Source organism: Nomascus leucogenys, chromosome 1a, assembly GCF_006542625.1.
Source record: "Nomascus leucogenys isolate Asia chromosome 1a, Asia_NLE_v1, whole genome shotgun sequence".
Classification (NCBI taxonomy): domain Eukaryota; kingdom Metazoa; phylum Chordata; class Mammalia; order Primates; family Hylobatidae; genus Nomascus; species Nomascus leucogenys.
In genome coordinates, this window is record NC_044381.1 from 62,046,674 (window position 1) to 62,190,852 (window position 144,179).

The 144,179-nt window shown below is 40.4% G+C and overlaps 1 protein-coding gene across 1 annotated transcript; it reads left to right on the plus strand.

Annotated features, from left to right (window-relative positions):
* The first annotated feature begins 5,826 nt into the window (after positions 1-5,826).
* On the plus strand, positions 5,827-89,008 carry CEMIP2 (cell migration inducing hyaluronidase 2). The gene is made up of 24 exons (XM_003267402.2): positions 5,827-6,354; positions 25,148-25,490; positions 29,173-29,313; positions 29,924-30,485; positions 35,892-36,061; positions 41,301-41,489; positions 43,767-43,936; positions 45,384-45,593; positions 46,046-46,251; positions 46,385-46,454; positions 50,543-50,671; positions 53,098-53,186; positions 56,580-56,711; positions 58,118-58,153; positions 59,571-59,726; positions 62,387-62,564; positions 64,751-64,966; positions 67,616-67,824; positions 71,587-71,769; positions 74,166-74,385; positions 78,028-78,126; positions 82,336-82,490; positions 86,741-86,844; positions 87,193-89,008. The coding sequence occupies exons 2-24, from the start codon at positions 25,160-25,162 to the stop codon at positions 87,387-87,389; spliced, it is 4,152 nt and encodes a 1,383-aa protein (XP_003267450.2). The 5' UTR covers positions 5,827-6,354; positions 25,148-25,159; the 3' UTR covers positions 87,390-89,008.
* The last annotated feature ends 55,171 nt before the right edge of the window (positions 89,009-144,179 follow it).

The window sequence follows — 144,179 nt, forward strand, 5'->3', positions numbered from 1 at the left end:
TAACATAGTGAAACCCTGTCTCTGCTAAAAATACAAAAAATTAGCTGGGCATGGTGGCGGGCACCTGTAATCCCAGCTACTCGGGAGGCTGAGGCATGAGACTCACTTGAACCCAGGAGGCAGAGGTTGCAGTGAGCTGAGAGCATGCCATTGAACTCCAGCCTGGGCAACAAGAGCGAAACTCCGTCTCAAAAAAAAAAAAAAAAAAAAATTAGCCAGATGTGGTGGTGCACACTTGTAGCCCCAGCTACTCGGGAGGCTGCAGTAGGAGGATCAAGCTGTAGTCCCAGCTACTAGGGAGGCTGAGGTGGGAGGATCACTTGAGCCTGGGAGACTGAAGCTGCAGTGAGCTGTGATTGTGCCACTGCACTCCAGCCTGGGTGACAGAGCAAGACTCTGTCTCAAAAACAAAACAAAACAAGACAATAGAAAACACTATCTATTCAGACCCTCATAGAATGAAACACAGTTTGAAGGAATTAATTTCTAACAGCCTGGGAGAAAGCAGAAAGGGGAAGAGTGGGTGATGGTGAAGTGAGGTTCTGTCTTAGTTTGGAGCTGGAGAGTGCAAAGCAAACAGAAACCTGGAGCTGCGGAACACAGAGGTGCACAGACTCTTTCCATATCACGGTGTTTGGTCCCCTCCTCTCTCCTAAAGCCTCTGCTGACTTCTTTGTTGCCCACTCAAGGGGCAGTATCACTCATCAAACACTGTGCTAGGCCCTGAGGATTTGAAGTTGAATAAGGCTGTATCTTCAATCTCTAAATCTTCAGGTGCCCAGTCTACCAGCTGTAGGGAAGTAGGCAGGATGGGAAGAGCTGTGAATAAAACCCGCTAAATAACTGCAATGCAGTGTGGTCAGGGTTACGGCAGGTGTGCGTATGGAGCCATCAGAGCTAAGGGGAGGCCACGATGACTGGCCTTGGAATGTTTCACGAGAAGGTGAATGTGTGTGTGTGTGTGTGTATGTGTGTGTGTGTGTGTGTATATATAAATATATATACATATATACACGTTAGGGACATTGACCCTCCCACACCCAGCCAGCTTCCATGGATAGATGTGGGGGTCAGTGCCCTTAACCCTCGTGTTGTTTAAGCATCCACAGACATTTAATATAGTCCTTCGGAGATGCAACAACATGTGTGGTGAGGGGTTAGGGCCACCAGGGTACAGAAAGGAGAGGCCTGGCATTTGTTTGGAGTGTGGCTGCTGTTTCTCACCATTAAAAAGAAAGTTCCAGCTTCCTTTAGGTAGTGCTTATTGTATTTATCTCATGGCCTTCACCTATGACCTGGACCCCAAGAGCACTCCATTTCCTATCTCCACCTCAAAGTCTTCGCAAGTGTAACCTAATATAACATTCCAATTTATCCTTGCTACTTAGGAGGCTGAGGCAGGAGTATCACTTGAACTGAGGAGTTTGAGCCCACCCTGGGCAACATAGTGAGACGCTATCTCCCCTTGTCCCCCCAGATTTACAATTTAGCCAATCATGGAGGGTAAAGAAGAGATGACAGGAGGCACCAATAACACAATGTGCTGAGCATTAATGAGAAGTGCAGTGAAGCCCCTTACAGCATTGCCATATTTAACTCTTATAATAACTGCATGGGCTGGGTACTACTATTATTCCCTTTTAAAATGAAAAATGGAGGCGCCTCAGAGAGGCTGAGCATCTGGTGGTACTAGTGAGCTACGGCACGTGATCTGACTAAAGAGTCTCGGGTCTTAGCCAGCGTATTATCCTGTGTGAATGCACAGTTACAACCAGGAAAAAATGCAAAATGTGGGCATCCCACTCACTGTGGGGCTTTCTCTCCTTATTTGGAAGGAATAGCACAATGGTGAGGATGTCACATACATGTAAGTGGGTGTGTTAGTCTGTTCTTGCATTGACAAAAGAGGTTTAATTGACCTCGATTCTGCAGGCTGTACAGAAAGCATGATGCTGGCATCTGCTCAGCTTCTGAGGAGGCCTCAGGAAACTTAAAATCATGCAGGGGAGGGAGGGTGGGGGCAAAGTGAGAGCAGGCACGTTACATGGCCAGAGCAGGAGCAAGATAGCGAGGGAGGAGGTGCCACACACATTTAAACGATCAGAACTCTGGAGAACTCACTCACTATCCCGTGGACAGTACCAAGACGATGGTACTAAACCATTCATGAGTAATCTGCCCTCATGATCCAGTCACCTCCCATCAGACCTCACCTCCAACACTGGGGATTACAATTCAGCATGAAATTTGGGTAGGGACACAGATCCACACCATATCAGTGAGTGACATGGAGATACACTGCCCAGATTTGCTTGCAAAGAAGGACTTGCTGCCCAGCTCTGGGTGCTGTCAGCAGCTGGCCCTTTTGGAGACTGCCTCAGCTGCAGGGTCACCTTGACCAAGATCATGTCACTTCCCAGGATGAATGACATCCAATGACTGATTCAGGAGGGTATCTAATGGTCCAGTCATTTAGGCTCAATAATTCCAATGGGCCATGTCTCAGATCCCCCAGTGGGATCAATGAAGGCTGTTGGGTATACCCCAGCTACTCCCTTTGCCCATGCTGCTTCCTGCCTGTCCCCCACAGGTGAAACATCCTGTCAGTGTCTCAGAGCCTGCTTCCCTGAGAACTCAATCTGTGACATCAGTCCCATTGATCAGAGAAGTCTGTGTCCTCTTACTTTGTTGGTTTCCTTCATAGCTTCCTTTCACATCAGTTTCCTTTGATTTTTTTCTTTTTTTGAGACGGAGTCTCCCTCTGTCACCCAGTCTGGAGTGCAATGACGAGGTCTCGGCTCACTTCAACGTCTGCCTCCCAGGTTCAAGCAATTCTCCTGCCTCAGCCTCCCGAGTAGCTGGGACTACAGGTGCGTGCCACCATGCCCGGCTAATTTTTGCATTTTTAGTAGAGGTGGGGTTTCCCCATGCTGGCCAGGCTAGTCTTGAACTCCTGACCTCAGGTGATCCACCCACCTTGGCCTCCCAAAGTGCTGGGATTACAGGCTTGAGCCACCGCGCCTGGCCTTTCCTTTGATTTTTTATGTTCCAGATAAATATCTAAAAATAAAAGTTTATTCAATTCTCAAAGATAGGCCACACACAGATTCAATCCCCCTACCCTTTTTCTTTAGTTAATAGACTATATTTTAGAGCAGTTTTAGGTTCACAACAAAATTGAGTGCAAGTGTAAAGAGATCCCCTATACCCCTGCTCCCCACTAGCCCACCCCACTATCAATCAACATCCATTTCCCTTGGTTTGGGCAATAAATATAGATTGTGGAAATAAATAAATAAGTCCTTTTTAAAACCAAAAATTTTATTAGACTAATGTATATAAATTTTTAATTGCTTGTTTTTTGTTTTGTTTTGTTTTAAGATGAAGTCTCGCTCTGTAGCCCAGGCTGGAGTGCAGTGGCTTGATCTTGGCTCACTGCAAGCTCCACCTCCCGGGTTCACGGCATTCTCCTGCCTCAGCCTCCAGAGTAGCTGGGACTACAGGCGCCTGCCACCACACCTGGCTAATTTTTTGTGTTTTTTTTTTAAGTAGAGACGGGGTTTCACTGTGTTAGCCAGGATGGTCTCTATCTTCTGATCTTGTGATCCACCTTCCTTAGCCTCTCAAAGTGCTGAGATTACAGGCGTGAGCCACCGCGCCTGGCCTAATTGCTATTTTTAACATTTAAGTGGTTTGCAGACTTGATTCCAAGAGGTTCTTACTGTGTGGCCTTGGGAAGACCCTTTAAATTTTCAAGTCCTACTGTCCCATCTTTAAAACGGAAATAATAATTAGTGGGAGGATTTAATTGGACAACATATCCCATAACATATCCTAACTCCAAGCAAAGTGCCTGGCACTTAATAAGGATTCAAAAAATGGATATTTGTAATATAAAGTTGGCCCAGCACAGGCCTCCTATGCTGCAACACATCACCCAAACTTGGTGTAGCTTACAACTGAAGTTTATTCTTTCACACTTCTGGAAGCAGAAGACCACGCTCAGTTTCAATGGGCCAAAATCAAGGTGTCAGCAGGACCTTGCTCACTTCAGAGGTTCTAGGGGAGAATCCTTGCCTCTGTGCTGGCATTCCTTGACTTGTGGAGGCATCACTTCAATCTCTGCCTCCACAGTGGCCAGCCCTCCTCTGTGTGTGCTAACCACCCCCTTTCGCCTTATAAAAGTACATGTGACTGCAGTTAGGACCCATCTTGATCATCCAGAATAATCTCCCCAACTCAAGAAGACCCTTAATTGAATCACATATGTGAAGGCCGTGCTTCTGTCTATGTAAGGTAATATGCACAAGTTCCAGGATTTAGAACCTGTTATCTTTGGGGAGGGAACATTTTTCAGCCTAGCACACTGGGTGACACAGTTTCTATCTTTATTAAGCACAATCCAAAACAACTTTGGACCATGAAAACAGTCTTTTATCCCTTCCATCTTGTTATTCAAAACTATCTCCCTTATTTTAAAAACCTTTCCTCCCTGTCTCTCCCAGAAGGGACAGCGGCTCCCAAAGGCAGCTGGGTGAAGTTTCTTTAGATCTCAGCACTAGCTCGCATTGCTGTTTTGGAGGCATCTTTCCAAGGCTTTAATTAATTAGAGGATGCATTCTAGCCCTGTTTCCCAAACTTACATATTCCAGATACCTCTGATTCAGTAGATTGGGCGATGTCTAGCAATCCAATTTTTTCTAAGTGCCCCAGGGGATTCTTATCATCAGCCAAGATTTGGAAACAGTAATTTCTTACACAAAGTCCTTGAAATAGGGGATTCCCCTTCACTGCCGGGTGTGTAGCGGTTACACGACTGAGTTTGTTGAGGGAGGAGGAATTAACAACCCTGAAAACTAAACTATCCTACCTGTATATTATTCACTGAAAGAGTTTCCTGGAGGGAAAACTTCCAATTCCCAATTAAATCGAGGATGACGATGGCCCGGATTTGGCAGTCCTGCCGCTGTCACTAGCTCGGGACCTCGTGGGTCTGAGTGATCCAGCCCGGGCCGCGCCCTCACCCAGGGCCAAGGCTGTGAAAGCAGCTCCAGCGAGGGGGCAGGGTGGCGGCGGCAGGGCTGCTTCAGGGCCGGTGCCGGTGTCCTCAGAGCGGCGTTTTGGCCCTGGGGTGGGCCGGGGCGTGGCTTTCGGCGCCACCTCTGCAAGCGGCCGCCACTCCAGAGTGGGGCAGGTAGGGGGCGTGGGAAGACCTAAGTATATTTATTCCGGCCTGCGAGCGGATGCTGGGGTTGCTCCAAGGGAGCAGAAGAGCTGCCCTGTGTCCCAGAGCAGGCTGGTTCTTCTGACAGCGCTGAGAACCTGGCGCTTGCGCCTGGCCAGGTAGGGGCTGTGACTGGACGCTCAGAACATTTGTGGGAGTGTGGAAATCTCTTTACGGGTGATGGGGCTCAAAGTCTGACTCAGCCGAGGGTTGATGGGGTGCAGTCACGCTCAGCCAGGGGACTTTGGGGGCGCAGTGTCAGGCTCAGCCAGGGAGTGACAGGCGCAGTACCAGCCTTATCTGGGGGTGCTGGAGGCACAGGCTCCGGTTCGGCCAGGCGGGTGTGCGCGCCCAGGAAGGGTAGGAGCCTGCAGCCGCAGCGGGGGTCGCTGGCTGGGGCCCTCCCCCGCCGGCAGTGCGCTCGGGCGCTGTTCCAGCGCGCGGCAGCGAGTGGCGCTGAGCCTCCGCTTTCGCAGCTCGCGGGGAGCGGGGCCGGCGGGAGGGGCCCGGCGGGGCCACCGCCTCCTCTGATGGCAGGCTCCTCCTTTCCCTCCGCCTCCCTCGCTCTCCACCGCCCGCCCGCCCGCCCAATCCACAGTTCCCGGCCCAGCCAAGCCGGGCTGCTTGTCTGGCCGGCGGAGGCTGAGCGCGACCCTAGCAAGCCGCGGCGCCCACCGACCAGGGACAAGAGCGACTCCTGGGACCCCACTCTGACCCTCGCCGCCGCCTCCTCCCCTGTTGTCGCGGGGACGCTCAGGCCCGCGCCGCCCGGGCCACGATTCTCCTCCTCTTTCTCCCGGAGGGGAAGGAAAGGAGAAAGCCGAGCGGCGGCTCCGGGAGAGAGCGAGCCGAGGCCCCTGCCCCCGAGGCTCGGGGCAAGAGGAGGAGGAGGAGGAGGAGGCGGAGGCGGAGGGAAGTGCGCGTCACTCTCGGGAGGAGAATATTTCACCTCCAGGCAGAGGCTGCGGCTGCCAGTTGAGTACGAGCGGCAGCTGAGGGCGCCGGCAGTCGAGTGGCTTCCTGGCCATGGAGAGGAGATCTGGACCCGAGGACGCCAGGGACTCCTCTCCGTCTCCCTGGACCGCTGTGTAGGCACCTGAGTTAACGGACGCTAAGCGGGGTAGGGGAAGGTAAGAAGCGACTCAGTCACCCGCCCCCCCGCTCCACCTCGTTTGCTGCCCTAGGGGCCACTGTGGGGGCGCAGACCCGGGTCTCGCCCACCTTTTCTGCTCCCGGCGGCCTGGCCGGCTCCGGCGTTGGGCATTTCTGCCGAAAAGGAAAACGTCCTCCCGCCCTTCCCCGGTGCGCCTCCTTTCCCGGTTTCATCTCTGGATTGGGACTGACCCGACTCCCCAGGAGTCAGTCCTCTCCTTAAGAAAGGGTCCTCGGAAACAGTGTCTTGATTTCTTTCTCTCCCCTCTCTCTTTTCATTAAGTTTACGGGGAAGGGAACAATGGACCTTTCAAAGTCGGTGCGAACTGCATTAAACTTTCTGGAGAGGGATGGGGTGAGGGGATAAACCCCACAGTAAGCCGATTACAGTGAAAGGTTGATGGAATGTGCTTTGCAGTCCGGGCTTCAGGGCGCGCGCGCTTGTACGTTTGGGGTGATCTTTGTCTCCTTACAATCCCCCTGGGTTGGTGGGTCCTCCGCCTTCCGCCCCCTGCCTCTCTGTTAGCTGAGGTAAGGTGAGGCTTTAAAATCGTGTACAGCTTCCTTTAAATCTGGGGAATAGCCTTAGCCCTGGACCCTATTCCCAGCTTTTCTCGGCAGATTTGGGAGATCCTGGTAAAGGAGGGGGGCCCTCTCTGTGAGGATCCAGAGTGCTGCTGTTAATAGCACTAGTGGCTACACCCTTAGCGATAAAACCAAGATCCTGAATTCCCTGGATGCTCTCTGCTGAGGGTTGATGAGTGTCACCAGACCTCGCCCTGGAGCGGAAACAGCTCACTTAAATTCTCCGCAGGTTAGGAAAACAGACTTTGATATATATCTCCTTTCATCAGCAGTTGGGGTTAAGGATAGACTGCCTAATAATTTTTAAAACTTTCATTGTGCACATGAGCTACTCACTGCCTTGAGTTCACTCCCCTTGATTCAGTGTGACAGAGTGATGCGCTGCCGCACAGTTGCATGTATTGAGATGTGCTGCTCTTCCCGGTAAAAAGTGAGAAGAATTTAGAGAGAGGGGAAAGGGTAGAGGCTTCACCTGAGCTGAGGGAGGCCTGTATCCCCAGAGCAGCCAGGCAAATCTGTTGGAAATGGCTCAGTGTTAAAAAACACATTTAAAATGGTTAGCCTTATCTTTCTTTGGTTGGCTGGAATGGAGCTACTAATGTTTATTTGACCCTTGAAGGACGCTCGTTCTTTTCAGAATTGGTCTAGGTATCATACTGTGGTTGTGTGTCTGATTACCTATACAAAGGGTTCTTTTTAGTTTGCATTTCTGGGCAAAGCAGAAGAATGTGCAGTAGGCACGTCCTCTGCTTAGTAAACATTGGGTAGCACTTTAGAGTGCTTTTCTCTTCACACTGAAATGACTTCCCCCAGCTTCTGTGTACCTGCATTAGAGGATCAGTTTGGGCGGAACTGGAAATCTGTCTTCTGGCTTTCTGTTCAGTCCTCCTGATGCTGTTTTTTCTGATGTATGTGTGCTTAAAGGCTCAGAAAACTAAGATTAGAAGTGAATTCTGAGTCATCACCTGTTCTTATTAACCTGTGAATGAGATAGCCGAGGACTCTCCTGTGTGTGGACAGGGAAATAGAATCTGTAAATTCTTACATGGTGTTTATCTGGATATTCTGTGTCACAGTTAATTATTTGAGTAGTCTCCTTCCTTGATCTAGTCTGTAACCAGTGACTTTTCAGAAGTGTCAGATTCATAACAGGAAACCAGAATGGGGAACGCTTCAGTCATGTTCTAATAGGCCTAATCAATGCTGTCCTCAAACAGCTATCAAGAAAAGACAAACTGGCCGGGCGCGGTGGCTCAAGCCTGTAATCCCAGCACTTTGGGAGGCCGAGGCGGGCGGATCACCTGAGGTCAGGAGATTGAGACCATCCTGGCTAACACGGTGAAACCCCGTCTCTACTAAAAATACAAAAAATTAGCCGGGCGTGTTGGCGGGCGCCTGTAGTCCCAGCTACTCAGGAGGCTGAGGCAGGAGAATGGCGTGAACCCGGGAGGCAGAGCTTGCAGTGAGCCGAGATTGCGCCACTGCACTCCAGCCTGGGGGACAGAGCAAGACTCCGTCTCAAAAAAAAAAAAAAAAAAAAAAAAACAAAGAAAAGACAAACTAGAGGGTAATGTAGTCTTGTGGGCTATTATCTTGAAGTTGACAGGGTACTACTTAGAACTACATGCTTTGGGCAAGTTTCTGAAATTGAGAAAGACAAGGCACATTTTAGAAAGAGGAAACTTAGGCCGGGCACAATTGGCCCACGCCTGTAATCCCAGCACTTTGAGAGGCTGAGGCGGGTGGATCACCTGAGGTCAGGAGTTCGAGACCAGCCTGGCCAACATGGTGAAACCCCATCTCTACTAAAAATACAAAAAAAAATTAGCCAGGTGTGGGGGTGCATGCCTGTAATCCCAGCTACTCGGGAGGCTGAGGAAGGAGAATCACTTGCACCTGGGAGGTGGAGGGGCAGTGAGCCGAGATCGTGCCACTGCACTCCAGCCTGGGCGATAGGAACAAGACTCCATCTCAAAAAAAAAAAAAAAAAAAAAAAAAAGACAATAATCACAACCAAATTCACGGTCTTAGACTCACATGGAGTGCTGTATGTAAATGTGTGCATCGTAATGTGTGCTCTAAAATATGTATGAGCATTGCATCATTCACTCACCCACCATCCATTCAGCTGGCACTTATTAATCACCTATTGTGGTCCAGACCCTCTGGAAGCAATTGCAGCACCTGCTTTGTGGAGCATTCATGCTGGTAAAGAGAAAGAGTTAAAGTGGTTGCAACCAGGGAGGCCACAGGGATTGAAGATACCTGTGTCATTTGCAACTAGAGAGATGACAATCTCTGCTATTGAAGAAATGAGCCTAGCCCCGGACATAAGGAAATGAACAATTAGAAGGTCCAATAAGTGCATGTCTGGGAAAATTATGCATAGAATGCTCTAAGAAGCCAGAGAAGTAACAGATTGGGGTGGGGGAGCAATTTTGTGAGAAATGAAATTTATTAAATCAGACAAAATAGTAGCGACTGAAAACTAGTGTCAGAAGTACTATCTTAAAATGGTGAAGATTGGAGGACTTGAAGTCAGACTTGGATTTAAAACAAGGCTCTGACACTTGCTAAACATTTGCTGTGGGCAAATCCCCTAATCCTTCTCACGTTGTTTCTTCACCTGAAAAAGGAGTTTTAAAATGCTTTATGGGAATATTTTGGGGATTAAATTTGAGTAAGTTTGCTATGTATTAATATATGATAAAGTACTATACAGGCTAATGCTGTCTGGTATCAAAAGGTACTTTCAAAAGTTTTTTAAAGCTATAAATAGATATAAATCATAGCTTAATCAGGTCTCAGCTACAGATTTTCATTTTATTGGCCCTTTCCAGAATGATCTGAATCCCATCTTGAGAGCAAGTCTTTAGACTTTGAAGCTAGCTGCTGTCATATGGTATTGCTCTCTTGTCCAGGCTTCTTCCCATCCCAGCCACAGGAAATCTTTTCATTTCATTTGGATTGTGAGCATTAGTGAGAAGAATGGGCTGTCTAGTACAGTACATCAATTGAAAGGGTCTTGTCTGGTTTTGTACGGTAACATCCATTCTCCTCTCTGCCTCCCAAGTCAAGCTAGCCCTTCTGCTTTCCTGTCTCTCAATATGATGAAATGGAAAAGGAAAAAAAAAAAAAAGAAAAGCTATGCATCTGCCTTTTTGAGAGTATGAAAATCCCCATTACTAGTTTTCTCCATTTGTAAAGAGGTATAATTTTCAACTAGATTGTTAAAGTCTATTCTCTCAATAGCAGCAGCTGCTGTCTAGTCGAAACTTGAATCTGTAAGCAATACTCGCTTTAGTTCTCCACTTGAAATGGACTTAAGCCCATCTGACATTTTAATAAATTGCCTTTGATAGAAATCCAAACTCAGATATTTAAAACTATCAAGTGAACTGTGCCCTTTTGCCAGGGGTGCGGTGGGGAGGGGGGTAATGAATGTAAATCAGTTTTCTGGACACTGCTACATATGCTGAATCTTAGTATGTCGCTTGAAGGGACCTTAAAGATAATATTAAAACAAGGAAGTTGGGACCCAGAGAGGCTAAATAATTAGGTAAGGTCATATAGTAAATTAACAGCCAAGCAGGGACAAGAACTCCTTTGTCCCTGTTTCCAGTCAGCACTTTTCTTTTTTCTTTCTCAGATATATTCTTATTTTATTCCTGTTTGGCTTTGTTAGCAATTTAATTAGTTTAATGGTCAGATAATTTGCATTTGGGCTTTGAAAGTCATTGCTTTCAGGTTTAAGGCAGACATTATGTATATTTTTTCATTTCCTACTACTTACACATGATGGTGGGGTGATGTTACTTGTAACAAATTTCTGTGAAATAAGGAACTAAGTGTAAAAATAGCATTAGCTTTACTTGTATTTTCTATAAACAGGATGAAAATTTAAAGTACTGTAGATGTGCACATTTTTTAGAATAAGCAAGTTCCTGGAAACCCTGTTCAGATTTGGGTTGTGAATCAAAGAATAAAAGCATACTAGAATATGTTTGCATGTTCTTTTTTTTCTTCTGCAAAACTTATGGCTGTAGGTCATGTTTGCTTGTTCTTTTGTTTTCCTGGTACTTGCTTTGGGAAGGCTTTAATGTTGGTTGTCAGGAACTATGTTCAGCAAGTATTTTATTTCATTCCTAGGATGTGCAAGGCACTGTACTGGTTGCTGTGAGCAATACAAAGATAAATGAAGCATAGGGTTTTTATTAAAATGTCTTTAAAAAAAGTGAAACAGACTCATAAACTGTGTATGTCTTAAAACACAGAATTGCTATCTCCCAGCAAATCAGTCCTTTTTTTTATTTTTGCAGATAAGGCAAATCTGCTTTGAAATTGTTATTATTAGGCTAACCTAGTAACCAGATTTGTAACAAGACACTTATTTTCATTACATGGTGAAGAGTGATAAACCTTTTTACATTTGTTGTATCAAGGGTCCATTGTAGTTTGAACAATAAGTAAAAGTTCAATATTTGATAAGAATTTTATGTTATGAAAAGTTTGTCTGGTAGAGATTGTGGCATTCTTAATCCTAATATTTTTTAATAAGGCTTTACCACTGGTTAGAAATGTCATTAGGACGTTGTTGCCTGAAAGAGTTGAAATTTAAGACAATCCACATTGAGCCCATGAGAAAAGAATTGACCTCTGACTGAGTTTCACGTAAGTATCTTAAAACATATGAATATCCACTATAAATTTGATATCGTGGTCAGGTCAGATTAAGTCCCCTCCATGTGAAATTGTTATCGACTTGAGGGCTCTTAATTATTGGTGTGCACTTTGGAGACAGCAAGCCTTCTGTTGTCTTAATGGTCTCTGTAATGGTGATTCACTTCCCTGAAGAATGAGTCATTTTTTTGCATACAATGAAGTTTGGAAAGTTAATTATTAATATTTTAGGAATGGGAAAGATTTAGTTTAACACAGGGACATATGCCTGATTCCTGTTTCAGGAGGAATTAGAAAAATGAGTTCTTGAGGTTTTCTTTTTTTTTTTTAAGTTGTGATTTGAAAAAACATAACATTAGAAAAATATATTTTTTTGAGACAGGGGTCTTACTCCGTCACCCAGGATGGAGTGCATTGGTAGGATCACAGCTCACTGCAGCCTCTACCTCCTGAGCTCAAGCTATCTTTCCACATCTCAGCCTTCTGAGCAGCTGGGAGTACAGGCATGCACCACCATGCCCAGCTAATCTTTATATTTTTTTGCAGAGACAGGGTTTCACCATGTTGCCCAGGGTGGTCTTGAACTCCTGGCCTCAAGTGATCCTCCCACCTCAGTCTCCCAAAGTGGTGGGATTACAGGCATGAGCCACTGCACCCGTACTAACATTGCTTTTTAATGCCATGGGTGCCACCACTATAAAATCAACTTTATACGAGGATTTGAAAAATATTATACTTGAGCTGGGCTTGGCCGAGTCTGAGGTTGGCTTTAACCTTCAAGTGTTTTTTCTTGCCTCCTGTTAGTGCTTGCGGCACTTGGTCTTGTCACATAGCCCCCGTTTGCCTGTTGTGCTGCTGCTAGCCAGTATTTTTTTTTTTTTGGCGATGGGGCTGGCGTGGGGTCTTGTTAGGTTACCCAGGCTGGAGTGCAGCGGCTCTATAGTAGTCCTAGCACACTATAGTCTTGAACTCCTGGGCTCAAGCCATCCAACTGCCTCGGCCTCTAAGTGGATGGGACTACAGGTGCACATCATTGTGCCCCTCTTCCTAGCCACAGTGTATCCCTATTCGGCTAAGTGAAGTCCAGCTGCCACTCTAGTGCTGAGTAATTACTTGCTCATTAGAAGTTCTGCCTTTTGACTCTGTAGTACCCTTGAGTCTTGAGGAACATAGAGGAAACTGTTGAGAATGTGTAAGATGGCCCTTTTGTTTGGCTTAGGTTTCGCACGCCCTAGGAGGAGAGGGACTATGACTGTTTTATATTCTGGCCGGGAACTCACCTGCAGGTGACACCCTTTCAAAGAATATGAAAGACTTCTGTAGTGTGTCACCCTTCCCTCCCTCCCATATTTTTTAGTCACTATTGGGCAACGTGTTGTCATTTTAATGGCGGAGTTCAGTGGTAGACTTTAGTTTACACGTGCAAAATAAGAAAGATATTAGTAATCATCTGGTGGTGCACATTTGGGTGAGTAAATTTGCCAGGGCTTTTAGAAAATTAAACTCTATTCCATTCATAGAGATTTAATAAACTCAAGCAATCACCTCCTCAGCCCACTTTCTTTGCCTCAACATTCAGTTTAATTACTTGTTTACCTGTGTTGTCTCCCTACTCTTTCTCCCCCCAAATGCTGGGCTGTGAGCTTCTTGAAAGTAGGAACCATATTTATTTTTTGTACTATTGGGTCTCCAGTGTCTAGCAGAACCCTTTTCTCATAAGAGATGCTCAAAACTGAACTTGTTCCCTGTTTGAAAAGGCTTTATTCCAAGTGGTTTAAGTTATATTAAAAATAGGCTATGTGTTACAGTTGAAAGAAATAGTACACTGGGGTTCTGGTCCTGGCCCTGCCATTGATAGAAACTTTGCTATGATGCTGGATTGAACAGCCTTGGATTATTTCAGTCTGGGCATCTCATTATTCATCTGAAATATTTCTAGTGTGAAAGGCACATCAAAACATACTCCTTCTGTTTCATATTGTCATTGCATTTTGGTATCTGTACATCACTAGATAATGAACTTTGGCAGGTCTTTGCTTGTTTTTCAAACACATCCCTGTTGTCTTTTCATTTTTCCCACCTTTCAACATTTTACCAACATAACTTACTTGGCTTTTTCTTCTTGAGAAGTATTTTAATGCATTGTCTTTGGCCCTCTGCAGAGAATGCAGCCCACAGGCAGTTCTGCCCTTTGCTATAACCTTAATTAAATCAGCCTCCCTCAGGACAGACTTCGGCTTTGGTTCTTTCTTTGGAAGGCCAGCTGCAAGGCTGGTGACGCGCCTGCACTTGCCATTTTGTGCCTCTGCACTGCCATCCGTCACTGCCAGCAGGTTGGAAGCCTCTCTTGAATCTTCTCAGCCAGTTGAGAACAAGGGTGAAGGGGGATGGTCTAGGATCACTGGGAAGGAAGGGAGAAAAGAGAACAGCTTTTCAATAAAAAGAATTAAGGAGAAAAAGAAATATGAGAAATATTAATAGGAAAAAAGGAAACCGAAGGGAATAGAGAATGACTAGTAGGTACAATGACCTTTTTCCCTTTTTTCTAATTTTCTGGGTTGAAGAACAATCTGTTTCTGCAGTTTATCTCCTAGTTCTTTACTTCCACCTAGAGGCCTATGTACTTTGCTCTCTTTTTATTTTTATTTTTGGTTGCTCAAAGAGTGTTAGCTGTTCTTAATTGCTACCCTTCCTCCCCCCTTGGTCTGTAGTAGGTCTGCAGTTTTTTCCTTTTATGCTTTTCTTTTTTTGGGCATGATAATACATTTTAACCTTTTGGCGGTATCAGCCCCATTGGCTTTAGGGTCAAGCATTACTTCTCATAGACTTGTTTAACATCGTTGGAAAAAGATAGGATTAATTAGTATATTTGGGATCAGAAAAATTGAATAGCTGCCTCCTTTACCTTGCATAAATGACAGAAACATAAGAATGAATTTTAAATATTTCTTTAAAGTCATTTATTTCACTTTAAAATTAAGAAGTTTTCACCTGGTTCACTTTTGGCATTAAACATAAATAGCAGCTCTTTGTTTTGAGGGATTCATATTTTAACAGGAGAATCCAATGTAATTTGCCAAAGATGTGTCCACTTTAGTGAAACTGTAGCTAAGTTGCTAATCTGAATTCCTTAAATACAGACCATAGGCATTTATTATTTTGTTATTATCAGGTTAAGCAAACTCTTAGTATTTATAGTTAATTTTTGTTTCTCCAGAGATTTATTTCCTAACTATAGTTTTTTAGTAGTTTTCTAGCAAAAAGACTATAGCTTAATACAAAAGTAAATTTTTAAGCAGGAAAAATAAATCTTTCAACTTTAAATAATACTTATTCTAATTCAAAAGCTTAGTATCTTTTTTTTTTTTTAATACGTTTAGTCTTTTTAGGACTATAGGTTTGAAATATTCTGAAGAAAATAAAAATACTTCACCGCAATATATGGCTCCCTGGTAAAATGAGCATTTTAAATTAAAAGACTTTAGAGATCAAAAAGTTCCTGGAGAGACTTTTCCCCTATCTACAGAGATAGGACTGACCCCCGACATCTCCGCCCACCCCCCATCCCCCCCAACAAGGAGAACAATTATCCCTGCTTCTTTCCCTGTTATTTCATTATCTGTTGCAGGAAGGACCAAAAATCTAACCATACCCAAACAGCCCTATTCAAGATAAAGACGACCTCCACGGATCATTTAAATTCCAAAAAGAACTATTTAGAAGTCAATTTCTGTTTCCCCATCCAATCATTCTCCCTAGTAATTATTTATTCCCTCAATAGAATTCCTCCTCTTCTCCTTCCTATAACCTATTTTACCAGGATCCAAGCACTTATTCTGCCTGGAGCCTCAGGATGTCATCTAACTTCTGTGCCTCAATGGGAAGTTGGGTTTTCCTTCTGAAGGCTCCCATGCTTACACATTAAATATGCCTTTTCTCCTGTGAATCAAACTGCCTCATGGCAGTGATTTTAGTGAACTTTTAGGGAGCCAAAAGCCTATGACCCCCACAGTTTCTTATGCTTTTGCTGTATTATATTTTAATAGGTTTTGGGGGCAGGCAAGATTTTTTTTTTTCTTTAAGGAAGGAGATAATATGAGTGATATATGGTGTGAATCTAGAAGTCTGGTGCATACAGCTGTTTATTATAACAATAGCTTAACTTGGGAATATCACTCATGTGTCTAAATCGATCAAATAGATAAAGCAGGTAGGGACATATAAACAATTAGGGGTTCTCAGTCCCTTGTCCTTTCCCTGCGTAGGGAGAGGTTTATAATTAAGAGTTGGTGCATTTCCCTTCTACCTCTGAACATTGACCTGGCTATAATCTGCTTAATAAAAGTAAACAAAGATCTGTGTAAGTAAACTAACTGTGCAGAGTGTCTTATTTCTTGGAAACATGCCAGACAGTTGCAGGTGATTGTGACTCATACTGATTTTTGAGAGTTGAAGGAAAAAGACAAAAGGGCTGTGACAAGGGCAAAGTAATAATGGAGAATGCACCTTGTGGGACAGTGTGAAGGCATGTCCTGTGGAAAATCTTCTATTTTAGGAAATCAAAATATTTTACCCCCAAATATATTTCTTTGACATATTTTGAGATGTCAGCAAACAGCAGCAAACAGAAGTCGCCCTGCAAAGCAGTCTTTTATGGGGGAAATTTGCATCTATAGAAAATATGCATTAATGTAGCCAGGCGTTGTCTTGTCCGGATCTAGGAAGGATTAATTAAGTCTGACTCCTTACAGAGCTGAAAGACACATTTGCCTTCTCTCCTCTCTGAGGAGTGCTACCTGTGAGGTTCGGTTCATCTACATAACAAGACCACCTTTGCTAGCCAAGCCTCCTTACATAACCTGTCTTGCAGCTAAAACCTGATTTACTGCTGTAACCTGTTTTCGGCCATGCTCTGAGCCTGCATTCTTTCTCCAATTTCTAGAAGGTATTTACACACTTCTGTACCCCACCGGGGGGTTCGGTTTTCATTCTGAAGGCTCCCGTGTATAACACGTTAGATAAAGTTGTGTGTCTTTTCCCCTGTTGATCTGGCTTTTGCGAGTTGATTTTTCAGTGAAACTTTAGGTAGCCAAGGTCCTTGGCCCCACACCTGTTTAGAGGTCTAAGGGTTTTCAATTCTTTGAGAGTATGCTAATACACAATCGAGCAGATCTCTGAATGAAAGTTGACTTAATTGTTTCAACCATATGTCGGTTTTGTCATAAATAGCTGTATGTATAGACCTAGCATTTATGTTGAATTCTTTGCAGTGGTTGTTTTTTTAAAAAATGTATATTATCCTGTGTGCTCTGGGAATAGAATAGATGATACATTATATTCTGCTAAACTACATATAAAAAGATTCCTCCCTACTCAAACTCTTTGAAAACCTTTATAATAGTTATTTAAGTACACAATCTTCTTGAGAGTATTGGTCACACTTAATTATTTATTTGAAACTTGGGGAATTAGAGGACCTAAAAAGTCTACTTTGCTAAGGTTATTTTCTTATTGAACACTTTTTTATGTACAGGGTATTTGTTGAGTTCACTGTTTGTCAATGGACATAATCTGGATCTAAAACAAAACTAAATGAAACACCCTAACCCTGCTTCCCCTCAAACCAAACCAAACTAGATCTAAATGGTGATCCCTGATGGTTATTCTTTGTTGTGTTCTTCTCCTGAAAGTAGGAGGTTGGGAATGTGGAATTATTAATTGAAAATTCAAGGCAGTTAGAATCTGGTTAAATATTTTATTAGGTCAAAAGTACAAATAATTATAGTAGCATCTGTTTTCATGATAATTCATGCTCACACCTCTTTTTACTTTTTGCTGCATGTTTTTACTTTTTGGGCATACTAGTGAATGTGTTAGATCTTCTAAGATCGTAATAAAAGAAAAAATGTTCTTAGCCAAATTTTGGCCAGTTGTACTGAAACTCTCGGAAAGCAAAAATTGTAACTTGACCCTTAGGTTGAATATTGTTTAAAAAATTATGTCCTTGATCAAAAAAGAACTGACCTGATTAGATCGTGCCAACTTCTTGGCTATTCCCACAAGCCTGAATCTTCCATTCAAAAATTAGTTTTCTTAAAAAGCCTAGGCGTGATTTGAAAGAGCTTAAGTGAATCGAAAGTATTGTATTTTCATTAGTTGTTCAATATGAGGGGATGATGGGGCCAATAAGTATTTCTTGGACTGTGTGGCTGTGGGACCTTCTCTGCATTGGGTTGGAAGTGCTAGATTATTTGGGGGACTGATGATATAGCCTAGGGGGCAAGTGTCCTCAACCACCATGTAAGTGATAAGTACCTTTGTCTTGCATATTAACATCTCAGCAGCTGAAAGAACATTAAAAGCCCTTTTAAAGAGTTCCTACTAGTTTTGAACGGCTGCCGCTTTCTCTGTATTGAAAAGCCTTTCTCTTTGATCACAGCATTGAATGGCTGTCACCATAACAATATAAAGTGGAGTGGAATGTTTCTTTTCTTCTGTGTGCCTACTGCATTTCATAATGTGTAGTTAAAACTATTACAAAATATTGTGAAAGGTTGAATTTATCTAGGTAGTTTGCTGCTCTTTATCTTTAGAATTCCTTCCTGCAGTTGTTAATAATACCTTTTAGTGGCCTATTAGTTTTCATACTAGAATTGCATTTTATAAAAATTAACACATCGACTTTTTTTGCTTTAAGTAGTAGTGTTCTCAATTTTCTCCTGAATCAGAGAAACTGATATAGAAATTAGTCAGATTTCCCAGAGCCTCAAGGATGTCAAAGAAGGATTAAATAGGAAATTTCTCTCTCTCTCTGTGTGTGTGTGTGTGTGTGTGTGTGTGTGTGTGTGTGTGAGAGAGAGGAATCTGTAGTTAAAGAGATTCTTTGGGAGTATGCTTAGACAAAATCAAATTGATTTCTGAATGAAAGTGGACTTAATTTTTTCAGCTATTTGTTTCCTCCCCAATAACTACATATATGTATATACATATATATATATACACACACACACATATGCACATATATATATATGCTAGGTATATATATATATGTATATGTATATGTATATAGGTATATATATAGGTATATATACACACCTATATATGTATACCTATGTATATATGTATACCTATGTATATATGTATACCTATGTATATATATGTATAGGTATATACCTATATGTACCTATACATATACATATACCTATATGTATAGGTATATACCTATACGTATATATACATATATACCTATGTATAGCTATGTATGTATAGGTATATACCTATGTGTATATATATGTATAGGTATATATCTATGTATATATATGTATAGGTATATACCTATGTATATATATGTATAGGTATATATACACACCTATATATATACATGTATATCTATATACATGTATATATATATAGTGTATCTATCTGTCTATCTATCTCTCTATCTAGCATTTTTGCTTAATTCCTTGGCAGGAATTTGTGATCTAAATTCAACAATCATTTGTTGAGTATCTACTGTATGTAAGCTTTTGTGAGAATACCAATCACTCCTGGTCTCAAGAGGCTTGTGGTCTGCTGCAGATGGACAAGTACATAAATTAACTGAAACATAAGGCAAAAAGTAAGATGATCCTGTAAGAGGTGTTTTTTTTTTTTGTTTTGTTTTTTTTTGAGACAGAGTCTTGCTCTGTCGCCCAGGTTGGAGTACAGTGGTACAGTCAGTTTGTTGGTTTGTTGCAGCCTTCACCTCCCAGGCTCAAGTGCCTCAGTCTCATGAGTAGTTAGGACTAAAGGTACATGCCACCATGCCCAGTTAATTTTTTTGGTTTTTAGTAGAGATAAGGTCTCACTATGTTGCCCAGGCTAGTCTCGAACTCCTGAGCTCAAGCAATCCTCCTGCCTCAGCCTCTCAAAAATGCTGGGATTACAAGTGTGAGCCATTGTGCCCTGCTAATTTATGGAAACTTGAGAAGGGTTTATGGATGAGATAGTGCAGTGTTTGAAAGCATTAAATGAGAATAGCTCAATTTTATTAAAATCATGCCTCTCCTTTTTTTATTTTATTTTATTTTTTATTTTTTTAGAGAGTCTTACTCTGTCACCCAGGCTGGGCTGCAGTGGTTCCTCCATGGCTCACTGCAACCTTGAACTACTGGTCTAATGCAATCCTTCTGCCTCACTGCCTCCGCCTCCAGTAGCTAGGGCTACAGGCATCGAACCACCACACCCAGCTAATTTAATTGTGTGTGTGTGTGTGGTGTGTGTGTGTGTGTGTAGAGACAGGGTGTCTCACTAGGTTCCCAGGCTGGTCTTGAATTCCTGGCCTCAAGCAATCCTCCCACATTGGCCCCCCAAAGCACTGAGATTACAGGTGTGAGCCACCTCGTTTGGCCAAAATCATGCCTCTTTTTATAGGTTAAAAAAAAAAAAAGCATGATTTCCTTTAATGTTATTGAAATCTCAAAATAATTGCTTTCTATGTTTAGTTACTGTAATTTATTACCAAATAAAGTGGATGCTCTTACCAATTATACAAGTATCTCTCACTTTGAACTGCTTTTGAGAACAGCATTTGTATATTTTAAGTTGATATGTTTTCATAGTCTGAGTAATTTCTTTATTATTTAATTTAATATTTGCCTAAATTGCCTGTGCAATTTTCTAATTGCTTTGCTTACTTGCTTGCTTGATTCATAACCAGGCCTTTTGGGCTACTACTTTTTATAATCCAGTAAATGAATACTCACAAAATGACTCTCTCAAGGAATATCTAAATACCAAAAATTATGTTTTTAAAGCTTTGTAGAGTACATTTCCAATTTTGATATGAATGACTTAGATTATCCCCATTTTGGATTATCTGTCTTATTTTAGGTGTTGTCACAGTCTGTAGTTGGTCTAAAAATGTGTCATAAAATACTCATGTGCTCCTTCATAGCATGTGTTTTCCACTAGAAATACGACCATTTAAAAAAAAATGTGATACAAACTGAGTATTAAAGTGAAATACTGGTCTGTAGCGAAATTATTAAAATGGTGCCTAAGTTTGCCTTGAAAGCCAGAGAGGACTTCATTGTCTTTTCCCTGGTAGACCCCTCTTTTGTTCTCAGGACCCCAAACACAAGTACTAACAACTTTAGGGATTAAACAGCCATTCGTTGAGATTGCCTGGGAAACTTGGTCAATTTCACTTGCCTTCCAAACAAGTGATTAATTTTATTTTATTTTATTTCTTTAAAAAATCTTTTTCTTATTATTATACTTTAAGTTCTAGGGTACATGTGTACAGTGTGCAGGTTTGTTACATAGGTATACATGTGCCATGTTGGTTTGCTGCACCCATCAACTCGTCATTTACTTTAGGTATTTCTCCTAATGCCATCCCTCTCCCAGCCCTCCACCCCTCAACAGGCCCAGTGTGTGATGTTCCCTGCCCTGTGTCCAAGTGATCTCATTGTTCAATTCCCACCTATGAGTGAGAACATGTGGTCCAAACAAGTGATTTAAAATTGAATTTAGGAATTGCATTTCTTGGGGATGCTGTAAATCTTTTTTCGTATACCCCATAGTTCCTACCACAATCCTCTAATGATAGCAAGAGCTCACAATTAGCTTACTGAATCAATGAAATGTCGATTTTTTCACGAATAATTTAGACGTATAATTATCAATAAAATATATTTTTAAGTAATTAATACATAATATTGTGCCTGAAGTAAATCCACAAACATAAAGTGAAATCCTAAAGCAATGTATTTGTATCTTATATTTTTAAAAATTTGAATAAATTGAGGGAGCTGTTTAAAATATGATTTTTTTGGTTATTTTATTCTAATATATGGTGCAACACTATATTACCTCTTAGGAAAAGAATCTTCTATTTGCTTCTTATACATTTACATGTTTTTCAATAAAATAGAGGTAATGGATTCAGAACATGTGTATACACACACACATACATGTTTTGCAGGAGCTTTATAGGAAAAACACAACCATGCTTATTTTTGATTTATTGACCCCTTTAGTTTGTGACAGATGCCATCTGAATTTTCATGTTGGGATCCATTTTTTGACTGTGAAGACACAAATGATTCCCAGTAGGCTGGTGACTTCATTTAGTTAGCCTCTCATGCCTTTTATTTTATTGTGGGCACATCTGGAGACCCATTATCTCCCACCAAAGACCCCCGCCCCCACCAGCTTGTTAAGTAATATCAACCTTTCTCACCCTGAAACAATAAGGTATCACATGATTGCAGCCTCAGAAACAAAAGATTCCCACTCCCTTTCAGAGCAGATTAGGGCTGTGATTCCCCTCCCACCCTGGTGAGCTGACACTCAAGAATACCTACGTTAGCCCTTTCTTTGTTCAGATAGGATCATAACGGGGTCTTTATTGTACTCTTTCATTTGTTCCAGCAGGACGTCTCCATTATTTTGGTCTGCTGCTTGGCACATGCAGCAGTTCTTCAATAGCACCTTGAATGGTGGTGTTTTTCTTTTGTCATGAAGCTTGAGCTTCATCTAAATAATAACTTTTGTTCAGAAATCAAACCCCACAAACCAAGTGTTTTTGACAGACACACTGACTCTGAGAATGTTCTTTGCCCCGTGTAAAATCAGCATCAATTCCTGATTAGATTCTCTTTCTGCCCCCATTAATTTCCAGGTCGTTTGGGTCCTGGGAATTGCTTGTTTGTGGCTTCTCTAATGACCATTTTGTGTTTAATGGGTTTGCTGATAGTTTAGAGCAATTTGGAAGTTCCTTTATGACTAGAATCTTATTCACTGTTTGGCAGAAGATGAAGGGGATTAATTGTAATGGTACTGAATGAAGTCAGGTGACTCTGAGATGCTCCAGTTTTTAAGGAAGGGATGTAAGAGGTTAAACACCATGTTTCTGAAGCCACAGGGCACACCATACATTTATCCCCCAGTCATTGCAATAAGAACCCTTCCCCTTCCCCTTCCTCCCTCCCTCCCTTCCTTCCTTCCTCCCTCCCTTCCTCCCTCCCTCCCTTCCTTCCTCCCTCCGTCCCTCCTTCCTTCCTTCCTCCCTCCCTTCCTTCCTTCCTTCCTCCCTTCCTCCCTCCCTCCTCCCTCCCTTCCTCCCTCCTCCCTCCCTCCCTCCCCTCCCTCCCTTCCTTCCTCCCTCCCTCCCTCCCTCCCTTCCTTCCTCCCTCCCTCCCTCCCTCCTTCCTCCTCCCTCCCTTCCTTCCTTCCTCCCTCCTTCCTTCCTTCCTCCCCCTCCTTCCTTCCTTCCCTCCCCTCCCCTTCCCCTCCCTCCCTTCTTCCCCCTTCCCCCTCCCTCCCTTCCTCCCCCCTCCCTCACTCCCTCCCTCCCCCTGCCCCCTCCCTCCCTTCCCTCCCTCCCTCTCTTCCTTCCTTCCTTCCTCCTCCCTCCCTCCCTCCCTCTTGGCAAATTAAAGTAAGGTTTCATTCAAAACGTATTCTTTCATTCAAAAACTTATAATTGCTCTTTATAGAGAACGTAAAAAATTAAAAAGGACTTCCTTGTTTTTGTGTGTAAGCTTCTGTTAAAAATGAAGCATGTATAGTTTAAACTTCCTTATGAAGAATTCCTGAGAAGATTAATAGGCCTTTCAGACTTAGCACCCTTGCAAAGCTCATTCTTTGCCTCTCGACGGTTTGGAAAGACACAGTGGTGTAAGTTAAGAGCCTGAACTTTAGAGTAAAAATACCTAGGTTTAAGTCCTGGTTCTCCTCTATATTAACTGTGTGATCTTTGGGGAAGTTAATTAACCTTTCTGGGCCTCAGTTTCTCTCATGCGTAAAATGGAGGTAATGGCATCTACCTTATAGATTTGTTGTATTAAATATGTTAAATGAATTAGTACACTAAGGCACTAATTGTGTTAGCTATTTTTATAATCTTAACCATAATATTTAAATGTCTGTTTATTCAAACAAAATTTAAGGATTTAAAGAGATAAGATAGACTTTAGACTTTCTCACTAAATGAATTCACAGTCTATATCGTTAAGTGATAACACAGATGGTAATACTTAAATTGCTTAATCACTAGGTAAGTCTAGTGGGGAAATTAAAACACCCAAACACGAGTGCCTAGCTATTGGAACTTTTAGGGCCACTTTGGGTCCTCATGACACATGGACTTTTAGCTTCAATTTGAAGAGCTTAGAATAATGATACTCAAAGTGTGACCTGCTTCAGGGTCACCAAGATGCATTTTTTAAAAATGTAAAATCCAGGGCCCTCTTTGCACCAGCTGAGCCAGAATTACAGGGCAAAGAGGCCAGGAATCTAGGTTTGTAGCAAGCTTCTCTGATGATTCTTAGGCACACTGAAAATTGAGAACAGTTGGCATAGAACAGTGGCTCTCACCTAGATGTTCATGAGAATCACTTGGGGAGCATTTAAAAGCTACAGATACTTAGATTCCAGGGACAGCAATCCTGATTGAATTGTTTAGTGGTGGTGCACTGAGCATTCACCTTAGCAGGTGATTATAGTATGCAGCCAGGGTTGAGAAGGAGTGACATTAGAACACAAGTAACGAAGGTGATTGTCAACATGTTTTATTAGATCAGGGATGTAAGCTGACTTGATATTTTCAAGAAGTCATTATGATGGTTACCAGAGGCTGGGAAAAATGGAGAGTTACTTAATGGATATAGAGTTTCTGTTTGGGACGATGAAAAAGTTCTGGAAATGGATAGTGGTGATGGTCACACAACTTTGTGAACATACATAATGCCTTTGAATTGTACGCTTAAAATAGTTAAAATGTAAGTTTATGGTAGATTTAACACAATTTAAAAAGTACTTTAAAAAAACCATTTACGATTCATACATTCCAGCTGGATACTAGGGCTCACGCCTGTAATCCCAGCACTTTGCGAGGCTGAGGTGGAAGAATCACTTGAGCTCAGGAGTTTGAGACCAGCCTAGGCAATATAGCAGGATCCCATCTCTACAAAAAATTTAAAAATTAGCCAGTCATCGTGCCATGCACCTGTAGTCCTGGCTACCTGGGAGGCTCAGGCAGGGGGATTGCTTGAGCCCAGAAGTGTGAGACTGTAGTGATCTATGATCATGCCACTGCACTTCAGTCTGGGCAACAGAGTGAGACCCTGTCTCTAAAAAATAGAAATTAAAGGCGAATTGCAGTGGCTGACACCTGTAATCCCAGCACTTTGGGAGGCTGAGGTGGGCGGATCACCTGAGGTTGGGAGGTCGAGACCAGCCTGACCTACATGGAGAAACCCTATCTCTACTTAAAAAAAAAAAAAAAAAAAAATTAGCTGGGCGTGGTGATGCATGCCTGTAATCCCAGCTACTTGGGATGCTGAGGCAGGAGAAACACTTGAACCTGGGAGGCAGAGGTTGCGGTGAGCCGAGATCATGCCATTGCACTCCAGCATGGGCAACAAGAGTGAAACTCCATCTCATAAATAAATAAATAAATAAATAAAAGCAATTAAAGAATTTACACATACTGAAGCTTAATTTTTTTTCTTTTCACAGTAACAGTGTATCATGTATGCCACTGATTCCAGGGGACACTCCCCTGCTTTCCTCCAACCTCAGAATGGAAACAGTCGTCACTCATCTGGCTATGTTCCAGGGAAGGTTGTCCCATTGCGTCCGCCTCCTCCTCCAAAGAGTCAAGCTTCAGCCAAATTTACCTCTATCAGACGAGAAGACCGGGCAACCTTCGCATTCTCACCTGAAGAACAGCATGCCCAGAGAGAAAGTCAAAAGCAAAAGAGACACAAAAATACTTTCATTTGTTTTGCTATTACTAGTTTCTCATTTTTTATTGCACTTGCAATCATTTTAGGAATATCCTCAAAATATGCTCCAGATGGTAAGTGTGTGTATGCACATAGAACATATTCTAGAAGACAAAACAGGAGGAAATAGTAGAATACTTAAAAAAAAATTTATCTTAAGTTGGCCCTAGCTAATTAATATGCAGTTAGGTAATATGAGGTGTCACTTCTTATGAATGACAGCAATTGTTCAATAATCTGTTGGAAATGATTAAATGGTTGCTTTTCCTGTCCATTGTGCCACTTTGTTCCAGTGCTCAGGGAGGTCTTGGAGCATCTCTTTTGGAAATGCTTTGAGAGCCTTCACTAAATTCTTATGGTAGGTATGATTTTTGGACTGTTGCAAATTTTTTTTTTCTTTTTGAGGCAGAGTCTTGCTCTGTTGTCCCGGCTGGAGTGCAGTGGTGTGATCTTGGCTCACTGCAACCTCCGCCCCCTGGGTTCAAATTATTCTCATGCCTCAGCCTCCTGAGTAGCTGGGACTATAGGCAAGTGCCACCACATCTGGCTAATTTTTGTATTTTTAGTAGAGACAGGGTTTCACCATGTTGGCTGGTCTCGAACTCCTGACCTCAGGTGATCTGCCTGCCTTGGCCTCCCAAAGTGCTAGGATTACAGGTGTGAGCCACCATGCCCAGCTGCAAGTTTTTTTTTTTTTGGTCATACATGTAGTGAACTATAGTAGATTTTTTTGTTTAAGTAAGTGATTAAAAATATTTGTGTTTGTGGCTTGAAATGGGCTTGGGAAGCAGTTCCAAAAGAAAAGCTTCAAATATTTTTGAGTAACAATATATATTCTGGAAGGCAAGCATCCTTTAGGATGTATAAGTTCTGACACCTTTATCTAAAAATCAGTCATTAATTCATAGTTAAATATTATGCAGGGAGATTTTAATTTCTTAAATGGTATTTTCTTTTCAAGTTAATGATATATCAATATTTAGAAAAGTTTTGAAGAAGTTGGTTGCCAGTCAGCCTTAATAGAATACCAACAAAAAATTCCCTCATAAAAGAATACCATCCATCTGTCTAAAATCAAACGGCTTGGGGCTGTGAAGAGAGAAGACTCTAACAGCCTGGACTGGGTACCATATTTCTCTACAACAGATTTTTATCAAGTTAAATGCTTCCTTAAGTGGCTGTAACAGTTCAGAGGCATTTTACTACTTATAAGACTTACAAATATTTTATTATTTAGTTTTCCTGGGTGCTTTCAAGGGATTTTTAAAATTTTAAGGTTCTGGGAGAGGTAGTGCTAGTACTTCCAAGAAAATAAACCTCAAATGAGAGACATGCACATTAATATCCTTATGGACCAAATGAGTAGACCACATTATGAACTTATAACATTGATTTCCATTGCATGCGGTATGACTTCCTCTCTACTTTTCCCAGCAGAATAACCAAGTTCTCTATGCTGATTCAGAATAACCAAGTTCACTGTGCTGATTCATACTTCCCAACTATTCTGCAGTAAAGGGATGCTAGCCTAGTGGGAAATCAGAGCTGAAGTCTGTGGCTTTGATTGGTGTTTTCGTATTCCATCTAAAACAGCATTGCTGATATGGTTCCTTGAACCAACATTCTTTAGTTTCACGTTTTGGCAGTGTAAGTGCAGATCATCAGTGGAAAGATCTGGTATGCTGAAATATTTCAGGGTCAGCTTGACTGTGGTTATTGCTGTTACATAACTTTGATAATACACTCACTGCTCTTCAAGTGGGTAGCTGGGAAGGTGGGGTTGGCTGAGCTATTTTTCAGTGCTTTGTACAGACCACACATTTTCTTATTAAGCACATTTTACTGGAAGGAAATAGACTGGAATTTTTGGTGATGGTTCTAATGAACCATGCTCTCCTGGGGAATAATTAAAAATAATTAAGAGAAATTATATAACCATTGAAGTAGGCTCCAGATCTCAAAAGACTGGATTTCCTTCTTTATAGCTGGGTACGGTGCTTGTTATAAAACTATGGAGAATTTCAGCTAAATGTTTTATGGGAAGAGAGAGGTAGAAGAAAAGTTTAAGGAATCCTCATTATTAAGGCAAAACAGATTTAAGAGATTTTTTTGTTTCTTTGATGGGAAGAAAAGCTTAAAGATTGTTTTTAGTATAATAGTGATACTCACTGACTTATCAGAAGCATTAAATATCAACAGTTATGATACTGCTGTGAGAAAAACTAATTCCATGAAATAATTGCCAAGGATATAACTGGTGAGACTAATTTTAGCTGTGGTTAATAAGAGAAAGCATAAACCTAGGGCATTGTAAGAGCTCAGAAACAGGAAGATGTTTGCATTAGTGTTATGCAAGTTCAAAATGAGGAATCATTTTTTTTTTTCTGTATAGAACAATATCTTTGTGCAGCACCCTACCTCTCTACTTTTTCTCATGTTATTCCTAAACATGTACCTTCCACCTTAATGAAAGAAATTTCTTCATATGGTTTTTCAAGCATATCTTGCTTATTCCTACTTTTGCTCAGTTTAAATAAAGCCACCTTGGAATTCTGAGCAACCAAATGGACTACTTGGATCTCAAGGGATACTTGCATTACTAGTGTTCTCATGATCCTCTTATTTAAATACTGCCCATCATTTGGTGTCCAGCTCTCGAGTCACCTGTTCACGAAGCTGCCTCAGTTACTCCAGCCCCATGCCTCCTTTGCCTGAGGTCTTTTGAACCTCGACTGACTACCATATTGTTCAGTGTTTCATTATTTCATACTTGGTGTTTTTTCCCTCCAAAGCTTGCATATAAACTCCTAGGAAATGTGAGCTGATTCTATGCTTTATAAATTTTAAAATATCTGGTACGGAGTGGATAAATTGATGCTCCACAAATACTTGGCCATAGGTTGATCAAAATTGAAGGTGTGATTTTTTTTTTCTCCCCTCTTCAAAATTATGGCGGACCTTAAAGTTTTCATACATTAAATAGCTATGGCTATTTTAATTAAATACTATTATATTTTTGTTATAATACCTATTCAAGAGGCAAGTTCTAATTCCAGTAAAGGAACACTACAAGTAAATAATCTTATTTTCTAAAAGGGGAAACTTGCGTATCACTCAGCTTGCTAAGTAATCTTTGGTTTCTCTAACCTGTAATTTCCTCATCTCTGAAAATGGGAAGTTATGTCTTTAGCCACTTGCCTCTTTCATTTTGTTGGGAGAGTGCACATGGCTGAAGATAGCTATGTTTCTCAGTCTTGGAGAGAGGTGCTATCAGTACCTACTTCATTATTCGCTGTGTACAAGAAGGAACTTGTGAAGACATGATCAATGTATTATTTAGCAATTTTCATTTTTTATTTACCAGGATGTTGTGAACATATTTCTTTTCTAAAACAGCTTTCTAGTGTGAATCCCAAGAGAATGTATAATTTTGCCTCTTACTATTGGTTTATTTCCAGAGTAGATGATTCAGGGGAACTTGTTTTTTTTTTTTTTTTTTTTTGTGAAGTTTGTCCTGAACTAGATGCTAGCAATTTAGTTTTGTGGTAAAACTTTAAAATGGAAATGTGATGAGAAATTAAAGGGTAAGATGGTTCTCTGCTGGTGGGAAGGCGTGGGATTTCCATTCTAATGGCAGGAAATCAACATATGTTAGCACATTTTTTGCATATCTGCAGTAAATAATGGTAGTGCTTAGATTTGGCTATATTATTCTTGCATTTTAATGGGTTCGATGGAATATCAATGTGTTTATAGAAAATTGCCCAGATCAAAATCCTCGTCTCAGGAATTGGGATCCAGGACAAGATTCTGCAAAGCAAGTTGTTATCAAGGAGGGAGATATGCTCCGTCTGACCTCAGACGCCACCGTACATTCCATAGTCATTCAAGATGGAGGTAGGTGATGGTTCCTGCCTGTGGGAACTGCAAGGTTGCTCTTTAATGTCGGGGGTATTTGATGTTCCTTATGTAGAAAACTATTTTTAGGCAGAATAGCCTTTAGTTTGTGGTGTCACTCTAACCATGGAGATTTGGAAAGATCATGAGATAAAACCAGAGAATTTATCCAGAGATAAAAAACATAGAATTTAAGAGCTTAGACCTTAGGTATCACTCAAATCAAGACCCCTGGTTTATAGACAAGGAAACAGTTCCAGAGAGGTGATCTCTCAGAGCTAAATTTTTGTCACAATTCTGAGAGTGATGAGAGAGTTAACATGAGTAAACATATACAAAAATAAGATTCAGATTTGTAGACTCTTAGATATTTTTAAGAGAAATGATTTAACCTCTGAAGTGAATAGGTTGAAATTCACAGTCATGGGCATTGAGAGTACATTAAGATATGAACTCTTCATTTTTCCCTTTAGTTTTCTAAGCAGATTCTTAGCGAATTCTTTTTTCCGACCTAATTGCGGAAGTGCATTTTACCTTAAGGTGAAATCTATTTCCTTGTATCTCAGAAAGATGATTTAGAAGTTGGCTTACAGGGTGGTGTTCCCTGCAGGACTGCTGGTATTTGGGGACAATAAAGATGGATCCAGAAATATTACTTTGAGGACTCATTACATCCTGATCCAGGATGGTGGGGCGCTTCATATTGGAGCAGAAAAATGCCGCTATAAATCCAAAGCGACAATTACCTTGTATGGCAAGTCAGATGAAGGTGAAAGTATGCCAACATTTGGCAAAAAGTTTATTGGTGTGGAAGCTGGCGGGACACTGGAGTTACATGGGGCACGGAAGACATCGTGGACGTTGTTGGCAAGGACCCTGAATTCCTCAGGCTTGCCCTTTGGGTCCTATACTTTTGAAAAGGACTTTTCCCGGGGCCTCAATGTGAGGGTCATTGACCAAGACACGGCCAAAATTTTGGAAAGTGAGAGGTTTGATACCCATGAATACTACAATGAGAGCAGGCGGCTTCAGGAGTTTCTGAGATTCCAGGATCCAGGTCGGATTGTTGCCATAGCTGTCGGGGATTCAGCCGCTAAAAGCCTCTTACAAGGAACCATCCAGATGATCCAGGAACGGTTGGGAAGTGAACTGATCCAAGGACTGGGCTACAGGTAGGCATACCTTCTTCCCGGATCCCTATCAGTGTCCATGTCTGTGTGAGAGGAGAGTGAGGGTGGGGAAAGGAGCCACAGCCACAGCATGACTCAGGCATCAGAAGGGCCACTCTATCATTTGCATGTCTGGTAGCTTTGAGACATTGGGCTGAAGGATAGGACACCGCATACAAAAGCCATTTTCCTTGGCTTTGGTTTACGAAGCCCTTTGTGAACTGGAGGAGTGCCAGGCTTGTGAAAAGTTGAGAGCAGAAGTGTGGTGCTGAAAAACAGTCAGGCAGTTTAAGGACAATTTGCCTCTGAAGATACTTTCTCCTTTCATTACCTTCTGAAGATCATATGAAACTCAGGCTAATTGAGGCAACTTAATGAGTTTAAAGGTTAGGGCAGAATTTCATGCTAAGTTCTAAACCTGTCTTAAAAGGCTGAGGGGGTAGAATGTGCAGTTTTTCTTTTTCTTTTTTTTGGACTCCTTTGCAGGCTGATTGGAATCTGCATATTTGATTGGCACAGGTCTATGGACCCCTGGCATATATGAGGAAGGAAAAAAAAGAGCTAGGAAATTCATCCAGATAGTAGAATTCATTTCTGGTATTTATAGTTCTTGTACCCTATTCCTTTTATTTTTATTTTTAGAGACAGGGTCTTGCTCCGTTGCCCGAGCTGGAGTGTAGTGGTGCAATCGCATCTCACTGCAGCCTCAACCTCCCAGGCTCCAGTGATACTTCCACCTCAGCCTCCCAAGTAGCTGAGATTACAAACAGTTGCTACCACACCTGTCTAATTTTTAAACTATTTGTAGATGGGGGGGGAGGGGGTCTCACTTTGTTGCCCAGGCTGGTCTCAAACTCCTTTGCTCAAGTGATCTTCCCGCCTCAGCCTCCCAAAACATTGGCTTTATAGGCGTGAACCACCGCACCCAGCCTTCTTATACCATATTCTAATTAACTGTGATTTCCTAATGCAGTTCTGAGTCTAGGGGAAGTAGCCGGCCTAACATTTCTTTTTTTTTTTTTTTTTTTTTTTTTTTTGAGACGGAGTCTCGCTCTGTCGCCCAGACTGGACTGCAGTGGCGCAATCTCAGCTCACTGCAAGCTCCGCCTCCCGGGTTCACGCCATTCTCCTGCCTCAGCCTCTCAGAGTAGCTGGGACTACAGGCGCCCACCACCACGCCCGGCTAATTTTTTGTATTTTTAGTAGAGACGGGGTTTCACCGTGGTCTCAATCTCCTGACCTCGTGATCCGCCCGCCTAGGCCTCCCAAAGTGCTGGGATTACAAGTGTGAGCCACCACCCCCGGCCTAACATTTCATTTAAAAAACAGAAGCTTTTAATTCTGCTGAATGCTTTTATAAAGTCAGGGAATATCTGTGGTGGAAAAAGTAAGAGGACCTCAAAACTGACATGCCATAAGGATCTAGTTACTATTTTTTCCTTTGATGGTAGATTGTTGGAATGGGGTATTACCTACAGCAATTCTAGAGCAGGCTAGAAAGACAAAAAAGAGTGGAGAAAAATAGTCTGTAACATTTTAGAAATGCCTTTTATTCATGTAGGGGATATTTAGGAGTTGCTAAGTGCTGGATACCCATGGATGCTTAGACGAAAGGACACTGTCTCAGAGCCCATGGTTAATCTAGTGGATAAACAGAGACCTAAATAGATGATGATCATACAGTGAGACATGCTGCAGTTACAGGGTGCAATAGGAGCGTAAGTGTTAATAGAAGGAGCCTCTAAATTGGCCTAGTGAATCAGTACAGGCTCCCCAAAGGCAAGAGACCTGAAAGAAGTTCAGGAGTGTGCTGTGTAGACAGTGGAGAAGGAAGCTTTTTCAGACCGAGGGAATTCCATGTGCAAAACCTCAAAGGGTTTTTTTTTTCTTTCTGGTTTTTGTTTTTGAAATTTGATACACATGCAAAAAGGTGCCAAAAATAAGAATGTAGAGCTTAATAAGTTTCCGCGATGTGATGCCTTTGTAGCCACCACCCAGGTCAAGAAATAGAACATTGCCAGCAGCCCAGAAGTTCCCTCCGTCCCCTCTGCTATGCATTAATCACTCTCTTCCCCACTGAAGGGAGCCATGCTCCTGAATTTGTGGGATCTACTAAAGTTTAGGTTTGTCTGTTTTTCAACTTTATATAAATGGAAGCCGACAATATATTATATTTTGTGTCTGGCGTCTTTGCGCAGTGTTACGTTATTGAATGCTATTCATATTGTTGCATGTAGCGCTGGCTCATTTTCTTTTCTTCTTTTTTAATTTTAAATACAGATGGGGTCTCACTCTATTGACCAGGCTGGTCTCAAACTCCTGGCCTCAAGTGATCCTACCATCTCAGCCTCCCAAATTGCTTTGATTACAGGCATAAGCCATGTGCCCAGCCGAGGCTCACTTTCTTTGCTGTTTATTTTCTGTCGTATGAATATATCACAGTTTATTTATTGGTGGCCATCTGAGTGGCTTTCCAGTTTGGACCTGTTATAAAATTGCTTCCCTAAATGTTCCTTGATCCATCTCTTAATGTACATGTGCATATATTTCTATAATATATAAACCTAGGAGTGGAAGCATGATCTTTTCAAAGTTAGAGACCTACTTTGTTTCATTATCCAGTAATGCCAGGGATTACAACTTCTATTTTTTCATGCTATTATTGTTTCTAGATTTGCATGATCATTAGCTGTGACCATTTTGACTTTCTTAGGTTCTTCTCCCTACTGGTTTCTAAATTCCTTTTAAAATATTGCTCTTGATTTCATAGAGAACTTAGAGTTGTGATCTTTTGCCAGCATTCCATTGCATTGACATTATCTCCAATGTACATAAACACATAGGCCTTTGAAGATAATGTTCTGGTGCGCTGAAATTTTCCCTCAAGTGGAGGAGGGAAGTAGGAGTGTTTTGGAGATAATGTCAAAAGAAGAGAAAGAACATTGTTTTATAGTTGCTGAGGCAGTTCTGGTAAAGAAAGAAAGCCTGTGATAATTCTTCCTCTCTTTTCTTCTCTCAAATAGGAGATAATATATTGAGACATTCTTTATTTGATTCTTTCTGCTGTATCCAGGGGTATAAACAAAGCTACAAAGCATTGTCTTCCAAAGAGTAGCTAATCCATACAGGGGCGGCTGTGGAATTTGTAAGGGCGTAGGCATGCTTCGGTTTACTTTTATCTGTGAATATCTAGCCATCTGTCAGACACAGATTACATTTGTTATTTTTTTTATAGAGTAGGAAGTTGACATTTTTCTTTTCATGTTTTAAACCAGGAGTCTTAAAACAGATTTTCTGGTTTTTAAAAATTGTCCCTTTGCGTTGATTGCTTTTGGTCACAAGTTTGAGCATGTCTCTCAGATATTTAGTATCAGAAATGTTTTTAGGCCAGGTGCGATGGCTCACGCCTGTAATCCAAGCACTTTAGGAGGCCAAGGAGGTCCGATCACCTGAGGGCAGGAGTGCGAGACCAGCTTGGCCAACATGGTGAAACCCTGTCTCTACTAAAAATTAAAAATACAAAAATTAGCTGGGTGTGGTGGTGGGCACCGGTAATCCCAGCTACTTGGGAGGCTGAGGCAGGAGAATCGCTTGAACCCCAGAGGTGGAGGTTGCGGTGAGCCAAGATCATGCCGTTGCACTCTAGCCTGGGCAACAAGAGTGAGAGTCTGTCTCAAAAAAAAAAAAAAAAAAAAAGAAAAGAAAAGGAAATAATGGTGTTTTCAAACACGTTGCTGTCAACAAATAGACATATAGTATATAAAATTTAAAATCTGTTGGATAGTGATTCTACAGCTTTGATTTAATTTAGGAACGTTAAGAAATCTCTGCTGGCCGGGCGCAGTGGCTCACGCTTGTAATCCCAGCACTTTGGGAGGCCAAGGCGGGCGGATCACGAGGTCAGGAGATCGAGACCACGGTGAAACCCCGTCTCTACTAAAAATACAAAAAAAAATTAGCCGGGCGTGGTGGCGGGCGCCTGTAGTCCTAGCTACTCTGAGAGGCTGAGGCAGGAGAATGGTGTGAACCCGGGAGGCGGAGCTTGCAGTGAGCCGAGATTGCGCCACTGCAGTCCAGCCTGGGCGACAGAGCGAGACTCCGTCTCAAAAAAAAAAAAAAGAAAAGAAAAAAAGAAATCTCTGCTGGCTGCGGTGGCTCACGCCTGTAATTTCAGCACTTTGGGAGGCTGAGGCAGGCTGATCACCTGAGGTGGGGAGTTTAAGACCAGCCTGACCAACATGGAGAAACCCTATCTCTACTAAAAGTACAAAATTAGCCTGGCGTGGTGGCACATGCCTATAATCCCAGCTACTCGGGAGGCTGAGGTGGGAGAATCGCTTGAACCCGGGAGGCAGGAGGTTGCGGTGAGCTGAGATTGCGCCATTGTACTCCAGCCTGGGCAACAAGAGCGAAACTCCATCTCAAAAAAAAAAAAAAAATCTAACTCAGTTCTCAACCTTGCCTGCACACCTGGAGACTTTAAAAAATCTTGACACCCAGGGCGCACCTCAGATCATTTATGTCAGGAAGAAGGATGAAAGAAGGATAAGACTCCCAGGCTGTTGAAGGTTGATGATTACTACTGTAACTTCTAGTCTCTAATTTAGGGGTTTTCAAAGTATGGTGCCCCGACCAGCAGCATTAACATAATTTGGTAACCTGTTAGAAGTACAAATTCTCTGGTCCCACCTCAGAAACTGAGAGAGTGGGGCCAGCAATCTAATTCAGCCCCGCCTTCCTTTCTTCATCATGCGTCAGTTGATCCTGATGCATACTGAAGTTTGAGAACCACTGCCCAAACTTAGTGGTTTTTAAGCCTAACTGCACGTTCAAGTCATCTGGGAACTTTAAAAACATAGTGAGACCCTGTCTCCAAAAAATAAAAATAAATTATTGCAAACATACAAATGCTGGACCCAACCTTTTGCAATTATTAACATGATTCCCTTTATCTGGGATGGGGTCTGTGCATTGATATATTTTTCGAACTCCCTGGGTAATTCTATTATGCAATGAGATTTTTGAGAACATTGTATTAATAGAATGGATAGTTTAAAAGAGAGCAGGTGATAATCATTTTAAAAGAAAGTAAATGGATTTTGGCCAAAATGTTATGTGTGATATGGATGTGGATTGAGGAAGTAAGTCAATGATTAATTGAAATTGTAGTCATCGGTCTTTCACCTATTACAGAGCTGGACAAACAAGTATTTAAAAAGTAGCCACATTTCCTTCTAGGGAAACTAGGTGCAGTCAAGGTTTGGAATTGCAACCTCATATAGAAAAAACATTAGGGATTGACAAAAATGAAATATGAGAATTAAACAGCACTCTGTAATAACATCTTTGTCAGGGATTTTGTGAATACCATGACAAGTAATCAAATGCACATGCTCTTTTTCCTTCTAGGCAAGCTTGGGCTTTAGTTGGTGTCATTGATGGTGGAAGCACTTCTTGCAATGAATCTGTGAGAAACTATGAAAATCATAGCAGTGGCGGGAAGGCTCTTGCCCAAAGAGAATTTTCTACCGTGGATGGCCAGAAGTTCTCTGTGACAGCTTATAGTGAATGGATCGAAGGTAGGCAAGTAGAGTTTATACTCTTGTAAGACACTGATAAGTATTATGACAGATTTTTTTTTTCTAAGAATAGTATTATGTTAATGACAGTCCGCCTGGTTAGATTTCTCAACTAGTTGAAGTTGAAACTTACAGTTTTCCTACTGTGCTTAATCTTTTAGAACAAAATCCAGTAATCTTTTAGAACAGGGGTCTCCAATCTTTTGGCTTCCCTAGACCAAATTGGAAGAAGAATTGTCTTGGGCCACGCATAAAATACAGTAACACTAATGATAGCTGATGGGCTAAAAAAAAAATCTGATAATGTTTTAAGAAAGTTTATGAATTTGTGTTGGGCTGCATTCAAAGCCATCCTGGGCCACATGTGGCCCACGGGCTGTGAGTTGGACAAGCTTGTTTTAGAACAAAGCTGAGTTGGGGGTGCTGAAACTAGAATAGACCATTCTCTAGTCTAGAGACAATCTTCTGGGCTTGGCGTGAAGAGATGATCTATTAGGGATGAGGAAGCTGGAATCAAGCCCCAGCTTTCTGCCTCCAAGATGACTGCTGTTTCTTTGCCTCTGCCAAAAAGCATAGGTGGTGGATAAGAAGCGTTTCTTAGCAGGAATTTTGTCCTGTAAGTGGAGTTTAGTAGTCCTGCCTCCAGTACCACTAAAAAAAAAAGTAGTCATCTTTTTTTTTCTTTCTTTTCTTTTTTTTTTTTTTTTTTGAGACAGAGTCTCACTCTGTCAACCAGGCTGGAGTGCAATGGCATGGTCTCGGCTCACTGCAACCTCTGCCTCCCAGGTTCAAGCAATTCTCTGCCTCAGCCTCCCAAATAGCTGGTATTCTAGACAGGGGATAATTACTGACAGACCTCTAGTCAAAGTTTCCTTTGTAGGAAATGTTATTTACATTTCCATATTAGTGATAACTACTCATTTCTGAAAGATGGTATGTTCTAGCTATCTATTGTAAGATATTGTTCATGTCTCATGTTCTCAGTGACTCTTACTTTCTGGAAGAGGTGGAAAATTTTCTTCAGGAATCACAGAATGAACTTTTTTTTATGTTTCCCATTCAGTAGTGCTAGTAGGAGATAATCTGAGACAAGATTTTCTTTTAAAGCCAAGACAAAATGTGTTAGTGACTAATACAAATCTTCCCCATCTAACCTTCTGGCTTTAAAAAAATTTAACAGAAAGAAACAAATTCTAGTGATCTTTCAAATCAAAATTTATTTGTCTAGTAGTCATCTTTTTTTTTTTTGAGACGGAGTCTCACTCTGTTGCCCAGGCTGGAGTGCAGTGGCCTGATCTCTGCTCACTGCAACCTCTGCCTCCCAGGTTCAAGCAAGTATCTGCCTCAGCCTCCCAAATAGCTGGTGTTACACGTGCCCACCACCACACCTGGCTAATTTTTGTATTTTTAGTAGAGATGGGGTTTCATTATCTTGGCTAGGCTGGTCTTGAACTCCTGACCTTGTAATCCACCCGCCTCAGCCTCATAAAGTACTGGGATTACAGGCATGAGCCACCACACCTAGTTAGTCATCTCTTTCTAAAGCATTACTGAATTTTTTTTTTTTTTTTGAGATGGAGTCTTGTTCTGTCACCCAGGCTGGAGTGCAGTGGTGTGATTTCCGCTCACTGCAGACTCTACCTCCTGGTTTCAAGCAATTCTTCTGCCTCAGGCTCCCAAGTAGCTGGGATTACAGGTGCGTGCCACCACGCCTGGCTAATTTTTTTGTATTTCTATTAGAGACAGAGTTTCACCATGTTGGCCAGGCTGGTCTCCAACTCCTGACCTCAAGCAATCTGTCGATCTCAGCCTCCCAAAGTGCTGGGATGACAGGCGTGGTTGCATTACTGAAATTTTATATGAAAAAAAAGAATGTTTCTTAATTGCTCTTAGGGGAATTTATTTTGTTGGCAAAAATGTGAAATTTGGGGTAGGGGTTGTTTTTGCCTCCATGAGGTTTTCTTTATTTGTTCTTAACCTGCTTGTTTTGATTCTTGGAGAGTATAATATAGAGGCTTTGGAAGAAATTGGGCTCTGGAATTAGATTAGCTTTAAATTGGGGGCTCTACCATATTTAGCTGTTATTCAAACTCCCTGATCTTTGGTTTCTTCATCTCTAATAAATATAATAGCTCCTGTCTCTCATGGTTGTTTTGATGAAGGTTATTATGCATGTGGGATCTCAACAACTATTACCTATCATTATTGTTGTTAGAATTACTATTATTAATATTATTATTTGTATAAAATCTTATAGGCTTTAGTATCTGGATGCAAGACATATGTTCAGAAAACATTTCAGATTTGTTAGGTACTTTATTTCTGTGCTTTATAGAGATAGAAAAGCAGGGTAGATCAAGAGTACAAAAACAGAATCCAAGACTTGCCCAGGTTAAGCTTTATCTGGATAGTTGGCAGAACCGGATACGGTGACTCATGCTTATAATCTTAGAGCTTTGGGAGCTTGAAGTGGGAGGATCACTTAAAGTTAGGTCTGGGCAACATAGTGGGACCATGTCTATAATTTTTTTTTAAAGACTGTAAGAATATACATATTATTGGTTGTTCCTTGCTTGAATTTCCCCACTTTTGATTCTCCAAAGTGAATGTGTTCTTCTTTCACTCATATCATCATCCCTTAGAGTTAGCATATTTTTTTCTTTTCTTTTCTTTTTTTTTTTTTTTTGGAGACAGAGTCTCGCTCTGTCACCCAGACTGGGGTTCAAGCGATTCTCCTGCCTCAGCCTCCTGAGTAGCTGGAACTACAGGCACGTGCCACCCCACCTGGCTAATTCTGTATTTTTAGTAGAGACGGGATTTCACCATGTTGGCCAGGCTGGTCTTGAACTCCTGACCTCAGGTGATCTGCCCACCTTGACCTCCCAAAGTGCTGGGATTACAGGCTTTTCTTTCTTTCTTTCTTTCTTTCTTTCTTTCTTTCTTTCTTTCTTTTTTTCTCTTTCTTTTCTCTTTCTTTTCTTTTCTTTCTTTCCTTTTTTGAGAAAGGTCTTACTCTTGTCTCCGCGGCTGGAGTGCAGTAGTCCAATCACAACTCACTGCAGCCTTGACCTCCTGGGCTTAAGCAATCTTCCCAGTATCTGGGAGTACAGGCATGCACCACCAAACCTGGCTAAGTTTTTAATTTTTTTGTAGAGATGAAGTCCCACTGTGTTGCCCAGGCTGGTCTCCTGGACTCAGTGATCCTCCCACCCTAGCCGCCTAAAGTGTTGGGATTGCAGGAATAAGCCACCACGCCCATCCTAGAGTCAGCATCTTAAAGTAGCCCAGGGTCAGTGAGCTAGGTAGACTTGCTGAATTAGAAAGTCGACAGAGAAGTAAAAAAAAAAAAAAAAAAAAAAAAAAAAAAAAAAAACGACAGAGAAGTACAGATATTTATTGAACAGCTATCTTTTGAAATGTCATGTTTTCCTTCTCTGTCAATGTTATGAAGTAGTTCTCATCTATTTCATAGACATTTCCATTAAATCAGCTTTTGGTTTATAACAGATTATATTATGAATGTTAAAAAGCAGAAAACATTTCTATACTGGATAGCATGTAAAAGAAGCCAAGTTATGAAGTTGGATCAGATTTTCAGTTCTTAACTGCTTAACTGGGAACTAACTTTGACTTTCAAAGAAGATATTAGGAAAGATCAGTAATTAGTAGTCATTAGATTACATAATTTACATCATCCCGGCAAAGGAGCTGAGTTGGACAGGGGCACCATCATGTGACCTCAGGTTACGTTGCAGATCATACTGGTCATACTCATCCATTCAGTAGACATCCGTGGATACATACCACAAACAAGACAGAGTAGTGCATATGTAAATAATGTACCCTGCTACCTTCACTGATGCAGCTTCCAAGGAGGTGAGCAGTCCTCCCACTGGGAAGGTATGAACAATACCAGGCAGTATACTGAGAGAATACCAGAGAGAGAGAGGTTGCTTCCAACAAGGATGTTTGGGAAGTCTTTAAAGAATTGCCTGAACTTCATAAAAAGGACAGTATGTTGGCTGGTCAAGAAGAATGGAAGGACATTTTAAGGGAAGAATAAAGCATGAGCAAAGGCACAGAGATGAAGGGTTTTCTGAGACAGATTTTTATGTTACTTTTTTGAGAGAAGATCTTGCTTTGTTGCCTAGGATGGAGTGCAGTGGCACAGTCATGGCTCACTGCAGCCTCAAACTCCTGTGCTCAAGTGATCCTCCCACCTCAGACTCCCAAGTAGCTGGGACCACAAGCATGTGCCACCACGCCCAGCTACTTCTAAAAATATTTTGTAGAGATGTGGCCTCGCTCTGTTGCTCAAGCTAGTCTTGAACTCCTGGGCTCAAGTGATCCACTGGCATCGGCCTCTCAAATTGTTGAGATTATAGGCGTGAGCCACTGTGCCCAGCCACAAATTGTTATTTTATGTATTTACTTATTTTTGAGACAGGGTCTTGCTGTGTCTCATAGGCTGGAATGTGGTGGCCCGATCATAGCTCACCACAGCCTTAACCTTCCTGGCTCAAGCAGTCCTCCCACCTCAGCTGCCCAAGGAGCTGGGGATATAGGCACACACCACCATGCCTGGCCAATGTTTTTTGTAGGGACAGGGGTCTCACTATGTTGCCCAGGCTGGTCTTGAACTGCTGAGCTCAAGTGATCCTCCTGCCTTGGCCTCCTGAAGTGCTGGGATTACAGGTGTGAACCACCACGCCTGACCCACAAATTCTTATTCTTAATATTAAGATTGTTAGTGTGCTAATGTCCTATCCATTTTTCTGTGCTTGGATCAACTTGAAGCACTGGGTATTTATTACAGACCTATCCTCTGCTTGACAACTTCTGCTGGAATATATGTACTTGTCACGTATTAGAAGTGTTTGGGGTCAATATAACAGTTGTTGCACTGAGTTGAATATAGCAAGAGATCTGGGGATCTAGAGCCTTCTTCAAAATTATAAAATAATAGTTTACTAAGGTGACATCTTGTGTTCCTTCATGGCTAGAGGTACGTGGGGCATTCTCCCCTTGAGGGCAGGGATTGCTCTGTTTTCATATTTTTATTATTTATATCTGTAGAGTGACTAATACATGGTAGCATGCATAAAAATTTGCTGAATCGTGGTTATCTTAACTTTTGATTTGTGAATCAGTGTGAGGGTTGATTTTAGAGAGAAAAAAGTATTGTTAATGTATCTCTTTCTTTTTCTTTTCTTTTTTTTTTTTTTTTTTTTTGGTTTAGGCGTTTCTCTTTCAGGTTTCCGGGTAGAGGTTGTAGATGGAGTGAAGCTAAATTTGCTAGATGATGTTAGTAGTTGGAAACCTGGAGACCAGATTGTGGTCGCAAGCACAGACTATTCGATGTACCAAGCAGAGGAGTTCACTCTTCTTCCCTGTTCTGAATGCAGCCATTTTCAGGTCAAAGTCAAAGGTATTAAACTGCTTAGAGTACTTCTTGGGAAACACACTATTTTCTTGGGATTTGATTCCTGGAATCCTTTTTCCTCTCAATCACTACCATCACCACCACCACCACCACCATCACCATCATCAGTATTGAAAGTCGTAGCAGTGGAGTGCATCGAACACTAGATTCCAGGGAATGTTAGATAAAAATAGCTATTGAGCAATATTCTTGCTGCTAATGATACATATTGCTTTAGTTTCTTTGTATAAAAAAAAAAGAGATCTCAACTAGAGAAATTGATTTTCCAAGGTCTTTTCCATTATTTTAAGTTCTGGGGTACATGTGCAGGATGTGTAGGTTCATTACATAGGTAAACGTGTGCCATGGTGGTTTGCTGCACCTACCAACCCTTCACCTAAGTATTAAGCCCAGCATGCATTAGCTATTTTTCCTGATGCTCTCCCTCCCCCTGCCTCCCCTCCATTTTCTTTTGTATTAATTTTCTATTATCAGATAATAGTAAACCCAATGATGAATCAGATCCATTTATTAATAGAAGTATTTCTTAATTAAAAGAAATCCTGTGGTTTTCGAGTGCCTATTTGATTAGCATAAAAAAAGATCTCACTAATATTTAAAATGGAATCAAATAGGTATTTTCATAAGACTACATTTCCTGGCTGGGAGCAGTGGCTCCCGCCTATAATCCCAGCACTTTGGGAGGCTGAGGCAAGTGGATCACTTGTGGTTAGGCGTTTGAGACCAGCCTGGCCAATACGGTGAAACCCCGTCTCTATTAAAAATACAAAAAACATTAGCTGGGCATGGTGGCACAAGGCTTGTAATCCCAGCTGCTAGGGAGGCTGAGGCAGGAGAATCACTTGAACCCAGGAGGCAAAGGTCGCAGTGAGCTGAGATCATGTCACTGCACTGCAGCCTGGGAGACAGAGCGAGACTGCATCTAAAAAAAAAAAAAAAAAAGACTACACAAAGAAATTCTTACTGTAAGTTGCATATTGAAAGAATGCCTGACACTTACCGGGCACTCATTTTGAGCCTGGTACTAGGCATAGCCCCTTTGTACATTGCTTCATTTATGGGATTCATTGTGCATTTCACTCATTCTATTGCTTTTCTTTTGAACTCAAGATTATACATTTATGGTATAAAACAAAAGAGTTTACAGTAACTGTTAAGTAAGTGCTTCTTTAGTTTTTCAGTAATTTAGAGTAATAGGTAGAGCTTCAACATTTAAGGAAAAATTTTCTGCTTTGGAAAAAAATAGTGATTGGCTCACTTGGCCTTTTTTCCCTGTGCTTCATTCAACATTGTACTTTTCCTTCTTGATAATACAGGGCATAAACAAAACAAGAACACTGCCACCAACAAAAAACCCCCCACAACTATGATACCATCTGGCATTAATTTTTTTTGGAAATTCCAATTCTTGTTAACACGTCTGCATGATGAGTCTTCATGAACTGTCCTCCCATGATTGATGTGTATTTTTCCTTCCTGAGTTTATATAATAAGCTCATCAGTGAAAAGCTCATTATTAAAGTGCTTCTACACTTCCAGTAAATGTGGGAATTTAAAAGAATGCACAATAACATAAAATAAGAAGAAATGAGAAAGAAAAGATGGTAATTTATCTATTGTTAATGTCCAGTTGCAGATTACTTTAGCTTTCAGGTAAAAGTGTAAACAATTTGACACCCTGATATTAATATCTACACACCATTTGTTTTATGGACTCACCATGCATTTGGTTCTTCATATGCCCTAAGGGAGAAGACCAAGAGCGTATGGACAGAAACTGGGATGGATCATTAGATTACAGATTATTAGTGCTGTTGAAGGGTGGATTGAGCTGCTTCAGGAAGGAACAAGCTTTCTGTCAGTGTGTGGGTCTGAGAATTGGCAGAACAGTTAGTAGTGAGGGTTCAGGCAGTGGGTGGGGGCTGGACTAGATAATCTTTAAATTCCCTGTGTTGGGAGGCTGAGGCAGGAGAATGGCATGAACCCGGGAGGCGGAGCTTGCAGTGAGCCAAGATCATGCCACTGCACTCCAGCCTGGGGGACAGAGTGAGACTCTGTCTCACAAAAAAAAAACAAAACAAAAAACAAACAAACAAAATCCCTGTGTCCTGGGATTCTGACTCTGAGGTGTCAGAGAATGGGAGCAGATGATAAGTTGTCAGGATCATCTTGGGGTTATGGAATGAAGAGAATGTCTTTTTGAAGTGAGTTTCATGTTTTCTTTGTTCTAATATTCTTTTTTTCCTTGGTCATATCAACCAGAAACCCCTCAGTTCCTGCACATGGGTGAGATCATAGACGGTGTAGACATGAGAGCTGAGGTTGGAATTCTTACCCGGAATATTGTGATCCAAGGAGAAGTGGAGGACTCGTGCTACGCAGAAAATCAGTGCCAATTTTTTGATTATGATACCTTTGGGGGGCACGTTATGGTAGGCAAAAGGATTTGATTATTTCTTTGAAATCCTGGTTGCTAAATATGTGTTTGAAGAAACTGTCAAGTTTTGGAACGAGATATAAATGGATATTAAAAGCAAATCATGTTTTGTTTCTCAAATGACAATGAGGAGGTTTTAGATGATTAAAATAGAATGTTATGACTTCAGTTAGTTGACCTGGACCTCTAGTTAAACCATTTAAGAATTGTTCCATGAAAAGTCAAATCAATATATTGGGAAGAACCAATTACAGAGACAAAAAAAAAAAAAAAAAAAAAAAAAAAAAAACCCCGAAGGCTCTTGGTTGGTATCCATGCATGCGATTTCTGAAAGAATCAATTAGTTTTTTAAAAAGCATAGTATTACCAAAGGGTTAGCAATACTAGCAAGCACATGCAAAATATGTTTCTATAAAAATATTTTTTGTATGCAAATTTTTGTTCTGGAAAAATTTTGAGCACTTACTATATGCTAGGCAGTATTCTATTAATATATACTAATCTGTTGGACTGCTGGGCTGCATTTTGGCTACATGTGTTTTTAAATCACTTTTTGTGCATTGAGTAGGCTGTGGTTGTAAGTAGCATTTCTGTTACAAGGATTTTTTTTTTTTTTTGAGATACAGTCTCATTCTGTCACCCAGGATGGAGTGCAGTGGCATGATCACAACTGACTGTGGCCTCAATATCCTGGGATCAAGTGATCCTCCCACCTCAGCCCCGCCAAATAGCTGGGACTACAGGTGTACACCACTGCGCCTGGCCAATTTTTGTATTTTTTTTCTTTTTTTTTGAGACAAAGTTTTGCCATGTTGCCCAGGCTGGTATTGAACTCCTGGGCTCAAGCAGTTTCCCCACCTTGGCCTCCCAAAGTGCTAGGTGTGAGCCACTGTACCCCGCCTGTTACAAGGATTTCTGAAATGTTGATCAGTACTATTCCCTTGTTTTTAGTAATATGATTGAAAATCTAGGGTTTAAAAATATTGAGAGTGCTCAAACTTTGGATCACAGAAGAACTTTGAAAAATAACTTAAGCCAACAATATTATGTGCTAACTAAAACACTGGGGAGGATCTAGAAATAAATAACTATTTATCAGACTCTGATGGAGGTTATAGAAGTGAAAGAACAAGACGAGACTGGGAATGACCAAAATATTTGAACAAGTCAAAACACTTACGTAGAGATCATTATCGCAGCTTTCCTGATTACATTTGCCTTTATTCCTAATTGGAGGCTATTTTTGTGGCTCTTTAAAGCATTTGCTTTTGTAAAGAAGCATTTGCTAAATTATTAACTGGCAATCTGGGAAAACAGGATGCAAAAGAAAATCGAATGTTTTAATAAGTATTCTCTTTTGGATGTTTTCTACTAAAACAATATTTTTTGCTACTTTCCTATTCTGAAAAGTATGAGTTTGATTTTAGTACCTTGACTTACAGATAATGAAAAATTTTACTTCAGTCCATCTTTCTTATGTGGAATTGAAACACATGGGTCAGCAGCAGATGGGGCGATATCCTGTTCATTTTCACCTGTGTGGAGACGTGGATTATAAAGGAGGATACAGACACGCAACATTTGTGGACGGCCTGTCTATTCATCACAGCTTCTCAAGGTGCATCACTGTGCATGGGACAAATGGCTTGCTAGTAAGTAGCCTCACATTAGGTCAACCCATATTATTGAAATAGCTAACTCTCTTTAATTCTCATGTCTTCTCAATTTTATATAAGTAAACTGTTTAGCCATATGCCTTGCTCTGTCCTGCCTTTTTTGAGCATTCCAAGATTTTTCTGTCTGAAGGAAGCCTACCTTTCCAACCACCCAGAGTATCCTTTTTAAAATTTAATTCAATTTTGTATTTTGTATTTTATTTTTATTTATTTATTTACAATTTATTTTTATTTTTTTTCCCCTGTGGGACCCAAGCAGATTATCCCCTTCAGAGATAAATTAAGCCTGACATTTCACTTTGCCCATTCTGCTAAGGTTCAAACCTGTTTTTCCATTTGTACTGAACATGCTACACTGAATAGCGCTTGTCACTTAAATCACAATCAGTCTTGTTACCAATGACATTAATATACTTTTATTTCTGCAGATAAAAGACACCATTGGATTTGACACACTAGGCCATTGTTTCTTTTTGGAAGATGGTATTGAACAGAGGAATACTTTGTTCCACAATCTGGGACTCCTCACCAAGCCGGGCACTCTCCTGCCCACTGATAGGAACAACTCCATGTGTACCACCATGCGAGATAAAGTGTTTGGAAATTACATTCCTGTGCCTGCCACTGACTGTATGTGAGTAATTGGCAGAGAGAAAAACCCATGCATCAAGGCCTTTGACTTTTGGGGAAGAGGTTTTGGGGGAAGTTTTTAGTGGGCAGGAGTTTTTATGAAGAATGTTTAAATCACCTTGAAAAATGCCTTGCAGGGCTGTTTCGACTTTCTGGATTGCTCATCCCAACAATAATCTGATTAATAATGCAGCTGCAGGCTCACAGGTAAATAATGTTAAAGTGACCTCAGATGTTTTCTTGTTTATAAATAGTCTGGTTTATTTGGATTTAATGTCATGTGTGCCAGTGTAACCCGAGCATGACATTGTTTTCTGGTACTACTTGTTTAGCTGAGAGCAGAATATGGCAGAGATGATTATTCTATTTCTCCTAAATTCTTTGTGCCCATTAGTATCTTTTTTGTAATCTTTTTTTTTTTTTTTTTTTTTGAGACGGAGTCTCGGTCTGTTGCCCAGGCTGGAGTGCAGTGGTGTGATCTCGGCTCACTGCAAGCTCCGCTTCACGGGTTCACTCCATTCTCCTGCCTCAGCCTCCTGTGTAGCTGGGACCACAGGCGCCTGCTACCATGCCCAGCTAATTTTCTGTATTTATAGTAGAGTTGGGGTTTCACCTTGGTAGGATGGTCTCAATCTCCTGACCTTGTGATCTGCCCGCCTTGGCCTCCCAAAGTGCTGGGATTACAGGCATGAGCCACCGTGCCCGGCCTGTGCCCATTAGCATCTATGAGTTTAATAAGAGAGATGCCAAAGGGGGAAAAGAAGTGGGCTAATCACTAGGTTTATGTTATTTCCAGAGTGTATTTTTGGTATATTAGGTACAACCTTTCTGGCTTCTCATATTTAAGTCATACATGGCCAAGTAACTGATAATTTCAATTTCAGGGTGTTGATAAAAATAGGCTTAGGTCAGGCACAGTGGCTCACGCCTGTAATCCCAGCACTTTGGGAGGCCGAGGCAGTTGGATCACTTGAGCTCAGGAGTTCGAGACCAGCCTGGGCAACATGGCGAAACCCAACCTTCACCTCCCCCTACATCCCCCCACAAAAAAGCCAGGCCTACTGGGGCATTCCTATTGTCCCAGCGACGTGGGAGGCTGGGGTGGGAGGATACTTGAGCCCAGGAGGTGGAGGCTGCTGTGAGCCAAGATTGCGCCACTGTACTCCAGCTCAGGTAACAGAGTGAGACCCCATGTCAATAAAAACACACACACACAAAAACAAAAAAACCCCACAAAAAAGCCTTAGCTTTTCTTTATGAGAATGGATTATTTTGGAGAATACCATGACAGTTGTCACTCTGGTCAGGGGGCACACCCTTTTGTTGAATGTAAGGCTTTATATACACGTGGGAATTTCATTTCCTTGGGAAAGCAGCAAAACTCATTATGATGAATTAAGACACACATGAGAATAATTTTTAAGAGACTAAATGATATTTTTGGGTAGTAGAAATGTCCCCTGGATAAGTTTGGAGAAATTTGTATTTATTATTGAGAGTTTTAGTGTTATTAAAACTGCTAATTTAAAACCTAAATGAATCTTTTTTTTTTCTCCCTGAGACAGGGTCTTGCTCTGTCACCCAGGTTGAAGTGTAGTGGTGTGACCTTGGCTTACTGCACCCTCTGCCTCCTGGGCTCAAGCCATCTTCCCACCTCAGCCTTCTGAGTAGCTGATCTTACAGGCACATGCCATCACACCTGCTGATTTTATGTATATATATAAAGATATATATATATATCTAGAGAGAGAGAGAGAGAGAGAGAGAGAAAAGGTTTTGCTGTGTTGCCTAGACAGGTCTCGAACTCCGGGGCTCAAGCTATCCACTTGCCTTAGCCTCTCAAAGTTTTAGGATTACAGTCATGAGCCACCATACTCAGGCTAAATGAATCTTTTTTTTTTTTTTTTGAGACGAAGTCTCACTCTGTCCCCCAGGCTGGAGTGCAGTGGCACAGTGTTGGCTCACTGCAACCTCCGCCTCCTGTGTTCAAGCGATTCTCCTGTCTCAGCCTCCCGAGTAACTGGGATTACAGGTGCCTGCCACCATGCCTGGCTAATTTTTGTGTTTTTAGTAGAGATGGGGTTTCACCATATTGGCCAGGCTGGTCTCGAACTCCTGACCTCAGGTGATCTGCCCGCTTTGGCCTCCCAAAGTGCTGGGATTATAGGCGTGAGCCACCGCACCCAGCCGCTAAATGAATCTTTTAAGATAGTATGCTATCGAGATTTTAACTGTGTTGAAGACTGCAATTAAAAAAATGAAATTTGCAGTGATACCTAAATATTCATATTTATACCTCATGGCTATTTAAAGTTTTTAGAAGGAAATAAATACCTAGCATTTTTTGCTAAGATGAAGCAAAAGATTAGTTGAAGGGAGTATTTATTTGAGATAACAAGAAAAAAGGCATCAGTGGGTGACGGTTTGAACTCATATCTATTATTTTCTTTAAAAACATAAAACATAATCTGAAGGTCCCTGTCAATTGAAGATTCTTATTTGACAAGGCAGAAACCCAGACATTTGATCATTTTAGGTTTTCATTCATTCATTTTTCATCAAATATTTGTTGAGCCTGTATGAGGTTTGTGCTAGAGTTTCTAACTGGAAAGTGAGTTTTTGAGTAGAGATGACCAAGAAGTTGATGCACAGCCATCTTCTGATCTATGTGACATTATGCGTCAACAGCCAGAACAAAGATTTCTTTCAGCTCTTTTTAGAAGTCAGGGCTTGAAGATTAAAGCAAATTGCCGAGAGTTCATGAAAAATAGAAGGTGAGGCTGCTAGATACCCTTACTGTGGCTCATGTGAGAAAAGAAGAAAGCATTGCATGTATGTTCTTCCTTTTTATTCTGTGAGCTGTTTATTTTCTCTCTAGAAAAACTGTTCCAGTAAAAGCTAATTTGGGCAGGGTTTTTCCTCCCAAAGTAAATCAAACCATTTTTTCATTGTACCTTTCCACTGCCTTTTACAAAGCTCCTTTTACCTGTGTTGACACCACTGTGTTTTAACAGGAAACAGCTGCTACTCCCTTATCCCTGTCCCACTCCCATCTCCATCTCCATCTCCATCTCCATCTCCATCGTATCCTAGGATTGTCCACTCTGCCCTCAGCTTATGGGTTATGGTATGGAGTTTTCTTCTGACCCTCCAGGTCTTATCCCATCGACTTGTCTGTTTTGTGCCCAGAAGAGTTGAGATAGCAAACATTTTTCAGAGTAGTTTGTTTTATTAAGACCCATTTGTAAATTTTTATCACGGAAAATGTTACACATGGCATTCATTTTGGTGTGTAGGTATATATATATATATATATATATATATATGTTTTCCATAATTCCTCTCTCATCTCTCCTCCCAATTTGTTACAGCTAGTAAGTACTTCTTAGGTATATTTTAATTATCTCTATATTTCTTATTAGACTATGAATTATTTGAGAATAGTCTTACTGTATACCTGGCACATAGTGAGCACTAAATAAATATGTGCTGAATTTGAATTAATGCTGTCCTTTTACACTGTATGATTAAGTTTTAACAAACTATTTAATCGAAGTTCCATAAAGTGAAGTTGTCCTTCACATTGGGCTGATTTTTAATTGAGTTGTAAAATAAAGAATTGTCATGGGAATTAACATTTATTTCCATTTTTATATCTCATTTTTGAGTGTCAAAAAATTTTAAACTGTTCTGTTCCTATTAAGGTGAGTAATACTGAAATTGAACAGACAGGGCCCAGCCGGAGACAGCATCCTGATTCATACGTGTGGTGGTTTTTTTTTCTTTGGCAAAAATTTGCCTTGGGACAGGAAGGGCATTAGACTTGTTTGAAAGAAGTCAGTGATCTCTGTGTGCTGGTGTACAGTTGTTTAATAGGCATGACTCATCTATTGAACAGGTTTTGAGGTAAACAGATAAAAACCTTATTGCTTAATGGCTGTGCTGTCTTGGTCACATGGAAAGCCAATTTGGTTTTAATTCTGCATAACTTTTAATGTAGATAATGATGGAAAAGTTTTGAAAGTGAATTTGTATACCAGCCAATTATTTCTCTTCTGTCCAATCCTGCAAGAAAAATTAAATAATAATTTTTTAAAAATTGCTTTTTAAAAAAATACATGATATAACCACTTTGAGATGTGTGTACAACTTTTTATTGTCACTTCTGAACCTGCAATAATGAAAAATTGAGGTGAAAAAGATTAAACTTGCTGATGAAGCAGTTAGTTTATGAGAGTGTTTCATAGATATCTGTATAAATCAGGCTTTTAATGGGCTTGTCCTTTCATTTGTAGGATGCTGGAATGTGGTATTTATTCCACAAGGAACCTACTGGGGAATCCAGTGGATTGCAGCTCTTGGCAAAACCAGAACTCACTCCATTGGGTATATTTTATAACAACAGGGTCCATTCAAATTTCAAGGTAGGTTTCTAAATTTTAACAATTAGTACATATGCTAGACAGTGTAAAGGATGAACTATTGTGATTATATTTTAGTCCACTTTGTGCTGCTGTAGTAGAATATCACAGACTAGTTAACTTATAATGAACAGAAATTTATTTGGCTCACAGTTCTGAAGGCTGAGAAGTCCAAGATCAAGGGGACAGCATTTGGTAAGGGTCTTCTTGCTGTGTCATCCATGGTAGAAGGGCAAGGAGAAGGTGAGAGAGCAATAGAACAAATTTGCTGCCTCAAGCTCTTTTATAGTCAGCATTAATCCATTCGAGAGGGTGAATCCGTTATGACCTAAACACCTCCCATTAGGCTCTACCTCCCAATACTTTTGCACTTTCTAACACATGCTTTTTGGGGGATGTATTCAAACCGTGGTAGATTATAGCTGAGAAATGTCAGTTTTTGGTAGAACTTGTCATCAGAGAAAGTAATTTGTAATTAAAAACAGACACTTAACCCCTCCCTGTTCAGGATGTATAGAGAGCGTTCCATTTATACATACCTATTGCGCATACAGGTATATGCAACACATACATGCACCTGTAACCTGAATAATTACATAATGGATTTGATTCACGTGTCCTCATCCTCTCTCTTGTTTCTTCTCATCTATTCCTCCCTCTCAACTTCTTTCCAATCTTTAATGTCATTACTTGTTTCTAGGGAGGTACACATTAAATAATATGCTTCTAGGGGTTGATAAGCATAATTCATCTCTTCTTTTGATTCACAGTGGCTGGTAGAGTGTCTTATTAGGCATTATAGTAATTATATAAATAGAGAAATATTGCTTAAGAATAGTTGACCTAATTTAAAATGATACAGATCAAGTAAGCTAAAGGCCATTAGGAGTTTCAATTTTTTCGTGAAATTTGGCTCTAACCCTTCACCCCCTGGTGATAAATACATGTGGTTTATTTTGTGCTCACAGACACTTTAATGTTTTGTTATACGTATAATGCCCAGATCCTTTACCCTGATGTGACCCACACCAGAGTTCAAGGAATACTTTGCATTTATGATACTCAGAGGATCCTTTAAAAACCTAAGTGTGTTGGAGTTTGAAGAGCTTAGAATCACTTGATGAAGAGTTGAGGAAAAAACTATACAAAACTGATTTTTGTGAGCTGAATAGTTGATTAATGTTTATTGAAAATAGCATTTCATAGTAGAAATCCTCAAATTTTCTTAATTGTAAATGGTATAAAAGGCACCTCATTCTAATTGATTTTTTTTTTTCTTTTTTTGGGACAGTCTTGCTCTGTCACCCAGGCTAGAGTGCAGTGGTGCGATTAAAGCTCACTGCAACCTCTGCCTCCTGGGTTCAAGCAATTCTCTGCCTCAGCCTCCTGAGTAGCTGGGATTACAGACGTCTGCCACCATGCCCGGCTAATTTTTGCATTTTCAGTAGAGACAGGGTTTCACCATTTTAGCCAGGCTGGTCTTGAACTCCTGACCTTGTGAACTGACATATATTTTGGTTCAGGCCACAGCTGACTAGTAGTTTCGTTCACTGAAACAGACATACAGGAATAGGTCTGGGCCTAAAAATAAGAATTTTAGTTTGCAACATGTTTTATTTATGTCCATAAGACATTCAAAGGATACTCAGTACGCAGTAGGATAAGCCTGACCAACCTGGACTAGTACAGATTCGGGAGGCATCAGCAGTTGAAGCCATAAGGACCAGTGTGTGTGTGTGCACATATGTGGGTGTGTGCCTGTGTGTGCATGTATGTGTTTATGAGTTATTCCAAAATGACATGTTTCTTTTTGAGTATTCCAAGAATTCAATCTCCTTTGGCTATAAAGTATTATCCTGGATGATCATTTCCAAATTTAACAAATTAACACCTAATCATCCACTCATGTCATTTAAATTTAATATTCTTATTAAATTTAATTTAATTTCTCTCCATCCTTCAGGTTTCAGCTTCAAGAGGTCACTTCCTTTAGGAGACATTCCCTGAATCCTCTCACCTCCACCCACAAAAAAGCCTTCCTCCAGATGCCCTTCTTTCTCTTCTGCCCAAGCCTCATCTGCTTCCTTTATCATATGCTTATCGTTTGGGATTGTAATTATTTAATTGCATGTCTTTCTGCTAGTTTTTGTGTTAGCAACAACAAGGATCATATTTTTCTTGTTAACTAATATATAACACTGGGTGCCTACCAGTAAGTATTTGTTGAATGACTAAATGAGTGAAATGCATTAAATGAGTAGAAAATATCCAGGAAAGTAGCTGTTTTTTTACGGTACCTTTGCTGTTGATTCCCTGCCCCACTTTTTTTGGTAGAAGTGATAAGCTAAAATCTGTTTTCATGAATCATTGTATATGTTGTTGTAAGTTGGGATTAATATTCATTCCAATCCATTATTTATATTTTTCAGGCTGGCTTATTTATTGACAAAGGTGTCAAAACAACCAACTCTAGTGCTGCTGACCCAAGGGAATACCTCTGTTTGGACAACAGTGCAAGGTAAAGCTGGCTCTTAAGTCACACTCAAGCTATACTTTGCCAAAGCAAAACTTTCCAACTGGAGCTCATTGTGTTCTTTCTCTGGTAACACATTTAAAATGAAGTTTTAAAAGTTCATAAAAGGGTTTTTTGAAAACCACTTATTCTGTTGTTCCAGGTCCTGTGACTGGGCTTTTATCTTATTGAAATACCGAAGAGGTTGATGTTTTTCTCCTTTTTCATTTCTATAAATAGATGCTAGAGAGAGTTGCAGAAAGAGAAAGAAAAAGGAGGAGATATGTTGAGAAAGTTTCCAAATTTGGTGTGGAGTATGATTCATTGAAAAATAAGTTAAACTAAGATGTTTAGTCTAATCCTTGAAAAACCAAACCATACAGAATTTATTCTTCGTGGTCAAAATGAACACTGCATTTAATATTTCAGAAGGAATGATCCCAAATTTGATGAGCAACCTGGTTCTGGTTCAGCCCTTTGTAGCCTCAGATTTACATCATAGCCAGGCTCTAGGTTACTTCCTTTTGTAATCACAAAATGCGTTAGGTATGGATCAGCATTTTGGCAGAGTTCTCTTACATGCTATATATGAGCCAAAATAAAGAAAATGTAGTTTATAACTACATACATATTGATAAGGAATTGGACTCCATTTGGAAGTTGTTATTGAAAAGAACTGATTATAGCAGAAAAGTAACAAGAGCTTGTGCATATACTGAACTAGTGTTTAGAATATGCTAATATATATATTCATGCGATTTAGACATGGTAAAAATGATAAAAACTAGCATAAATGAGTAATAAAACAGCTGATGTATTAAACACCAGGCTTAGAGGATCCAGAAGATATTTAATCTGTTTATCAAAGAGGAAGTTGACTCAACAGTTAATCAGGGCCAGGCGCAGTGGCTCACGCTTGTAATCCCAGCACTTTGGGAGGCCAAGGTGGGTGGATCACCTGACATCAGGGGTTCAAGCCCAGCCTGGCCAACATGGTGAAGCCCCATCTCTACTAAAAATCCAAAATTTAGCCGGGCGTGATGGCAGACATCTGTAATCTGAGCTACTCAGGAGGCTGAGGCAGGAGAATCACTTGAACCCTGGAAGTGGAGGTTGCAGTGAGCCAAGACTGTGCCACTGCGCTCCAGCCTGAGCAGCAAGGCGAGACTCCATCTCAAAAACAAACAAACAAACAAAAAACCTGTTAATCACATAAGCCTTTGCTTGCGTCTTCAAGACGTGAAAATATAGGAATCCAAAGATGGACAATTTTAACTGAAGAAAGCTCTTGGTTTGAAATTAGGAAATTTCATCTACAAGAATGAAAGGGCATTAGAACCAACTAGTACATTTAAAGCAGAGGACAATTAAGAGACAGTTGAGAAGTGTGCTGAAAACTCAATGTTGATAAAAAGAAAATTGGGAAAATTAACTATTTTCTATATGCCAAGTGGGAAAGAAGACGGAAATAAAGGGTATCAAAGCAAGTGGTCAGTTACTGATTATTTTTTTTCTCCCTGTATATGCCTGGGCGCTGTGGGGGTGTCATGATTGATTTCTATTGATAGGAAGTTCAGAAAAGTTGAGATGGTTATAGCAGAGAATCAGGTGCTGCTTTATAGTACTCTTTTTTTTTTTTTTTTGCTTTCTTTTAGAACAATATGTCTCCTTTCCAGAACTCTTCCATCTGCTTAGTATTATGTAATGACTGCAAAGCTGTTTGGCAGGAACTACAATGCCAGAGAGTAGATGTTGGCTTAGAGGCAAACTTTTTACCTCTTAAGTCAGAGCTAGTTAGGGTAAAGGGACTTGGGCCATATAATCTAAAGATGGATATGACACTCTTTATTTTCGCAGCTACTGCCCCAGTTTATACCACACGTGCATCTGTCTGAAACACATGAAGATACTTCTGACTGGTCTCCTTAGAGTCCATTCTCTATAATCTATTCTCCAGATAGCAATCAGTGATCTGTTAAAAGAAGAAAAAAGAAATTTGATCACATCCCTTCCTTGATTCCATGCTTCCATTGACTTCCCATTGCATTTCCAATGGAGACCCAGATCTTTACCTAGCCCTTGCCCTCCTCTGTATTCTGTCTCCCTTGCTTCTTTCTCTCCAGCAAACTTCCTTGCTATTCCTGAACATGCTAAGCTCACTCATGCCTAAGGACATCTGCACTTGCTATTTTCTGTCCATAGCTGCTTCTGCCATCATATCCATTTAGTGAGCACTTACTGTGTGCCAACAGGTGTGGTATTAGCATTAGGCAAATGATATTTCCTCACTGGTTGAAAATCTCTACCTGCTGAATTGGTTTTTGAAAAGCTGTGATGTTTTTTTCTTTCATTTGTTTTGTAAGATTAAGATAGAAATGATTAAAAAAAAAATAGGTGGCCTTATGGGGCCATTTGAGTATTTGACTATCATGTATTTGAGTATTTGAGCATCATAGGGCTGTTTGACTATTTGAGTTGTTATAGTGGACAGTTTTTGACACCAATTGTTTTTACCTTTTCACTAAGGTCCTTAGAACTGTTTTAAAGAAAAAGAAAAGGTGAAGTTCAGTCTTTATAATAAATATGTTAATTAAATACAGTCTGGCCGGGCGTGGTGGCTCACACCTGTAATCTCAGCACTTTGGGAGGCTGAGGTGGGTGGATCACCTGAGGTCAGGAGTTTGAGACCAACCTGGCCAACATGGGGAAACCCCGTCTCTACTAAAAATACAAAACTTAGCTGGGCGTGGTGACGGGTGCCTGTAATCCCAGCTACTTGGAAGGCTGAGGCAGGAGAAATGCTTGAACCCGGGAAGCAGAGGTTGCAGTGAGCCAAGATGTCGTCACTGCACTCCAGCCAGGGTGACAGAGTCAGACTCTGTCTCAAAAAAAAAAAATAAAATATAAAAAAATACAGTCTATTTTAAATTTAGTCATTTTAATGATATTGAACCCAGTTTTGTCTATAAACATTTAACCAGCATACAACTCAAATTATACTCTAGTTCACATATGTGTATGTTGAAATATATTATTAATTTATTAAATAAGTTTATATTAGTAACATGTAACTTAAGGATTTGTAAAGACATGCCAGACTTCCTGATCTGGGTTTTTTTGGAAATGATTTTTATGCAATAATATTCTACAGTGTCCATTTTAATTGATTTTTCAAAAATGAACTAACAAGATGTAAAAGCAGTTGGTTCTCTGGAAACTTGTATGTAAATAAATGTAATTTCTTCTTTGAATCTTTAAAATGTAAGTAAGTTGTATCTTAAGACTTTTTCATTTGTTTTGGTCAAATTTAAATTCTGCTTCTTGACACTTAAACTTATAACTAGCTAATTCCTATGGCTTTTATATTATATTTTTTAAAATTCTTTTTTTAACCCCTAGATTTCGACCTCATCAGGATGCAAACCCTGAAAAACCACGTGTTGCTGCTTTAATTGACAGGCTCATTGCTTTTAAAAATAATGATAATGGAGCTTGGGTCAGAGGAGGAGATATTATCGTTCAAAATTCAGCGTGGGTATTCTCTACCAAGTTATTATATGATGACACTGATGTAGTATTTTTCAGATTTTTTTTAAAGCCAGTAGCATGAAAGCACAGTGATGATTCTTGGAATCATATTATTATTAATAGATAGGACAAGCTCTGAGGAAGTATGCTAAAGTTAAAAGACTGCAAATGTTTGAAGTTGTCTCATTCTGGTGCTTTTATTGGAACAGAACTTGTCCAGTGACATGAGAGTTTTTGATGAAATTGAACAGAAACCGGGAATTTAACTTTATATAACAAGCATGGTCTATGTCAGAGAGCTAAATAAAACTACCTGGATCTTTTCCCTTCCTCTTGAAAACTCCTTAGTTTTTCTGATGCTCTTCTATTGCCATTCAAAATAAAAGCTTTATAATTCCAACTCAGTAAATCTGTTGACTTATGTCTTAACATGACTTGAGGCAGTAAGTATCTCACTTTTTTTCCCATTTGTATAATTTTAGGAGTGGTTTCATGCATGTTGAGCTAAGATTTAGTGTTCAACAGTCTAGAAAAATGTGTGTGTGTATTTTTTTTTCTGGCACTGAAATTAGCTTCTTGGCATTTCACGTCATTTCTGAGTTTTTTCATCCAAAAAACTGATATTGTATTGAATCTGTGGAAATGGCTTCAGAATCATATACCACAGTCTAGTTGTATTTAAAACATAGCTATAAAAATAATAATTATAGTTAATACTTTGATACACTGCTTACTGTTTGCCAGGCACTGTTCTAAACATTAGAAATTATTATTTTTTGAGACAGGGTCTTGCTCTGTCACCCAGGCTAGAGTGCAGTGGTGCAGTCATAGCTCACTGCAGCCTCAACTTTCTATGCTCAAGCAGTCTTCTCACCTTAACCTCCCGAGTAGCTGGGACCACAGGCATGTGCCACAATGCCCTGCTAACTTTTAAATTTTTTGTGGAGACAGGGTGTCCCTGTGTTGCCCATGCTGGTCTTGACTTCCTGGGCTCAAGCGATTCTCCTGCCTCAGCCTCCCAAAGTGTTGGGATTATAAGGATGAGCCACCGTACCTCGCCAACACCAGAAATTATTTAGTATGTTTAATACTCTCAAGAATCTTATGAGGATTCTTATGAGGAAGGTTATATTTTCATTTCAACTTATAGATGGGAAAAGTGAGAGATAGAGGTTGAGTAGGTTGCCAAAAGTCACACAGCTAGTAATTGGCAAAGCCCAGATTTGAACTGGGTGCCTTCTCTGCAGATTTTGTGCTCCTAGTTATTGTGAAACCAAATTTTTGTGTGGTCATGTAGAAAATAAATATTGGGACCTCCTGGATTTCATGATAATTAAATATTGAGAGAATTACTTCTTTTTACATAATATGGTGAATTAAAATGTTCTTCATTCTCTTTTCTTTTACAGATTTGCAGATAATGGAATAGGACTGACCTTTGCCAGGTTTGTAATTGCTTAAAAATACTTATTTTAAAGCTTTAAAATAACCCTTGATATTTTTTTTCTGATAATACACAGGAATGTTGTATCATTTTTTAACATAAAAAAATTAGCAACCTCTTCCTGATGCCACTAGAGGGCCAAAAATACATTTTTTCTTGATTAATTGAATTCATAGCAAAGTGCTAGGTTAATATAGCTGGTATTTCACAGAAGGATAATTTCTGCTTAGAAGAAAACACTTTCTATTTAGACTTAAGTTCTTAAAAAGAAGGGGAAAAAAGGAAGGGAGTAAAAGTAGGGAGAAAATTTAAAAACTAATATTTCCTTCTTAGAAGCTGCTCTAATTTAGCAACAGTCTTTAAGAACTAAACTTTTTGTTCTATATGTTTTTCTACAGATAGTAGTCATTCTAGTTGTCATGTTAAACATGCTTGTCATTTAATTCTTAGGTTCAGGACAAGTTCTCCTCATTATCTATGTTGTTGCTTGAGACTAGAGCAATCAATTATTGCTGCTAAATTAAAGTTTATTCATATATAATTTGTAAATCATTTATTAATTCATATGAGGGCTGGGTGTGCTGGCTCACACCTGTAATCCCAGCAGCTTGGGAGGCCAAGACAGGAGGATCACTCAAGGCCAGAAGTTTGAGGCCGGAAGTTTGAGACCAGCCTGAGCAAGATAGCAACACCCTGTCTCTACCAAAAATAAAAAAATTAACCTTAACCAGGCATAGTGGCATGCCTGTAATCTTAGCTTCTCTGGAGGCTGAGGTAGGAGTATCCTGTAAGCTCAAGAGTTCAAGGTTGCTGCTTCTGCCTGGCTGACAGAATGAGACCCTGTCTCTTTAAAAAAAAAAAAAAGTTTATATATGTCTTAAGAGGGGGATATGTATGTATTAAACTATAAGTAGGTATAGGTATTTTTATAGTTTAAAAGCAATTTCAAGGCTAAGTGTGATGGCTCATGCCTATAATCTCAGCATTTTGGGAGGCTAAGGCAGGAGGATCACTTGAGGCCAAGAGTTTAAGAACAGCACAGGCCACGTAACAAGACCCCATCTCTACAAAAATTTTAAAAAATTAGCTGGGCATGGTGGCATGCATGTGTGGTCCCAGCTACTTGGAAGGCTGAGGTAGGAGGATTGTTTGAGCCCGGCAGGTCAAGGCTGCAGTGAACCATGTTCTTGCCATTGTATTCCAGCTTGGGTGACAGAGCAAGAACCTGTCTCAGGAAAAAAAAAACAAAACACACACACACAAAAACAAGCAGTTTCTGAAGACTTGTGAATGTGTATTAGAAAAAGCTATTGACTTCTTTTAAAACTTTTAGCTTTTCAGTTATAGCATGCCTACATTTGGGAATACATTTAAATTTTCTAGAGAAATGTAGCTAATGATTGTTCTCATTTTAACAGTGATGGAAGCTTCCCAAGTGATGAAGGTTCCAGCCAAGAGGTATCTGAATCTCTCTTTGTTGGGGAGAGCAGGAATTACGGCTTTCAGGGTGGTCAGAACAAGTATGTAGGCACTGGAGGAGTAGACCAGAAGCCTCGGACATTACCCAGGAACAGGTAAGCATTGCTTTAGCTGTAGAGTGTTAAATTTAAGCAATAAAGGAAAACCTAACCCTCAGGGAAGTTTCTGTAATAATCCTGGATGGATTGGTTCCTACCATGAGACTCTTTTCCTTTTTTATTATTTATTACTACTACTGCTGCTGCTACTGCTGCTACTACTATTATAATTATTATGTGTATTATCCTCCTGAAATTTTGGAGCATTAGTTATTAAACATTTCATAGATTTAATTATCAATTTTATAACAAAGAAATCTGTCTTGTTTCTCATTCCTTATATAAGACCTTATATAAACTGTTTTTTTCTTCCTTCTTGAGCCATAGAAAGTTGCCAAACCCTAAACTATGACATTAGGTCAGTTTTTCCTCAATGTGTGTTGTTGGTTTTCAGAAATAGCTACTGGAAAGAGGAAATTACCTACTGAAAAGATTCCTAGGAAATGAGAATTGATTGATGCCAAAGTTAACTCAAAACCCCACCATGGCTGTCTAATTAATGGCGGTTTAGATGTTGAAGGGAACGGGGTAGGCTCTTGGCATGTTTTCTGTCATCATCATCATCGCAGTCATTAAAATTGTACTTAGCATGTCTTCAAAGCTTTAAGGAAACTATTAACTAATAATTCGTATCTCAATTCTGAGGCACAGTTTGGACTTCTCATTTTACTTGTGAGAAAACCAGGTAGAAAAATATTCAACAGTGTTTTTAGGCCTCACATCTGAGCCCGTCATAATTCTTCAGGAATCAACTCCCCTAGAGGAGTGCTGTGGCTGGATGTTGGGCTAGAACAAGGCAGAGGAATGGGGCATACAGACTGTAGCTTTGGGGAGTGGTGGCGCAGAGCGAGGACTCGGGGGAGAGCTGTACTATTTTCTGGAAAAAGGTCACTATGCTTGGCTTCTCACCCCTTGTTCTTGTCGTTGTGGAATATTGAGCACTGCTATGTGCTACACTCTGTGTGGAACTCCTGTTAGCCCATAGAAGCCACTGGGAAAAGAACTTCATGGATTTTTTAATTGCTAACATGTATTAAATGCTTATGATATGTCAGGCCCTGTTGTAAATATATTTACTTAATCCTCACAAAGCTCAGTGAGATAGGTTCTGCCAGCATCCTGTTTTACAAATGAGTATCTTACTAAAGGTAGAGAAGGTGGAATTCAAACCCAGTTAGGTTGTCTTCAGTGCTGTGCTCTTCACAGTTAGGCTCTTGCTGCTGCTTCTAAGGTGTAGATTTTTTAAAAAGCTGTATTGGTTGGCATATGGGCTGCAATGTGATGGTCGCCAAATCAATTCCACTCTGTATTTTATATTGACCTCCAGTTTTATTTCAAAATGCTTTTTGCTGTTTGGTAAGGAGGATTTTCCAAAATCAAACTTTCTCATTGATTAATGGAAACAGCTTTAATATTATCATATCTTTACAACCTGTATTAGTCCATTTTCACACTGTTGATAAAGACATACCTGAGACTGGGCAATTTAAAATCAAAAGAAAGAGGTTTATTGGACTTAAAAGTTCCACATGGCTGGGGAGGCCTCACAATCATGGCAGAAGGCAACGAGAGCAAGTCACATCTTAGGTGGATGGCAGCAGGCGAAAAGAGAGCTTGTGCAGGGAAACTCCTGTTTTTAAAACCATCAGATCTCGTGAGACCCATTCACTATCACGAGAACAGCACGGAGAAGACCTGCCCCCATGATTCAGTCATCTCCCACCGGGTCCCTCCCACAACATGTGGGAATTATGGGGAACTACAAGATGAGATTTGGGTGGGGACACAGAGCCAAACTGTATCACAACCTTTTCTACAAGGGAGAATCATGTTGAGATGTATGCTTAGAAATATTAAATACATCATGATGCGAAGGTTTTTAAACTGGGCTATTTGGTTTTCTTGCTAGCATACATGCTTTTGCTGTAAAACGTTGCCTAGTTGTAGAATAATTAGTTGCTATAGAGATCCTCTGCCATGCAGTTAAAGAATTAATAGGAGAGGAACTTAAGGAATTCAGAATATTACCAGTTCCTATACATTAATTATGGTTATTGATTTATGATTAGTAGGCTAAGGAATTTGTGTTTGAACAGAAACGGGGAAAATGAATAAAACAAAATTCTCAGTCTAGCTAACCCTGTTGACATGGTAAGCCTTGAGGGCTCATGCTTTCACACTTTTAAGTGTATCATTTCACCTTCGTACCATCATTTAGTGGCTTGAGAGGTGGTTCTCTGCCTAAGCACAGACTTGTCTTTTGTTCTCATGGCTGGAGATTTGGAAACAAAGACCACAGTACCTGAGGTTCCGAATAAAAGATCTTAACTGAGTTTATTCTAGGAAGACAAAGTCACCTCTTCAGAGCGGCCTCCATTCTGTCTAAAATAGCATCTTTCTCCCCACCCAATCTATTATAATGTTGCATCGTATGGTCTCTATAGCACTTATTTTCTGAAATGATCCTTTGTTTTTCTGTTTATCTTTCCCACTACAGCATATGTTTCATTCAATCAGGGATCTTGTTTTGGTTCGCACTGTATCCTAGAATTTTGCATAGTGCATATAGGATATTTAACTGTATTCATAAAACAAATAAGTGAAGTGCTGCTAAGGGGACACTCATATGCATTAAACAAAATCTTGTATTTCCACAGGACATTCCCAATTAGAGGCTTTCAGATTTATGATGGGCCCATTCATCTCACCAGGAGCACTTTCAAAAAATATGTGCCAACTCCAGATAGGTACAGCAGTGCAATTGGCTTCCTCATGAAGAATTCCTGGCAGATAACCCCCAGGAATAATATCTCCCTCGTGAAGTTTGGTCCACATGTAAGTATATTCTGTAGTTCTTATGTAGTGACTATGGTGAAAGAAGGAGGGATATCACATTCCCAAAGACAAAAACGCAAAGGATTTGCACCGAGTCTGTATGAGTGGGAGGAGAAATACACACAGAGCCAGCTCCTAATTCTATGCACTCTCCCATTGAGTTCAAGGGGAGAACAGAAGTCCCGTGTGACTTGGGGTGTGTTTGACATTCAAGTCATACCTTGGTAGGGAAAATGACTTCAAGTGATGATACAGAGGTTGTGGAGTTTCATAGGAACAAGAGGACATATGATTTTGGAAAATTCAGTGAAATATGCTGGTTGGGTAGCTCATTTCCACTAAGAGATTTGGATCCTTCCTGCTATTTTACTTGTCTGAGGGCTATTCTTCTGGGGGACTAGAGAATAAGAGGTAATAATCTTCAGATAGAGAATAATCTTCTATCTGAAGATTGCAGATAGACTGTAAAAATTACCATTTACAGTACAGTAGCCCACAGGAATCGTTTTCTTACCAATTTCACCAGTATCACCTGTACCCGTAACACACAAGACGATCTGATTACATGCCCCCAGGCTTTCATCATCTTGCCAGTTCCATGATGGCAATGGCACAAGACAGAGAAGTCTCAGGACATCTAGCTCCCTGTTCCCACAGGCAGCCGCACCTGGGAAATAAGTCATCGTTCTGTCATTCACATCCACCCACAAACTTTATAGTTGCCCAATTTAAAATAGAGCTTGATAGGTTTATCAAAGTCTATGTCTGGTTTTCTCCAACAGCTCGGGCATGGATCAGAGGCACAAGTAGAAATTGGAGTGTCAGCTTTGTTGGCTGGTTCTTTCTTATGCCATGTGACTCCAGGGGAGGGGTAGGACTAGGCTGGTAGCAGGATGAGTCTTGGGTCCCCTGTCCAGTGTGGAGACTTGCTGTTTCCTTACTGCCCACGTGGACCTCCCTGTAGTTCTCCATGTATCGTGTTTAGTGATCACTGGCATAGGCATACTGAAAAGCAGTTTGTTAGATACCACATTTGTTGTCCTAAAGTTATAACAGCATTATACAATCTATACTGTTTAAGTCCAGCAGTTCATCCAGTCTGGAGTTTCCTATGGTGGGGATGCTCTGAAGCTGATAAAAGGAGCAGTTTGCAAAATTCGCTTTACTTCAAAGGGTGGAAAATATGCTCTAAACTTTTCTCAGATTTAACCACATAGGAAAAGAGAAGTGTGGAACCAAGAATTTGCAGTTACTTGTCCTAGACATCACAGTTTTCCATTGAGTTGCTTATCATTTAGATGTTCTGTTGATTTAAAAACACCCCAGGGCAAAAAGTGCATAAAAGCATTTAAGAGATGTATCTGTGTGACTTGAATAGCGTTAGTATTATATAATTTACTGCTAATAAAAAGCAGCTAAAGACTGTAAAACATGTCACCTGCAGCCCATTTTGCAGCTGTGCATTATGTGTTTGATAAAGGCTTTAAGTAAACTCCACTGGATGTGAAAATTATTGAGCTGAGTTTGGTCTGTACTGAGGAGTGAGATAGTAATACAGGCTTTTTAGCAGATTCTAGTGAGTTTATCAGTAACTCAGCCATGCTAAGTCAACACTTAAATTGTGTTTCTGTTTTGACCTGTACTTATCTGTTTATTTTTTTGGTGGGGGGGGAGTCATATGAACAAGTAACTAAAGCATTTGGAGATAAAATGATTAGCTCTGAAGATAATTTATCATAGATTTTTTATTTCATCGAGGTATAATTTACATACAGGGAAATGCACACATCTTACATGTACAGTTTATAATTTTTAACAAACGTATGTGACTGCATAGTCTCCCTTCCCAGAACTCTTCTGCTTTCTCTCCCCACAAATGAGTTTTGTCTGGAGAACAGGTAATAGTTTTTAAGTGGGGAAAAGAAGAATACAAATAAAGATGAAGTTTAACATTTGCCCATTAAACACCGTAAGGTTTTGGGAAATTCCCTCCAACCCCAGTATGTTGTTAATTGGGTAGAAAACTCAGGTTGACTTGAGTGCCATAGCTGACAACTATGAACTGTAACTCAGAACTGCTCTAACCTTAAAGCAATCACAATGGACCTGCAGTTGAGTCATTGCAGGGGATGCTGAGATGGCAGGAGCCCTCACTTTGTGATGTCTTTCTTTTTCACTGTGGTCAGGTCTCTCTGAATGTCTTTTTTGGAAAGCCTGGTCCCTGGTTTGAAGATTGTGAGCTGGATGGTGATAAGAACTCCATATTCCATGACGTTGATGGCTCTGTGACAGGATACAAGGATGCTTATGTGGGAAGAATGGACAACTACCTGATCCGCCATCCAAACTGTGTAAATGTGACTAAGTGGAATGCAGTGATCTGCAGTGGGACCTATGCACAGGTAGGCTTAGCAAATGTATAATGCTCAAGTACCTACCAGCTCCTGCCAGCACTGCTTCTGTAAGAAGTACTCTTCAGCTTTTCAGTGTGATTGACATTTTCCAAAGTTTGATCTATCTTCCTGTCCTGTCCTGTCCTGTACTTTCTTTTCTTTCTTTCGATTCATTAGGAGTCATGGACTCCTGGAATTTTTCTTAAAACTCCCCAACTCCAGATCTGTTTAACACGTGAAAAAGTGAGTCCCAGAGAGGAGAGCTGATTTACCCTGGGTTAAATGTGGTTGGAATGTAGTTGGGGCAAGAACCCATGTTTCTTGACTCTTAGGTTTTCTTGCCACACTACAGCTATGCCCTCTAAGAGGTATTTTTATCCTTTGCTTTTGGGGTCATTAATCTCTACTTAATTAAAGAATCTGACTTTTGAGGCAAAATATCAATAGGTCACATGAAAAGTGAGATGTTTTCGGGGACAGAGCTGGAGATTAGGAGTGAGTGGACAAGAAAGGAATCCAAGGAGAATTTCCTAATTATATTATGAAATAATGTCTATGAAAATATGGAGGAGATGATATACATTGAGAAACACCTCTTTGAAGACATTAAGCGTTAATGTGTATTAACTTGATGCCTAGTATAAGAGGATGAACTAATTTGCAAGGTAGTATATATGGTTAAGAGCACAGACTCTAGAGCTAGACTGCCTGGGTTTGAATTCTGGCTTTGTTATTTTCTAAAGTATGCATTGGGCAAGTTAATTAACTACTCTATGTCGGTGCACAATGGGGATAATAGTAATTACTCTCATAGGAGGCTGTTGTGAAGATAGAGTACATGCATGTATGTAAAGCATTTAGCATATGGCCTGGCACATGGTTCAGTGCCTGCTGCTGTTAGTATTATTTAAGGAGAAGAGCTGTAAGTTGCAAAGGTGATTTTAATAGTGACATTTTGGTGGATGGAAGAGATTGCAGAATGGAGGCACCAGTTGCCCAGGATTTTGAAAGGAGCAGATCCTGCCCCCGCCCTCTGCCCCATGCAGACAATTAAAGGGTAGGAATTTTTTTTTTTTTGAGACGGAGTCTTGCTCTGTCGCCCAGGCTGGAGTACAGTGGAACGATCTCGGCTCACTGCAAGCTCCGCCTCCCAGGTTCACGCCATTCTCCTGCCTCAGCCTCCTGCGTAGGTGGGACTACAGGCGCCCGCCACCTCGCCCTGCTAATTTTTTGTATTTTTAGTAGAGATGGGGTTTCACCATGTTAGCCAGGATGGTCTCGATCTCCTGACCTCGTGATCCGCCCGCCTCGGCCTCCCAAAGTGCTGGGATTACAGGCGTGAGCCACCGCACCCGGCCCTAATTTTTGAATTTTTAGTAGAGACGGGATTTCACCATATTGGCCAGGCTGGTGTCGAACTCCTGACTGCCAGTGATCTGCCTGCCTCAGCCTCCCAAAGTGCTGGGATTACAGGCGTGAGCCACTGTGCCCGGCTGAATATGTGCTTTTTAATGACCTGAGGGATAATGGTACTCAGGGAGAAAGATGGTGATATAAGGAGAGTTAAGGTTACTAAGGCAGGGGACAGATATGCAGTGTATGTGTAGCCTCATATATATATATATATGAGGCTGTATATATATATACACACACACACATGCACACATATAAATGTACATGTAAATATACATATACATAAATATAAATATATGTTAAACATAAGTATATGTTTAAATTAATATATATTATATATTGAGTATATATTTAAATGAAGACAATCGATAGCCTTAAAAATGTTTCCTGTCTGTTTTAAATCTTTAAGTGGTGTCAGTAGAGTATTAAATAATTGAGGTAGTTAAAAAGGACGTAAAATTGAGGAGTCAATGTGGATAAGATTGTAGAAATGACAGGGAAAATACAGAAGTATTGTGGATTAAATGTCAATATTCTGCAGCTGCTTTAATATTCTGGAGAATTTGGTTACAGATACTGATTTGTTTTAGGAGATTTGTTCTAAGAATTTTCCTTTGTAGGATACATTTGGGGATGGCTTTGTTTTGGCATGGCAAGTAGCTCTAATGCCACTGGAATACATTCAGGACTTTCAAATTTGTCTCAGTTTAATGTTTTCTCAGTTGTTGCACAGTACTTTATAACTTTTTTTTTTTTTGAATGGGTGAAAAATGGCTTTGTGGGCTGACGTAGGTCATGGAAAATTGAAAGCCAAAGCTCTAAGATACATAAATTTTTCATCTCTTGGTTTAGAGGAAAGTCTCTTAGATTTGAGTGGAGCATATCAGTTTTCACATTAGTTTACTAATTATTTTTGTATGTGTATTCTTTAGACTGAGAGATTTCTTTGACAAGCTGTATAAGCCACAGAAGTTTTATATTCTGATGAATAAGCTGACCTGTAGTGGTGGAAGCGATGATGAAGATCTTGGCTAGCAGAGCACATGGTCTGTTTTTGCCATTTCTGGTTTAAGTCGGCTGCACTATAAGTGGCTTAGGATGTAGTTGGCCGCTGCTCACTTCTTCTGGCACAGATCACGGAATCTCCCTTTTCAAAGTTGAGACACTTGACTTTGTGCTGAAAATGTCTTTTTAGCTGTTTAAATTTTCATTCTCTTCCCTTTACTTCTTGATTATTTTTTCAAGGTCTATGTACAGACATGGAGCACTCAGAATCTTTCTATGACCATTACACGAGATGAGTATCCGTCCCACCCTATGGTGCTCCGAGGTATTAATCAGAAGGCTGCCTTTCCACAGTACCAGCCTGTCGTCATGCTGGAGAAGGGATATACCATCCATTGGAATGGGCCGGCACCACGGACTACATTTCTATACCTCGTCAACTTCAACAAGTATGTTTCTGTTACTGTTATTTCAAATAGTTGAGCGAGTAGTAATTTAGTGGAGAAAAAGAATAACTTATATCTCCTTTGCAGCAAGCAAAGAAAGCCAGTTTTACATACTTTGCTTCTCTTGTGGGGAGCCTGTATATTTTGTGTTGATGGAATTAAGCGATTATACAAATTGAATCCTGTCATTTCAAAAGCATTTTTTTTTTCTCTGTGGTCAAGTTATTATGCACATAAAGCCATTCAACAATAGGTTTTAATACTGCTGAATGCTTTAATTCCCTGTAGCTGGGATGGGAAGTAGTTTTCTATGCTGTTCCAGTGGAGCATTTGCTTACCTGAAAAATTAAAAGATTTTTGAGGTTGAGTTTAGACTTGGCAGAAGAAAGTTGTGGGACAGATTAGTAATGCCTGCTAGGGGCAAGAAGTGAAAGAGTTGGGACATGAAGGCCAGGTATTTGCTAGCCCTGCCTTAAAGCACTATTTTATCCCTTCTTGATTTCTCAGTTGTCTGTTCTAATATCACAGGCAATCCAAGGGGCTATTTTTATAATTGATTTATTCAAGTGTTTATTGTATGTAAGTTGACATAAAGATGAATGAGAGAAGTACTTGCCTTCTAGGAGTTCACCGTAGACAGGTAGAAAAAACTCAAGTAAATAGATAAACCAAAGCTATTTTTTAGTGGACAAATGATAGAGCAACTATTAAATAATTCTGCCTGAGGGAGTTGAGCCAGGCTGCAGTGAGGAATGATTCTGATGAAGCAATCTGTCTTGTTATATTAATAAAAGCACAGTGTTGGGAAAGGGCCAGTTCTCCTGGGGGAAATGATGGATTCAGTGTGATGGGGACATAGAGTGTATCAGGGGAAATGACAAAAGGTGAAACAAGGAAGGTGGGATGGGACTATTTAGAAAGGGAGGGATAAACCACATGTATCTTATCAATCTAGATACATGTGGCTATTAACCCATGCGACTCCATGAAACTGCTGTGTACCTGAAAAATTGAAATGGCTTGTTCACCTGAGTCATCATCAAGCCCTGACTTGTCAGAACACTCTTAAAACATCCAGTTGAAATGAACATAGAAGGACTAGAGCATATAGGAATTCAGCTTTAAGCAAGTCACTTCCAAGGATGATGAACATCGTGGCAGATGCCCTTGTTCTGAGATTGTTAGGGCTCTGGCATGTGCTCTGAGCTGAACTGTCACCATTACTGTTTTCCTGTAATCCTTGCTGCGGCCCTCTGTGCCCCACCCACACAGTCAACCAAGCCCCAAGGCCAGTACTCATTCCTGTTTCTTCCTTTTCCCTCATCACTCCATCTTATCAGTAACTGCACCCTGTTGCTTCCAGCTCCTAAAGTCATCTAAATCTGTCCACTTCTTTCTACCCACAGTGTTTGTGGCTAAGTCAAGCCCTCATCATCTCTTGCCTGGCTCCGTGGAGCAGTCCCCACTTCAGTCTCCCCACCTCCAATCCTTAGTCCACATTGTGGCCAGAGTGAGATTTTTGAAAGCCCAATCTGATATCATCAGTGAGTTGCAGAGAAGTCAATGAAAGAAATAAACAATTGTCAGAGAGGATGGAGAAATGTCAAAGGGTGATCAGTACTCTATAAGTTATATTGGGCAGAATTATGAATTGGAGGTGAGGTATGACAATAAAATGATATGCAGTGTTCTGTAAAGTACTGTGCATACCTTTCCATCAGATACTGAGCAAGTAAAAACATTTTAAAGTGAAAAAAAATGCTGAGCCTAGAAGTTTCAAAAATCCACATGGGCATGAAATTCAGTCATACTTGTTTAATTAGCTGAAAGTTTATAAAAATTACATGATGGTCAGAGGCGAAAGGAAGAGGTGGACAATTTTTTTCCCCTCAATTTAAGATAATTATAGGGAAGTCATTGATTTTGTCATAATGCCATTTCTGAAAATAACACTTTTAGAAGTTATGAAAGCAGTACTTATTCATTAAACAAAATAAGGAAAATATAGAAAAACATAAAGAAAGTGGAAATAATCTATAGTTCTTCTAACCAAAGCGAGGCATTGTAAACATATATAGTATATTCCCCTCTTTCTAACCTCAAGTTGCTTTGTGCCTATGGATGTGCCATAATTTTTTTAACTACCTCCCTTATCCCGTGAACATTTAGGTTGTTTCTCCTGCCTGCCCCCCCGCATTTTGCTATTATAGACAATAATTCATAGAACATCTTTTCTTTAATATCTTTTGTCTGCATTTTCTAGTTATTCTTTAGTGGGATTATTTTTTTCACTTGAAAACCTAGGTGAACAATATATATATATATTTTTTTCCTTGAGACAACGTCTTGCTCTGTTGCCCAGGCTAGAATGCGGTGGTGCAATCTTGGCTCACTGCAACCTCCGCCTCCTGGGTTAAGTTGATCCTCCTACCTAAGCCTCCCAGGTAGCTGGGACTACGGGCATATGCCACCACACCCAGCAAATTTTTGTACTTTTTATACAGATGGGGTTTTGCCATGTTGCCCAGGCTGGTCTTGAACTCATGCACTCAAGTAATCCACCTACCTCAGCCTCCCCAAGTGCTAGGATTATAGGCATGAGCCACTCTGCCTGGCTATGTGAAGAATTTTAAGGCCTTGTTACATATTGTTTAAACGTTTTTTAGAATGACAAAAAAGTTCGGGAAATAGGGATGATGATTGAACAACATTGAGAATGAACTTACTGCCACTGAACCATATGGTAAAAATTATTAAAGTGGGAAATGTTATCATAGGTATATTTACCATAATAAAAAGGTCAAAAAAGAGAAAATGATAAAAAGTGGAAATGTTTTTAATGATTTTTAAAAAGGATTAATTTTATATTTAAGGACACTAAGAAAATCCTATGGCTATTTAGTGATACACATCAAAAGCTTTAAAAAGGCATATATCTTTACATACAGCAATTTTCCCACTAGGAACTCATCCTAATACATTTATAAAAGGTAAAATTACAAACAAAAAAATTCTTTAGAATGCTTTTGCCAGTGTACAGTTCCACTCTCCATATATTAGTGTTTCTATCTTGTACACCTATACCCAACCATCTCACTTAATATTCTTATCTTTTTAGAGTGTCTGAGTCTGTTTTATCCAACTTTTTAATGTTCTTTGAAATCCTGTTAAAACTAAGAATTTTTAGGGCTGGGCACGATGGCTCATGCCTGTAATCCCAGCACTTTGGGAGGCTGAGGTGGGCGGATCACTTGAGGTCAGGAGTTCAAGACCGGCTTGGCCAACATGGTGAAACCCTGTCTCTACTAAAAGTACAAAAATTAGCTGTGCATGGTGGTGTGCCCCTGTAATCCCAGCTACTCGAGAGGCTGAGGCAGGAGAATTGCTTGAACCTGGGAGGCAGAGGTCACAGTGAGCTGAGATCGCGCCACTGTACTCCAGCCTGAGCGAAAGAGCGAGACTCCATCTCAAAAACAACAACAACAAAAAACAAAAACAAAAAATTTTAAAGGCTCCTATTTTTGCTATATATCTATTGATATGAGAAATTTGAGCAACAGATGAAGGTGGGTGATTTGTTACTGTGCCATAGTTCAGAACTTCCACAGTCAGTGACCCAACACACAGAAGAAATTTAAGGAGGAGAAAACTATGGGCAGGAAGTGAAAGAAGTGGGGCATGAAGAACAGTTATTTGCATATGCTATAGTACTTAACAGATAATGGCTGAAGTGTAAATTAATTTTTTTATGTTTCTCCTTTAAAGGAATGACTGGATTCGAGTTGGCCTTTGCTATCCATCAAACACAAGTTTTCAAGTTACCTTTGGCTATTTGCAGCGGCAGAATGGCTCATTATCCAAAATCGAAGAATATGAGCCTGTGCATTCACTGGAAGAACTGCAAAGAAAGCAGTCCGAGAGGAAATTCTATTTTGACTCCAGCACAGGGTAATTCAGTGAAACCAGGGAATGAGAATTATTCCTATTTTTCTTTAATGGTGAAATTGCTAGTTCTTCAGCATCGCGGCTGTTTAGTGAAGCAGCTGATGTGGGTAATTCTCTGCACATCTCTATTAGAGGTTTAGAGGGGAACTAGAATGGCTCGTAATTATAGTTGGCAGTAGGGATCGAGTGAAGATGTTTGCTGTATACGTATTAAGGCAATTTAGAGAGAGAAATTATCCCTTGTCGATGAAGAACCAGTAGGCCCAGTTGGAAATTACAATAATTTTTTCCCATAATAATGTTCTTCATATGATTATTTACATGTGATATAGTTCATATTTCAGTGAAAGCTCATTTTTCTCTTCCTGACTTAAGGCTATCTTTCAAGTTGACCTTGAGTTTTTGAAAATCACTGTGTAACTGTGGAATATTTGCTTTCCACTTTCTCTAGGCTGCATCTTTCCACTTTTTAATTCCAATCCTGTTCTTCTGGGGTCCTGTTGGTTTTGACTGCTTTTACCCAGTTACAGTCTCTCAGCCTGTGGGCTATGGTAGGCTCCATCTCCTGTACTCTTCCAGCAGGTAGCATGTTCCTTCAGCCTCTCTCCTCACGCAGACATTCCTCCTATATGCCATTGTCTATGCACCATAAAGATACCAGTGGAAAGAAGACGCATTTCTTCTGCAAACTCACAGTCCATTGAGGAATGTGGGCATGTAAAGCAAGTCATTAGAGAAGGAAAGGTTGAATGCTCTCAGTCCTATATTCAGTGTGCCTTTTGGGTTGCCTCAGAAGTTTAGCCTAGAGTAACCAGTGACATCCTGAGAGGGTGACCCTGGAGCTAATTCTTGAGAAACACTTAGGAGGAGATGGAAAAAGAAATGGGTGAGATGTCTTACACAGAATAGACAGTGTGCACAAATGCATGGGGGCATGGCAGAACATGGCATTGCATGTTTGGGGAAAGGCAAGAAGTGCAGAGTGGGGAGAAGGGTGGCAAGATTACTTGGGGAATGAAGTTGGGGCTCAGTTGTTAAGTGCCTGGTTAGCCTTTAAATAAGATGCAACTCATTTGCCCTCCCAGTCCCCCACCAGCCAGTGTTATCAGCTTAAAAGTTTTATTTTCATAATTGTCTCCAATTTTTAATTTTTTTTTCTTCTTTCTTTCTTTTCTTTTCTTTTTTTTTTAAGAGACAGGGTATCCCTATGTTGCCCAGGCTGGAGTGCAGTTCACAGACACAGTTGTGGCACATTACAGCCTTGATCTCCTGGGCTCAAGTGATCCTCCCACCTCAGCCTCACAAGTAGCTGCTGCCACCACACCCAGCATTGATTTTCAGTTTTTGATTAGACTTAACTACCTGGACTTTCATTCTGTAGATGATAGAACTTCCACATTCCCACTTGATTTTCCACAAGAGTAAAAAGAATATCCACATTTGGAAGGATAGTCTGGTGACAAGTTAATGATTAAAAGTGTAAAAAGATTGGAAATACTTTCTGATCTGGGTATTTCGAGAATCCTGAGGTCCTAATTCTTTTTATTAGGTTGGTGCAAAAGTAATTGCGGGTTTTGCCTTTTTTTTTTTTTTTTAAATGCTCTCAGTCCTAGAGATATTCAGTGTGCCATTTGAGCTGATTTATACCTCATAATCTCAACTTTGTACTGTTTATTGACCTCATTAAAATGTGAATTCTTTGTCTCTAGTAATCAATCACACTTGATCAAGTTTTTTTGGAATCTTGACTTCCTTTGGTTTGGAAGGACTGGGTTTGCTGATAGAGACTGAACTCCTACCTGGAAGTTAGACTTTTTCATTCATCTTGGCAGTGGGAAGATAAGCAGAATGGGTGGGATGGACTGTTCATTTTGCCTGGTTTTGGCCCTAATATAGACTGAAGGAACCCAGGTCCTTCTGCTCTTCGTAAATATCACAGGAATTGATTTGAGACTTTATCTTGATCTTAGCCAAACAAGTCACAGTTCCTGTTTTTCTTATTTCAGTTTTATGCCTTAACCAAAATGATTTATGAACGAGAACAACAAAAAGAATGAACCACACTAATTTACCAAATCCTGAACTCAACACATTATGTATAAAGTGTTCCAAGGAATTTTTGAGCCAAACCAAATTTCCTCCCCCCAGATTTGTTGTGATATGTTCCACAACAATGGAAACAGGGTATGAAAGTATTTCCTAAAGTGTTACTGCATTTGACTTAGGACCCTTGAAGGATAGAAAGAAAACAGAAATAACTTTATTCATTTTGTAATTTATGTTTTAAGGAAAAGTTACTAATTGGAGGAATATCCCTTTCGGCCATGAGCTGATTTGAGGAATTTTGTAAGTTTTTGAGAATAAGTCTAACTACATGATTTGGTTTCTGTTTTGTGCAGGTTACTGTTTTTGTATCTCAAAGCCAAAAGCCACAGGCATGGCCATAGTTACTGTTCATCTCAGGGATGTGAAAGAGTCAAGATCCAGGCAGCCACAGACTCAAAGGACATCAGTAACTGCATGGCCAAAGCATACCCACAGTACTACAGAAAGCCATCAGTGGTCAAGCGGATGCCGGCCATGCTCACTGGACTCTGTCAAGGCTGTGGCACTCGGCAGGTAAACAAGGATGAAAAGTGGTCTGTGGCCAAGGAGAAAAAGTCAGAGGGTTTCTTTGCAATAGGAGCACTTTTCTCTGAAACATCTATATTGCCCATTTATGGACATTGCATGGTATCTCCTGAATTTTGGCCCATGCTAAAATGTGAAGCGCATAAGAAGCAAACTAGTTCAAATTTATAACAGAGATACTTGCCCCTGTGATACGTCAGTTTACCCTGAACAACTGCAGATTTTCCAGAGTTTGAAATTAGAGGTTGCTATGTTGGTCCTCATTTTTTTTCTTTCTCAGATGTTTGATTCTGTTGCAATATGACTTCGATTTACATGCCAGTGATGTAAAAAGGATACTTTGTTTTGTTGGCACAGTGTGAAATTTCTTTTCAAAAATACAGCTAATATGAAAATTGTTTCCTTTTTATAAGGTGGAAATCCACTCTTATTTTTGAAGCATATGCTATTATATCTATCTGTAATTAAAGTACAGACTATCACATCACTCTATCATTTTTATTTTAAAAAAAAGTACAGACTGACTTTGGTTAGAAATGAAAATGCTTCTTCTAACATTCTTGATTAGATGGCTGCCTACTGGATCTCAAGAAAGCACTGCAACGAAAGTGAACCCAAAATGAGAACTAAAATTGGGCATACAGAAGGGGTTCCAAAGGAAATCAGATAGTTCCAAGTGAAAAAACAAAGGATGGAGCTGCCCTGATTTATATTTCACACAAACAAATATGGGCTAAGGGAAATGGTTCTCAAAGTGTGGCCCTCAGACCGGCAGCATCAGGAGCCCCTGGAAACTTGTGGAAAATGGGAATTCTTGGGCCCAACCCTCATCCTACTGAGTCAGCAACTGCGGGGCTGGGGCCTGGCAATCTATTTTAACCAGCCCTGCAGCTGATTCTGATACATGTTCACATTTGAGTTCCACTGAGAATTTTTCTTAAAAAGCAATAATTACCACAAATATGCATACTGCCTATTAATATGGAGAAAACTAAATCTTTTCTTTTCTTACTATTCTAAGTGATTTAAGAAGACAAAATTACTTCCACTAATAAGTTCCATATTTCTCTCTTTTTTTTTGGTTCATAATTTATATCCATTAGTGGCAGTAAGAGCAAGAAGAAAGAGGTGGATTTATGTTTCCCACTAGGATGTATAAGTTTTTGTTTTGTTTTGTTTTGCTTTTTGTTGTTGTTGTTGAGATGGAGTCTCTCTCTGTTGCCCAGGCTAGCGTGCAGTGGCGTGATCTTGACTCACTGCAACTTTGCCTCCCGGGTTCAAGGGATTCTCCTCCCTCAGCCTCCTAAGTAGCTGGGACTACAGGTGCATGTGACCACACCTGGCTAATTTTTGTATTTTTACTAGAGATGGGGTTTTGCCATATCGCCCAGGCCAGTCTCTAACTCCTGACCTCAAGTGATCTGTCCGCCTCAGCTTCCCAAAGTGCTGGGATTACAGGTGTGAGCCACTGCACCTGGCCAATTTTTTTTTTTTTTTAATGGCAACTCTACTACACAATCTTAGTCTCTCATATTTCTGAGCCACCTCTATTCTCTCATGCAAGTAAAATAATAAACCAACCAGACAAAACAACAACAACAACAAAAACAACCCTGTAATGAAGGTTATATGATTCCTTGCCAGGCCGATATAATAATCTGACTGTTAAAGTGACATTTTGAGATCATCTTTGTGGGGAAGTAAATTTTCCAGCCTAATTCTCAAGCTGGATTTGTTAAGACCCTTCAATATTGAAGAGACTTTATATAATTTGTAATAAACATTATAACTTATAAAAATAATTTAACTATTATTGGAAATATTCTAGGCCTATGTTGTTAAATGATTCCATGCACTAATACTTAGCATTCTTTATCTTTTGTGCATGAAGCATTGATCAGAATTCACTTTTTAAAAATGTATTGATTACTGACTTTGTGCAGTTGCGAAGTAGTTGAAGTCGCTGGGAACATCACTTTTACTTGAAAATTTGTGGGTAATTTTTTTTTTTTTTTTTTCTTAAATATAGAGGCAGGGTCTCACTATGTTGCCTAGGCTGGTCTCAAAGTCCTAGGCTCAAGCAATCCTCCCACTTTGGCCTCCCAAATTGTTGGGATTACAGGTGTGAACCACCACGCCCGGCCTAATTTTTGTTCTGACTGTCAAAACCAAACACATGTATACTAGGAGTAAATAGGAAAATTCCCAGGAATTTTTGACCCAAACTTGGAGACTTCAAAGAACTACCCAGCTTCCGACTTGGGATCATTTTGACTGTTTATTTTTTGTTTTTTGTTTTTTTGTTTTTTTTTTGAGACGGAGTCTCTCTCTGTCGCCCAGGCTGGAGTGCAGTGGCGCGATCTCGGCTCACTGCAAGCTCCGCCTCCCGGGTTCACACCATTCTCCTGCCTCAGCCTCTCCAAGTAGCTGGGACTACAGGCGCCCGCCACCACACCCGGCTAATTTTTTTTGTATTTTTAGTAGAGACGGGGTTTCACCGTGGTCTCGATCTCCTGACCTCGTGATCCGCCCGCCTCAGCCTCCCAAAGTGCTGGGATTACAAGTGTGAGCCACTGCGCCTGGCTGTTTTTTTTTTTTTTTTGAGATGGAGTCTCACTCTGTTGCCCAGGCTAGAGTGCAGTGGTATGATCACAGCTCACTGCAATCTTCATCTCCCAGGCTCAAGCGATTCTCCTGCCTCAGCCTCCCAAGTAGCTGGGACTACAGATGTGTGCCACCTCCCTGGCTGATTTTTGTATTTTGAATAGAGACTGGAGTTCACCATGTTGACCAGGCTGGTCTTGAACTCCTGACCTCAGGTGATCCGCCCACCTCATGCCCGGCTAATTGTTTATTCTTGCAGGGAAGTTTTTAACATTGGTTTATATGGACAGTGTACCTCTAAGTGTTAAATTGTGTGAGAGTTAAGTGTTTTTGAAAGAGAAGAGAGCCTTTAGGGAGGAGATAGGTTTTGGAGACTGGGAGTAATTTGGAGGAGTACAGGGATAAGGGAAGGGCATTCTTGGGAAGGGAACAGCATCAGCAAAGGCAGAGTGGCAAGAAAGAGGGTGGAGTGCTTATGGGAAAGTGAGGCCCTGCCTGAGTGTAACAGCGCAGGGAAAAATAGGGGCCTGTCTACAAGGCAAGACTCTGTTTATGGAATGCCTTGCAGGTCACAAAGAGGGGTTGAGACCTGTGCATATACAAAGTTAGTAAACGTTTCTTAACAGGGTAGTCCTTGTTATCTACACTTCTTTCCTCGGTCCTAGAGTGACTGAGGGACCATGGTCTGAAAAAAACTTTAAAAAATATTTGTGCCTGTTTTTCCATAAAATGTTTACAAAGATTTAAATAAAAATATAAAGCACATTTATTTAATCACTTATGGAACTGAAGTGAACAACAAGAATAGTATTTATTTGAAACTGGGATTGCTCCAGAAAATGAGGAACAAATATATACTTACTGTGTTAAGAATAACAAGATGGAATCCTAGGTCATGAAATATGTACAAAAAGTTCAGAATAAGAAATACAACCACTGGCTTTAATTATAATTAAGTTTATATTGAGGGAACCTTTTGGAGGAAGGTAAGAGTTGCCATAAATATGGAACATCTTCTCTGTCTAGGTGGTGTTTACTAGTGATCCTCATAAAAGTTATCTCCCTGTGCAATTCCAGTCACCTGATAAAGCAGAAACCCAGCGTGGAGACCCGTCTGTTATTTCTGTAAGTACTGTCTGGTGTTGTCTTAGTCTGTTCTAGGTGGTATAACAAAATGCCATAAACTAGGTAGCTTATAAACAACAGAAATTGGCTGGGCGCGGTGGCTCGCGCCTGTAATCCCAGCACTTTGGGAGGCCAAGGTGGGTGGATCACAAGATTAGGAGATCGAGACCGTCCTGGCTAACATGGTGAAAGCCCGTCTCTACTAAAAATACAAAAAATTAGCCGGGCGTGGAGGCGGGTGCCTGTAGTCCCAGCTACTCGTGAGGCTGAGACAGGAGAATGGCCTGAACCTGGGAGGCGGAGCTTGCAGTGAGCCGAGATCGCGCCACTGCACTCCGGCCTGTGCAACAGAGCGAGACTCTGTCTCAAAATAAATAAATAAATAAAAATAAACAACAGAAATTTATTTCGTACAGTTCTGGAGGCTGGAAAGTCCAAGAGCAAGGCACCAGCAAATTGAGTGTCTGGTGAGCCTGGTTCATAGATGGCGCCTTCTCATTGTGTCCTCACAGGGTAGAGCGGTCCAGGGGTCTCTCTCAGGCTTCTTTTATAACAGCACTGATCCCATTCATGGGGGTTACACTGTCATGTCCTGATCACTTCCCAAAGATTCTACCTGCTAATACTGTTACCTTGGAGATTAGGATTTCAACATAGAAATATTTGACAGGACACAGACATTCAGACCAAAGCAGATGTGTACACCATCACAGCTTCTTGCTTTTATCTTCTATCTTGGTGACATGAATTACTTCTGGCTATAGTCACTGGTTTGTCATCACATTTTCTATTGTTGGTAGCAAGCAATACAACAGAGATATAAATACCTCCTAAACATTTTGTGTTTTTAAATACATTTAAGAAATGTTTTTTTTTCCTGAGTAGATTGTTTACTCATTAACCTTATTCTTTGAAACTTAAAATAAGCTTGAAGATTGTTTAAGATATGGGAATGAAAGTTTTAACATCTCTTTGGCCTTTTATTTTAAGATTGCCTCTTCTCTATTTTTTCAGTTGAGGAAAATGAAGATGCAAAGTGTTAGTTGTCTTTTCTAAGTGGCTTGATGGAAGTATAGACATGAGTTTCAGTGTCAACACTAGCATTTGCGCATAGAGCAAGGTTAGCCACTGAGAACCAGGTCTCAGCATGTGGCCTGTCCAAAATCAGGTTGACCTAGGTGCCACAATACAAAGATCTCTTTGGGTGACAAATATCCAGCCTTTCAACTAACACTCAGCCAAGGCCTGTGCCATCTCACGTGGTCTTTTTAGGGGCTTAGTGTTTTTAGTGGTGGGCAACATAATCACAAATCCATATACATGTGGAGAAAATTTAATTTTACTTTTTTTCTTAATTTTTTTTATTGTCGTAAAGTACACATAAACTTTACTATCTTAACCATTCTCAAGTGGGCAGTTCAGTGGTATGAAGTCTATTCATATTGTTGTAAAACCATCACTACCATCCAGCTCCGGAACTTAAGTTCTACTTCACAACTCTGAATTAAGACTATCCCTATGTAAATGTAGCTCAAAGATTCTTGTTTTTTTTTTTTTGTTGTTTGTTTTTGTTTGTTTGTTTGTTTTTGAGACAGGGTCTCCCTCTTCACCCAGGCCAGAGTGCAGTGGCGCAATCTCGGCTCACTGCAACCTCCACCTCCCAGGCTAAATTGATCCTCCCACATAGCTGGGACTAAAGGCATATGCTACAGCACTTGGTTAATCTTTAAAATATTTTTTTATGGAGACGGAGTCCCACTGTGTTGCTGAGGCTAGTCTTGAACTCCCGGACTCAAGTGATCTTCCTGCCTTGGCCTTCCAAAGTGCTGGGATTACAGGTGTGAGCCACCACACCAGGTTAAAGATTCTTCAAGTCTGTGTTTATGCTTGTTCCCCTCCTTTAGCAGTCCTGCATTTTGTAATATACTCATGATGTAATTTTATTGGCATGAAATTTGCTAGCTCAGCATCTGAATGTAGTCAGCTGCATGAGGAACCTGATCCCAGCCTGTTAGCGTGGTAACTGGTGGGAGTTGCATAAGGGAAGCAGGTGGGTGCTGAGTCTCACTGTTCTAGTAGTTTACTAGGTAATGAGAGAGAGAGAGAGAGATGGGGAGAGCATTTTGCCAAAAAAAAAAAAAAAAAATCTCAGGCAGGCTATGCCCCAGAGTCTGAAAACATTGTTTGACTCTATTGTTACACACTGGGTGCCTGGGACTCTAGAAAAGTCATATTTATCCCCAATACTTTTTACATTCATTATCTGAAAACTCTTCCCTAAGATCTGGGATTGCATTAGGGTTTTTTGTTTGGTTGGTTTTTTTTTTTTTTTTTTTTTTAAGACAGAGTCTTGCTCTGTCATGCAAGTTGAAGTGCAGTGGCTTGATCTTGGCTCACTGCAACCTCTGCCTCCCAGGTTCAAGAGATTCTCCAGCCTCAGCCTCCTGAGTAGCTGGGATTATAGGTGTCAGGTACCATGCCCAGCTGATCTTTTTTATTTTTAGTAGAGATGTGGTTTCACTATGTTGGCCAGGCTGGTCTTAAACTCCTGACCTCAGGTGATCCACCCTCCTTGGCCTCCCAGAGTGTTGGGATTACAGGCATGAGCCACTGCACCCAGCTGGTTTTGGTTTTCTTTTTTAAGACAGTGTCTTGCTATGTTGCCCAGGTTGACCTTGACCTTGAACTCCTAGACTCAGGTGACCCTCCTACCTCAGCCTCCCAAGTAGCTGAGATCACAGACATGGGCCACAGTACCTTGCTTTGCTTTAGTTTTCATGGAAAGTATTGTGGTTTTTTTAAGCAACAGGTTTTGGGGATACTTTTCATGGGGGCAGTCTGAATATGTTGAGGACTGTTAGGTATTTTTTTCTTAAGTGTACCTCAATTTTAAGTATTGAGATTTAAAAACATAAGGAAATCATGTCTAGTCTTTCCACATATAAAATTTACTTCAAATGCTTCCAGAACTATTTTCACTGGATTGGTGCAATTTAAACTTAGCTAAAGGGCTTTTTTTTTTTCTTCCCCTGAGACAGAGTCTCACTCTGTTGCCCAGGCTGGAATGCAGTGGCACCATCTCCACTCACTATAGCCTCCACCTCCTGGGTTCAAGTGATTCTCCTGCCTCAGCCTCCCAAGTAGCTGGGATCACAGGCATACACCACCATGCCTGGTGTATCTCTTAGTAGAGATGGAGTTTCACCTTGTTGGTCAGGATGGTCTTGAACTCCTGACCTCAGGCGATCCACCCACCTCAACCTCCCAAAGTGCTGGGATTGTATTACAGGCGTGAGCCACCACACCTGGCCTTAAAGTGCCATTTTGAATACCAGTGAGATCAAAAGTGATTAGAAGTAAAATTTAAATATTATAATTTCCCCAAGCATGGACAGATGTAGTGGTGAGAACATTTCTCCTTTGTTAGCCTTTAGCATAGTTTATAATTTTACACCTTATAAACAGAAACAGTGCCTATGGGTTTAATTAGTGCTTAGTTGTTTTATTTTGCTCCTTCATTTTTAGCTGAGAAATTAATGATATTTGGAAATGTCTGGAGTTCCTTTTTCTTGAAAACGTCACAAACCACTGATTTAAAGGGGATGACTTTGAAAATTTAGCTCACAATAATTGTGAAATAAATGTAGTAGTACTTTGTAGCTTAAATTCCAGTAAAATTATCACTTTGTCATTTTGATCTCAGAGGAGAGCTACATTTGCAGCAAACTACAAATATAAACTAATGTGGAATTCCTGTGGATCAAGGCATGATACATATTTTTATGTGTGTGTGTGTATTTTTTTCTGAACCAATATGACAATAAGCCATCTACACTGAAGTACAGAGGCAGCCACCTATCATGGACTTATAAAGCTTTGACCCCAGTGAGAGTGTGTGTAAGAAGGAATACCTTGAGCACTTCAGAGTGAAGTCACCCAGCTTAGCTGAGTGGGGGCCACCATGCCTTGCTCAAAGCAGCTTCTCCAGTCAGCAAACATCAGTCAAGGCAGAATCTATAGGCAGTGCCTAGGAACACAGGCACAATTTCAGATGGTGAGGAAAAAGCAAGTGAAGCACACAGTTTGAATCTTGGAAATACACTTTGAATCATGGGTTTAGAAGACACAGGGAAAGGGCCGGAAAAATGAGTCATCCTGCAGATGTTCTCGAAATGATGATGACAGCAGAAGATGTTTTTGCATTCTCAGGTCAATGGCACTGACTTTACCTTCCGAAGTGCAGGCGTCCTCCTCCTTGTTGTGGATCCATGCAGCGTTCCATTCCGGTTGACGGAAAAAAAGATTTTTCCTCTTGCTGATGTCAGTCGCATGGAAGAGTATTTAAAAACAGGCATCCCTCCAAGGTAGGTCAAGCTTGTGCTATAACAGGGAAAAGCCACCTTAAAGATGTGGAGTGCTCCAAACCCATAATGCCTGGTCAAGTCCGATTTTTTTACTCTCTGGACATTCAGGGCACTATGCAAAGTGTTCATTCCTCTCCTACCTCAGATTGACGCCCATGTCGTCTAAGCTGCTTATCATTGACAAGCCAATGCTTACCTGTGGCAGAACTTGGATATTGCAACATTTTGCAAATGGTGGAAGGCTCTTCGGAGGAAAAAAGCTCATTATTTGGAACATTACCATCTCACTTTTTATTTTATTTATTTTTTGAGTCTCATAAAACAAATATCAGAGCGTTATACTTTTTAGTATTAAGTTGATATACTTTGTCCACAACTCCCTCAGAAGGCTTATTACTATTTTGAAGTGATTTTCCAGGCAGTTGACCTTTGCAGCCCTCTGTCCCACTGATGGTCTTGGACAGCATTGCACTATGACTGTGATACAGGAAGTCATCACCTGGGTCACTTGGAAATGGCTGGAAAAGAGTAAATTAATTTTTGAAGTGGTTGAGTGTGCAATCGCTCTTATAGAGCACTAGTCTGATTGGTTTTCTTTGATGTCTCTGAAGAAAGCTGCATAGGAGAGAAACCTTTCTTTTTCTGGGTTGGTGAGACCCTGCCTGGAGGCAAGGAGATGAACTCAGGGTGTTTTCTGCCTTTGCCGCAGATGTTGATTTATACACAGGCTTTCATTTAATGGAACCATTAAGGAAGGAACATAAGCTTTCCCCAAATTAAAGGCCTATCTAGCTTTAGAATCATTTTCCAATAGCTTATGCTTTATAGAACCGGATGCCAATAAATTCTATGAAGTCGCTGGATTATTTGGATGTAACATTAAATGTATATATGTAGTTCTGTCTTCTGGCTTAAGATACTTGTACAGCCTCAATTTTCTTGCAGGATTTAAAGATTTTTCCTAATGTTGAAAATACATGCACTCATTTCCCCTAAAACAATCCAGGACATAAATCTCACCACAAATATTTAGGATAACGTGGTAGTCCTGCAAGGTACCCCATAGATTTAAGAGGTAAAACCAACTCATTAACAGAAAGGCTTTTAAGATACTGGTAATGCTGTTTCTTGATCCACCCTCTGGTTATGCAGATAGGTTTCGTATGCAAAAATTCAATGTGTATGTTGTATTTTAACAAAATGTTAAGAAGGTATGGAGCAACTGGCAGTGACTTCTAGGGAGACGGAGCACGTGTCTACGTGTATAGGGTTGCGGGGTGACCTGTAAATGATCTTATGGGTAATTCTGACCTATTGAAGAAGGTCAGGTCTGCAGGGTAGCCGTGCTTAGACTGCTGCACTAATTTTAGATTGTGTCACCACTGCTTTAGAAAGACTACAGTAGACCGGGCATGGTGGCTCACACCTGTAATCCCAGCACTTTGGGAGTCTGAGGCAGGAGGATCACCTGAGGTCAGGAGTTCAAGACCAGCCTGGCCAACATGGTGAAACTATGTTTCTAAACATAATCTCTACTAAAAATACAAAAACTAGCCGGCATGTTGGTGGCACCTGTAATCCCAGCTACTCGGGAGGCTGAGCCAGGAGAATTGCTTGAACCCAGGAGGCAGTTTGCAGTGAGCCAAGATTGTACCACTGCACTCCAGCCTGAGCAACAGAGCGAGACTCTGTCTCTAAAAAAAAAAAAAAAAAAAAGAAAGAAAGACTACCATAAAGAACCCATACCAGCATGAAACTTAAGGCACTTAATCTTAAGAACTATCAAGACCCACATTAAGACATACTACACAAATTTCAACTTCCTGTAGGCATCCTTGATGACTCTGAAAATAAATCAATCTAATGTTACCTTTTAATTAATAAGAGCTACTCAGAGGCCCCTAAACACTGATTTGTTCTTGAAAATTTTTGTTTCAGTAATACCGGCCAAGAGTCAGGCACAGTGGCTCATGCCTATAATCCCAGCACTTTGGGAGGCCATGGCGGGACGATTGCTTGAGGCCGGGAGTTCAAGACTAGCCTGGGCAACGTAATGAGACCCTGTCTCTATAAAAAATTTAAAAATTATCTGGGTATGTGGGCACATACCTGTAGTCTCAGCTACTGAGGAGGCTAGGACAGGAAGATCCCTTGAGCCCAAGAGTTTGAGGCTGCAGTAAACTAGCATCACTGCATTCTAGCTGGAGTGACAGAGCAAGGACCCTATCTCTAAAAAAAAACAAAACAAAACCAAAAACAGTTGCCCAGGCTGGAGTGCAGTGATGTGACCACAGCTCAATGCAGTCTTGACCTCCCAGGCTCAAGTGACCCTCCTACTTCAGCCTTCCAAGTAGCTGGGACTACAAGTGCACACCACCAGCCTGGCTGTTTTTTTGTTTGTTTGTTTTGTTTTTTAATTTTATTATTTTTCTTATTTTTTGTGGAGATGGAGTTTTGCTGTGTTTCCCAGGCTGGTCTTGAACTCCTGGGCTCAAATGATCCTCTCATCTCAGCCTCCCAAAGTGCTGAAATTAAAGGCATGAGCCACTGCACCTGGCTGGCCAAGAACATTTCTGATTAAAGTTTTTGAAACAGCGAGTCTGTATGTACACACACACACACACACACACACACACACACACACACAGAAAATAAATACATTATTAAATATATTGCTAAAGGATATGCAACAGAAGTTGAATAAAAGGAGAGACTCTGTTTCTGAATGGAAAAATTAATAAATATTAATTTCATGGACCGGTTTCATGGAAGATAATTTTTCCATGGACTGGAGGTGGAGGGGGATGGTTTCAGGATGAGTCAAGTGCATTACATTTACTTAGTTAAAATATAAATTTGACATATTTCCATTAGTATCCCAAAAGGTACTTTTCTACTGTACTTGACAGTTGATACTGTAGTTCATCTGGAAGAATAAATGAGAAAGTAGTAAAATTACGTTAATACAAGGGGCTTTTTTTTATCAAATATTAAAATAGACCATGAGGCCATAGGCCTGCATAGTTTTGGCAGAGAAGAGCAAGATCAGAGAACAGAGAATCCACAGATAGGTCCAAGTATGTGTGTTGGTTTACTATGTGACAAAAATGGCAATTCAAACCATGGAGAACACAGTTATTTATTTTTAGAATTGTGTTTATCCATTTATTTAATAAATAGATAATAGAACTTAAATAAATAGAGTATTTGAAACAAAACAAAACCATTCTCCCATGTTACAGTAGACTTATTCCCTGATAGACAATGGAGAAGGAAGGGTGAGGGGTGGATGACGAGAAATTACTGAATAGGCACAGTGTACATTATTTGGGTGATGGATACCCTAAGTGCCCTGACTTCACCACTGTGCAATCCTGTGTATGTAAGGAAATTGCACTTGTGCCCCACAAATTTATACAAATTATAAACAACAACAACAACAGCCATAGACTATTCCCTAAAAGAGCTGTGCCCCAAACCATCCACTAGATCAGCAGTCCCCAACCTTTTTGACATCAGGAACCAGTTTCATGGAAGATAATTTTTCCATGGACCAGAGGTGAAGGGGGATGGTTTCGGGATGATTGAAGCACATTACATTTACTGTGCACTTTATTTCTATTATTGTTACATTGTAATATATAATGAAATAATTATGCAGCTCACCATAACGTAAAGTCAGCGGGAGCCTTGAGCTTGTTTTCCTGCAACTAGATGGTCCTATCTGGGGGTGATCATCAGTGACAGATCATCAGGCATAAGATTCTCAGGAGCACACAACCTAGATCCCTCACGTGTGCAGTTCCCAATAGGGTTCCGCGTCTATGAGAGTTGCATGCCACAGCTGACCTGACAGGAGGCAGAGCTCAGGCTGTAATGCAAGTGTTGGGGGGTGGCTGTAAATACAGATGAAGCTTTGCTCACCTGCTCACCTCCTGCTTTGCAACTCGGTTCCTAATCTACTGGTACCCGTCCATGGCCCAGGGGTTGGGAAGCCCTGCACTAGGTGAACTTACATAAATGATTTGGTTTCTGTATGTGTTACCTCTTGTAAGAGCAACATGCGAAGCCCATGGTGGTGGGGTGGAAGAGTGGGAATTGGATGGAAAAGCATCTAGGCTTTTTTCTTTTTGGAGTTCTGCTTTTATCTAATATTTCTATTCAGCACTCAGTTCAGAAAGATACTCAATAGAAAGATACTCATGCTGAAGGATTGAAATTGGCTCTGACTTTCTAAATTTCACATACAGGTCAATTGTTCTGTTGAGCACAAGAGGAGAAATAAAGCAGTTGAACATTTCACACTTACTAGTACCTCTGGGATTAGCCAAACCAGCTCATCTTTATGACAAAGGTTTGTATTTGTATTATTCCATGAAGTTCTTACAGGGCCAACAACATAGGTAATTTTATGGTGCAGTTCGGCTACCAGACCATTTTCATGAGCTTGTTTGCTGGAGTGGGTATCATTAAGATGATTTCTAAATAAGGGCACAGTGTGAGAGGAAGTGTGTTGGGATGTGGTTTGTTATCTGGGGCAAAAGGTGGGTGGTGAGAGTTCATTTGCTGATGTAAGGAAGTGCAGAGTTTTTTAATAGCTGCCTTTGTTTTGCTCACCTCCGACTCACCACCTGTATTCTCTTGCTGGAATGTAGCTATAAAAATTGAATCTTTTTTTCTTTTTCTTTTTTTTTTTTTTTAGGGAGTACCATATTTTTGGGATTCCGTGGAAATTTTAAACCATCATGGACTAAGCTATTTACCAGTCCTGCTGGACAGGGCCTTGGGGTGCTTGAACAATTCATACCTTTGCAGCTGGACGAATATGGTTGTCCCAGAGCCACCACTGTCCGCAGAAGAGACCTGGAACTGCTAAAGCAAGCTTCAAAAGCACATTAGAGACTAACTGTAACTTAAGTGCTGGGGGAAAAAAAAATGTGAACTAACTTATTTAATTTATGGCATGTTAAAATGACACTGTTAACCCAACGGAACCATTTTCCAGTTTGATACAGAACGGGGAGAAAAGAAAGCGTTTGAAATCATTGCTTGGATACCAGCTTCATGCACCTTCTAGTTGTACAAAATGTTAAAGACGTTATTTGTATTTGTAAGGCTGGTGTACTCAGAGAGCAGATCTCTTATTCCTCACTTTCCACCCCAGTATTTTGTAATGACCATGAGCAATATTTTTACTTTTTGTATAATGGGGTGGGGTGGAGTGGGGGCTTCTGAGAGTCAGCCTGAGGTCTTTAGAGGGCCAGCTGTTGTAGCACCTTGGATACTTGAAGTCTAAAGCTCAGTTGTGTCAGGTGGCAGTTGACTTGGTGGCTGGCATGTTCAGCAGTGCCTGGGGCCCTGTTTCTGGGCAGCCTTTGAGGATTTTCTATGATATTGAATGACAGTTTTAAGTGGCAACTCAGGCCCAGCTCATGCCCTTTTTTGCCTGGACATGTGCTATTTTTATTCACTTGTGTATATCAATTACTTGTAAGGGTTAAACTTTCAAACAGGAAGTATATTGGGACAAAAGGGCTCTTGGGAATTAGATATCCCTTTAATCTGTGACCATTGGGCAAAAAATTTTCCTGCAGCAAAAGTCGGAGGCTATTGGGACCATTTTTGCAGCTTTAATCCTTAGCCTCTTTTGACTGTATATTTGTGTTTAAAATGCAGAGCTGAACTGAATATTTCCTTTTTTTTGTTTTGTTTTAAGAAGCAGGTTGTTTTCCTGAACCATAAACTTGTATCATTTTAACTTGCACAAAGGAAGTCTGTTCTTGGTATTGCTCTTGCACTTGGGTTTTTTGTTGTTGTTTTGTGTGGATTTTTTAGAGCTTTTCTTTTCACCCTCCTGCCAGGAAAATCCCAGAAAGCTTAATGATACCCCAAAATGATTACACCCAGGGAGGAAAAAAAGGAGCGCTTTCTAGGGTCAGAATCGTGGAGAGAATACTCAGAAATGAACCTCTTTAAAGCTTTACAGGAAGGAGTCACTCTTACTTAATGAAATGTTAAAGCCAATTAAAAAGCGTGCCGTGATGCCCAGCTTCCCTTTCCACAGGGTGCATGCGTCTCCTGCTGGTGAATCACATGCGGCGAGAGGCAACTGGCTCCACAGCCTGGGATGCTGCCATACCAAGAGGAAAGAAGCAGCAAAATGCCTTTATGTTGTTCTAAACCCCCCACGCATAAAGTGTAGAGGAGGGATGGCCAAGGGTGGGTGGTAGAAAGTGTGTTCAGGCTGACACTGGCAATGAGTACAGATAATTTCACTTTCCTCTTCCAGGGGCAAAGGCTGATGGCCTCTACCTTTGTATCCAGGAGAAACTGCAGAGCAGCCCTGTGACTTTACAAAATATGCTACCTCAAAGTGCTACCGATAAACCTTTCTAACTGTAAGTGCCCTTAGTAAGGGCACATGTCTTAATCAAAGTTAGTTTTTTGTTTTCTGGGGTTTTTTTTTTTTGTATATGGATGAATGAGATCTTACCTATTCAATATATTATTGGATCATGGTTCCTGAAGGTCATTAAAGTTTGAGAGTGTGTGTGTGTGTGTGTGTGTGTGTGTGTGTGTGTGTATGTTTTATGACTTAAATATCTTTATGTGTGTTTTTTAGAGCTTGGTTCTTTAAAGATTTGGAGAAGATATGTAAATTACCAAGGCACTTGGTTTTTCTGTTTTATATACTAATAATCAGGGCCTAAGTTAAATAAAAATATGTGCGCATGTATTTTATATATGTGTGTATGTGAATTTATTTATTATTTATTTTATTATTATTATTATTATTATTATTTTTGAGATGGAGTCTCGCTCTGTCACCCAGGCTGGAGTGAGGTGATGCAGTCTCAGCTCGCTGCAACCTCCACCTCCCAGATTCAAGTGATTCTCCTGCCTCAGCCTCCCAAGTAGCTGGGACTACAGGCACACGCCACCATACACTGCTAATTTTTGTATTTTTAGTAGAAGTGAGGTTTCACCGTGTTGGCCAGGCTGGTCTTGAACTCCTGACCTCAAGTGATACTCCTGCTTCGGCCTCCCAAAGTGCTGGCATTACAGGCATGAGCCACCGTGCCTGGCCTGTATGTGAATTTGTATCTCTATCTATAAATTTAAAATTCCAGATTCCAGCTCTAAAGAAGTTACTGATGGAAGTGAGGAACACACTTGGTGGACAGAATCCACCAAGTAGATATTGTAAGAGTAAGCTTCAGAAGGGCAGGGACTGTATTCTCCAATGCAGAGGTTCTCAATCTTGACTGCACACTGGAATTACCTGAGGAGCTTTAAAAACAATATAGAGACCTGGACTTTACCCCCTTCCCCCCAGATTCAGATTTAATTGGTGTTGGGTGCCGCCTGAGCACTGGAATTTTTTTTAAAGCTCCCTGGATGATTCTAATATGCAGCCAGGTTTTGGAACCATGGCACTAATATAATAGGCCCACTGTTTAACTCCAGTCTATAATTTTTTTGTGACTAAAACAAAATTGCATTTATCTATTATTTTTATTTGCATTTCCTATATTACTCACAAAACTTCCAGCCCTAAACAAAGCATTTCTCTATTGTCTTTTTTTAATAGAAGCTTTTAATACAGTTTTTAGTCCTCAGTCCTCTCAAATCATTAAATTGGTTCTATACACTGATACATACATTTCAGGCAATTGGAAGCTAGCAATCTGTTCTATTTCTACCAAGAAAATATATTCAAAGGTGATTTATAAGTTCGTAAGCATTTTCCATCAGGTGAGGCAGTTGGTTGAGCTCCAAAAATGTGGTCATCCACAAATCAGCCAGCTGATGAGAAACACAGAGGGCTCTCATGTATCCACAGACTGGGGTTTAAGTCTTTGCTGGATTCCTGCCTCTCCACCTGAGTCAGCATGCCATATATTATCTTCAGAGGCTGGAAGAGAGTGCTGGCAAGAAGATGAAAGGCAGACACACCATCTCATGGGCTATGACTCCAAAGCAGCCTCTAAGCTGATGTTTAGACTCGGGAATGGGAAGAGAGGAATTATGACTCCTCTGTTCTCTAACTTCATCAAGAGACAACACATCCTCATGCCATTAAGTGAGTTACTTTGTCTTGAGGAGGGGAAGGTAATGAAGTGACGGATCGAGGCTTGAGTGCTTCAGATAACTACAGCAGGTTTTCATTCCTTAAAAGATGAGGTCACGTTTGGATGTGTCTGGTTGAGAAGCATTTCAGTAAGAAGGAATGAGCTTAGTTCAAGTGATTTTTTTCTGTTGTTCCTAGTAGGTAAGCACAATACATAGATTCAATGATGACAATGTTTGTTAATTTCATCGCGCAGAGTTGGAGCTTACTTCTGGAATTCTTGTTTGGTTTTCAGATACTTATTAAACAATGTTTAATAACCTGAGAAATTCCCCTGGAGGTAAAGACCTTTAATAGGGCAGCAGATTTGTATCATTACTGTTAGTCTTAACTTGGTTATAACCCAGTCTGCTGGAAATGTGAGCAGACACTATTTAAGCTAGTTTTCAACAAAAAGTCACGGAGGGAAAAACAGTAAAGGAACACTCCATTCCTGGTTCCTCGCTCACAAATGGCAAAATGCTGTTCACGACTTGCTAGACCATTTGAGTCATTTGGAAGAGAAAAGGTTTTTTTGTTTTTCCCTTATTTCAATTTGAGAAAAAAGCTAATAAAAGGATGCTTCAGTAGGCCCCGGTGTTGTGGATAAGGGCACGCACACTTTTTATTTTTATGTGGTAAATTTAGAGAATGACTGACTGAACTGTGATTTCTAAATGAGGAACTGTGCCCCACAGGACATCCAAAATTATCAGCCATAGCAAGCTGTGAACATGTTGTGTCTGAAAATATAGCAAAGGGTGGACCAGAAAACATCTTTATAGATGTGGTGTTGTAATTTTCCTAAGAGGGACAAAATAATTAGTCTAAATATGAAAAATGGTAAGTTTAAAGTTCATCCATAGAAAAGCTGGCTTCATGATCACAAGTGAGAAATCCGAGTTGGCAAACCTACGGATTTGTAAGTTTGCCTACAATTCTGAGCTAGGAATCGTTTTTATGTTTTTAAATATAATGAAAGAAAAGAGTAATATTTTATGAGGTGAAAATTCTATGACATTTAAATTTCAGTGTCCATAAATCAAATCTTATTGGAACACAGCCAAGCTCATTCTCTTTACTTATTAACTGTGGGCAATTCCTGCTGCAGGGGTAGAAATGAGTAGTTGCTACAGAGACTGTCAGTCCAAAAATATTTACTATTAGGCCCTTTACTGAAAAAGTTTACCAACCTTTGATCTCAGTGTGGTGTAAACCGGCATTCATTGTCCTGTTCTTGGAACCTTCCCACATTGTCAGAATTTTTAAAATAGCAACTTAAGGTAAAAACCTGCTTCAGAATCGCCTGAGGTGCTTGATGAAAATGCGGTATCCCAAGCCCCAGCTCAGACAGGAGAACTGGCATTTCCAGGAGTTGTGAAGCTGGGAATATTATAACAAGCTCTGCAGATGTTTCTTATGAACACTAAAGTTTGACCATCTCAGCATGTAGTGAGGCTGTTCTTCTTTTCCCTCTTTCCCTTCAACAGAGAACACATCTGAACAAAATTGATTTTTTTTTTAACCTTACTGATTCTATCTACACAGTCTTCCCTAGAACTTTTTCTGACTAGGGCAGATTTGATATTGGGCAGAATATGTGGCTGTTACTGGGGCAAAGGTTTGGAGCCCATGATTAAGTCCTCCCGCCATGATGCCTGAAATACCACTACAGTGATTCCTTTGGCTACAGTTATCCCTACTCTGAAATCCCAGCCATTCTTTATTTTCTGCAAGTTCGTTTTATTATTTTAAGGATTCTAAAGGAAAATGTACATTTGGCCACAATTAGGCTGCACAGGCTAACAAAAATGTAGGTTTCTTTGCTTTTTGATGAAACTGTATCCACCCTTTTTACTAATTTTACATTTATTGAAGCTCTGATTGGTAATTTCAGATATATTTTCTGTGAGGTAGAATGAATCATTTCATGCAAGGAGTTTGCTTTGTAAGCAAAAACCTTTTAATGCATGAACTTTATGGAGGGCTGCAGGAGGTGGCTGAGTAGTGGATAATGAGATTGACCCTTGCCAGGGAAGAGGGTGGGTGTGGGAGGTTCACCTTCTCCCATCAGCCCATATTGATTGTCAACATCCAGTTCCTGAGGGAGGAGGGCCTGGGTCAGGTAGGTTTCCGATGTGGGAGAATGCAAGATTTGCAAGTCTCAGGAGGCAAGAAACATCCTTAGCTCCCACTATGGGTAGGAGAACAAGAGAATTCTGATGGGAGAGAAAGATGACAAAACTTGTTGCCTCCATCAAGAGTGCATGCAGTCAGTTGTTTTTTAAGTAAAATAGTTCTTAGAGGAAGTGAAGTGGAGTCAGGGTAAAGTGTCTGATACAGTTATTTGCTGTAGGTATGGATGTTTTGGTGACCAGTCTAGGTTTGATTCCGCTGAGGCTCCCTACTTAGTGGTGGTCCTGGGAGCAGCTTCCTCCTGAGCCTCGGGTTTCTCATCTATAAAGTGGAACCATTCATAACTTTAGTGAAATTACAGGGGGGATTAAATGAGAACAGCTGTGGCTCCTGAACATGGCTGGTCATCAGAAACACCTGATGGTTTGTTTTCTAAAAAATTAGATTTCCAGACCCCTGCGAATTCTAATTTAGTAGTTTTTTTATTGTTGTTGTTTTGAGGGTTAAGGATTAGGGAATCTGGATTTTTTAAAAACAAACTTCTAAGATAATGCCAGTTTCAGGAATCACTGAGGATACCCGATGCAAACCCTGCCCTAGTTTCGACACACTCTGGTGCAATTATCTAGAAAACGGGAACTCAGGCCAGGCAATATCCATTTACTGACTTGGTTTGAATATCATGGGGTTTGCATTCATGCTCTTAGTTGCCCTAGCACCATAACTCCACAAATCAGTTGTGTACAGACTGGAGCTGTGAAATGTGGGAAAAAAAAAAACAAAAAACCTGGAAAACATGTGGCTTCACCCTGTTCTGCTGCTAGTATGTATAGTTTTTAGCTCTTCATTCTTGTGAGAGGAAACTTTAGTTCAGTTAATAATTTGTCTATTCTAACCCCTCTGTACCATAAACTAACAGGGACCAGAAACATCTGATTTCTAACTATCTCTCAGGTTTTTTGTTTTTTGTTTGTTTGTTTTTGAGACAGAGTCTCACTCTGTCGGCTAGGCTGGAGTATAGTGGCACGATCTCGGCTCACTGCAACCTCCGTCTCTCAGGCTCAAGTAATTCTCCTGCCTCAGCCTCCCGAGTAGCTGGGATTACAGGTATGTGCTACACGCCTGGCTAATTTTTGTATTTTTACTAGAGACGGGGTTTCTAGTTGGCCAGGCTGGTCTCGAACTCCTGACCTCAGGTAATCTGCCCGCCTCAGCCTCTCAAAGTGCTGGGATTACAGGCGTGAGCCACCGTGCCCAGCCCACTATCAGTTTTTAAACCACACACAATTTCACTTTTCCTTCCTATCAAGTAGGAAAAAATGCTAACATGTAGTGAAATGGTTTAGAGCTAAGGTTCATATAACAAGCTAAGCTGAGTTCAAGGACTTGGAAAATGAGTGCTTTGACAACAAACCTGCCCGTGTTTCTGTGCCCCATTCCTGCTTAGTCACACCTCTGCCCCCTCCCAACTGCCCAAGTTCCACTCCTGGGGCCCTTGTTATACTGGAAGACCACATTCCCAGAACTGTTTTGTAACTCCTGCTCCACTGCTGCTCACATGTTTTCTTCTAACCCTCAGGATGCTCAGCCCTTGCTAAAGTAATTCAAAATCAGGTCAGTCCTCATGTCTGAAACAAATTATCTCTTGGGAGACAATGTGATTTTAAATATCTGCCCGCAGCACCTTATAGTTCTAAAAGTAATGTGTACCTGGAATTTTTGTTGACATATCTGATTTGTTGGCTTTTAGAGGACTTTTGCCCTCCAGCAGCATATTGACCTCCATATGAGACTGATTTCATCTGTGTGTAAAGGAAATTACAGATCTGGAAAATTCACACCCTGGAGAACTAGTCACTGGGTAGTAAAGTCAGTACATCTACAGGATATGAGTATTTGTACTTGAGTAAGATCCCTTCTGATTACCTTCCGGAAGGTCATGGATTATACTGTGATTTTCCTCCAGCTTAAGCAATGTTCGCAGAACACAGATACTAGATGAGAAACAGTACCTGGCTCTGAAACATATAATCTACTCAGATTCCAGGCCCAGGGTCTTGGCCACAAGAAAGCATGTTTATCCCAACATCTTCCTGGAAGCTGTGCTCTGTGAGCACTGGAAAATTTCTTTCTTTTTGTAATGTCTTGCATTTCTGTAAGTCACCTATTTTAATAGCTATGAGGAAGAGATTTGTTAATTATAGCTTTCCTTTGTTGCAGCTCTATATTGAAAACATATGCCAGAAAAGTTAAGGAAAGATGCAAGTGGATAGATGATACATAAACAAGATTAGGAATCACGAGGATTAGGGGCTTCCTGTGCAGTTTTATCCAGGAACTGACCCCAGGAAGAGGGTCAGTTACAAACACAAAATTATTTTTGTGAGGGGAAGGTGTGATTTTATTATATTGATAATCTAAATTTTCTGGCTCTTGTTTCAAATTCCTTGAAATGAGTCAATTTGTTGATTTCAGTCATAATTTTTTACGGTAATATTATCTAAAATAATTGGATTTAAAGTCGATAACAAGTGTTAAGTGTTGGATATTTTGGAGAGTCAGCTTCTAAATTAAGAATTTAGTATTTTTATTGTTGCTACCTAACACAAGAGGCTCTTTTTATTTGGTGCTGACTTTATCTGTTTACAGAGGACGAGTGGCTAATATGAAGCATAAAGGTAGCCAATTTTAGACTTAAAGAATGGTAACTTCGGAAGTAAAGAATGAGGAGGAAGAATAGTGACTCTACCTTGGTTTTCTTTTACTTTTCCTACCATCTCTGCTCTTCCACTAGCAGGTCAGAGCCAGTGGACTCTATGTACTCATTGAATTTCTGAGTGTGCTTAGTGAGAGAATATTTTTCTAAACAAATTCTGCCCTCTTTGTTACTTTGTGTGTATGTGTGTGTATGTGTTGCTCTCATACATCTGAGAGTTTATTAGGTGTACTAATCCAATTATCTTGCTGAGGGCTACAAAAATAATGTTACACTGGTGTGTGTGGTAGGTAGACTCCTGCTTCAAGGGAGAAGTTAAATCTGTTAAGAAAAGTTAACAGGGGAAGTTAGCTACTTAGATATACCCACCTGCTTAGTATGAGTTTCTAAGTTTAGAGGGAATGAGGGCTTAGCTTCTCTCTGTGGTCAGACTTCTATGAGTCAAGTTGCATTGAAATGGGCTATTGAATAGTGGATGTTAAGGTTTCAGGTACCACTTGGAAAAAGAACAGGTTGTAAAGGGGAGGCTACCCTGTATTAAAGAATATCATCTTCCCTGGATTCTGGCATTCTCTTTTGTTTACCAAAGCCAAGGACTATGTTTCTTAAAGTGAGGTTTATGGCCAATATCCATCAGAACTATGGAAATTGCAGATTCATGGACTCCATTCTAGGTGGATTGCATTAGAATCTTGGGTTGAAACCTAGAAATCTGCCCTTCAACCTAACTAGTGGAATGAGTCACAGAACCTGGAAATAGATGTGTGACAAAGATGGCATTACAAATCAGCATGTAAATGATAAATTATTCAATAAATAATGTGAGAAAAATTGGTTTTCCATATGGAAAAAGATGTGATTAGATCCCTACCTCACGCCATGAAAGAAAATAAACTCCATCTCACATGAAAATTATATTCATCCCAGTAGCCCCCAAAGTTTTAACTGATTCCAGCATCTTTAAAATCTTAAGTCCAAAGTATCATCTAAATATAATTCAAATCAGATATAGGTGAGACTGAAGGTATGACTCATCATGGGGCAAATTATCTCCAGCTGTGAACCTGTGAAATCAAACATGTTATGTGCTTCCAAACACAATGGTGGGACAGGAACAGGATAGACATTTCCATTCCATTTGTAATGCCATCTTTGTCACATGGCTATTTCCAGGTTCTGTGACTCATTCCACTAGTTAGGTTGCTTATTTAAGGGCAGAAGAGGGTAATGGGTCCTGAGCAATTCAAAACCTTAAAGCTTGAAAATAATCTTCTTTGACTCGAGGCTCTTCCTGCCAGTCCTAGCAGGGTTGAAGTTCCCCTTTCTGAACCCACTGGGGTATGGCCTTGCCCTCATGGCTTTGAGGAGCCCCATTCCCATGGCAGTTCTCTTAATGGGGCTTTGAGCAGGACCCATCTCCATGGTGGCTCCTTGCCTGGGTCTTGAACCTGCAGCTCTCCCCAGATGTAATCACATGCCAGTGGCTCTAATTGTTGGTCTCAATGTGGCCATACCCCCCATGGCTCTGCTGGGAATTGCCCTAGTATGGGTCCCCTGCAGTGGCCCCACCTCATGGCTGCTTTCTGCCTGGGCTCCAGGCTCTCCAGATCATCCTTTGAAATTTGGGTAGAGGGAGCCAGACCCTTATAGCTCTGTTGGGTATAGTGCATATTGAATCAGGGCCACGAGAGCCACACCTGGGGCAGTGGAGGAGCATGGTGACAAAGTGCAGGAGGCAGAACCTTGAGGCAGGGCTGGGCAGAGGGTGCCGAGGTCCCAGGGGTGCCAATAACCCCTCCTTTGAAATCATTCTCTCCCCAAGGTCCTTGCACTTGGGCCTGTGAGTGGCAGCCCCAATCTGAAATGCCTTCAGGGTCATTCTTCTATTGTCTTGATGAGTAACACCTGGCCAATCCATACTAATTTCCTTATCAAAGGGTCATTTGGCCACACCCTTGGTGTTAGCTCCCAACACATTTCTCACTTTTTACAGTATACACGGGCTGAGAATTTTCCAAATCTTTAAGTTCTGCTTCCTTATTGATTAAAAATCCATCTTTAATTCATTTTCCCTTTCCACGTTTTACTATAAGCATTCAAGAGAATCTAAGCCAGATCGTCAACACTTTGTTTAGAAGTTTATTCAGCCAAATATGCCATTTAATTACTCATAAGTTCTACCTTCCACAAAAACACTAGGCCAATAACATAATTCAGACAAGTTGTTTGCCACTTTATGACAAGGATCACCTTTCCTCCGCTTTCCAATAGCATACTCTTCGTCTCCATCTGAGACTTATCAGAATAGCCTTTACCATTCTGTTCATGATCATGTAGGTATTCTCTAAGAAGATTCAGCCTTTCTCTACAGCTCTTTTCTTCTGAGCCCCCACCAGAATTACCCTTTATGGTCCATTCATGCCTACGTAGGCTTTTTCTAGCATGGATCTCACTTCCAGCCTCTATCTATTAGCCAGGTCCAAGAGCTACTTCAACATATTTAGGTATTTCTTATAATAGCACCCCACTTCTTGGTACCAATTTCGTTGTAGTGCATTCAGGCTGCTATAAAAATCACTGTACACTAGGTAGCTAACAAGCAACAGAAATTTATTTCTCACAGTTCTGGGAAGTCTGAAATTAAGGTGCTGGCAGATTTGATGTCTGGCGGGACTCATTTCCTGGTTCATAGATGGAGCCTTGTTGCTTTGTCCTTACCTTCCAAAGGCCCCAGCTCCTAACAGCATCGCATTAGTGACTACATTTCAAAATAGGAATTTTAGGGAAACACAAACTTTCATACCATAGTGCAACGGAATTTTTTGTATGACAAAAGATACCATAAGCAAAGTCAAGAGACTCACCAAAAACTTGAACGAGATATTTGTAATAAGTATAACCAGTAAAGGATTACTATCAAGAATATATATATATATATATATATATATATATATATATATATATATATGTATTCTATAAATCACTGAGGAAAATAAAAGGAAACCAGGAAAAAAATGGGCAAATGTTAATCATATCCAACTCATAGAATAGAAATCTGAATGGCAACTCTATTAGTATTCAGGGAAAATGAAATTAAAAAATGAAATATCATTCAAAGGGTTAGTGAATATGTAGAGAAAGTGAAACTGTGGAATACATTGTTGGTTGGAAAGTAAGTTGGTACAAATACTTTGGAGGTCAAATTGGCAGTATCTAAAAGCTTTGTATATTTGCTGCCCTAATTGTATATATACACTTGTGAAATTCTTGCTCATGTATACAAGCAAACATGTTTAGACAAATTCATTGCTGTGTTTATATTGGTGAAAAATTGGAAAGAACATTAATGTTCATCATGTGGGATTGCATAAACACATTATAGAATACATTGAACTACTCTACTTCAGTTAACTATGAATGAGTTATGTCTCTGTGTATCAATATAGATACATTCAGAAAACAGTGCTGGGTAGACAAGTTGCAAATGAATTCATATGAAATGGTAGTATTATATTTATAGATATACACTTATTTTTGAGGTTGCATGATCCAATTTCTTACCTCTAAGAAGAGATTTTCTTTCTTTCTTTGCTAAACTTGAAGATTCACTATTTTACATTTAGATCTCAGAATGTTGGGGCTAAAAACTCTCCTAGAAATTATCTTATCAAATCTCCCCATTTAAATTTTTTAAGAATAGACTTTCGATTTTAGAATAGCTTTAGATTCATAGAAAAATTATGAAGATAGTACAGGGAGTTCCCATATACCCTACACCTAGTTTCTCCTATTAACATCTTACATTAGTTTTTTGTTTTTTGTTTTAGACAAAGTCTTGCTCCGTCACCCAGGCTGGAGTGCAGTGGTGTGATCTCTGCTCACTGCAATCTCCGCCTCCCAGATTCAAGCAATTCTTCTGCCTCAGCCTCCCAAGTAGCTGGGATTACAGGCACCCACCACCATGCCCGGCTAATTTTTGTGTTTTTAGTAGAGACAGGGATTTCACCATCTTGGTCAGGCTGGTCTTGAACTCCTGACTTCATGATCCACCTGCCTCAGCCTCCCAAAGTGCTGGGATTACAGGTGTGAGCCACCATGCCTGGCCTAACATCTTACATTAGTATAGTACACTTGTTACACTTAATTAACTAATGCTGATATAATAATTAAAGTTTATATTTTATTCAGAGTTTCTGTTTTTAACAAATGTTCTTTGTCTGTTCTAGGGTCCCATGAAGGATATTACATTGAATTTATCGGTCATGTCTTTTTAGGCTTCTCTACATTGTAGCCATTTCTCAGACTTTGCCTTTTTTTGATGACCTTGACAGTTTTGAAGAGTACTGATCAGCTATTTTGTAGAATGTTCCTCATTAGAGGCTGTCTGATATTTTTCTCATTTTTAGACTGAGTTTCAGTGAGGAAGACTATAAAGTACTATTCCCATCACATTATATCAACTGCACATATTATTATCATGACTTATCCCTTTTGATGTTAACCTTGATCACCTGGTGCAAGTAGGATTTGCCACATTTCTTAGCTGCAGAGTTGCTTTTCTGCCCTCTCCCTCTTTTCCATGCTGTATTCTTTGGAAGGAAGTCACTATGTGCAGTCCACATCAGTGTCTTTCTTAAAAGGAGAAATTGGAGCTCAGAAAAATAAAAGTGATTTGCCCCAGATCATAGACTTATCTGGTCCACAGTACGATTTGGGCCACAGTTAGAGGATTTTCTTAATGAATAATTTAATAATTTTAATTCAATCAATTTAATTGTAAAATTAACCAATGTAATTCAATTAATTTTATTTCACTTAAATCATACATTTTGTTATATGTAAAATTAAGGCAGTGGATTTTGCACATATAAAATCTACTTTCCCCTCCTCCTAATAACCCTTCATTTTGAGACATATAGAATTATTAGATTCTATATTAACTCACAAAGATCTGGCTCAAAATAAAGCAAAATCTGTACTTGTTGGAAATGTGGAAGGAACTAGTATCAATGAGCAGGATGTAAAGGTCTGTGTGGACCAGGAAGCTACACTGAAAGCCTGCCCTTAACATTTGCCATTCAGAGGAAATTCCTGGGTCCTGGATCTTCGAAACATGGTTCAGAGAAGGACCAGAGGTACCTGCTCTGGTGGAGTGTCCTCTTGGGCTCCTGGATTCCTTGGCTCTTGGGGATAGGCACTGTAGGTGAAGAGCCAGAGGGACGCTCCAAAGAGCTGGGTTACAACTCAGGGACCCCAGATACCCATATATGAGGGTGGTTCTTTAACCAGCCCTAGGGTTAAAGTATCTATTTGACTGGGGCTAAAGCCCTGGGGTTCAGTGAGAAGATAAATGATTGCAGGGTGAAGTGATAAAGTACAAGAAGCAATGATGAACAAAGGAAGCAATAAAATGTTGAACACAATTTCAAAAAGTATTTTCCATAAAATAACAAGAACAGTTGTTTTTGTGTTTTGTGTTTCAAAAGAAGCTAGAAATAAAATACTCCACAGTAACTTGGAAACCTTGAAGCAGAGGAAGTTTGGGGGAAGTTACTGTTTGCTAAGGTCCTTGTCTTTTTCCGTAGAGAAAAGAAATACTGATTACCTTTCACTTTGTCAGCATATTATAAATGTAAGAATGTATGCCAAAATAAACAAAATGCATAACTTCTACACTGGAAAGTGAAAAGAAAGAAGTCTATAAAATTGATCTGTTTAATAAAACAGCAAAAAGAAAAAAATTAGAATGGCAAAAAGTAGAATGTAAAGGTGGCAAAAATCAGTGTGAGCGCATGTGTGTGTGTATACACACACACACACACACACACATATATATATATATTTGAGACAGAGTTTGGCTCAGTCACCCAGGCTGGAGTGCAGTGGCACGATCTCAGCTCACTGCAATATTCGCCTTCCAGGTTCAAGTGATTTTCCTGCCTCAGCCTCCCAAGTAGCTGGGATTACAGGCACTCACCACCACGCCCGGCTAATTTTTGTATTTTTAGTAGGGATGGGGTTTTGGCATGTTGGCCAGGCTGGTCTCATGTGATCCACCCATCTTGGCCTCCCAAAGTTCTGGGATTACAGGAGTGAACTGCTGCACCTGGCCAGTGTAAATATATTAATAATTATACAAAATAGATACAGGTTAAACTCACTTTTCTAATATTGAATTGGACAATCTCTGGACTAAAAAGTAAAATATAATTATGTGTTGTTTATAAACACATCTTAAAATGTTATGGAATGATTAAAAATGAGAAAATGGTTTATTAATTTTTTAAAAGTTGATATAACAAAATTAATAATACTAATATTAGTAGAATATGAATAGAATATTCAGCAAAAAAAAAGTATAAAGAAAAAAGACAATGCATAATAATAGGCGGTATCATTACAAAATGAAGAGGAAGGCCGGGTGCTGTTGCTCACACCTATAATTCCAGCACTTTGAGAAGCCAAGGCAGCAGAATCGCTTGAGCCCATGAGTTCAAGAGCAGCCTGGGCAACATGGTAAAACTCCTTCTTTACAAAAAAACACAAAAAACAAGCTGGGCGTTGGCGAGTGCCTGCAGTCCCAGCTGCTCAGAAGGCTGAGGTAGGTGGGAGGATCATTTGAGCCTTGGAGGTCAAGGCTACAGTGAGCCGTGATCATACATCACTGTACTCCAGCCTGGATGACAGTTAAGACTATGTCTCAGAAAAACAAAACAAAGCCCACTAACACAACAACAAAGAGAAATATCCCTCTCAGATCTCAGAAACTGATAGATCAAAGAGGCCAAACTAAGGAACCAATTACTCTGATGAATTATGAAAGTAGTAAATGAGACTGTCTCGTTCACCAGTTCAAGATATGGTGCCATCTTCAATTCACTTTACAGCGTGTGCCATGCATTTCCCCTGTGTTTAAGCACATATTTTCAGTTCTCCAAACTCATGAGTTCTCTTCTCTATGGGCCTTTATACAAGCTTTTCTCCACCTGGAACTTTCTCCTCCCCAAGCCTTTTCTTGGCTAATGGGCTCCCATAGCACCTCATCCTTCTCCTCAAGTGGCATGTGAAATTCTGCATTTTAATTGCCTGTTACTTTTTTTTTCACCCCTACTAGGCAAAAAACTTTGGAGGACTACGGCTATGCCCTTTTCTTTATTGCAGCACAGTGCCTGGCACGTGGTTTACTTCTTGAGAAAATAAATTAGTGAAGGAATGAGTTATGTAAAAATGAAATATGATAACAGATGGAGGGATTAATTCTACCTAAGGAAAAGGCTTCATAGAAGAAATGACCTTTAAGAAGAAACCTGGAAAATTAGTAAGGACAAAGGTTGTTCCCGGTGGAGGGAACAGTGTAAACAAACACCTGGAGGCGAGAGAGGGCACAGCATGGCAGGGAATTTGGTAGTCAAAATGCTGGAGCATTAGTGGCAGAAATGAAGCAGAAAATAGAGATTGGGATCTCTATATGAAGCCTGGAATGCCATGCTGAGGAGTGTAAACTTTAACCTGCAAGCAAGGCACATGTATTACAGATTGAAACATTAGGATGATCGTGGTAGTTATTAGAGCTATTCACTGAATGTTGCTAGTTCTTCACACTTCTAAGCCTATATTAGGATTACATACTTCTCTGTATACCTTTGAGATGAGTCAAGGTCACATGACTTACTTGGACCAATGCTAATGAGAAATGAGTGCAAGTGACATGTGCCATGTCTGGGTAGAAACTTTAAGAGACGTTGTTTGATTCGTGATTTTTCCTTTTTCTGCCTTAGCTTTTATGGAAGCATGAGACTTGGTCCTTGAATGAGAAAAATATAGAGAATACTCAGCTATTCTTTCAGGGACATGAATAAGAAGACACAAGCCTTCTTTGTTTTATGACACTGAGAAGATTGGGTGTGGTGGCTCATGCTTGTAATCTCAGCACTTTGGGAGGCCAAGGCAAGAGGATTGCTTGAACCCAGGAGTTCGAGACCAGCATGGGCAACAAAGCAAGACTCTGTCTCTATCAAAAATTTTAAAAATGAGCCGAGTGTGGCAGGCTGAGGTGGGAGGTTTGCTTGAGCCCAGGAGTTTGAGGCTGCAGTGGGCTATGATCGTACCACTGCACTCCAGCCTGGGTGACAGAAAAAGATCTTGTCTCAAAAAAAAAAAAAAAAAAGAGACATGGAAATACAGTGGTTATTTGTTGTTGCAGCATAACCTTGCCTGTTCTGACTAATGTGCATGTTTTAAAATCTGTCACTAATTAGACTTGAGACCAGGAGAAAAATTAGGAGACCATTTAAATTGGTCAGGCATTATTAGTAGGAAAAGTGAAGAATGGACAGTGAGTGTGAGGACACAGACTGCATTGATTTTACTCATTTCTGTGTTTCTGGTGCCTGGTACAGTTCCCAGAATAAAAGAGAAGTAGAGGGAGATTCCTTGTGCTCATACTTTCATAAGGACTTGTAGTGGATTGTTTAGTGTCCCCCAAAAGATAAAGATATGTCCAAGTTTTAACTTCTGATAACTATAAATGTGATTTTATTTGGAAATAAGGGCTTTGTAGATATGATTACTTAAATATCGTGAAGTGATAGTAGCCTACACTTAGGATAGACCCTAAATCCAATGACTAGTGTTCTTCTAATAGAAAGGAGAAGGAGATTTGACATAGAGCGTACAGGGAGACACAGGGGCCAGGGACATGTTAAGATAGAGTCAGAGAATAGAGTTATAAAACTGTAAGCCAAAGGGCACCAACATTTGCCAGCAGCCATCAGAAACCAGGAGAGGGGTAAGGAACGGATTTGCCCTTAGAGCCTCCAGAAGGAACCAACCCCCTCAACATCTGAATTTTAAAGTTCTGGCCCCTAAGAATGTGAGAGAATAAATTTCTATTGTTTAAGTCATCAAGCCACAAAGTTGGTAGTTTTTTTTTTCTTTTTCTTTTTTTTTTTTTTTTAAGAGTTGGAGATTTCCTGTGTTGCCCAGGCTGATCTCAAACTTCTGGGCTCAAGGGATACTCTTACCTTGGCCTCCCAAAGTGCTAAGATTACAAGTGTGAGCCACTGGCCCTGGCCTAGTTGTAATTTTTTTATAGCAGCCTCAGTAAACGAATATAGGACTTTCACTCCACTTATCAGGTGAGATAGCATTACGGTAACATTTCCAATTACATTCTCTCTTCATTTTATATTCCACCTTTTTCACAAAATAAGAATTATTTATCTGATTTGTGATATTGTGGAATTCGCTCACAGCAGCTAATGTTCTTCTGGGCTGTGTTTTAGGCTAGTCTATAGGGTGGATATGTTCTTCTGCTGAGCTCCTCCATGAAGTAAGCATGCCTGATTGCTAATTATGTAAGCAAACCTGATTGATGATCCTGAGCCTGTTTTCTAGAAGCTCTCTAGGCTCAAGGGTTGCAAGACAGCACACAATTCCCCATGTAGCTGACTGGACATATTTGCTTTGCAGACTCTCTTTTTAGATGGATTGCAAATTTGGGCTTTTGCGTGTGTGTGTGTGTGTGTGTGTGCCCCTGTGCATGTGCATGTGTGTATTTGTGTGTATGGAGCCTCATTTGGGTTGCACATACTCTAATTTCTATCTGAAGAATGGATCTATCTCTGAGAATCAAACTTAGAAGGAGGAGAGGGTTATCACTGGCACTTTACAGAGCCATCCCCAAGAGAAGGTGTTCATTAAACATTTGTATAAATGAATAAAAATCAAAAGGATTTGATTCAATAGATCTCACAGAATTTGACTTAACAAGACTGGGTGGTACATCATCTTACAATGATGCTGAGGTTTCTCACTTGGTGTATGAAGATAATTGTGTTCTTAACTGAGTATTTGTGTATAAGAACAGTCAGAATATAGAGGAGTTTATTTTAGTTTGGGATATAGTTGACAGAGATCTTTGTAAGTCACCTAGATGAGGATTTCCAGGAGATGGTTTGAAATGCTGTTTGGAGCTCAGGCTGGAATTGGAAATATGGATTTGGAATGAGATAATACAGAAATGTATATGCAATGGAGCACTTTACTTTTGAGGGCTGAATAGAGGCAAAGATTCCAGAAAGGGTAACCAAAGAAGTTTTCATAAACTTTGGAAGAAAACCAAGAAAAAATGGCATTTCAGAAGTCAGAAAGGAGAAAATTTCAGGAAGGAGGAAGTTTTAAATAGTATCAAATGTTGCTGAGACATTCAGCAGAATTAAAACCAAAAACAGGTAGAATTCCATTATATATATTTTTTCCCCTGAGATTTATTTACAGAAAAGGCAGTTTGAATAAAGTGGCAAAAAGCAAACTAAAAATTATCTTTTCTAGTTGCTACCAAGTTGCTAGAAAGTCAGGTGGAAGCAAACTTTTTTGAAAACAGGGAACCTTTAGTGTGAATGTAATGGGTGTTGGAGAAAGCTGGTTATATGAGCTCTGTGAAATCACGGAGTGTGGTTAGGCCCAGAAGAGGGGATTTTGAGCTGGGGAGGAGGCACATGATAAAAGAAACAGGCATTTATTGAGCATCTACTATGAACCAGAAGGTTTTACTTTTTGAAACTGGGTAATGAGGTACATGCAGAAGCCATTAACCAAGATAGAAAATCATGGGAAAAAAAACTGGTTTTTAAGGTATTGGTAAGAACATGGTGAAAGGACTAATTAGGGGGGCCTGGGCTGAGTGGCCATGGATGTGAAGTTAGCTGGGAAGAGCAGTCAGTGGTCTTGCTGACTGAGGGGTTGAGGGGCTGGAGGTCACAAAGAGGATGAGTTTCCAGTTTCCATAGATGAGTCATGAGAACAACACCACATATTATTTCAACCTCTTATCAAGGTCTACTTCATATTCAGTTAGTTATGATGCTGAAGATACAACCCATCAACCCTAAGATTCCATCAATTGCAAGTCTTACCATTATTTTATGTATTACTAAGTAAGAAAGAGAAGAAAAAATAAAACAACTTTATATGAATTGATCACAGCAACCTCTTACTGCTTTGAAATGTCTCTCAGCTCTTCCAGGGGGTTTGGCAATTTGTCCAGCCCCCAGTTGCCTTCCTTGCCTTGTGATAGGAAATCAGTTTGCACACACCTCAGTAACAAACCATGACATCATATTCTTGTGAACATCATCTTTTTTTAGCTCCTGTAAAGCACTTGTTATTCCTTTATAAGAAAATATGGAAGCATAGTCATTCTTCTTCTCCTACAGTGAATATTTTCTGCTCAGTTTTTATGTCTTTGTACGTACACAATAGACTGTTTATTTCACTTATGTCAAATTTATACCCCTCTGCTCTGTTTTCTGTGTCTTTTTGCATTCTTGAAATCTTTTATCTAAATATCAAATCATAGTTAAATTCAATGCTGTAGTACTGATATATTAGTCTATTTTCTGTTGCTTATAATAGAATATCTGAAACTGGGTAGTTTATAAAGAAAAGGAATTTATTTCTTATGGTTATGGAGGCTGGGAAGGCCAAGATTGAAGGGCCGTATCTGGTGAGGGCCTTCTTGCTGGTGAGGACTCTGAAGACTCATGTGGCGGTGCAGGGCATCACATGGTGAGGGGACTGAGTGTGCTAACATGCTGGCTCATGGTCCAATCACCTCTTAAAGGCCCCACCTCTCAATATGCCACATTAAGTTTCAACATGAGTTTTGGAGGGGACATTCAAACCATAGCAACCAGGTGGTACATCATTCAATAGAGATGACGACATTCCTATGAACAGGTGTGACCAAAGCTGTACATACCTCAGCAATGGCAACTACATCATGACGGTGCCTCGATGACAGGAATTATAAAATGCAACTCCCTGGAATGTAGCATTGCATTCCAATTTCAGAGATATTAAATGTGAAAATAAAAATGTGTCTTAGTATTGCTGAAATATAAAAATTAAATTTTACAGAAATATGGTAATTGAAATTTACAGTTAAACTTCAACCTTAATTATGACTACTCTTTGCTACCTAGCTTATTTTTAGCATTCCTAACAGATACTGTGTGAAAACTGATTTAAGTCTTAACTTTTCTCATATTCTTTGTTATCCCCTGAAGGAGGTGTGAAATGCCCAAGAAGCCAGTGCTGTGGAGGAGAAAAATGAAGTCTTGTGTATTTTGCCCCCAATAACTCAAACTGGTGTATGTGTCTCCATCAGACAATGGTAGGTATTTTTCCTTCATAGGTGAAACTGGGTCTGCTTTAATTTCTATGAATTCTTTTTCTTAATCTTAGGGAAGGGAAAAGATGCCATACCGTTTTCTGAAACTTTAAAGATAAAAATCATTCATAGAATTGTAGTACCAGAGGATCTCAGAAAACATCTAGTTCTAGAGTGTCATGTTTACAGATTGAACGACTAGTTAATGCATGTCACATGTCACATGTGACAAGCCATGGTCGAGTGTGTTATTCTTTGATATGGAGGGAAAAAACAAACACAGGATAAGCCACCAAACTAGAGTTTTTAGTAAGTAAAAAAATTGTGCTTAGTTGACATGGCTGTTAAAGCCAGTCAGGTGTTCTTTACTGGATATTACACATTCCCAAGAACAAATCCTCTCCCCGTTTCTATATTCTGCCTTCCATCAGTCACACCTAGCTCTTGTCATTTAATTTTGCTTTGCCTTGTTTTTGTCCCTTGTTGGGTCAAGGTTAGTTTGTTCTGCAGAAAAAACAAATGCCTGGATTTCCCACTCTTCAGAGCTCTGGAGTGAGTTAAATCCACAGATGTTTATGAGTGGTGACAATCCCTGTTGGCGGATGTTGTAGCAATACTTTGAGAACTGGCTATACTGAATGATGCCAGCTGAAGGGGAATCCTAGGAATTTGCTTTCATTTAGATCAGACATTTGATCCAATTGAAGAATGGCTCCCACATTTTTTTAACTCTTATAAGCCTTTGTGAGGCCCAATTTTGCTTGTGCAATCTGAGAACATTTTTTGCTTTCCTCCGATCTGGCTGGGAATGGGGAGTGGAAGACAATTGTCCAAAAGGAAGCTCTTTGTGCATACTGACTCTCAGATATGTTTCATAGGAAAATTTCCATAGGAATTCTAGGAAGAGAAACAAACGGTGTAGGCAGAGAGAATTTGGGCTATTAAACATTCCGGTGGCTGGTTCTGTGGCCAGCAGGGCAGCCAAGCCTAAGGAATTTCAAGGGACACAGCCCTTTTTTTGAATTGGAGCCCTATGTCTGGCCACAATGCTAATTGTTTCACATCAGCAATTTAGTATATTGTGCTATAGGGGTGCAGGGGGGTGGTTAAGGGGGGCTTCAATGGCTTCTTTTGTTAGAAACAGGCTAATTTCTAGTACTTATTCAAAAAGGTTACAATTAGAAAGGATGGTGCAACAGAGCTTGAGAAAGTAAACATGGGGGCACCCATCTCCTTTTCATTATAAATCACTTCCCTTTCCCTGCTTCTGTAGTTGTCAGATGCTAAATACTTGTCATCTTGGGATTCTCTTTTGCTGGGCAAGAACGTAGCCTAACCTAACTGTGGGTTGCAGATATCAGAATGCTGTAGTCTAAACAGCTGGCATGGGAAACAGGCATGGAAGTGGAGGGTGGTAGGGATTTGAACAAAGCCCAAACTTGCCTTGGGTTAACTTGATTTACAGGAATCAACAGGACCTGGAAAAACTCCAAGCCATGAAGCCTTTGTTTGGAAAGTCTTGCAGGATAAAGGCTAGCCAGATCTAAATAAAGCTTTTCCATCGGGGTTTCAAAACAAAACATTGAAAAAAACAGAGGGCGCCTTTATCTTTCCTTGCTACTGGCCAGGTTTTAAGTTCAGCAGAGGACTAGAGAACTGGATGTGGGAAAAAGATGTAATCAGTTTCTTTGAACAACTCAAGAATAGATCCCATCCTGGAACACATAAACACTGCAGGGTTGGATTACCTAAAGCAAATTAGTTGTTTTTTCGTGATGTTTTTATTGTGGTTTTAGTATTTGTAGGACTCACACCATAAGTTGGGGCAATGTCAAGCTGACACACAAAGCATCAGTGACTTAGAAAAGCTATACTGGTGGTGTGCCTATGCATCCTGTATTCCTTGATGTCACCTCTGGCATGGGCACCAAAGGAAGTCTGAGTCTCAGTTCCCTCCTCTGTGGAATGGTGATGCAAAAATAATAATTTTACAAAAAAACAAGCAAAAAAACCCATAAGTAAATGTCAACTGTAAAGGGTTAGGACTTTGTACAGTGTCTGTGCCTTAAACACCTTGGTGTCTCCCCGACACACTGATTTCATCTACGATAGCCCCCCTCTATCTGTTGTTTTGTTTTCTGTGGTTTCGGTTACCAATGGTCACCCTTGGTCTGACAATATTAAATGGAAAATTCCAGAAGTAAAAAATTTATAAGTTTTAAATTGCATGCCATTGTGAGTAGTGTGAAGAAATCTCATGCCGTCTCTCTGGGATGGGACTTATCCTTTTGTGCAATGTATTCACGCTATATACACTACCTACTATGCTACCCACCTGCTAGTCACAATCGCCATCTTGGTTATTAGATGGAAAAAACAGCATATACAGGATTCAGTCTTCTCCGTGGTTTCAGGCATCCACTGGGGGCCCTGGGATATATAACACACATATAAGAGGTGACTACTGTATTCATGCATCCAACAATATTTACGGAACCAAAAAACACACAGTAGCTACTCGGTATTTGTTGAATAAAGATGTTTTACGACAAAGCATCACTATTATTCTTTGTAGCAGGGGTTGGCAAACTACAACCCACATTCCTCTTTTTGTAAACAAAATTTTATTGGAATACAGCCACACCCAGGATTGACTATGGCTGCTTTTGCACTGCAACAGCAGAGATGAGTAGCTGTGAAAGAGACTTTGTGGGTTGCAAAGTCTAAAATACTTAGCATCTGGCCTTGGTGGAGAAGATCTACAAAATCCCTGTACTATAGCACTAACCTAGAAACATTAGGCACCCTTCCCAAACTCCTCTACTTTCCCGTAAACAATGTATCCATGAATATTTCTAGAATAATATTTGTCCATGTATCTCCAGGGCATGCTTGTTTTACAAGCTGCCCCTTCCTGGTTTAGAGAGTTTAGAAAATAGACACATCATGAATATTATGAAGTCTCACATTTAAAAGAAGAATGTGTGTAATTTTGATTCAGCATTTTCAAACTCATGGGACCCTATTAATCCTTTTCTGTTTTTCACAAATTAATGTTTTGTAGAAGGAAGTTGCCACATAAACACCTTAGGAAATATTGGTAAACAATGTATTTTGTGGGCTAACTCCAGAAAATTGGAAATGACTACCTAGTGTGTTGTGTTGAGAAGGATCATGAGGTACTGCCACAGTATGGTGGGATAGAATACAGCAAACAATTACCTAGATCAACCATGCTGAGAGTTTGCAACCACCTGTTTAGACTTTACTGAAAGTACTTTAAAATGAAAGTCCACATGGTCTCTACGTTGCTGCATATGAAGTGTGATTTCAAAGTTGCTTTTCTGGTGAGGCTTATAACCTAGTTATGAAGAAATTTCACAAACAATTACAGTGAGGGTAATTGTCTTATCTTCCAGGAGAACTTAGAAGATGACATTAAATTGATTATATATGTGAACAGGATTATTATACATCATTCTGCTTCTGCTATTCCTATTATGCATATGTTATACCTTTTGAAGTTGTTCCTTAGTTCTTGGATATTCTTTCCTGTTTTTTTCAGTGTTTTCTTTCTTTCATCTTCAGATTTGGAAGTTTCTACTATGGTATTCTCAAGCTCAGAGATTCTTTCCTTAGCCATGTCTAGTCTACTGTTGAGACCATCAAAGACATTCTTCATTTCTGTTACAGTAATCTTGATCTCTAGCATTTCTTTTTGATTCTTAGAGTAACGATCTCTCTGCTTACTTTACCCATATGTCTTTGCATGTTTTCTACTTTTTAAATTAAAGTCCTTAACATAGTCATAGTTGTTTCAGATTCATGATCTGGGCTGGGCACAGTGGCTCATGCCTGTAATCCCAGCATTCTAGAAGGCTGAGGCTGGGAGATTGCTTGAGGCCCAGAGTTCAAGACCAGTCTGGACAGCATAGTGAGACCCCGTCTCTACAAAAAAAAAAAATAGCTGGCCATGTGGCATGCACTTTAGTGCCAGCTACTTGGGAAGCTCGGGTGGGAGGATTGCTTGAGGCCAGGAGACTGAGGCTGCAGTGAGCTGTGATTGTGTCACTGCACTCCAGCCTGGGAGGCAGAATGAGACCTTGTCTAAAACAAACAAACAAAAAAACCTCCATCTAATAATTCCAACATCTCTGCCATATCTGAGTTTGGTTCTGAGGTTTGCTCAGTGTCTTCAAATTGTGTCTTTTGCCTTTTAGTATGCCTTATACTCTTTTCTTAAAAGCTAGACATGACATACTTGGTGAAAGTAATTCCAGTAAATAGACCTTTAGCAATGTGGCATAAGGTGTGGGGAGAGAGGAAGTCTGTGCCCCTGGGCTGGGCTGTGAACCTCATAAGTGCTTCTCAGTGCTCTCTTTCCCTTTGGGTGGGACAGGATGGCTAAGGGGGGCTGGAGCTGGGTTTTTCCCTTACTCCCTGTTGGTTAGGCTCTAAAATAACCCATTAAGGTAGGCACTGGTAAAATAGTTACTCTTAAGAGCAGACCTTGTTAAGATGCACAGAATGCTCTGGCATATTTTAAAATGGCTCCCTTCCCCCTCCCCCTGCAGGAAGTCTCAGTGGATTTCTCTCCAGCCTTCATTGTGAGAACCTGGTAGAGATCGTGGAGAACTCACAAAAGCATGAGGTTGCCCTTGTGAATGGCCCCTCTGGAGTTTTTAACTCTCAGACCTGTCCACACCAAGGCTTCAGCAACTCTTCAGTTACAGCTTAGGTTTTCCTAGCCTTTCCTGGGGAGGTTTCTGCTCATGGAGTTCTGCTCTGGTAAGTTATTATTCTCTGTAACCACCTGTCTGTCTCTCCAGCTTTGAGGGCAGCAGTTTGATGTGAACTCACTTCTCTGACAGATCTAAGAAAAGTTATTGATTTTCATTTTGTTCAGCTTTTTACTTGTTGTTAGGACAGAGTGATGACTTCCAAGCTTCTTACATGTCAGAGCAGAAACTGGAAGTCTGCATCATTCTGTTTACCTTCCTGGGCCCTAAAAACATAACAAAGCAGATTTCTTGTCAGAATCTGTGTGTCAGTGATATGGTTTGGATCTGTGTCCCTGTTCAAATCTCATGTTGAAATGTAATCCCCTGTGTTGGAGGTGAGGCTTGGTGGGAAGTGATTGGATCACAGGGATGGTTTCTCATGGTTTAACACCATCTCCCTTGGTGCTGTCATCCCATAGTGAGTCCTCATGAGATCTGGTTGTTTAAAAGTGTGTGGCAGGTGCCCCTTCTCTCTCTTGCTTCTTTTCTAGCCATGTGAAGTGCTGTTCTCATTTTACCTTCTGCTATGATTGTAAGTTTCCTGAGGCCTCCCAAGAAGCTGAACAGATGCCACTACACTTTCTGTACAGCCTGTGGAACTGTGAGCCAATTACACCTCTTGTCTTTATAAATTAACCAGTCTCAGGTATTTACTTATAGCAGTGCAAGAACTGACTAATACAGTTCAGTAGGTGTTATAAATTTATCCTTTGAAATGCCATCTTTAGTATAAAAATAGAAAATAAAAGCATTTGGTATACCAATAATAAATAATATTTCCATGTATCAGAAACACAACAAACCCACAAAGTTATAATTGGGGGTTGGTTCTGGGCCTTGCTGGGCTTTATGTCTGAAAGGGAGCAGGAGTTTCTTGAAACTAGGGGATTGAACGAAGCTCCCCTGGTTAAGAAACGAATCTGGAAAACTCCTTAGGGCTATCACTTCTGTGAAGTTTTGTTACCAGGAAAGAAACTGTATAAGCACACAACCAAAATCCTAAGCAAGCCCTACACCTTGGCAGATCATCAATACCTGCAATACCACACAGCATATGGGGTAGAGAGGTAGTTGTGAGCCACCACTAGAAGTAGAAGTTGAGCGCTCTGAAAGGCCAGGTAGAAACAACCCCAAACCTGGAGACTGGCTGGAAAGAATGAAAGAGAAAAAAATTTCACCTAAGATGAGCTGAAGTACACAGTCCAAAACGTGAAGAAGTCTAGTCTAAGAGAGAAAGCCAACATTTGTGACAAATTCACTTTACGTATAATTAAAATAATAGAATAAGGCTGGGTGCAGTGGCTCACGCCTGTAATCCCAGCACTTTAGGAGGCTGAGGCGGGTGGATCACTTGTGGCCAGGAGTTCAAGACCAGCCTGGCCAACATGGCGAAGCCCATCTCTAATAAAAAAAATATAAAAATTAGCTGGGCGTTGTGGCAGGCGCCTGTAATCCTAGCTACTCTGGAGGCTGAGGCAGGAAAATTGCTTGAACCCAGGAAGCAGAGGTTACAGTGAGCCAAGATCGCACCACTGCACTCCAGCCTGGGCGACAGAGTGAGACTCCATCTCAAAAATAAATAAATAAATAAAAATAATCATAGAATAAGATAAAGAAGGCTTTAAACACACGAGTTTAGGATCATCAGAGTGGTAAATAAAAGGAAAAGGACCAGGTGTAGTCGCTCATGCCTGTAATCCCAGTATTTTGAGAGGCAGAGGAAGGAGGGTTGCTTGAGCCCAGGAGTTCAAGACCAACTTGTGCATTAGGGTGAGAGCCCCATCTCTACTGGAAACAAACAAACAAAAAAATTAACCAAACAAAAAAAGGCAGAAAGGACATAAGAACAGTTACATATGAAATAGAACCGCCTGGATATCATGTATGCAAAATCTGGAAAGCTGAAAAAAAAAAAAACAATAGATTGGATCAACTCTAGGCTGACACAGCTGAAGAAAAAAGTGCTCTGAACAATTGTATTAGAAATTCAGGCCAGACACAGTGGCTTATGCCTGTATTCCCAACACTTTGGGAGATTAAGTCAGGAGGATCACTTGAGCTGAGGAGTTCAGGACCAGTGTGGGCAACATAGTGAGACCCTCATCTCTACATACATACATACATACATACATAAAGGGAAAAAAGGATAATGAGAAACAATACTCAAAGAAAGAACTGAAGACTTTTCACAAAGAAATTCACAAATGCTTACAATTAAAAATGCACAAAGAATAATGAAAAGGATAAATAGAAATAAATGCACATGTAGACACAAGATGGTAAAATTGCAGAACAAGAGTAAAGACAAAAGTTTTAAAAACCACAGGAGAAGGTTGGGTGCAGTGGCTCACACTTGTAATCCCAGCACTTTGGGAGGCTGAAGCAGCCGGATCACTTGAGGCCAGGAGTTCGATACCAGCCTGGCCAACATGGCAAAACCCTGTCTCTACTAAAAATACAAAAATTAGCTGGGTGTGGGGGTGCATGCCTGTAATCACAGCTTGCATTAGTCTGTTCTCACACTGCAAATAAAGAAATACCTGAGACTGGGTAATTTATAAAGAAAAAAAGGTTTAATGGACTTACAGTTTCACATGCCCGGAGAGCCCTCACAATCATGGTGGAAGGCAAAGGAGGAGCAAAGTCACGTCTTACATGGCAGCAGGCAAGACAGCATGTGCGGGGGAACTCCCATTTATAAAACCATCAGATCTCATGAGACTTACTCACTACCACTAGAACAGTATGGGGGAAACCTCCCTCAAGATTCAATTATCTCCACCTGGCCCTGCCCTTGACACATGGGGATTATTACAATTCAAGTTGAGATTTGGGTGGGGACACATAGCCAAAACATATCATATCTACTCAGGAGGCTGAGGCACCAGAATTGCTTGAACCCAGGAGATGGAGGTTGCAGTGAGCCTAGATTGCACCACTGCACTCCAGCCTCGGCGACAGAGTGAGACTCTGTCTGAAACAAAACAAAAGAACAAAAAAAAAACACAGGACAGAAAGACAGAATTCTTGCTAACAGATCTCATTAGATGAACAACAGACTTCTCATCTGCAACAGATACCACATCACAACAGAATAATATTTTCAAGGTACTGATAGACAATAACTGCAAACTTTGAATTCTAAACCTGAATGAAACAGGATTCAAAAATAAAGACCATATAAAGACTTTCAAAAATGCATTAGGAAAATTTAACAACTTAGGATCCTTAATGAAAGAACCATTAACAGAGATTCAAGGATTGTGATGAAACAAAACAAAACAAAAACCCCATGAGAAACTAATCGTCTTGAAATGCTGTTTTATTTAATTAACCATTGACACTATTTCCACACCCACACACACAAACATAGCACTGATGTCAAAATTCCAGGCAAGAATACCAAGGAAGAAGGTGGAGTAGGGATGGGGGTTCTTATGAGATTGGGTAGGAGAAGGTGGATAGAAATATTTAAGTAATTCTAGACCAGTGTTTCTCCAATTTTGGCATGCGTCAGAATCACTTGGAACACACAGGTTGTGTACCCACCCATAGAGTTTCTGATTCATTAGGTCTGGGGTGGGACCTGAGAATCTGCATATCTAACAGTTCCCAGGTGATGCTAAGGCTGCTGTTCTGGGGTCTATGCTTTGGGAACCACTCCTGCTGACTTTACTGGGAAGACTAATTATGTAGGTAAAAAAAAAAACCTGAGTGACCATTAAAATAATAGAAACTACGTATAGCTTTAAAACCCCAAAGGAAAAGAAATGGACTATATATGTGTGAACCCCAAATATCTGAGACAGGTCTCAATAAATTTAGAAAGTTTATTTTGCCAAGGTTAAGGACATGTATCCGTGACAGCCTCAGGACATCCTGATGACATGTGCCCAAGGTGGTTGGGCACAGCTTGGTGTTATACATTTTCAGGGAGACTTGAGACATCGATCAATATGTGTAAAGATGTATATTGTTTTGGTCCAGAAAGGTGGGACAACTCGAAGTGGGGAGGGGGCTTCCAGGTCATAGGTAAATAATAAGCGACAAATGATTGCATTCTTTTGAGTTTCTGATTAGCCTCTCCAAGGGAAGCAAGCAGATATGCATTTATCTCAGTGAGCAGAGGAATGACTCTGAGTTCTATCTGACCTTTGTCTGTAAGGAATTTCCTTGTGGACAAATTGTGAAGGAGGTTTTGTGGCTTTTTAAATTTTAGTAGCTGTCTTTTTTAGGAGTAGAATGGGAGGAAGGTTTGCCCTAAGCAGTTCCCAGCTTGACTTTTCCCTTTGGCTTATCCCAAGATTTATTTTCCTTTCACATATGTATATATTTATAAATGTTATAAGTACAACAGAAGGCAAGAATGGAGCAAACATAAGAGTGAGGAGGAGGAGGAGGAGGAGAAGAATGGTAAGTGCAAATTGAAATGGTAGCACTAAATCCACACACTGGAAGGTGGTTTTTGCAACACATGAAACTGAAAAAACAATTGTATGCAGAATATATCAAGAATTCCTACAAACCTTTAAAGAAAATACAAGACCTCGAGAAAATTTGCAAAGGATGTGATCAAACAATTCACAGAAGAGGAAACCAACACGGCCAGAAAGCATATCCAAAATCCAAAAGCAAAGCATAGTCTCACCAGTAACTAGGGAAATACAGATTAAAGGCACGGATTTATATCCAGCAGATTGGTGAAAACTTAAAAGTCTCATAATTCCAAGTCTGAGTTGGGATGTGGAAAAACAAGCCAGAAGTCTCACACAGGAGTGGTAAGAGGCTATGCTGGTGCAACTTCTTCAAAACAATTTTGACAATTTCTAGTAAAGATATGATCTTTGTATCGTATCAAAGATGCACATTCTCTTTACCTGGTGATCCAGCAGTTCCACTTAATGTGGAACATAGACTCTTGCTTGTGAGTTCAGAGGCATATGCATAAATGATCTTGGGGGTTTCCTTGTAATAATTAAAAACTGGAAATAAACTAATCTTATTGCCAGAGAGTACATTAGAATGTAGGATCTTTATACAATGGAATACTGTGAAGAATTAACATGAATTGCTACTATGTGGCCATAGATTCTGCCTATAGATTCTTTAATGTTCTATATCATAGAACATTATTTACCTCAAATACTTAGAATCAGCTTCAGTTAAAATTATAGTTGAAACTCTAAGCCACCTGGTTCAGTAATACTTAATAAAAACCTTCAATGAGGTTATTAGCATAGTGTTTTTGAGAATCCCAAACACTGGGTTAGCCCTTATTCTTTGTTTAGATGAAAAAGATAATGCAGAAGCTTAGAGAATATTTACATTCCAGTTGCCATGATTATAAAATTTATCTATGCTTCTTTTGTCTTTAGTTATCATGAAATGACCTCTTATCTAAGAGTATTTACTTCAAAGAGCAAAGAACTTTCCTGCCGTGTGTAAAAGTTTGTTTAGTAGAGATTGCAAGAACGTTGACTTGTAAACTTGAGACAATGTATGTTTGTTTTAGGAAACTACATTTGTTAAAATATTCATAATAGAGAATTGTGTGTGTGTGTGTGTGTGTGTGTTAGTTAAAAAAATAAACTTTGTTGGTCATTTTGTTCTTATTTCAATTAATACAATCAGTATATAAAAAGTGTTCATTTAAGTTAGAAAGGTGTAATTTAAGCTGAAAATTTAAGAAGAAACTCTCTGTAAAAAGATTTTTTCAAATAAATTATTCTATTCTTAACTTAAAAACTATAATAAAAAATCTCATTTTCCAGTTACATGTATTAACATGATAACACTCAAAAACAAAAAGTAGAGTGAGAAAAGCAAATTGTTGTACAGTAAGATGACATTTATTTAAACAATAAAATCATTCAAAAACAATTCTCTATTATTTTACTGGAAATGGCAATGTCAAATAAATATAAATATTGCTTATGCATAAAATACCTGGAAGATAAATTATGAAAATGTGGATGCTAATGACTTCTGAGGAGAGATGGAGAAACATTGAGGCTTCAGTTGTATTTGCTATGTCTACTTCTGAAAACAAATGATCTGATGAGAATATGGCAAAAATATCACCTGTTGAATATGGGGATGGATACTTGGAGATTTGGATTTTGAAAGGATAAACCATCACATGTATTCTTATTTGTATTACAGAAAATGAATAAATACATTTGTGAAAAAATGTATTATTTCCTTTTATATATATAAAATTCTCATTAACAGTTCTACACAGCAGATCCTTCCCCATGCTCCACCAAAAATCAAGTGTTATATATTCATACAGAATCTATGCAACCACACATAACTCCAGGAACAGGGGCCTCATAGAGGTGGTCTTCTGCTGTTCCAGCACTGAGCCATCAGTATGTCTAAACTGCTCTAACAATGTTTCTGCACATTTTGAGTTAGCAACCTCCTGCTTGTCCACAATAACTATGCAAATGTTTGCCAGTTTCCTAATGCTCTCTCAGCAGCACCCTCAGCTCTCAGTGGATGATGCCATCCAGGATTTCATCCAGGGAATAGTGGTCAGAAAGCATTTCTCCCTGAACGTCCTGAACTTCTTTTCTCCTTCTCCAGAAAAACAGAACCAATAAATATGTGTATATACAACGTGTGTGTGTGTGTGTGTGTATGTTTATATTTGAGATAAGGTCTCGCTCTGTTGCCTAGGCTGGGGTGCACTGGCATGATCATGATTCCATTGTAGCCTTGACCACCTGGGCTCAAGCCATCTTCTCGCTTCAGCCTCCTACATAGCTAGGACTACAGGTGTGTGCCACCATACCTGGCTAAGTTTTTACGTTTTGTAGAGATGAGGTCTCACTATGTTGCTCAGGCTGGTTTCAAACTCTAGTCTCAAGTGATCCCCCCACCTCAGCCTCCCAAAGTGTTGGGATTACAGGTGTGAGCCACCATGCCTAGCCCTACATATATTATATGATGTTTATGTCTATCTCTCTGCCTGTCTAGAGATTAATTTATTTTAAAAAATTGATTCATACCATTATGAGGCTGGCAAGTACAAAACGTGCAGGGCAGGTTGGGAGTCTGGAAATTCTTGTTAGGAGCTGACATTGCAGTCTTGAGCCTGAAGGCAGTCTGGAGGCAGAATCCCTTCCTCTTCCAGGGACCTCCATCTTTTCTCTTAAGGCCTTCAACTGATTAGATGAGACCTACCCACATATGGAGGGTAATCTGCTTTACAAAGAAAAGTCTACTAATTTAAATGCACATCACATCTAAAAAATACCTTCATGGCAATATCTAGACTAGTGTTTGCCAAATAGCTAGGCACCACAGCCCAGCCAAGTTAACATGTAAATTTGGGCATCACACATCCTCTTCCTGACCCACTGATCTGAATCTGAAGCCTTTATTTCCTCCATTCCCTTGAGTTTCTATGAGAGCAGTTGCCTTCATTCCACATTAGTCCAAGGCACCTGTGTTCTGGATCCTCTTTCCTTTTCACTTTCTCAGGAAATCACTATAGGTGATGCTTCTGACTTCTGTATCTTCATTCTCTCTTAACATGTTTTTGTTTCGCTTTGATATACAATTGCACTAAACTATCCTGCATCTTTAAAAAAAATCTCCATGACTCTCTATCACCCTCCCATTTTCACAACACCTATCCCTCCTTTAACAATTTAAATTCATTTCTGAAAAGTCTGTTGCTAAATGAAAAGCCATTCCATAAAGAAAATATTTTCATTAATTTTAATGGAAAAATTTTGATGAATTTCATCAGAACCCATGGTACCCAAATCATTTTCATAGCTAGTAAATATATATCGAATGATAAAAACAAATTTTTACAAGTAATGGATAACATTTTCAAAGTCAATAATTTGTGCACTTAATGTGATAGAATGAAAATTTCTTAAGCTAATTATTTCTCTTTGCATCATCTTCAACAATTTTTCAACTTTTTGGGGGCTTGAGGTATCTTTACTCAAAGTGCAGTGAAAGTAATCTTATAGCATAGAAACACACTTGCAGCATAAAATAAAATCCAAACAGGAGAGTGCTTAGAAATGTGGAGTTGTTACGTGTGAAAAAAGACTGAAGAAGATGCCATCTCCCTAGCCTCTTTTTCGCATATTCAAAACAGATTTGGATTTTTACAAACATGAGTGCAATTCAAATTTGTTTTGCATGATACTCTCTGATGAGAAACTGTTGTGTCAAGTAAATTGGAGAGTGTGACTTTGCCTGGAACCAGAATACCAAAATATCACTTCTTATAGAGGACTTGTCTCGTATGTTTTAGGTGAAAAAGTCATTGTAATAAAGCAGAAGGAATTGCCTCAAAAGTGGCATAATATTTCAAGAGCCATTATGCTGAAAATCCTTTCCTTAACCAGCTATTATATGAAGTGATGTAACTCTTCACTGACAAAGTTCTCAGAAGAGAAATCTACTTTTTCTTTCCCCGCTGTCTCAATTCACTCCCAGGGTTATTTGGTTTCTGCCTCTTTTAGTTTACTAAGTTCTCTTGCCAAGAACCTTGCAAATTGACTGTCTTGTTTAGATGTACAATGTTTTGACTTGGCTTCTTGGAAGTATTTTGCAGAGCCGATCATTTCCTCTCATTTGAGTGTCTTTCTTCTCTTGATTTCAACTTTTTTGAAAAAGCATATATTGAGGGACCAAATAGATACAATATGTCAGAAAACCATTCTAGGTGCTAGAGATGTGGAGATGTGTAAAAGTTGGACCATACCCTTGAGGGTTTTATAGGATGGGGCTTCGGTATCAGGAGGAGATAGGTAATTACTTTTCTGGAAAATGTGGTACCTGAATTGAGCCTTAAATCTTTTTTTTTTTTTTTTTTTTTTTTTTTGAGATGAGGCCTCACTCTGTCACCTAGACTGGAGTGCAGTGGCACAATCACAGCTCACTGTAGCCTCAACCTCCTGGACTCAAAACTCCTGCCTTAGCCTCCTGTGTAGCTGGGACCACAGGTGCCTGCTACCACACCAGATAATTTTTGTAGGTTTTTTTTTTTTTTTTTAATAGAGACAGGATTTTGCTATGTTGCCCAGGCTGGTCTTGAATTCCTGGGCTCAAGTGATCCTCCCACTTTGGCCTCCCAAAGTGCTGGGATTACAGGAGTGAGCCACCATACCTGGCCATAAATGTTAAGTATTAATATGGTTTCCCACTCTTCTTATTTCCTTTTTATCTCTTTGGCTTTTCCTTTTTATTTCTCTTCTTTATTGCTATTTATGGTTACTAGTTATCTTCGTTTGTTTGCTGTTATAACAAACTTTACCTTGTATTGGATAATTTACAGACAACAGTTCTGGAGGCTAGGAAGTCCAAAATCAAGGTGTCAGCAGAGTCCGTGTCTGGTGAGCGCTTGCTCTCTGCTTCCAAGATAGTGTCTCTTGCTGTGTCTTCACGCGGCCAAAGAGATGAAACTGTATCCTCACATGGTGGAGGAAGCAGAAGGGCAGAAGAGGTGAACTCACTCCCTCAAGCCCTTTTATAGAGACACTCATCCGACTCATGAGGGCAGAGCCCTGATGGCTTAATCACCTCCAGGTGGCCTCACCTCTTAATAACTTCACCTCGTGGTTTAAGTTACAACATGTAAATTTTGGAGGGACACGTACATGGAAACCATAGCATCAGTCTTTCCTCCTTGACTCTTTTTTTTTCTTTTTTTTTTTTTTATTATGCCTTAGGTTTTAGGGTACATGTGCACAATGTGCAGGTTTGTTACATATGTATCCATGTGCCATGTTGTTTTGCTGCACCCATTAACTCGTCATTTAGCATTAGGTATATCTCCTAATGCTGTCCCTTCCCCCTCCCCCCACCCCACAACAGTCCCCGGAGTGTGATGTTCCCCTTCCTGTGTCCATGAGTTCTCATTGTTCAATTCCCACCTATGAGTGAGAACATGCGGTGTTTGGTTTTTTGTCCTTGCTCTTTATTCTCTTCTCATTCCGCTGACTCTCTACATATGTCTGTGACCTTGACTACCACCTGTATTCTGCTAAGTTCTGTCTCTCAAACTCCAAATTAGACACACTGCACCACTCTGAAACACTTTTTGTCTGGCCTGGACATTTATTTTTATTTTTTGAGACAGGGTCTCGCTCTGTCACCCAGGCTGGAGTGCAATGGTGCCATCTTGGCTCACTGCAACCTTGACCTCCCCAGGCTCAGGTGATCCTCCAGTCTCAGCCTCCCCAGTAGCTGGGACTAAAGGTGTACGCCACCATGCCTGGCTAATTTTCATATTTTTTGTGAAGAAGAGGTTTTGCCATGTTTCCCAGGCTGGTCTCGAACTGTTGTTCTCAAGCAATCCTCCCGCCTTGGCCTCCCAAAGTGCTGGGATTATAGGCGTGAGCCACCACACCCGGTCTGGTCTGGACGTATCACAGGCAAATCAACCTAAGATATCTAAAATGAATAATTATTTAACCCCTTAAATCTATTCTTCCTCCTGTGCTTCCCATCAGTGGATGGCACCACAGTCTTTAGATACCTAAGCCAAGAATTTAAGAGTCATCCTTGACTGTTCTTTTTCCCTTATCTACCATGTCTATTGGGTCACCAAGAGCTGTTGAGTTTGCTGCTTCACATCTCTCTCATAGCCCTCCACTTCTCTGCGTTCCCACTGCTGTCTCCTTAGTTCAAACCTCCTTGTTCTCTACCCATTGTGTTTACCTCCCGACTGGTCTTTCCACCTTCAGGCTTGGCCCCCTTTAAGTCTTTCCAAATACTCCTGCAGTGACCTCTCAAAGCACAAGTCTGATCTCTTTATTCCCCTGATTAAAAATATTTTGATCACTCCTTATTGGTATCAGGATGTTCTATAAACAGGTTGACCTGGCTTGTGAGGCCTCACTGCTAGAACTTCCCTACCTTCTTCCTAATTTCCAACAAATACAACCACATGCGGCTGCTGGTAGACCAGGCTCCCTCATGTTTTTGTGCTTATGTGTTTATTTTTCCATCTTCCTGGATTTTTTTTTTTTTTTTTTTTGAGATGGAGACTCGCTCTCTCATCCAGGCTGGAGTGCAGTGGCGCTATCTCGGCTCACTGCAAGCTCCACCTCCCGGGTTCACGCCATTCTCCTGCCTCAGCCTCCCAAGTAGCTGGGACTACAGGCGCCCGCCACCACGCCCGGCTAATTTTTTGTGTTTTTAGCAGAGACGGGGTTTCACTGTGTTAGCCAGTATGGTCTCGATCTCCTGACCTCATGATCCACCTGCCTCGGCCTCCCAAAGTGCTGGGATTACAGGTGTGAGCCACTCTGCCCGGCCCTGCCTGGGATTCTTTTTGTCCACTTTCTTTACTTGAAAATCACTTGCAAACTTCAAAAAAACTTCCCTGTCTCCTCCTTTCCCAGTTTAGGTCCCTCTGACCCACAGGTTCCCATAGTGGTGTATGAGTTCTTGTATCTAGCACTTAACACACCACACACTTATCACCAGTTGATCTGTCTGTAGTTTCTGCTTAGTCTTGGGAGTCCTTGAAGCTAGGGACTCTGTTTTTGTTCTCTGTGGGCTTATATCCTAGAGTAGTGCCTGACACAAAGGCAAAAGAAATGTATTCAACAAATGTGTGTGGAATGAATAAATGAATCCAGGCTTCCCTAAGCACCCATGGCCATCAGCCCAACACTGATTGCTTTTCCATCTGCGCTGTAAAAATTAAGAAAAAGGGAAATAATAGAAAAAAGATAAAAAGATTTCTCAATCAAATGATAAATAAGTGTCTGGAGAACAAGCAAATCTTGTATGAGGTTTTTAAAATAGTCCAGACTGACATCTAGAGCAAAACCATACAGAAAAATTCCTATTAGGCAAAATGGCATAAAAGATTATGAAAGAGCTTTTGGATAAATTAAAAAATAGCAACTCAGTGAAACAAATCCTGAATAGTGAGTTTGAAATTTATTAGAGGATACATGTTTTAAAATAGTCATAGGTGAAGCTCCTTAAAGACTGGAAAGATATCCTTAGGCAGATCTACTTAATGATGATAATAATTATTGGCCAGGAGCTGTGGCTCACACCTGCACTCCCAGCACTTTGGGAGGCTGAGGTGGGAGGATCACTGAGTCCAGAAGTTCAAGACCAGTCTGGGTAACATAGTGAGACCCCCATCTCTACCAGAAAAAAAAAAAAAATAGCCAGGTGTGGTGGTGCATGCCTGTGGTCCCAGCTATTTGGGAGGCTGAAGTGTGTGGATTGCTTGAGCCTGGGAAGTCAAGGCTGCAGAGAGCCCTGATAGTGCCACTGCACTCCAGCCTGAGTGACACAGCCAGACCCTGTCTCAAGAAAAGGTTATTATTGTTATTTTAGCTAACATATATGAGGATATTCTATGTACCAGGCATTATCCTGAGCATTTTGCATGCATTATCTCAACTAATCTTTACATAACACTATGAAGTATGCCTAACTATTTATGCCCAGGTTGCTGATGAAGAAACTAAGGTCTTTGTATCCAGTTCAGCTGGATCAAAACCCAGTGCTTTCTGCCTTCCAATCAGGAGGTTTTTCCTTGGCTACAGAGCTCGACTTTCCAGGCAATGCGCAGGCAGGGATGTGTGCTCCAGGGGCCACTCCAGTTCTCAGACAAGCCACAGTTCCAGTCAAGGCACAGTTGGCAAGATCATGTATAATAGTGGACCAGAGGCGATGGAAGGAGCTCAACATTTTCACCTAATCCCACTTCTCACTTTCCTGTGTGGTTTGTGGGTGTGAGTGCTGAAAATGAGCTTCCTCTGCAGGAAGAGGAAGTGGCGGGGCTTGGAGCCAGAATGACTCATCAGAACTCCCTAAAGAAGTCAGGAGAACAGCGGGAGACTGAGCTTTCAACATTGGACATGCAGGTGGCTTCAACTGGACACGTATGCGTGTGAGAAAGAGGGAGGGAAAGAGAGGGGATGCAATTTAACAAACGAATTATATGGGGAGCGAGCGCAGGAACCTGTCTTCATTTATTCTGAAGCTCCTCAGAATCTCATGTTCACAGCTCAGCTCATGATAGACCTCTCCCCCTCTATCATGTATGTGCTTGATGAATTAGGAAGATTTTGTGAACCAAACATTATGGGATCTAACCATCATACATTTCTATCATATTATTGATCCTTTTATAAAAATGAAAATATGGAAACTAAGAACAGTTCTAGAACTTCAAGGCCACTCTGAAAATGAGAGCTGGAGCTTAGGTCCCAGAGTAGCAGCCCCAGTGGGGCACAGACTGAAGGGCTTGGCTTTTGCTGTCTTGTATTGACTTACAAGAGCCCCCTGTTAAATATTTAGGAGTTTTCTTTTTTTTTTTTTAATATTTAGGAGTTTTCAAGCCAGTTATTAAATCATTAGTAGCTTGAAATCAGCATGGTATAAGTATTTATACTACAGAAATTTGTAAATGCTAGAGATCAGGACTCCCTTCCCCCCGACCCCCACCCGCCACCTCGAGACAGATTAGTGTGTCTAACCTGTCATTGTTCCCATGACTATCCCATAAAATAAAGTTTTTATTAAGTATAACATCACAATCCACATAGGACCAGTTTTATTTAGAGCCTCACGGCATCCAACTAAAGCAACAACTTGTCATGTGTTCTTTTGCAGGGCTAGATCCCTATAAATGATAGTTCCAGGGAGTAATGAAAGTAAAGCTAGTAAGACAAACCCAAAGAAATGTTGCTTTCCTTGTATTTTATTTCTGTTGCAATGCTTTGAAACTTTCTTGTTTATTTACATATTTAAGGTCTGTCTCTCTCCACAAGAAGGCAGAGGGAGAGATTTCATTTTTGGTGCTTCCCAGTTAGTCGTGTGAAAGAGGATCACAAAAATCTGCCTCTCAACAACAAATATAATCCAAACCAACAGTAAGCTCACCAGGTGCAGTCAAATGAGGGGAAGTTTCCAATTTCACTAACTGTGGAAACCTGGTAGCTAAAGAAAGAATCAGAAGACTCTACCATGGCTGGGCTTAGCATGGCTTCTAACCCACACCCACCTTCCAAATGCATCACGGGAGAGATGGGAAGTCCATAGAGTCCTGAATATTCTTGTCAAAATTCCCAAGTTTGTGGAGAAGGAGACTGAGGGGGTGAGTAGGAAGCCTCGGGAAAGTTAAGAGAAATGCTTAAGTATCATCACAGGGTCTCAGTAGAGGAAAGAAGGGTTTTCCAGGAAATTGGGCAGTAACATGAAGGCTCTGGGCAGTCTCGCCCCATGGGAAAGTTTTGGGGGACTGGCACCAATAGCCAGGTGATATGCTGTCATACAGGATATTAAGAGAATCTCTGAAGAAATTAGCTGGGTGTGGTGGCTCATGCCTGTAACCCCAGACCTTTGGGAGGTCGAGGTGGGCGGATCACTCAAGGGCAGTTCGAGACCAGCCTGGCCAATATGGCGAAACCCTGTCTGTACTAAAAATACAAAAATTAGCCAGGTGTGGTGGTGCGTGCCTGTAATCCCAGCTATTTGGGAGGTTGAGGCACAAGAATCACTTGAACCCAGGAGGTAGAGGTTGCAGTGAGCTGAGATTGTGCCGCTGCACTACAGCCTGGGTGACAGAGTAAGACTGTCTCAAAAACAAAAACAAATAAACAAAAACTCGGAAGAAATAGAAGAGCTCATGTCTTCACATTGTGGATTGAGGCTGCTCAGAGCCCCAGCAGAAGGTTCTCCTGTTCCCTTGCACCACAGGCCACAGGAAGATGGGTCTAATACAACATTTATTCCTTCACCTGCTGCCCAGAGGAGAAAACAACACAGTCTTAGATGAACTGCAAAGGGTGCCAATGAGGCCTGATTTGCAGTCTACCAGAGTAAAGAGAAGTTCTGTTTAGGGCTGTCAGCCTTAAACTTGTGTGAAACAACAACAACAACAACAACAAACCGAGCGATGGTGCTAGATAAATTGAGAATAAGGAAGGAAAGAAGCAGGAAGGAAGGAAAAAGAAAAAGAGAAAAAAAGGAAAAAGGAAGGAAGGAAAAGAAAAACGAAGGAAGGAGGGGGAAAGGCAAAAAGGAAAGAAGGAAGGAAAAAAGGAAAGATGGAAGAAAAAAGGAAAGAGGGAAGGAAGAAAGGAAAGAGAGGAGGGAAGAGGGAGAAAAGAGGAAAAGGAAGGAAGGCCAGAAGGGAGAAGACAGCATGGAAGGAAGTAAGGGGAAGAAGGGAAGGAGGAAGGAAGAAGAGAAGGAAGAAAGGACAGGAGGCAGACAAAGGAATGAAAGGGAGGAAAGAGGAGAAGGAAAAGAGGGAAGTAAGGGAGGGAAAAGAAGAAGGGACTAAGGAGCGAAGAAGGAAAGTGGTGGGCAAAACACAGTTGAATAGTCCACATTTCCATGGGTCCTTTGGGTCATAAAAGAATTATAAGATTCCTTTTTTAAAACAGGAATTTATAAAATAAGAATTTAAGGACATGATGGCAGGAAAACCTCAAAAACAACACAAAAATCAGAACAAAGTGAGACAGATTTCAGAGTCAAGGGAATAACTTAAGAAACAAAACAATATTATAAAACATACATAAATTACAAGCAACAGAGAGCAGAGTACACACAGCTGAAAATCAAATTATTTACATAGAGGAAATACTGACAATATCATAGAGAATGCAGCAGACAAAGGTAAGAGTTGAATGCATTCAGAATGAAAGGTCTCACCACCTCTGATCCTCTGGCTCACTCTTAGGTCTACATCTTACCAATTCTTTTTTTTTTTTCTTTTTTTCAGAGCTAGGATCTTACTCTGTTGCCCAGGCTGGAGTGCAGTCATATGATCATAGCTCACTGCAACGATGAACTCCTGGGTACAAGTGATCCTCCTGCCCCAGTCCACAAATAGCTGGGGCTCCAGGTGTGCAGTAGCATGTGTGACTAATTTTTAAATTTTTCTTAGAGATAGAGTCGCACTATGTTGCCCAGCCTGGTCTCAAACTCCCAGGGTGAAGCAATCCTCCCACTGGGCCTCCCAAAGTGCTGGGATTAGAGTTGTGAGCCACTGTGCCTAGCCCCCTACCAATTATTCTATTTCATGGGGATCCCCATCTACTAACCCCACCACTCTTCATTATTCAGCATTTCATTATCAAGCTTTCCAGTCTCATTCTCTCTTTATCCAGCTTAGATTTACTTAAAAGCACATTCCTTTGAAAATCTGAATAATGCTTTTTATTTCCTTTTTGGTTTTTTTGCAAATCTCCCCCCTGCTTAGTTTAGAGCACGAGATTTCCCATGTTGAAGGTGTTGACGCTATGTTCTGTCACTGTAATTAACCCCTGGGAAATTAGGAGTTTAAGTTAACTGTCTTGCCTCCCTGTCTTCCTTCATAGTGTTTACATGGCAAAACAAACAAACTAACAAAAGTAAAACTAAAGCCAAAACAAAAACCCTACCATTATGAAAGCCAACTACTTGCCCACTTTGAGCACCTGAATGGGGTTGGAATAGCTAATACCAGTAAACTAACTATTCTCCTAATTTTCACATCAGCACTTGACACTTCCTGGCTTTCTTTGAATGTTCTGTTTTCTCTGACTCTTCAAAATAACATTTACACAATATCCTCTCTCTCCTCCAACCGTTAGTGTCATTCTGTTCCTATGCTTTCTCAGCTGATGGTTTCCATTTACATGGCTGATAAAACAAAAGCAGGTGGCAACTTGCTCAACTTTCTCCTCCACATTGCCATTACTTGGTCCTCATCTTTCCCAATGTCTCAGCAGAAGAGCAGCCTCTCCATCCTTCATGAAACACTTTCTTTTCTTGGCCTCTAGGACAGCACACTTTCCTAGTTTTCCTCCTTTCTCCCTGGCGACTTCTTAGCCTCCTTTACTGGATTCTCCTAAATGTTAGTGTACCCAACGGCTTAGCCCTTGGTCCATTTCTTTATCTACACTGATGCTGACCCCATTCTCACACATGCTGATTTATTTTGGGGTTAGGAACTGGACAGAAGTATTTATTTATTTTTTATTTTTAGTAGAGACGAGGGTCTCACTTTGTTGCCCAGGCTGGTCTCAAACTCCTGGCTTCAAGCAATCCTCTCACCTCGGGCTCCCAAAGTGTTGGGATTACAGGCCTGAGCCACTGTGCCCAGCCACAAGTGTTTCTTAGGGTTTTCAGATAATTTTGTTGTAAAGTGAGGACTGTGGACCTTTTACCCACCCGAGGTGATTTCAATCCTTCCGATGGTGTTCATTGCATCTACATGTTGAGCACACCTAAATTTTTCTCTCCATTCAACTCTGGACTAGACGTAGATACCTCTGTCTGATGGATTTTTCAGTAGATATCTCAAATGTGAAATCCCTGGGCATCTGTTCCCAGTCCAACCTATACTTTCTCCAGTCTTCTTTCTCTCTGTAAATGGCGTCAATTTTAACCCAGTTGCTCAGTAAAACAAAACCAACCAACCAACCACTAGGATTTGTCCTTGGTTCTATTTTTCTCCACCTCCAGCCCACTAGCAAGTCCCGTCCCCTCTATTTATAATGTATATCCCAAATTTGCTACTCTTCTGTGTCCTTGCTGGTATCTCTCTAGCCAAGCCACCATCATCTCTTGCCTGGATTACTGCAATAATCTCCTAACTGGACTTCCTGCTTCTACCTTTTCACTTCACCTCCACTTTCAATTTATTCTCTATGCAGGAGTCAAACTGGTCGTCTGAAAACATAAATCACTTTATATCCCTCTCTCCCTCTCTTGCTTATGCCTACTGAAGGCTTTGCATTGCATTTTGAATGAAGTTGCAACTTCATGTCTTGGCTTAAAACCCCTTTGTGAACCAACCCCTGTCTACATCTGCAACCGCATGTTCCCCTCTCCTGCTCTCCCACTAAGCTCTAGCCACATGGGCCTACTTTCTGTTACTCAAATACACCAAGCTTATTTCTGTTCCTTCTATGTAGCCGTAAGCATTTTCTGTTCTTTCTGTGTAAAATGTCCCTCCTCTTCCTGCTCCCCAGTCCCTTTCTTTGATTGGCTCTTTTGAATCATTCAGGACTCAGCTCACATGCCACATCCAAAGGGAAGTCTTTCTTGATGAGAATAGCTTTTTCCTTACTTATTCAGTATATGGCCTTATATAAGGTACACAGTACTTACCACACACAATCTGAAAGTTATATTGGTTTTTGGTTTGTCTTCTTCTGTTTTCTCTCTCCTGTTCTAGAATATGTTCCATAAAAACAAAGCTCTTACCTGTTTTTCTACTCTCATCTCCAATGTTAAGATGCTTCAAATATATTTGTTGAATATACTCAGAAATGGAAAACCTCCAGTAAAAACAATCAGTGTTGAGGATTAGATATATTTAAGTAGAGAACTAGAACACAATACTTAAAGGATGATAATTACAGATTATAAGTATTAAAAACTTTGACACAATTAAAATAACAAGATAAGCTATAAAACTAAGAATGTGAAGGCAATTACAAAAGACTAATTTTCCTTTTTTTTTTTTTTTCAGTTAATTTAGAAAGTTTATTTGGCCAAGGTTGAGGACGTGCCTGTGACACAGCCTCAGGAAGTCCTGACAACATGTACCCAAGATGGTCAGGGCACAGCTTAGTTCCATACATTTTAGGGAGACATGTGACATCAATCAATATATGTAAGAAGTACATGAACTCCATCCAGAAGGGTGGAGACAACTCAAAACAAACCACCCACCCCCTCTCCAGTCATCCCAGGGGCTTCCAGGCCACAGGTAGGTGAGAGACAAATGTTGCATTCTTTTGAGTTTCTGATAGGTTAAAAGACTACTTTTCTTATTGTTCAAAGTAGCTATTTTTTTTTTAATTTAATTTTTTTGGTGACAAGGTCTCACTCTTTCACCCAGGATGGACTGTAGTGGTGTGATCTCAGCTTACTGTAGCCTCAACCTCCTGGGCTCAAGTGATCCTCCCACCTCAGCCTCCTGAGTTGCTGGGACAACAGGTATGCACCACCACACCCAGCTAATTTTTGTAGGGTTTTTTTTTTTTTTTTTTTTTTTGTGTGTGTGTGTGTGTGTGTGTGTGTAGGGACAGGGTTTCAACATGTTGCCCATGCTGGTCTCAAACTCCTGTGCTCAAACCATCTACTTGACTCGGCCTCCCAAAACGCTAGGATTACAGGCATAAGCCACTGCACCTGACCAGGAATGGCTTTTAATTTTGCTTTCTAAGCTTGTTCTGTTGTTAAATTCAAGTACAATAAAAAATAAATGAGGTTTGGGGAAAAATGCATTTGAAAAAATACAATTAAATCTTACATTTTAAAACACAGCATATAGAATATATCTCATTTTATGTTTTTTACTCTATCCCCCTTCATGTTGACATATATTAATATAAAAGAGAGATTACAAAGAGACAAGGGATGATAATCTCTGGGTTGTGGGAGTTCTGGGCTGTTTTCATAGTTAAAAAATATTTCATTGCTTAAATTTTTAAAAAAGGAGCATGTGCCACTTTTATAAAATCAACAAAGTAAAGAAATAGTGAATAAAAGATGAAAAGTAAACAGTATTTGTGTAGAGAATACACTCTTTCAAGAAGCTGCTGTGAGGAATTGAGAGAACACAAATTAAGGAAATTCTCTCCAAAGCTTTGCCTCGTTGCTTCTTGTTGAAGGAGGGAGGTACTGGGATATAACTGAATGCTGATGAGATTGATTCAGAAGCAAGGATGTGTACATATGGCATATTCAGAAAATAAAAAATGTTCTATAGTGCAAGAATCCTTCCTGAGAAGGGGAGAGTGGGTGGTTTCACAGGGCCCATTGCAAACTAGTGTGTTAAGAGGTGGGAGAGAGGGGAAAGGAGAATATTGGTGTGGGCAGGTGCAGACGGCTATGTAGATTTAGAACCAGTGGTAGAAAGTTGAAAGGTTTAGTAGCTAATTACTTATATTGTCTCAGCGAAACTGGAGACAAATCATTACTTGAGAATGGATGGTGGGCTGGGTGTGGTGGCTTGCGCCTGTAACCCCAGCACTTTGGTAGGCCAAGGCGAGAGGATCATTTGAGCTCATGAGTTTGAGACCAGCCCAGGCAACATAGAGGGGCCCTGTCTCTAAAAAAAATATATATATATAAAAAACCAAGTTAGCCAGGAGTGATGGTGTGTGCCTGTAGTCTCAGCTACTCAGGAGGCTAAGGTGGGAGGATCACTTGAGCCTGGGAGGTCAAGGCTGCAGTGAGCCGTGATAGCACCACTGCACTCCAGCCTGGGTAATAAAATGAAATTTTGTCTGAGAGAGAGAGAGAGAGAGAGAGAGAATAGGTAGTGGGAATTTTGAGGAAATTGCAAAAAGTATGAAAGGGTAGAAAATGTACTATACTACTGTAGACATATAGTAAGATTAGTGGACACTGTTGAAGGCTTAGTTGAGACTGCTGATTGTAAATATAAAGTGACAGCAATCTGTATGGTTCAATGATATTTCTCCAGCCTTGCTCAACTGTTTGGGTGCAGGTGTGGAGAAAGGGGTCCAGCACTCATGTTAGGTGTTTTGCTCAGAGTGTGTGAAACAATGAGAAGATGGTTCAAGGGGAGTTCAGAAATTTGCAGGATGAGGATTGTAATGGAATCTAACATGGATGAGGAGAGAAGTGAAGAAGCTCTGATGAATGAGAAATCTGTGAGTTGAAGAGGTACAATCTGTGAGTTGAAGAGGATGACAAATTTGAAGAAATTTTGTCCCCAGGGCATGAGCTGTATGTCTTCCATTCAAATACAGAGAAAGAAGACTAGCCAGAGTATTCATATTAAAGTTCTTGTCCCAGCTCCTCTGGGATGAATAGCTTTGTGGTTTGGCGTAAGCCTTTCACTTGGGACTCAGTTTCCTTATCTGTAAATAAAAGGCTTGACTTGGATCAGTATATCTCAAATTTCAGGGCACGCACAAATTAATTGAGTATCTTGTTAAAATGCAGATTTTGATTCAGTAGGTCCTGGGTTGTATCTGGGGTTTTGTATTTATAATAAGCTTCCACGTGATTCCTGTGCTGCTGGTCCATGGACCATACTTTGAATAGCAAGGAACAGATAAATTCTATAGGCTTCAAAATTCTGATTATAAATCTTGGACCTTGAACTATGTTTTCACCTCCTCCTTGTCTTCTTTTTTTTGAGCTTTGTCAATTCATCTTGAAACCAAATCTTTGGACACTTCTTTTGATTTCCCTTAACTGGGCAGGAAGTAAATAGAGAAAGATGCAAACCCTGCAGAATGACCAACACCCAGTAACGGAAACAGAGGGTTCTTATGACGTCTTACAGCTTGTGCCTGGGTGGGGGTAAATGGTACTGCCTTTTCCCAGGCATGGTGTGTCAAACAGGAACGCACTATCAGGCAGGAAATGGCTCCAATACAAACAGGGACAGCAGAGATCAGGCTAGACGAGAGACTGATCACAGCAAATGGCATACTACAGACAGCTACTCAGATCAATTTCATTTCTCTGTCATGTGAAAAGGTTTTGCTGTGTCAAGATTCCTTTGCTTAAAAAACATATGTTCTCAGTCTAATGTATTTAAAGCTGATCACCACAAATCTACTCAGGCAACTTTAGGTTTCATTTTGTCTTGAGGCTAAAGTCTACTGGAAGATCATCTGGTAATGACTTAGAGAAACCCACTTAAACTGTTCCCATTTTGTATGTTTCCCATATGTAATGTTTACATTTCAAAAGGTCCCGATTATGAGGATGTGTTTTTCTGTGCTGAACATGTTTTTCACAGGCAACAAACTCATGTTTCAATTATTAGAAAAATAGTAAGTGCTTTAGCAGGCTGAATTTGAATATATTGGATCCAAAAGCAGAATTTGTTATAAGGAGAAATCGCTGAAAGAAACGAATACAAGATGTTTGTAACAGTCATAACTATTTGAGGACAGTTTTTGTTTAATGTTAGCAATGGTAGGAAATGCTGAGGATGGGTAATTTAGGGAAGAGCCAGAATCAACGTTTCCTTTCAGGATCTGGTTCAACGGAGGAGGAAATCATTCCGAGAAGTACTTATCAGCTTGATATCACACACAAAACTGCCCATAGGCCAAGTTTAGAAAGGACTGTGAAAGGCACACCCAGGGTCTGAATGTCAACTTCCAGCCTTTCATCTGGTGGGCAACCTGCTTTCTTAGAGAAGGAGCTCTGCCACCCTGAGACTGAAGAAGGGGTTGATATCATTTAATAGTCCCTTCTTGCTTTCCAAAAGTCACTTGGCCGCACGTTTGACGATGGCAAAAAAAAAAAAAAAAAAGAGAGAGAGCGCAAAAAAGAGCCACCTTATCTAAGGTCTGCCTGTTAGGTTTTCTTTAAATATTCTGACTCCATCCAAGAAATGTCTTGGAATGTATTCTACATTAATCTAAGCCATCTTTATCTCCAGGAAATGATTGGGTCTCACAGACGAAAGTAAGGGTGTTTATTGATAGCAGCCATTTGCAGTGGAGCGAGCAATCTACTGAACTATGAAAAGAGCAGTCACAAAAGTCCATTTCCACAGGAAAAGAACACTGTGCACATAAACACGAATGAACTCAATAAATGCAAATGAACTCTCTGCTTGCTCTCCTCCCTCACTTCTTACTGGGCCTCCATATATACTATTGAATTCACAGGCCCTGAAATAGATGACAGCATTGAGTAATTAAGCTGAAATATCACACTAGGTCACTTTAATTATAAAGCCAGAGCTCATTAATGGATGGAAACATAGAAGCAGGAACTGGAATAACCTTGCTTAAAATGCATTAAGTTATCATTTTTCAAAGCCAAGAAATTCCAAGGATTTTCACAATAGGCATTGTGGAGATTTTTTTTTCTAAAGGGCTGGGTGGGGGTATGAATGGATTATAAGACTGCAAATTGCTTTGAATAAAGTAGAGGGTTTTTTTTTTTTTTAATAGAAGGAGTTTCTACAACATGTAGCAAATTAAATTCCAGATGTTATATCACTACAAAATCTCTACCAGATGTCCAAACTCATGGTGGCTGGGATGTTTATTGCAAGTAAGGCATTCAGCACCTGTTCTACAGAGACCTCCCCTTACCTTTTCATCTGTACTAGAACATGAATCATGCAGGAGCGATGAAATATTTAGGCCTCACTGGATAATTAAAGAGGCTAGAAAAAATTCTGTAACTGTTAATTACTCTAAATGCCATTTAAGTAAATGACTACAGTGCTCCTCTTGGGATATTTCTGAAGATTTATCAACAACACTGTTTCAAAATATGGGATTCCATTTTTGGAAGCTAATTTAAGGTGGAAAAAGGACTTCAGATCAAATAATCTAACCTAAAGGACAGTTATCCACATTTAGCATATGTCCTTGTTTGAAAAAAAAAAAAAGCAGCCTCAATTGCTGCCATAAAGTATCTCATTTGCTCAAGAGTTGCTTATGGCAGAACCTTCAGTTTTAGAAGGCTCTGTCTTTTCTGTTGCATAACGTAAATGAACACTGATCCGTAAGCACGTCGCCAGTCAGTCCGGCGGGCACTCCCAGGCTGTCAGAGATGGACCTTAGAGGCAAGTCACTTCTCTCTTTGGTGTCATACTTCAATCTGAATGTCACTTTGAATGCTACAGTTTAAGATCTGTGTTATAAATAAGTTAGTTATGATTACAATCATTGCTACTTTTGAGTGAATGCTGAAATTTCCACTAAATCAATCGGAATTTAGCCAATTTCTGGCACATGTAATGATATTGTCTCTGTAGCTTGCTGTTTGATAGGGAGGTTGAGCAAGAGGAAGTAAATAAGGCGGCTTTCTTTGAGGCTCATACTACCATGTCATCTGTCCTTCACACATTCTCTCTTCTTATCTACAGTCGCTTTAGATGGCAAGACAAATTACCTTTTTATGATCTTCTTTTGCCTTCTGAGACCTGCCTTTATGATGGAATTAGCCTGAATTTCTTTAAAATTTTTTTAAAAGATCTTATTTTTTTTTCAGAGCTGCTTTAGGTTCACAACAAAATTGAGCAGAAAGTTCACCTTCACATGCACAGTCTCCCCTACTATCAACATTCTGCACCAGCGTGGTGCATTTGTTACAATCGATGAACCTACCTATCATTACATTTTCCAGAAACTGGTTAAATTCTGATTGATTTAGTGGAAATTTCAGCATTCACTCAAAAGTAGCAATGATTGTAATCATAACTAACTTATTTTTAACATAGATCTTAAACTGTAGAACCCAAAATGACATTCAGACTGAAGTAAAACAGCAAAGAAAGAAGTGGCTTGCTTAAGGGCCCACCCCCACCAGCCTGGGAGTGCCCTGCCCTGCTGACGGGCCATGCGCTTACAGATACAATGTTCAATTTACATATTGCCTTTTTATGATCTTCTTTTACCTTCTGAGACTTGCCCTGACGATGGAATTAGCCTGAATTTCTTTAAAAAAAAATCAAATTCAATCCTTTGACGTATCATCACCCGAAGTCCATAGTTTGCATTAGGGTTTACTCTTGGTGTTTTACATTCCATGGGTTTGGACAAACGTGTAATGACATGTATTCACCATTATACTACCATACAGAGTAGATTCACTGCCCTAAAAATCCTCTGTGCTCTGCCTATTCATGCTTCCAGCCCCTCTAACCCCTAGCAACTATCAGTCTTTTTATTATCTCCATAGTTTTGACTTTTTCCGAGCATTATATAGTTGAAATTATACAGTACGTAGTCTTTTCAGACTGGCTTCTTTCATTTAGATGTGCATTTAGGTTTCCTCCATGTCTTTTTGGTGCTGGATTTCTTTTTATTTACATAAAATGTGGGAATAGGGAGAGTGAAAGCGCATGATTGCTCGTCAGGAGTTGAGGCTCCAGTTCCTTCTACAATAAGGTCCCAGGCTAACACACTTTTGATTTTGATAGCCCCCAAATCAACCTGGAAAGTGTTTATATGCTAGTTATCCTAAACTTGTCTTGCCACTGTGATGTTCATATCTGCTTGCTATTCTCCTGCGCTCCTATTGTTTTCCATCCCAATAAACACAATCTACTAGACTTAAGATGGTTATTGTTATAAGAGGTGGATCTTTATTCATTTCTACAAGTAAAAGGATAGAAAGAATATTTTGATGTTTTTCTACTCAGACTAGTTTGTCTTCTAATTCCATCTTCCTGTTTCAGTAGAGGGCACTCCGACCTTACCTACAGCCCAGTGTTTTTTCATTTGACCAGTTTTGGAAAGTAGCTGGTTTATCCTATCAGTCCTTCAGTTTAATAGCAGTGAGCACACAGTCGACATAGAAACCAAACGGACTAGACTAAGGCTCAGTCCTATCCTGTATGATCCTGAAGCCCTTTGTTATCCCTCCCCTAAAGCCCCTACTATTCTCTATTGCAATTCATGCATTTATGTGTAGTCTTTCTGACCAGTCTTTGAACTCTTTGGGCCTGGGACCCCTATATTTCATCCTTAAGCTGTAGCACAATGCCTGACACAGACTACACATTGTAGCAAAACAGGTTTAGGATAATTACCATATAAACCCTTCCCAGGTTGACCAGTGGGCTATCATAATCTAAGGTGTGTGAGCCTGGGCCTTTATTGTAGAAGGAAAACAACCGTGGAGTCTCAATTCTTGACGTGCTATGTGCTTTTACCCTCCCCACACCCACAGTTTACGTGTATAAAAAGAAATTCAGCCATTAAAAGACATGGAGGGGCTCACGCCTGTAATCTCAGCACTTTGGGAGGCCGAGGCAGGTGGATCACAAGTTCAGGAGATCGAGACCATCCTGGCTAACATGGTGAAACCCCGTCTCTACTAAAAATACAAAAAAATTAGCTGGGCGTGGTGGCAGGCACCTGTAGTCCCAGCTACTTGGGAGGCTGAGGCAGGAGAATGGCGTGAACCTGGGAGGCGGAGCTTGCAGTGAGCCGAGATCGCGCCACTGCACTCCAGCCTGGGCGACAGAGCGAGACTCCGTCTCAAAAAAGAAAAAAGAAAAAGAAAAAAAAAGACATGGAGGAATCCAAAATGCATATTACTAAGTGAAAGGCAATCTGAAAAGGCTATATACTGTATTATTCCAACCATAGCTATATAATAAATATCTATTGAGATGAATGAAAAATAAAAGGTAGAATCTGACCTGACTCTAACAAAGGGAAAATTGTGTACGTGTTTATGTTTCTTCAGACGCCATCATTTTGCCTTGAGGATTCAATTGTGTTCCTAGTTGAGGTCATACCCATGCTCTCTATTACTTTATGACGAGAGGTAAAAATGGCATCTGCCTTAGGTTCAGAGTGGGAGAGCCCATTGCATTATCACTTTCAGCATGGCATGATAGTTTATACCCACAATGACCTGGTCATGTCATGCCAAATAACATACATGCTACTTCTCTGAGCAAAATTTGGGCTGGTAAAAGCCCGAGACAAATCCAGCTTGCTAAGTTGCATATCGTTTTCCTTGGTCCTAAAATGCTCAGTTCTGCATCTTTGAATCTGGAGTACAGTGGCGCAATCTTGGCTTAGAGCAGCCTCCGCCCCCCGGATTCAAGCGATTCTCCTGCCTCAGCTTCCCCAGTAGCTGGGACTACAGGCATGCGCCACCACGCCCAGATAATTTTTGTATTTTCAGTGGCGACGGGGTTTCGCCATGTTGGCCGGGTTGGTCTCAAACTCCTGACTTCAAGTGATCCGCCCACCTCGGCCACCCAAAGTGCTGGGATTACGGGCGTGAGCCACTGCGACCGGCTTAATTTTGTCCTTGGTTCTAACACCTCGTTTCCGAGTTTTAAAAATTTTAATTTGTGTTGTTCTTTCATATAGGTTTATCATTTTACAATTTTAATTAATTCATTAAAAAATGAGGTTATAGTTTTCATCTGTTTTGTGGGCATTTATAGAGTGCTTTCATTATCTGCAGGGAGGTTTTCCTGTGACTCATTTTCTATTTCCTTGTAAAATCGTTGTCCAGAATTCAACCGTAATCTTTTTCTGCTGCTTGCTTTTATATGAAATAAGTTTTCCTCAACTTTCAGGAGGAAGGGTTGAGTCAGGATAGCATTTCTAGCTTCACTGCTGTCGAATTCTGTCTTTTTGTTGATTAATAGCTTTTGTTCAAAAACATGGCCTCATACTTTTAGAGATCTTTGGTTTTATTACTCATCCCAACTTTATCTGAGCCTTCTTTCTCTCCTCTCTCTCTCTCTCTTTTTCGCCTGTTGGTCAGTTTGGGTTCTATTCCAAGAAGTTTTTTCTGGCATGGCGCTTTTTCTTGAAAGAGTACTAGGGCAAATATGTTCCCGCAGTTCATAAATTCCAGATTAAATCAGCCTCTTAAAATCTCACTGCCATCCCATTGGTCTCATCTGCAAAAAGCCCTTCCAATTCAGCCGCCATCTTTAAATTGGCTGACCGTGCTTTCCAGCCAGTATTTTTTGGAGTTACCTTTTTTCAACATCCATTAGATGTCCCCTTGCTTTCCATGGCTTCCCCCTGTATACATGTTGAGACTTCCTGGGGAATGATGATTTGTTCCCACCCACGTCTACTCAGGTTCATGAGGACAACTCATTACCTGATTTGGTTATAGATATTATTGTCTGTGGCTATTTTGTTTGGCTCTGGTTGCTTTCTTATGAGGTGATTTAAGGAGATTAAAAATTGCACACCTCCACCACCAGCTCCCCATAGTGTATTTTGAAAATAAACTATTTTTTTTTCTTCCTAGGGTATTTCTATTGTAGATATTATCTTAAATTGTGGAACAGGAGAAAGCATCTTTAGTTAAAGAACTCTCGTGAAATAGATACCTCATTTTCAACCCCTTGAAGGCACACCATGGTGAATTGGTGTCTGCTGGGCCTTTGCATCAGGCTCTTTTGAGAGAAGTGGTCCTGGGAAGAATATATAGCTCTATGTTTAGTTCTTTTTCCTGTAAAAGCAACAACAAAAACCAAAAACAACTCCTCTACTGGCTCCACCTGCTTTCCTTCCCTTGATTTGAATTCCTGGGAGTATATTTCACTGCCTTCTTATGTAAGGAGTAGCTTAGCAAAATAAACTTCTTAAACTCTTTTCTCACTTCCCAAAGCTGCTATTGACAAAGATATGGATCTCAATCTAAACATGCAATGAAACTCATGGGATTGTCTGGAATCTTTGCATAATGAAATTTCTTCATGGGATCTTTGCTTTCTTCTCTACCTCATTAGGACTCCTCCCTTACTGAATTCAGATGGTAAGCCATCTAGTTGGGGATTTTTTTTCTTATTTTTTGGTTAGTGACCAATTTTAGAGTGCCTTGAATTGGAGTAATCATATAATCCAGTGGTTCTTTAACATTGTTTACATAAAAATCACTGAGATTTCTGTATACCCAAAACTGGAGATTCAGATTCAATATTATAGGGTGGGTTTATGAATCTGCACAGGATATATACCCAGGATGATGCTGATGGCCGTTTGGTCCAGAGAACACACTGAGAAACATTAGCAGATGCCAAAACTATTTGCAGAGACTAAACCAAAACTGAGTCTGATGGCTGTATTGTCTAAAATAGGCAGTGAGTTTTCAGAAAGAAATGCTCTGTTGTGGACATTCATTCCTGTGTTTTTTTTTCCTGTTAACATATTAAATTATCGCTATGTGTCAGGGCCTGTGCTCGGTCCTGGGATTCCGTCATGAAAGAGAGATGGGCCTAGTCTTTATGGCGATTATGAGACAAACATGCAGAGGAATGATTCCGAAATAATGTGCAAAAGGCAAAAGCATTGACCTTTGACATTTTCAAGGGAGATATCTGTGGCTTTTCAAGTTCGCCAAATAATTTTCTTCCAAAATATGTCTGTAATCAAAAATGAAAAGCAATAATCTCAGTGAGATGTAGAGTCTGTGCTGTTACATACATTCTTTTTCACTAATGACTGTCTCAGAATTCTGTTCCAATTTTATTCAGTAAAATAATAACTACTTACCATGATCCTTTTCATCTGTTAAGAGTGTTAAATCCACCAATGCCAAAGGTTATCTGAGATTAAATTATTGCATAGTAGGGCTTCTTAAAGATTGGTAAGCCTGTTAAAACCCCTATTTCCAGACCCCATTTTAGGATATAATAATTCAGTAGTTCAGGAGTGTGGCCCATGAATTCTCATTTTTAATCTCCTGCTGCTGCTGGTCTAAGGACCACAGTTTGAGTAACACAGTTTCAGAAGAGCTGTTGCTAGTATTCAGGAGCTAGTAATTAATATCTTAGATTAAAGAGCAGCAGAATATGGAGATGAGAAGGCTATTTGCCAAGGAGCTGAGTGTTGGAGAATAAACAGAATTTCTTACTGTGAGAAAGGGTAAGGAGATTTCCAGGCTGATGGAATTGTACGTGCAAAGATACAGAGGCACAAAACAGCAACATATGTACAGCCTGAAAGTCTACAGACTCTGGAGACAATGGAAAAAAACTGAGCTCTTACTTGGGCGGCACAGGAAATGAAAGTAATGGAAAAGCTAAGCTTCTACTTGAGCAGTAGAGGAAATGAAGACAATGGTATTTGAGCCTCAAGGAAGCAAACTGTGCTAAGAGATAGCAGGATGCGCAGGCGGTCCCAAGTCTCCTTGAGGTATTTCTGAGAACAGGGTGGGCAGTTTGCTTCCAGGGATGAGTTAAGTAGAGTTTTCCCTGCAAGGAGCAGAGAAAGTTTAGGGCCCCCATCCAAATCTCTGATCCTGTTATATTAAAAATGTGTTTAAAATTGGGGGGCATGAAGAAGAAAAATACTTTACATGTATTTCTGTTTGATTAGATTGGAAACATCCAATATATAAAGTAGAAAGCCAACTTCTGTGAGAGAGAGGAAAACTTCTCCAAAGATCTCACAGTAACCCTGAATATATGCATTTGTAGCTGCAAGTTCTACTTGGGCTATAGCACCTCGACTGTGTTCCTTGGTGAAGAAGCCCACAATAACCCAGTTTCTCATTAGAATGAGCTTCCAGAGAATGTCGTGTTGTTGGGCAGCAAAGAGCACTGCTCTGGTCAATAGATATAATGATGGGGCATTCTCCTTAGCAGCATCTGGAGTTTGCCAGAAAGAAAACACCACATAAGTAGTAATGTTAGTAATTGTGGGCCCAGTGACTTTTGCACTGGGCCTTCAATTCTTTCCCCAGGAGCATTGATCTGTCTTTAGCAAGAGGAAATGATAAGGAAGTCCAACCAAGCCAAACAGTTCCTGTGTGTGTTTTTGATGAGAAAACTCACGTATACTTTTACCACATGTTCTTCAGATAAAAGGTGAGTTTTCTCTCTTTGTCGCTCCAATGGCTGCTGTATAATTCTGGAGCCTGAAGTACGTCCACTCCAATAAAAAGATTGAACCTTATCTCTCAGCAGCAACTAATAGCAGATCCTGGGCGTATATGATTGGCCTGACACCCTTGCTATTTCTTCAATTTTAGCTGTCCAGATCCACAGGCAAAGTAGCGCTGCAGGCTCAGCTGCAGAACAAAAGCCAGGGGCTCTTTATTTGCTACAGATTGGCTTGGTAAATGAATTTGTCACAGAAATCTTCTCTGAAAAAAAGAGACCCAAGTCCGTTGGCTTTTATTTATTTATTTAATGCTGCTAAGAATTGAAGTTGACTCTGGTTCTTTCAGAGAGAGCCCTCACAGCTCACTCACTCAGTCATTTTTTCATTTCTGAATGTACGTCAAACATCTGCCATGTACCAACCACTGTACCAGGTGCAGAGAGACTAATACCATTAAGTCTCAGCTTTAGAACTTTTTTCTAGTAGAGAAGTTAGATAAGTAAGCAACTTTTCCCATTATGTTAAAGTACAAGGAATATTTAGTTTACCCGGGGAAGCTCCACAGATGGCAAAATGTAAGCTGACTTCTTTAACAAAGAGGAATTTGCCTTGCAGATAAAGGGTTGGTTGGGGTCAGGGTGATACTCTGTGGAAGGGAGCTGAGCACATAGGACAGGATAATAGCAAATGCAAAACTCTGAGAACTCTGTAGTTTTTGAAAAACTGTAGAGAATTTGGATTGAATTTGGCTGGAGACAGATGGTGCCAAGGGTTGAAGATGGAGATGCAGGAAGGGCCACACAGTGACGGACTTACTAGATGGGCATGAGGAAAAACCCGAGGTATCTTGTAAGAGTCTGCATCTGGATATGTGTCTTATCATGTGTGTATAGAGATACCACACACTTCATCTTTATAATGGGGTAACAACTGTGCTTACTTCAAAGGTTGCTGTGAATATCAAGGGAGGTAACGTGTCAGGTTCTTAGCCTGTTTACTGGAATTTTTTTGTTCTCTATGAATTACATTAGAAGTTACAGCTTTGATAGGGGCTGTTCTTGTTTGTCATGTCAATCATAATATTTCTGCAGAGACTTTTCCCTCTGGGTCTGTGAACAACTGTAGAGAATCTGAACAGGAAACCCTGGGAAGCCTGTTATCATCTCACTGGGGCTGAAATAGTAGGTAAGATACACTTGGAGAAAGCTAGAGAGTTCTGAGTTCCCTCGTTGAGCATAGGCTTGTGGAGAAGTCAGGAACAGTTCTGCATCTTCAGCTGAGAATGAACAAAATCTTGTTCAGAACAGTGAGGATGAACGGGTAAATTTGATAACAAATATGTCTCCAAATTTCTACCCCAAACTAGACTCTGCTTAACTTGACACTGCTTCAATGGTGCTCTCTAGTGGCCCATAGGAAGACAGCATTTTCTATCAACAGGAGGAATATGGAATATTATGCAGCTGTCTTACAAGAATGAGTTACAGCGA

Excerpts from the sequence above, each read along its gene's own strand:
- CEMIP2 (XM_003267402.2), top strand. The coding sequence starts at position 25,160 with ATGTATGCCACTGATTCCAGGGGACACTCCCCTGCTTTCCTCCAACCT. Across the intron at positions 59,727-62,386 it reads CGGACATTACCCAGGAACAG|GACATTCCCAATTAGAGGCT; the intron begins GTAAGCATTGCT and ends GTATTTCCACAG. Across the intron at positions 71,770-74,165 it reads TATTTTGACTCCAGCACAGG|GTTACTGTTTTTGTATCTCA; the intron begins GTAATTCAGTGA and ends TGTTTTGTGCAG.